We start from the raw sequence: 144179 nt of genomic DNA on the forward strand, positions 1-144179 counted from the left end.
CTGGATTAAGGGGGCTATGTTCTGCTCTTCATCCTTGTCTTCCAGCTCAGGGGGTGGAGTACTCCGAGGATAACTGGTCTCCCTATTAAAGACTGAGGCAAATAAGGCATTAAGTACCTCGGCCTTTTCCTCATCTCTGGTGGCTACATTCCCTTCTGTATCCATTAAAGGAAAGGTATTCTTCTTGGGATTCTTTTTACTGTTAATATATTTGTAAAAACATTTTTTGTTGTCCCTTACGATAGTGGCCAGATTTAGTTCTAGCTGAGCTTTTGCCTTTCTAATTTTCTCTCTGTATGATCTAACAAGATCCCTGTACTCCTCCCAAGTTGCCTGCCCTTTCTTCAAGAGATGATAAACTCTCCTTTTTTTCTTGACTCCTAGCAAAAGCTCCCTGTTCAGCCAGTCCGGTCGTTTTCCTCGGTGGTTCAACTTGCGGCACATGGGAATAGCCTGGTCCTGAGCCATTAAGATTTTCTTCTTAAAGAATGTCCATCCATCCTGGACCCCTTTGCCCTTCAGGACCGTCTCCCAAGGGACTCTCTTAACCAGTGCCTTGAAGAGGCCAAAGTTAGCCCTCTGGAAGTCCATAGTAGCGGTTTTGCTGCCCACCTTCCTTGCCTCACCAAGAATTGAAAATTCTATCATTTCATGGTTGCTAAGCCCACGATGGCCTCTGACCATCACACCTCCCACCAGTCCTTCCCTGTTTGTAAACAGTAGATCTAGCAAGGCTCCTCCCCTGGTTGGCTCACCCACCAGCTGTGTCAGGAAGTTATCTTCCACACACTCCAGGAACCTCCTAGATTGTTTACTCACTGCTGTGTTGTATTTCCAGCAGATGTCTGGAAAATTAAAGTCCCCCACGAGGACAAGGGCACACAATTCTAAGACTACTGCCAGCCGCTTGTAGAACGATTCATCCGTCTCTTCAACCTGGTCGGGTGGTCTATAACAGACTCCCAGCACAATATCTGCCTTATTGGCTTTCCCTCTCATCCTCACCCATAAGCACTCCACCTTTGTCATCAGAATTGTGTAGCTCTGTACAGTCAAAACATTCCCTAACATAAATAGCCACCCCACCACCTCTTCTACCTTGCCTATCCCTTCTGAAGAGCTTCTAGCCATCCATTGCAGCACTCCAGTCATGGGAGTCATCCCACCATGTTTCCGTGATGGTGACTAAATCATATCTATCCTGCTGCACGATGGCTTCCAGCTCCTGTTTATTGCCCATGCTGCATGCATTGGCATAGATGCATTCGAGCTGGGCTATCGAATCCACTCCTAACATCGGCACGCTGCCCCCAGGCTCACCTCTGGTGCACCTAGTTTTATCCCTTACCCCCTTCAAACCTAGTTTAAAGCCCTCTCTATGAGCCCTGCCATCTCATGAGCAAGGATTCTTTTACCCCTTTGAGATAGCTGGAAACCATCTGTCACTAGCAAGCCCGGTGCCGTGTAAACCTCCCCATGATCAAAAACCCCAAAATTCCACCGATGGCACCAGTCTCTGAGCCACGTATTAACCAGGTGTGTTATCCTGTTCCTTTCAGTGTATTTCCTTGTCACTGAAGGGATTGAGGAAAACACTACCTGTGCTCCCAATCCTTCCACTAATCGTCCCAGTGCCCTGAAGTCCCTTTTGATTGCCTTTGGATTTCTCTCTGCAGTCTCATCACTGCCAACCTGCACAACCAGCAATGGGTAATAATCAGAAGTCCGAACCAGACCAGGGAGTTCCCTGGTAATGTCTTTTACCCGGGCCCCAGGGAGGCAGCAGACTTCCCTGTGGGATGGGTCAGGTCTGCATATTGGGCCCTCTGTCTCCCTCAGAAGGCAGTCACCTATGGCAATTACCCTCCTTTTTCTTTTTTCAGAGGATGCGAGAACACATGGGGCTGCCCGACTGAGCCTAGGCACCTCCCTAGATAGGGCTTCATCTACACCCTGATCTTCACTGACCTGGTCCTCAAGTTCCAGAGCCCCATACCTGTTGTGTAGGGGCAACTGGGAAGGTGAGGGAGACCAGGAGGGGATTCGCCTGCCTCCCCGAGCAGGGACCTGTATCCATTCCCCTCCATCTCTTAGGTCCCCTCCTGCCTGGTGGCAGGGGGGCAGGGGATCCTCCGCTTCTTGCGGAGCCTCCATCTGCTGCCTCTGCCTCAGGGATGGTAGGGTGTGGGTCCACCAATCTATCTCCCTCTCACACTCCCTGATACTCCTCAACCTTTCCACTTCCTCCTTCAGCTCTGCCACCAGGCTGAGCAGGTCATTCACCTGGTCACAGCTCACACAAGAGGTGTCCCCGCTGCCCTCTGTCATCCGTGACAGACTCGGGCACTCCCTGCAGCCAGAGACCTGGACAGCTGCACGTTTACATGGGAGCTCTGTCTGTGTCACCACATTTTTCCTAACAATGGCTTTCGCCCGAGCGGCAACCATACCTGGGTCTCCCTCTGGGCTGATGCCCACCACCTGAGTAGCCTTCTCGAGCTGGGAAGAGCGGGCAGCCGCGCAAACTGCCCCGCCGCGCTCCCGGTGGCCAGCGCTCCTCGGGGCCGTTCAAATCTCCCGCGGTTGCCCCCGGCAACGCGCACGCCGCGTCCGCCTCTCTCGCGAGAGCCGCCGGCTCCGGCGGGGGCCCTCCGCTCTGCCCCGGCGCTCCCGGGCCTCGGGAACCCCCCCGGCCGCCTCCATCCAGCGCTCAGCCGCCCGCTTACCGTTGCCTCTGCTGGCCTCGCCGCTGACTCAATGAATCATTTATGGCTAAAAAAAAATTAGATATCGAAATTAAATCATTTTGTATATAGCATTGTGAATGTAAATGGACTTTTGATCACTAGCTGACACAATGGATTGTTTCCCTGAGAATAATCTGAGTATTAGACTTATGTGTGCTTGCCTGCCATCATGCCTATAATAAGTTAAGCTACTTAATATGATTAGCTTCCAAAATGGAATTTACTGAATCAGAGAAGACAGGAGAAAATGAGGAAATAAAGTTTTCCTTACTGCTGAGTATTACAAATACTGCATGTCATTTTGGCTATGGGAATCTGAGTTTTATCTTGTTTTAATTTATGGCACAGAACAGAAGTCACAGAAACACTGTCTTCTCTTCAGATGACACTTTAAGCGATAGGGTATAAGAAGCTCAAATTTAGATTTGGTTTATGAGAAAATAATTCACACAGTACATCAGTTCTACCAGAGGCATCATATAGAGATAGAAGACTGTCAGACTCAGGGTTTCTGAGTTGTTCTAACGAGGTCCATGTCGTCTGGATCCACAGAGATAAATCTGAGACCTGGCTTTTGTCTCCAGTTTGGTATGAAGTAGGATCTTGTTGTCTGTCTGCCTTTTGGTAGAGAGGTCAAGAGCCATGGCTGTCTCTGTTTCCCCAAAGAAGCAACCTTTTCTTCATGAAAAGACTGACAAGTCATAGCGCAGGGTTCAGCTTGATGCAATTGAGAGTCCAGACATGAAATACCTGTAATTTAAAGAAAAATAAAAGACTTTCAGGTTTGATAATTAGAAAAAACCAGGAGGAACATTAATAACTATAGCCACTCCCATTGGCAGCAGTGGTATTAATTAATGTTGCCAAAACAAGAAATTGATCTTACAATCATGAAAAAGTTGCAAAAGTAGCTTCAGTGTAAGCGATGTCCTATTCAGCTGAGTTTTTAGGGGTTTAACTTTCACGCAGCATAAACATACAGATAAGCCATTAAGTGATGTTCAGGTTAGTGAGGATCTAAAAGAGGAGGAAGAAGTTGGCTTCTTCCCTAGTGTTACCTGGAAGGTAGCCTTTAGCCTGGAAAGGGTGGGGTAGAACTGTACTGGGAAAGCATTTAGTCGTAGGGACGTCAGCTGAGCTGCGTGTGGTTGTGCAGGTCAGACTCTGGTTCCTGCAGTTAGGAATGAGGAAGCACATTTTTTTCTTTTGAAGGAAACCAGTTCTGAGAAAAGGCATAAAACTAGCAGGAACACAAACTCGTTGACTGCCAGGGAAGAAAGTTTTATGCAAATATAAGTCATGTTTACTTAGAATTAAGCTTCTGGAGTTATTCACTCCCTGATTAAGTGGTGTGAAGAATTGCGCCAGTTAAATGGAATAGACCATAAGAGAGAACTTTCCTGTCACAGTGTTTTTTCTGGGGGCTGCTTGCGGCAGGAGCATTTCAAGTAGTTGCAAACTTTTTAAAAATTTGTGTTTAATTTATTCATTCTTTCAGTCTCAACAATCTTCAGTTGAAGGCAAATGGGAGGTCAGGGATACATGGATGCGTAATAATCAAAAGCTTCTAGGAAAGCACTGCGTTTATCCCTTCTTCTGGGAAAGGCAGAGAGCAACCCTTTATTTTTACCAAGACAGATATAATTACTGCAGTTCTGTTTGTACAGTTTTATTGGAGATTCTTTTAAAAATCATAATAGGAGGGAGAAGAAAAGATGGCTTTTCACCAAAAGCTAGGAGAACCTGAAAAAACTCTTATTTATCACTACATAAAAGGAATACACTGTTCAAGAGATGTCTGCAAGCTGGCCTCCCGCTGCTTTGAGCTTAATTTGGTTGGAGAGAAACAGAAAAATAGTGGCCCTTGAAAACTCAAAATTGCACTGCTAAAATCTGGTTTAATGTTAACACAGACCTTCAGCTGCCATTGCCACAGTCAGATGTTTTAGAAGTATTGATTTTCTTGTACTGATGATAAAATGTTATGAGAGTATTTGTCCAGTGAGTGCTTAGTGACTTTTTTTTCAAAGTTAAGTACATTATCTCATCTGTTTCGGAACATTTTTCTTTCAGAGAAACCGTATGACATTAGACTGCTGTGAGTATGACTGCCTGCCAAGTCTCCTTTGTCTCTTCAATATTTAATTACAAGTCCAAAGAATGACACAGATGTAGGAAACTGTGGTCTGAAAAGCTGTTCTTACTGCAACCCATTTTTCTCAACAAGGAGAACAACAAAGTCAGAGCAAGGTTTTTGGCTAAAGGAGACGATGAGAATTTTTTGCATGAATATTCATTCATATTTTCCAAGACTTCAGCTGGTTACACTGGTTCTGCCTGCCTTCCCTGAATTTCACATTTCTTGTTGAGAACATTCATCTTGGAAACAAGGTCCCATAGGAGTTATGCCAACCTGCATAGCCAAGTGACCACGTGGCATGGCTGTGGGTGTAACTCCACCTCCATAGCGTGACCTCACTCTGATCTCTCCTCTCCACCACACTGCTGAGATCTGCTCCTGGAGCAACCTCACACTTGTTACCACTTTGGCCGTGCTCTTGACACGAGTGTGGTGCGTATTTGCTGTGCTGGTCCAACGGATCTCCATGAGTTCAGGCATGTCCTGGTCTTCCTTACAATAATCCCTGTACAGTGTGGTATAACTCAAAGAACTGTTTTGAAAAGCGGGATCAACCCGTTCTGATATATGGAGAAAGGACTTGAGAACAAACCATCCACATGAATTGCTCTGTTACATCTAGAAGCTCATCATCAGGTGATGCACCAGTCTGGTCCCTTAGCTGATCACCTTCCTTGAGGGAAGATGAATTTTTTAGCATCTGTCAGAGCCCTCACATTCTTCCCTGTTTCTGTTCTCTGGACCATCAAGGAATAAGCTCCTGCAGGTCCAAAGGGAGACTGAACCAGAATCTGAGGGCCTTTCCCTCCCCTTTCTGCCTGTTTCCTCTGACTCTTTGGTGATTTAAGCCAACACAGTCATGTGGCAAACCATTTTACGGTGCTAATACACAGCTACAGAGCAATCCCCAGCTCAGTAGGGTGTATGTCCCACAAAATACAGTTTCATTATTATTTGCCCTGCCATCACTTATGCAGAATGCTTTGGTTCTGAAGGAAAATTAGGAACAATAAGAAAATTAAAACAATGACATAGAGCTAAACAAAGGAGGAAAAAATTTGCCTCAGGAGGACTCTTAAGGTCAAGATAAACAGGGATATCTCTGGTAACCCTCCAAGCGATTCTCCCAAAAGGCTGACAGAGCTATACCATCTTTTGTTAAACCATCTATTTTTGCCCTTTTTATAGTCCTGAACAGTAATTTATTCCTGGATTGGCTCAAATATTAAGTCCCTGGTGTTGCCACTACGATGCTTAGGCAGAACATACTGCAAATGTGGAAGAACAACTGCTTGTGTCTGCAGTTATGTGTGTCAGAAATGTTGAGAAAGAGGGAAGGGTTTTTTGAGGAGGCACACGACTGTATTGATCTCAAGTGAAGCAGGGGACAACTCACTGTGACAGAGACTTAACTGGCCCAGGGAACTGACCCATGAATCAGCCTTGCTGGTGATGGGTTTCCTTAGGCTACGAGCTCAGCTCAGTTTTTCACTGGGGGAGTCTCAGTTATTTCTTCCAACACTGATACTCAAGTCTTTCATTTTACTCTCTACACAGTGAGCCTAGGCAAGCCTTTTTAGACCGAGCCCCTGCTGGCCTTCTAACACTCCTTTGGGTGAGAAATGTCCATCCTAGAGGGAGTATCTTGAGGCAAGACAGGGCTTTGAGGGACCTTTAAGGGACCTTGCAGAGCATCGTTCAGTTTTTGCTGGGAAACACCATTTCCTCTGCAAAACTGCTCCACCATCCATAAACCAGAACTGGGGAATTCACAATTATTTTTTTGTCAAAAGCAATTTTTTAAAATTGTCAGAATCATTCTGTCTTCATCCATACCCACAGGCAGATTTCTACAGAGGGCTATCCACTGTTGTGGTTAAAGACACAGGTCTTTTCCACTTTGCAAAGACCCCTTGTGGTGGGTTGACCCTGGCTGAATGCCAGGTGCCCACCAAAGCCATTCTATCACTCCCCCCTCCTCAGCTGGACAGGGAGAGAAAATATAACAAAGGGCTTGTGGGTCGAGATAAGGACAGGAGGGATTACTCACCAATTACTGTCACAGGCAAAACAGAGTCAACTTGGGGAAAATTAACTCAATTTATTGCCAATCATCAACCAGAGTAGGGTAATGAGAAATAAAACCAAATCCCAGAACACATTCCTTCCACCCCTCCTTTCTTCCCAGACACAACTTCACTCCTGGATTCTCTACCTACCCCTCGCAGTGGCACAGGGGGATGGGGAATGGGGTTTACAGTCAGTTCATCACACGTTATTTCTGCCGCTTCATCCTCCTCAGGGGCAGGACTCATCACACTCTTCCCCTGCTCCAGAGTGGGGTCCCTCCCACGGGAGACAGTCCTCCACGAACTTCTCCAACGTGGGTCCTTCTATGGGCTGCAGTTCTTCACACGCTGCTCCAGTGTGGGTCCCTCCCACGGGCTGCAGTCCTTCAGGCACAGACTGCTCCAGCGTGGGTCCCCCGCAGGGTCACAAGTCCTGCCAGAAAACCTGCTCCAGCGTGGGCTTCCCACGGGGTCACAGCCTCCTTCGGGCACCCACCTACTCTGGCGTGGGGTCCTCCATGGGCTGCAGGTGGATATCTGCTCCACCGTGGACCTCCCTGGGCTGCAGGGGGACAGCCTGCCTCACCATGGTCTTCCCCACGGGCTGCAGGGGAATCTCTGCTCCAGCGCCTGGAGCACCTCCTCCCCCTCCTTCTTCACTGACCTGGGGGTCTGCAGGGTTGTTTCTCTTACGTGTTCTCACTCTCTCTCTGGCTGCCATTTCTGTCTGTCCCAGCAACTTTTTTCCTTCTTAAAAATGTTATCATAGAGGCATTACCACTATCGCTGATTGGCTCGGCCTTGGCCAGCGGCGGGTCCGTCTTAGAGCCGGCTGGTATTGGCTCTGTTGGACACAGGGGAAGCTTCCAGCAGCTTCTCACAGAAGCCACCCCTGTAACACCCCCCACCAAAACCTTGCCACACAAAGCTAATACACCTCTGTATGGTCTGTCTTCATGAATACACTCCCCTCCCCTTGCCCCAGCCCCTTTTCCCTGGTTGTTACAGGTCGTACAGATGATGTGAGCGGCAGTGTCCCAAAAGCTTTTTGGCTAGCAGACAGGGGCACACCACTCCATTAATCTATCCAATTTCTTTAAGGGCCTCACCAGAACCACTTGCCAGCTTTAAGTGGTTCTGTTTTACAATTACAATGGCCTTGTGTTACAGAGAAATGCCATCCCTACCTTACAGACAGGGAACTGAAGCATAGCAAAGATTAGATGTTGAAAATCACAGCTGCAGCAGAGTTACGAGCAAAAGCAAAGTACATCCTAGGTGAGTGTCCTATTCATTCAAATATCCTGTTAACAGTTCTATATTTGGAGAGGAAAACGAGGGTAAAATAATGGGAGAAGGAGACACTAATAGAAAGAAAGGAGCCACAGGAAAGAAAGATTTATCATCAAATGATTTTACTCCATAATCAGGCAATTGCTCTCCATTTTGACTGCTTAAGAGTGTCCCCTGTCACATAAGTAAAACGGCATTTTGGGCAAGTTTTCATGTTTCACTTACTGCTGCTGCGAGTGTGGGATGTGTGGGAACAAGAAGGATCACTGGATGAGGGAGCAATATCTGCTTTGACCCACAACCCCAGGGGAAAGCAGAAGAGAGAAAGACAGGACAGTGAGAAAAAAACCTCTGATTTGTAGTTTGAAAATGCGTCCTGTAAATAGGTTAAACACTGATCACTGGCCAGCTGCTTCTAAACACTGCAAGCATATGCAGCTCCAGGTGCTGCTTACTCAAACTGAGGTGCCTGGAGTCAGATTTTTGTTCTGAGGAAATGGCTCAGAGCTTCAGGCACTCAAGTTTCAGAAACTCAGGACAAACTCAATTTGAACATTAAAAAAAAAAAGAACAGAATAATAAGAAAAGAAAAACCAGCCATTCTGCAAAGTGAGCTACAGCCACCGTCCCTTGGGTATCTCATAAATAGGGTTATCAACACATACTCACCTTTGGGAAGCTGTTTGAAACTCAAAGGCTGTATTTAAATAATTATATAAACTATACTTTTCTAGACTATCCTTGCTCCCATCTTAATCAAGTTTTCTTTTGCAATAAGAACAAAAATCTAGATATTTAACTACCATCTCCCAAGATAATGTTATTATTATAAAAGAAAAGCAGATTTAGAGAGTTAATAATAAAGTATAGATTATGTTTTCTTGAGCAAAAACAATCAGTTCATAATATATTGCTTGCAATAAAGAGTAAGTCTCAGATTTCATGTAGCAATATTAATTAGTAAGGCAAGAGAATGAAAGAAATCACGTCAGATTAAGATTCTTCTGAATCACAGCTGAGAAGACAGAGTGCATCTTCTGAATGAACAGATCATGTTATAGGGAGTAAAATTAGCAGGCAATCTTCAGCGATGCCTGCCTCTAACAGTTCTCCATATGACTTCTTGTGGGCAGGCCCAGGGGAGAACAACTGATGGCAGAATGATTGTTTCAGCTTCCTGTGTTATTATTCTGCAGCCTTTCTCAGAGCGAGGGGATATTAACTATTCCACCTCTTCTCTGCACTGCAGAGAAATTAGGCTTCACATCAGCATGTAAGGTACGTGTAACAAATAATTGCTTCTCGCAAAAGCTTTTTGATCTGAAACTATGAGAAATGGCAAGCAGAAGAGAAAGGACTTCGTGAATTACTGGTGGAGGAATGATACTTTTCAAATAATTGACATAAAATAAGATTGCCATCAAGAAAGCAATGTCATAACCACAGGTTCTCATACAGAAAAGACCAAGGTACGCGCTTTACATGTTGCAGTGAGAATATTTCCACTGATTTTCGTGGACTCAGCTGTTCTCCTGTGCAGACCAGGATAGAGCCCTTGACGTCGCAGCCCCCCCAGGGCAGCACAAGCTGGTGTTACTGGGGCTGGGCCATTCTCCCGCTCTTCGGCTAATGCTGCCTTTTAGGAGCCGCTTCTTTAATTAACGTATAAACATTTCATCCCTAATGGAAACAACGTTTGTGAAGGCCCTGGGCTCCGGAGGAATTTGTTGCATGCTGCCTCTGAAGAAAGCTCTGTTTTCTGCCAAGGTGGCAAGAAAACTAATAATGTCCATGGTGCTGGAGCCTGCCAGCCCGCACGTGTCTTCCCAAGCCCCTCCTGAAGTCACCAGCAACCCAGTACTTAACCCAGCTTCATGCCTTTAAATGCCTCAACCTTGACTTAATACTCTTCTCCAGCCTGCTGAGGAGAGCAAGGAACAGATCAGAAACCCTTAGAGGGGTCCACGTTGCTAAGACCCATCCTACATAGGCTGGAGCACCTGAAGGACTGCTGGTGTTGGGGCAATGGCCCAGCGCCGGGGTGGTGGGAGGCGGGAGAGGTGAAGGGAAGGACCCCTCGGCAGGCTGCTCTCAGAGGACGGGGTGCCGCATGGGGAGCAGGGGCACCAGCAGGAGCATGAGCATGAGCAGGCAGGCAGCCCCAGCTGTAATGCCAGCTTGGTGTCAGGGAGCAGAAATGTTGGCCCCGGAGCTATCGTATGTAAGGGCTGGGGAGTCGAGTACCACACCGCCAGCCTACCCTGGATGCCAAAAACTCTTGCCCCGGTGTGCGTAGTCAAGGAAAGCTGTCATTAGCAGTTTACTCATCAGAATCTCTCCTATCCTAGAAACCCTGTGGGGAATCCATATTAAAAAGAGAAAAAAAAGAAGGTTCTGAAATATTAACTTTCTCCTTAAAATGCAGTGAGGTTATACCACCCCATGCCTATGTGGCATTCACGGAAATGTCTCTCCTTTTCATCAGCTGAAAAACTCTTTGCTTTGCCGAGCTCTGCAGAGATCCTGAAATGCACCGTTGTTATTTGGTGACAAGAACAGGGTCAAGCATGATAGAAGCTCTTCATCCTCTAAACTTTAGAGGTGCTTTTTTAAAGTCATGGAGTTAACTGTCCCCCCTAGAAAGATGACTAAAATAAATGTACTAGGTTTTTATCCAGAGCTGGTGGGTAGACTATGCTGTACACTGTCTGCTCTCTGCCCTGCAAAAGGCACTCCTTCCGTGCCCTCGTGGTGGGCAAGGCTTGCCCATGCCCATTTATGACACAGTGTTTCTGTTAAGAACACCTATTTAGCCTAGGTGTTTCTCCAAAGTTTCATACAATAGAAAACAGCAGCTGCCTAGAGATAATGACATAACATCTTGCCCTTTGGCAAATACTACCTAATAAGAATTTACCCACTCATTGAAAAATGGGTAAGAGAACATTTTTTCTTCTTCTTTTTTTTTTTTTTTTTTTTTTTTAATTTATGTTTAAATCCTTACTAAGGAAGAGACTGGCTTATATTGTGCTTGTAGTGGTGCCCTACCTTGTATTTGGGGGCAAGATCTCATCTGGCGTGTATCAACCCAAAGCCACTGGAGGCTGAGCTGGCTCTGGAAGAAGAGATAACCATGTGAATTTCAACTCCAAACAAAGGAAGCACCTCTCTGGAGGAATGCAGGGGTTCTGCCTACTCTGCTACTCACCTTGTCCCCCAGCACCACCATGCCTCAACAAACTCCTCTCACAGCACTCTCTGGGAATGGGGAGCTTACAGAAAAAAAACCACAATAAATTGCTATTAGTGATAACAAATATGGTCCTTTATTTCTGAAATTCTGTGGTAGTTCCTAGTTATTTCTTCACTATTTTCGCTAGAAGAGTCAAACAACCTTTAAGGCAATGAGATGGCTTTTGTGCTAGCTTGGGGTTTTTTCTAGGTTTGTGTCTGCAAGGTCCCCAGAAGGGGAAAGGGCTCTGCCTTGGAGATTAAGAGGGATGTACAGAGTTTCCTTGCCTTTCTGAGAAGCGTTTACAACTAAATGGTAGACATTACATGTGAAGCAGTACAACTTTCCTTTGTTGTAACTATGGTATAAGGTGCTTAATTCCTATGCAGTTACTCCCACCCAGGAAGAACAGTGTGATGTAGCCAAATGAGGCAACCTCATGCCAACAGAAACCCTAATTATATGTTGAGGAGAGGAGAAGAGGGGGGAAAAAAAAATCTCAGTTACTAGAGCAGTTTTAAAATAAAATAGGAATGTTTCAGCTCAAGTTGAAGCATAAAGTCAGAAAGAAGATATTTGATGGCATGGGGAACTGAATGCTGGATGATGGGTAGCCCCCAAATCACAGACCAGCGGTCCCTGCTCCACAGGAGAGGAAGGCTCGTTGCCACAGCAAACATGTTGGCTGTTGTTTCTTCTGGGGATTGCCACCATTTGGGCTTGGGCACCCAGGAGCAGACTGCCCAGTGACAGCAAATAAGCATAGGTCTCACTGTATAATGTTTCCACCTGCAAGGTTTTTTTTGGTATTTTCTTGTGCTTGCTTTGATGTGACGCAATGAAGGACCGTTATCTGTGGATGATCCAGTCATCTTGTGTTGGGGTTTCACCTATCAGCGCATTCACCGTCCTCTCTCAAAAAAGAGAAACAAAGGGCTCAAAGCTGCTCACTCTACTGAGAGGAGAAATTACACTCAGAGCAGAAGAGTTGGGCAGAGAAGCCAAGGGACTTCTACTCATGTACTCATACTTTTGCTCAACAGGCAGCTTTCAGAGGAAAGGGAGAGGGAACTGATGTGTGAAAATCAACTACGGACATAAAAAGATAATTTGCCAAACTACCTGCTGACTTCAGTCTCATTAAACTCACATTTCCGGCAATGTTTCGTGAAGAAGCTGGCATTTCCCAGCTGGATATGAGATGCCAGCCACCAGGGATGGAGGCAGTCCAAGGAGAGGGGCTGGTGGGGGCACCCAGCCCACCCCATGACTGTGCGACGGCAGTGCAGACCAGCTCCACCATCTCCCCCCGCCCCAGCGTCCCCACTGCACAGGGTCCTCACCAAACGCAGATGCCGATGGCACCATCACAGAAAGCAAGGCACTGTGGTGCTGTGCTCTGTTGCAACAGGGCAGCCATCAGGATCTGTCCCATTTGAAGCATAAAAATTGAACTTGCAGCTTCGGTTCAGGTTTAAATGGGAAGGGAGCTCTTCCTTTCTTCAGCTCAGTTGAGATTTTTAAAACACTGTATCTCTCCCATGTGGAAGATGGGTATTTGCCTATTTTTTGAAGCTGTGAGATAGCTAATTATCTCAGTGAAAAATTGTGTGTGTGGGGAGTGACTCCTGTTGTTTGCAGAGTGTGGTTGAGGAAAGGAAAGTTGCTGTCAATATTAAAACAACCAACCCTGACTTTTATTTCCACTTGATTTTACAATAAGATAATTAGGACTAGTTATTAGCTTACCTTGTGGTAAAACATCTTTTTTTCTTCCTTTTTTTTCAGCAACCTTTATTTAAGCCTGGAGATTTCCTGGACAGAAATATGAATGCATGCACAATAAATCTGAATTTTCTGGAAAGGTCTGCAAAGATGCACTAAATCTCTTTCAAAGATAAAATTAATTTACCACAAGGAGCAGGCAATTGGCAGCATCTGGGCTAAAGACCTCTGCCCCTTTCCAGACCCATCAGGCTTGCAGGATGTGCAGGCAGCCATGTGGCAGGTGGCAACCTTCTTGCCTGTGACTCTCGCATGGTGGCCTCAATGGGTCTGCTCTGTATTCCCAGCAAAACTCTGGAAAGTCCTTAAAATCTGCCAAGAAAAAACCCTCTGGGTGGGTAAAGAAGACACAGGAAAAACCCATAAAAACTTGGAGACGAGGTCATCTTAGCCCAAGCAGGCTACGAACCCAGAGTAGGTGTAAAGCTTTCCTGTATTACAGTGATTTCATTTCTTTTGCCCCCAGGTCTTGATTCAACAATCATGGAAAACAAAGGGCAAAAAATCCCCTTCTTTCCCCAAAACCACAGGCCAGCTGCTCATTTCAGGGTAAACAAACCAAATTAAAGAAAAACATCCTGTCCAACTGGTATTCACCCTTCATTTACAAAAAGACAACCTTCTTGTAGGCTGGCTGTTGCATAACCTACAACATCAGGTACAAGGTTTAAAAAAGGGACGCCTTCCAGTCCACTTAGATGGTTTTAAATTCCTTCTGCTCTTGACAACACCCCTGCAGCGTGCACAGGGGTAATGATGCTTCCTTCCACTAAGGGGATTAGGGCAGGTTGGGTGGCCTGCAGTCATCACAAGAACTGATGTTGGTGGCATGGTCTCAGGAAAAGGTTTAGATAGATAAGTCTCTGTATCACACTCCAGCCCAGGAAAAATTAAATTTCAATATCAGTGACGGAGACAATGGTGAGCCTTAGCCAAGCTTCAAAATACCACACAGGTAACAGAAAACGTTAATTGCCAGTGAAGCCAACTACACCATGGGAGCTTCATCTTCCACATGAATGGACGCTCAGACCAAAAGGTTTCTTTAAAAGGCATTACCTCTCCTACCGTACTCTGTTCTCACTGTGCCTTTGGTGGGATATCAGATCTCACTCAACTCAATACACCCAACTCAAATTTACCAGTAACAACATGAGTAATGACAACAGCAAAGATGTGGGGCAAGGGGCTTACAGCAGCAGTCTTGGAGTGTGGTGCAGTCTCTCCAGAGCCTCTGCGTACCTCTCCATCGTGGGTCTGACTGTTGTGTCCTCTCTGCTGCCCTCCCAGGTGTACAATGTGCGAAAATCACACTTCCACATTGCCACTCGGATCTAACCTGAAGTCTTGGCAGCACATTTCAATGAATGACACTAGCAAGACACTTGGTAACTGTCAACCTTGTATTCAATATTTCTGTGGGCAAAACTGAATATTTTGTCATGCCCGATTACATTTGTGAGTTCAAGTCTTCACTCAGACTCTAACTAGATGCTGAGTAATTTTCTTCCTGAATTACACAGACTAGCGAATCATACTTAAAGGAAACCATTTAAAAAAAAAAAAAAAAAAAAACCAGCTATTTTGTGATTGCGTTGTCTCTAATAAATAGACTGTGAAAAGGTATTATGTTCAGTATCAATTATTCATATTTCCAACAAGTAACTGGCACGTCCTCAAGTTACGACTTCCATCCACACTGGCTATAAAATACTGTTTTCACTATGATTGGAATGGCTGTTACAGGCTGTCAATTAAAATATATATCATGTAGCAGGCAATAGAAGCTGACAACACCAGGAAAAAATAACACTTGACAGCCACTTGGGAAATATATAGGCAAGAGAAGACTGAAAATTGCTGAAGATCTTTATCTACAGCTTCTTACTTTTAAACACTGACCTCCAAGATATGAAGAACAGAAAGATTTATCTGCACTTGAAAATTTCCCTTACCTCCTGTTGTTCTGTTTCCTTTTCATTACCAGGATAAATGCAGTATTTCTAAATTACAGATTGTACGATGCATATTTTAAAGAAGCAGCACCAAAGTCACTCCCACTGTCCAGCATGAGAAATTCCCCTTAGCAGAAATCCTTGGCTGTCATTTTCCTGCCCTTGTACCCAGGGTGGACTGGAGCTAATTACCTGAAGTGAGGAAGTCTTCAGGTGAAGCTCAGGGAAGATTTATCCTTTTGTTTGTTTAGCCCTTAGATCTACCGGAATTGGCCTTTCATAGCAATGTATCATTCATACAGAAAGAAGGATTTTTTTCTTCAGAAGCTGGGAAGTCAAACAAAATACTCTCAACTCTTGGGTAGGCACTCAGATATGGACAACTTATGCAAAGTAACTATAATGTCTCAAAAATTAACAGTCAAGATTGCAGAGTTGGCCATATAATTGCCTAACAGTTGCCAAGGCTGGATGCAGATGCTCAGAGCTGTGTCCGTTCCCTCCATCCACACTGTCACCAGGCTCTGCAGGAGAGCAAGCATAGGCAGAGCTACTGCCAGAGGTCAGCCTGTACTCTGCTTTCTTACTCCTGGGGCATGGAAGAAGCAAATGGCAGAGACTTAATTGTCCTTTTTAGTTGCAAAGGTTAAAAATACCAGCTCATCAAATTGATATAAAATGAGTAAGTGTATTCCTGGATGTAGATCCCACTTTGCTTAATCCAACTTCATCATGCATGCAAGTTTTATGTGAGGGTCATGGTGAACTGGGCACAGGGAAACCAGACACTTTGCTCTGCCTAGACCAGAATTATTCTTCCATCGCAGACAGAACCAATCACTGTTGTCCTATTTCATTTATGAAAACTCTCATCAGGTACCTTGACTATCATGATCACAATAAGTCTATTAGCCATGGAATGGAGAAGTCTTTAAAACTTCAGTGAATCTTGAGCTCCAACTAGTGGGATGCTTTGTTTTCCCTCACTTCCCATAAGCCAAGATCTAAGATCTGAATCAGTCCCTTTTATTATCCTTATTCATGTGAGAAGGATCACTGTCCAAGCTTACCACTGAGTAGATCAGGCTTAAAAAGGAACTTCTCTGCACTTAGCAGCTAGAGAAAGAACATACGTTGGGCTCATGATCTTTTTTTAAATGAATATGACAGCTGTGGAAGGGATAGGAACATCAGGATCCTACTCTTCCGGCTTTAAAGATACACATCAATAAACCTGTATGTTTATGTTGTGACTTTTCCCAGGCTTCTTGATTATCAAGTCAATCTTACCTTTCTGCAGGACTCTGATTCTTGAGACATACAGCATCCCCTCTCTGCACCACATCACTAGTCACAGCTTGTCCTCAATTTCACTCACAGAAGCTGACCAGAAATTATAATCAGCAATAAACACCAGCAGCCAAAAGGAAATGTAGATTTTAATGATAGATTTTTCAATGAAAGTTAAGTATTGGCTTTTGCCAAGCTGACTTACTGCCGTGTCCTGCTGCGGGTGCCGCACACCAACCACTGCAGAGCCAGGGAGCCGCTGCTTGTAGAGTGGGGGGTGAAGCACTCATGGCTGGGGAGAGGGAGCCCTCCCCAGCAGGGCAGGCTCACTGAACTGCCCTAGTTTGATTGTATCCCATAGTGAGAGCTGGGGGAAACTTTGTTCTACTCTACCAGTCTCTCAGATATGTCCAGGACCATTTGTACCTCACTGTAGTCTCTTGTAGATTATGAAGATGGATACACAGCGATAGCGTAGCTGTGGCAGACCTCCTAAACATAGGTTCAGAGCTTGTCGGTAAGGAGCCCAACTCAATCAGCCAGCTGGGACGGTTTATCTCCAAGTTCATCACTATGTGCACACACATGTATCAGCTGGTTTCCCAATCCTGAATCCGATGGCTGATCCCCCACCCTCCACCTCAGAGGAAGAACACCAACAAATGAGGAACAGCAATGCAGCAAATATGTATTTATTTTCATTCCTGAATCTCAAGAATTCACCTGATGAAGAATTTACCTCAGGTGAGGCACGGTAGTGGAGACTGCACTACCACAGTACTTCTTTGATGAATGCCCACAAGAACTCTGCCTTGTTTTTCAAACACATAAATAATGATGATGATAATTGACAAGGGCAGCCTCAGATGATTTCATAAATTCTTGTTATGTGAGGGTCCAGGTACAGAAGCAATCTTGTCTCTCAGCCATCAATAAACGGCAGGTACCCTGGTATCCCTTTATGTATTGGCAAGTAATCAACCACCCCAAGCCCACTACCATAACAAAGCGGCTCACTGCTATGGTACTCAGCCTCAAATGAGGTCCAGGCGCAAACATACATATTCCATATGTATGTTCTGCATATCCCACCGTACAATCGATATAATCTGTAGTTGCTGAGTTATTGTTCAAGTTTCAGGGTATAACGAAAGAGTTTGAGTCCCGCTACATAGGTTCACTGGATTACCAGCCCTAGATTAACATTTTGTTGAATTAAGCACAGCCTAGTCACCAACAAGTTACCACCTGTATAAAACCAAGGGACATAGATATCTAAAAATTAAGCCAGGAAGTGTATTATATTTCAACAAAAAGGGTAAAAACTATTTCCCGGTTGAGAGATTTTTCATAAATGTCCAGATGCAAAGCAGGGGACTATAGGTACCAAAATCACAAGGCAGCCCCAGGGAACATTTGGGCTTTGCAGTTGCACAGATGCCCATAACACACCCTCCCCTCCTGTTAAAGATGCTCTACAGTGGAGGAAAACAGAAACATTCAGAAAAGAGGAGACATGCTATCAACTTGATAGCTGGCAATACACAGGGAAAAAGACATCCCTCAGAGCTGAGTGCATAGGGTTTGTGTGGCAAGGTTTTGGTAGTAGGGGGCTACAGGGGTGGATTTTGTGAGAAGCTGCTAGAAGCTTCCCCTATGTCCGACAGAGCCAATGCCAGCTGGCTCCAAGACAGACCCACCGCTGGCCAAGGCCGAGCCCATCAGCGACGGTGGTAGTGCCTCTGGGAGAACAGATTTAAGAAGGAAAGAAAGTTACTGCACAACAGAAAAATTGCAGCTGGCAAGAGGAGTGAGAATATGTGAGAGAAACAGCCCTGCAGACCCCAAGGTCAGTGAAGAAGGAGGGGGAGGAGGTGCTCCAGGTGCTGGAGCAGACATTCCCCTGCAGCAGCCCGTGGGGAAGACCATGGTGAGGCAGGCTGTCCCCCTGCAGCCCAGGGAGGTCCACGGTGGAGCAGATATCCACCTGCAGCCCGTGGAGGACCCCAACACCAGAGTAGGTGGGTGCCCGAAGGAGGCTGTGACCCTGTGGGAAGCCCATGCTGGAGCAGGCTCCTGCAGGACCTGTGGCCCCATGGAGAGAGGAGCCCACGCTGGAGCAGGTTTTCTGGCAGGACTTGTGACCCTGCGGGGGACCCATGCTGGAGCAGTCTGTGCCTGAAGGACTGCAGCCCATGGAAGGACCCACGTTGGAGAAGTTCGTGGAGGACTGTCTCCCGCGGGAGGGACCCACACTGGAGCAGGGGACGAGTGAGGGGTCCTCCCCCTGAGGAGGAAGGAGCAGCAGAGAAAACGTGTGATGAACTGACCCCAACCCCCATTCCCCGTCCCCCTGTGCTGCTGGTGGGGAGCAGGTAGAGAAAACCAGGAGTGAATTTAAGCCTGGGAAGAAGGGAGGGGTGGGGAGAAGGTGTTTTAAGATTTAGTTTTATTTCTCATTACCCTACTCTGATTTGATTGGTAATAAAGTAAACTAATTTCCCCAAGTCAAGTCCATTTTATTATCTGTGATGGTAATTGCTGAGTGATCTCCCTGCCCTTATCTCGATCCATGAGCCTTTTGTCATATTTCTCCCCATCCCCCATCCAGCTGAGGAGGGGAGTGATAGAGCGGCTTTCGTGGGCACCTGACATCCAGCCAGGGTCAACCTACCACACTGAGCTAAACCAGAAAGCAGATGTGGGCATGACTTCTTTTTCCATTTCCCTTTCCTCTTTCTGAACTTACTGACCACATTTGGATTTCTGGAAACAGAGAGGGAGAGTGAAGTTTCTTCACAAACAAAGCTTGGGCTAAGGGTGATCTCAGGATAGCTGCTGAACAGCTGGCCTTCCTCCCCTGCAGAGGAGGCAATGTTTAAAAACAGGGTACAGATGACTCTTGCAGAGCTCAGCCTCCCCAGGCAGCTTCCAGCAGTGGTGATGCAGGGGGGCAGGGGAAGGGGTCTGCTTGGAAAATGTATCCCTGTGATCAGCGCTCTTCGGAAAAGCTCTTTGGCAAGCAGCAGTAAAATAAGGATGCAGCCCTGAGGGAGCATGTGAAATAAGGGCAATGAGATGAGTCACTGGTAAATATGGTATAATAGAAAAAAGATGGGGCAATGTGGATAAACTGGCAAAAGGTGGTACCAGTCTCCAGATTAGTTCCTGTAATGGAGGACTTCCATACAACATGGGATCTATTGAGAGAAATTTGAGGATTGCTTACTGGCCATGAAAAAATGGTTTTGCCCATGTTCCTGAAAATGAACATATCCTAGATGTCTTGTGAAGGTTATGGGCTAAGATAGCCAGCTTGGCATTAATGCAAGAAAGGAGGACTGCCTTGAACCACCCCCCCTGCCCCGCCAGCACGTTTCCTGCGAAGGAGCAGAGTGGTCAGGTGAAGTCTCAGGCCTGGGGAAAAACAGCATTACACAGTTCCCACCTCAGCCTCCCTCCTGCAGGCTTCAGCTGTTTAAAATCAGCTGCCTTCACTGGCAACAGGCCAGCTTGCCTCTGTGAAGGAACCAGCTCCATATGCTAGGCTGACAAACCCCCCCCACTTTCTTCAGAAACACCTAAGTCTTTGGCTTTCCTTTTGTTTCTGCTGGCATTAGTCCATTCTTAGTCATCACTGTGATAGCAATGGCATCCAAAGCCTGCTCTTTCCTACTCTCCACTAAGGATGCAAAATACAAATGGTGCATAGCATAACAAAAATAATTAACATTTTCCATTTACAGTGCTGTGTAAATACTGACCATCTAATCTTCACAGCAAACCAGACAGACAAATGTTTCTGCTCTAGTTATTGCCTCCAGCACCATAAGTTACGTTATCCCCAGCCGGAGCTCCCTGGATCCTTCTCTGGGCTGTTCTCCTGATTGCTTGGCAGCTCTTCAGCACACTCTGTGCTCATTGCTTTCACTCTTCCTACAGTGACAGTCACCAGCAACAGCACCAGCGAGCCGTCCTCTGTAGGTCACGCAAAATCAAAAAGTCCTGACCATTTTTGTTTTTCCCTATTTCTCTTTCCCTTTTGTAAAGTGAGGGACCATCACCTCTCCTTTCTTTAATCCTCTGTTTGTTCATCTTTTTCGGCTGCACACCAAAATCTTGACAGAGCGGGAAGGGTGTTTTTACAATGGGTGCACTACAATCCAAGCTTGGACTGGGGCTCTGCTTTTCAGACCTCAGACATTGCTGCAATATAAAAACCACCACTAGACTGGGTGTATCCATTGGAAAGTAATAATAGGGACCACTTGATAAAAGGTCCTGGTCATTATTTTCTCAAAGTGTTTTGTCCAAGCACTGATGTTTTAGTGAAGCTGAAGAAATATATTCAATTTGCCTTAATCCTTTTGTGCAATTTCTGCCTCAGAGTGTTACATACTATTACCGTGTGCTGCTAAATACCTCTTGCATTTTATTCCAAGGTGACTAAAATAATTATTTTTCTAGTTACTAAAGCATTTGGAGGGCTTCCAGGATGAAAGTGAATACAGAAATGCCAAACATTCACTATTCTAATAGATAGCCATCAGTGCTTTGTGAACTATCCCATTACATCCAAAAAATATCATTCTGATTTCACAAAGGGTCTTGAGAACATTTGCTTTAAATAGAAAGACTCTATTTCTACTATACCGAGAACACTGTTAACATCGATCCAGGTGCTCTATGGAGCAATCTAATCTTTTCATCGTGGCACTACTGAAAATCTGGTCTAGTACATTGGTAAAAGTGCATTTTTCAAAGTTACCAATATTAAAAAAGCAAATTGTTACATTTTTCATTAATTAAAAAAGGCTTTTAATAGCATTAACAATCCTTTCATTGGAGTGTGTCATTTAGGTAATGGCAGCCTAGCACATTAACTTCCCTTGGCTTTGCCTTGGCCTTTTAACTCCTTCAATTGATTATTACCTAATTTGTAAAGTCTCCCAAATGGGTCATTAGCTCTTAAATAGATTTCTCCTGCTGTTTGGTATATACCCTAGAAACAGTAGGCTGTCAGAGACATAACTGGTTTCGAAGTAGCTCTTCCTGGGAAAAAATAGTTAAAGAAATGCCAGATTAAATTAAGTTTCTGAAATGAATCATGGCTTGAAATATCCCTGATACATGCTTAACTAAGACATCACACACAGAATTTTTTTTTTCCACAAAAGAGGACTGGCATCAGAGCATATGCAAGCATATGTGCCCTTGTAAGCACCTGCAACTCCTGCTGCTTCCAATCCGTAACAGCAATCGTGCAACCAGGCAGTCATCTTATGTACTAAACTAGGAAACGAAGGAGAAAGGCTCATGGGACCAGGTCCTGTACTCGTGACACAGCAACGTTCCCCTCTGCCTCCCCAGCTCAGCCTGGAAATCGTGAACCAAAGGCAGAGCAACCTGAGACCACAAGAAAATCAGTAGTGTTTGGTCCAAGTATAGGTACTTCCCGGGCAATGCTACATTCACTGATCAATTAGTGACAACGTCCACTGCCAAGCACAAAAAGCAAAAGATTGTTTGCCCTTTCTCAGCCACAGATTACATTTCTGTATTTTTTTCTTACTTTACAATATGATGTAGGGCATGAGGCTGAAATAAGTCAGTGTGACTAAGTAAAAACTCTTTGTACTAACCCACTCATCTGCAAGATACTCATGTGAAACAGAATAAATGACTACTGGTTGGCAATACCTGCACTGCAGAACTTTGAATATGGAGGTGTTGAACAAATTACATGTTTCCACACAAAGAAAATAACACTTAAGGTATAACAACACTTCAACTTTTTCAACTAAACTCAACTAACTTTAGTATTAGCAAATGCTTCCATTTGTTTATGCAGCAACTTCTCTGTTCTATTCTTTTACTTTTATAAATCTTTCAGACTCCCTCCTCCTCTGTGGCACTTTCACCTATTTTCAATGCAATCATCACCTCTTTCTGAAAATAGGCCACTCTGTACTAGTTTTACCTGGTTTGCTGAAAGGGCAACACCTTTATATCTCATGCCCTTAGCAAGGACAAGAGATGTGGTGTCCTTTGAGATTAAAATCATTGTCTGGTATGGCCCAATATATGTGGATCTGCAGAACATTAATTAGCATACTAAAATCAACATCCTCACTAGTGTTTTCCTAGCAAAAAAACAGCTCTCTCCCACTACGAAATTCTCAATTTCCTATTTCCATAATTTTCCCCTGGAATAAGCCATGTATACATTGTAGGTACTTCGGTTACTACGACCTTCATGCAATATCATCAGAGGCAACATGCAATCACAAAGCTGAAAAACAGAGGACTGCGATCAAAGACTTTTAGTTATTTTCCAGAAATGCCTTTTTATTTAAGAAACCTGCTTTATAACTTGTTCTGACAAATGTCACAGCTGGAGAAATTCTTCTTCTAAGGGAAGATTTATGATCTATAGGATAGTTTTCTTTCTCTGTATTTTTCAGGAGACTGGATTCATCAAATACAAACTGCTCTTTGATTTGTGCATCTGCATGTTCAGCACAAAGAAATGAAATACAAAAATGGGAAAAATGACAATACTCTTTATCTATAGTTAACTTTTTGGCACAGAAATATCATCTGGTGTGATCAACTGGAAAGTGCTGAGGTACCAGCATAGAATGATGTGGTAGGAACAGGATTTTCCACAGAGAAAACTATGCTTATTCTGTTCTTCATGCTGGCCACCATGTTGGCAGGTGCATCAATACCCCAGCAGATGGTTTTGAGTACAGACTGCCAAAATGCTGCATACAGAAAGTTGCCCTTCACGGGAGGATTTCAGCTGAGGAACATCCGTCTCTTGAGGGAACAGGGTACCAGCTGAAATGTCACAGGACATAGCCCAGAGCAGAAGTAATTGTAAGGATAACCTAGCTCAGGACGTGCCACCTCTAAACACCAAAACAGAAATGAGAATATAACTCTCCTTCCTTGGAGAAGACTCCAAGGAACCAGCAGCAACCAAAACCTGTGACACAGCTCAGTTTTCCTCTGACTGGGTTACAAATGCCTAGGTAGCTATGGGCCTGTGACTCAAGGCTCAGTTTGGCCAAGGGCCACGACACAGATCTTGTGAACTTACGTCGGTGAGGTCTGAGGCCATTTGCACTTTCAAGTGGGGTTTCAATAGGATAAGCTTAGTCAGCCTGGAAAGGACAAATACAACTACAAAATCTGAGCAAGAACAGTCAGTAAGGTCTTGTTTACAAGAAAGCCTCTGAATAACTTTTGTGCTTAAAGTTAAAAGATTGCTTGAGTTCTTCCCTGAATTAGGACCGAATGCCAAAAATATCAGACTTAAGGGGTGATGAGAGGTTGTCAGTTGACTTCACTGGGATATGGTACCACCTTTTGCAAGCTGCTTTTTCATTCATTAATACAATGATACACCTGAAAAGAAGATAAGGGCTACACTGGAAAACACTTAAATGCGTTCCGATCTCTGGAATCAGTGGTAACCTGCAGTCTTTCCCACTGAAAAGGACCTGATGCCACAGCTGTACTGAACTCTAGGTGCCGTATTTTTGTCACCTTCCGCTATTTTCGCTGTAGCATTCTCAAACAGCCCAGCCACCCAACTCAAACTAAGGGCACTCAGCACTTTTAAATCCCTGAAGAGAACTACTGTCTTTGTGGTTTGCATATAACTGAGAAAGATACTAGTCTTACCATTGAAGGATGATGCTTTAGGCAATGGGATACTCTATTCTGAAGTCAAATAGCTGCTCCTGAATTACAGTTAGCACCATAAGTATATGGAACATTTTAAATCATAAAGGTCTGTACTTTATATAGTAGAGATTAAGTAATTTTGAACAATATGCATGACAAATGCAAAAAAAATTCTTTGGTGACTTACACTTTTAAAATGCCCAAGACAACATTCAAAAGTAATCTGAAGCTCAGTCTCTACGCTCATCTCTTTGGTTAGGCTGAATATCATTATTACGGGTAAACAGTATGTTTTTTTTTTTAAAAAACAGTCTTTACACAATCCAATTGAAGACAAATCTATGATGTTTTAATATTCGCTTTGTATTTCTTCTCCCACTTGTGAGTTTTCCTGATTCAGTGTTTTTTTAAAAAATCAAAGCATCATTTGCTGATAAAAAAGGCATTGTAGCATATTTCCAATGTATACAGTATTTAAGTCCAGGTAAAAATAAATCAGCTATAAATTAGTGTATTTCACATATAAAAATGCTCTTTGTGTTTATGTTTTAGGCCACGAACTAGTCTCAAACTGTTTAAAAGTAGGCACTTAAAACAACCTGCACTTGGCCAAAAATAATATCCATCATTTTTTGGTTACTGAATAACTCTGACAGCACTTCTCTTTGTGATATACTTATCAGACCAATATGCACAGCTGATCATTGGGTATTATCAGCCTGATGTAGAAACTGAAAATAGCTTGTGTTCCTTGTTCTTCCTTATTCCCCTCATTTCAAGGAAAGGCATAACACATACTTGAAGAGAACAGTTGGAGTTTTCCCCCAGAATAAGCCCCAGCAGCTGCCTCTTCTGCTTTTGAAACAGCTTGTTGAACCATTTGCACCACTTGCACATTCTTACATGGCAAGACCCCCACTCCCACGTGCTGTAACGGGCTGCAGCTGAAGCTAAGCACAGATGCTAAGCACTACTCATCAGGCACTAATGTACAGGAACTGTTTCTTCGGTTTGGTCACAGGTTGTTTAATCATGAAACACGATGGTCCGGAGTGGACAGTATTTTTCTTCATCCTGAGCCATGGCAACCCTCCCAGGTTATTTCAACACCTGGCCATATGTGTTGATGCAGACCCTGTCCTATTTGTCCCTGAACTGGTAATATTTGTCCCAACGGTGCTGCTGTTTCAACAGGCAGTTAATATCTGTATGAAGCCATGTAATTATTTCCCTGAGTATCCAGGGTATGGAGGGGGTGGGGGATACTGTATTGAAGTCTGTGGGGTTGGAGTATAAGGTGGAGGTAGGTCAGCTGGGTACTCCATTTCGTAGTCGTAACTGTATGGTGGTGGAGCCACTGAAATGGGAGGAAAAAGAAGACATAGTTAAAAATCTTTTTTTCAGATGCAGGCCCCCAAGTATTTTCTAGTTCACATTCAGACTTCCGTACAACAGATGTAAGGTCTCCTGGCAATGCGCTGACTTCTTTTTCAGACTGTCATTATACAGTCACTTTATGTCAATGCAAGTCCTTGCTTATTGCCCTTTCTTTCACTGCTTAGCCACGTGCTCACCGACGTGTTGTGCTGGTAACAGCGTTTGAGTGGCAGTATGGCAGATGATACTAGGATGATGTGGCAGAGCTAAACTTTTCCAGGGGAGGAAGGTTAGTTTTTTATCAGATCCATTCCCTTCCACCCCCTTCAGCAGCAAAATGAGTTTACGTTGTCTCAAAATGACAGGGTAGCCAGGGCTTTCGCTGATCTCCACAGACCTCTCAAACACCCTCTGGATCCCCAGGAGATATGTGATGTGACCTGCCATGCCATGCCAAACACAGCAGCATAGCAGCATCACACCTCCCAGGGCAAACGCTGGCCATCTTCCCAGGATCTTCCCAGGGCTCCGGCTGACGAAGAAGGAAGCTTTCACCCTGTTCACCCCAACGGAGACATCTGAGGAGAGCCCAGCATTTGTAAACTGGGTCAGGCATTTAGGAAGCAACAAAAATATTCACAAACAGCTGAAAACATTTTCTCAACTACTCCTAGTAACCTTAGAGAAGAAGGATTAATTCAGTGATCAAAAAGACAGTAAATGCTGCAGAATGACAGCATGGTAGGAACTGAAGGCTCCATATCAAGACCCCACTACAGTAGTCTCCACAAATTTTAAGATCCAGAGTCTGCTCATGTCACCATGTCACTGTTAAGGTCCAGAGTCTGCTCATGTCTCTGTTTATGTCACCACGGATGCCTTCCTATCCCCTCCCTAGATGTCTCAAGCAGACTGGCAGTGAAATAGCACTTGAACAGAGAGGAAACAGAAACCTAGGATATTTGTGATGAGGGAAGAGACTCAAATCCCAGTGTGCCATGAAAAGCACTCCCTGCTCTCTGAAAACCTGGCTGTTGCTGTGGCCAAAGGAAGGGCAACCCCTCGCTTGCTATTTCTGTCCAAAACAGTAATGGCAGGGGGTAGGGTTGGTCACAAACCCTGCAGCCAAAGCCAGGTCAGTCATTAATCCAGAAGTGTTCATGACAGTGGGGAACACAGAAATCATTTCAGAGCTTCCCCATCCTCCAAAAACTGCTGCTGCTGAAAGGAAGAACTGCTCAAGCTAATGTTTGCGCTAGGAAGCGGGACCGTGCAGAGTCAAACTGCCCAGAGGTGGAGACAGGGGTGAGTCATAGCAGGAGCAGACCTGGGGAGGAGAAGACTACAGCCCCAAAGTCTTCATTTTGCTTTTGTTTTTACAGCTTGCAATGACTATTAGATTCTGAAGTAGCTCTTCAGCAATTCATGGTTGAGAATATTGCAGTTTTCTTTCATTACTCATCTCTCTATGCAAAACAATGTTGTAATGATAAGGATGATTATACATGGTTTTAGTTTAACTACAAAGTCAAGAGCCTGAGGGAGAAAACAGACACTGAGAGCAGTGAATGTGATAAAGGAACACAAAATAAATATTGCATAGCTTGCCTATAAGTATACATAATGCACCTGGGGTTTGCTGCAACCTTTGCAACAGGAGGGTATATAAAGGCAGGGGATGTCTAAGAGTGGGATGAGGGGATTTCATCCATGAAACACCATTGCCTTTTATTACAGTGAACTCTCAACCTATCCCAAGGCAATAGCTCCTGGATTTGTAATTAACAATATCACTGAAGCAGAGACATAGCTGCATTGCACAAAGACCGTTATGCTGCTTCCAGGGTCAGCTCTGCCCTTCAAAAATGTGGCCACTTTCACGTGGTGGGGAGTCCAGACAAATAAGCCTTGCAGACCCCAGCTAGCTTGGTGCAGATCCACCTTCAGTGTTCCTGTACCCCAATCCTAGACTGGCACTAGTTGACAAATGTGGTGCAGGGAGTGGCTCTGCACAGAGCTAGCTCAGGTACAGCCTGATGTACCAGTTCCCACTCACTATGGGCACAACTGCACTGGAGCAGAGCCATGGCGGGGTCCCTACTATCCCCTGGGGTGCCCCAGAGCCTGTGACAGCTTATTAGCTCAGTGCCAGATCTGACTTAGGCTCTGTGCCTCCCCTAGTGCTGCCCTGCACCTAAAAAAACATTACACCAAAACAATGTTAACCCACAGACAAGCCTGCATTGAGCATGTCCAACACTCAGCTAACTTTGACCAAGGCACAACAGGCATCTCTGCACTGCGCTCCAAGCTCCTATCAGTTCAGGCATGGTGCCAGGTGGATGCAGGGAGCTAGCTTGGATCCAGCACTGCACGCCAGCCAGCAGTCCCTCCTGGGACACACAGCAGAGAACACTCTGCAAACATGCCTGTGTGCCTTTGTAGAAGTCATCTGGGATCCTGCAGCACCCAGCAGTGCTTGTGAGCTCTGGCCGAGTACCAGCCAGCTCAGGCTACATTAGTCTCCACGTGGCACCACTTGAAACCTTTGCGCTATGATCCACAGACCTTATTGTCCAGGTTTTCCCCTCTTTGTGGTATGCTGGGCCTCCATTATATCGGACAATGAAAGGGAGCTGACTGCATGTGAACAAGAGCAAATACAAGAACCAGAACACAAAATAAGAATAACTGATCTGTCGCCAGAGAGCCTCTGGCACAGCGAAAAGGTCTATCCTGCATAATGCAACACCACCCTGAGCAAGGTCTCAACAAGCTACTACGGGCACTGCAAGCCACACAGCTGTGTGAGTATGGCACCTGGCCAGATCTCATTAGCCCACTGAGTACCTGAATAAATTAGCCCAGGCAGAGGGCTGCACTGATGAACACCGCACACACTGAGCTGTCTTGCATTTCTCAGCAGGGAGTCATGCCATTCCCCTCCGGACTGAGAAGAGCCTGCTGCTGTATTCACATCCCACATTTGCTGCAGGGCCGTAACTATCCAAAGATGCACTCCTACCATGAACATAGGCACTCTTGCAGGGGTGTCATTTCGCTTCCTTACCTGGGTACGTGCTGATAGTGTTGATGTGCGTAGTTCGGATGACACCTACTCGAGTCCCACGGTTGTTCTTCATGCACATGCAGATACAGATGGCAATCCCGGCAATCACTCCCATTATAAATACTATACCGAAAACAATTCCAGCTATCGCCGTGCCTCTGCAAGGAAAATGGAAACATGCGGTCAGTCTCAGCCAAATAATGTTTACAAAACAAAATTATTTTCTCAGGAGTGGCCCCCATTTGAGAAAAAAAGTGCATAATGATTACTGAAAATACTGCAAATTTTGGTCCATCAGAGCATCTGAACAGAAGAAACGAAAGATCTCCAAGACCAAAATGAGAAACTCTTTCAAAGTCGCCTTTGCCATTGTGCCAGATCACTCTGCTGATACACCGTGCATTAAATCCTCCCATTCCAGGGCCATCTGAATTTAACAACTTTTAAATATTACCAAGAATAATTTCTTCCCTTTACCCTCATCACACAAGACTTTTTTTTCCTAAAGGCATTAGTATGATTTTTGTTTGAAAAGAAAGAGTAAGTTATCCCCAGTAATTTATTCCAGAAGAATCCTGAAGTGTCTGCATGCTGTGCTTCCACAGGAATGGTTTGGTGATTGTTTTAACTTAGGTCAGAAAGTCCTGCTGTGCTTGAGCACACAGGTTAAGGAGAGCCTCCTCTTCTTGAGGATGAGCAGCAAAAAGCAAAGTGAATGCCCGCTCTTTCACACATGTGCTGCCACAGCCAGCACAAGTATTTGAGGCTTAAACAACTTATTTTAAAATGGTCCAGAGGAAAGAATTTAGCTCAACCCCTGAAGTAATGAATCAGACTTTCCTTGAAATTATATAGAGAAAGGGAAAGAAGCCTTATTGCACTGACACACGGGAGAAAAACCTCACCAAGAGGCACTGAAGAGCTCCCAATAATACTGAGGGCAAAATCAGCCTTTCTGATGAACCCTAGTTCACTCAGGTTTGTTCTCAGGCACAGGCAGTGCAGCATATGTTATATGAAAGATGGTATTTATAGCCTATCCTTTTACGAAAAAACCCCAGTGACTTGCCAGAAATATTCTTACTCTGTGCAACACATCCTCCAGCAAAGATTTCAAATAGCAACCTTGCTGGCAACTTTTTAACTGGACATTTTAATCAATCCAAACTGATAGTTTGTGAACATGAATAAGCTACACTAGGAATTATTGCAATGTAGAGAATAAAACAGGCAGTGCAATACTACAAAGACAAATATTAAAAGGATTCTAAACCATAGTTTAGCTTCCCCATACAAGCATGGGAACACATAGCAGGCCTGATTTTCAAAATGCTGATAAGCCTGTTGGCTTCCAAAAAGTCAGCAAGTCAGGATGGACTCAATATTTGAAAAATCAGACCTTCTATTTAGAACCTAAATATGAATTTAAGAGCTTGTTTTTAGGCCCCAACTTTTCAGGAACTTGGCCAAGACTGCAGTACAATTACTGAATTGTATAGCATAAGTAAACACAGACAATTTGCTGTCTTACTAAAATACACTGCCAGGGAACTAAATTGCTCTCTGATGTTATGTAGCAATGAATGAAGAGTGTGCAGGTGTGACGGTCTGACAAATTATAGTCAATGTCTCAAACATTCGTTAAAGAACTTTGGTGGAGAAAACGGCCTCTGTAAAAATGCTGGAGTTTTGTGAACAGGACAATGTGGCCAGAGGAGAGGGCCCCACGGAGGGTGGGACCGCACTTCTCCAAAGCTGCAATTCCTTATCTTAAGTGACCAGGAGAAGGAGCACAGCATATGCGCCTGGAGGAGAAGGCCCCACAGAAGATGGGACTGTGCTTCTATCTTAAGCAGTCATGCCAGCAGGGAAAGAGAGGCAGCTCCACAATGAACGCCCCCCCAAAGCTCACCGACCGATTCCAGAGAACCCCAGGAATGGGAACTGCGCATGTCAAGACCATCAACTAACACACTATAAAAGAAGAGAGAACGAGTTCTCAGTGCACACCCTCTGGAACTGGATCTCTATGCTGGCTCGACCAACGCTGGACCCAGGACTGGTGAAACCCTTGTCTTCTCTCTTTCTTTCTTTCTCTCTTTCTTTCTCTCATTCTCTCTCTCCCTCTTTTCCTTCTCTCTTTTCCACAGTCCCTACACCTCATCCTTTTAAACATAAACCATTGACCAAGTCTGAGACTAGGAGTGGATCTAGCTGCCCCTGGGCTCCTCTTTGAGAAGGAGTCCAGAAAGCAAGGGGGGTCTGCTCTGAACCTCGTGATTCAACGGGAGGGCTCTCCTTCTGATACAGTTCCACGTTCCTTTTTCCACTTCTTTTTCTACACCTCCCGTCTCTTTTCAAACAGCAGCTTAATGACATGTTGCAAGGTTTATATTGATAAGTTCACTTGTACTTGGGCAAGGTTAGCTAGGTTGAATAAATGTTGATTGTTGTTTGAACTCCCCTGGTGTCGTTTCACCTTAATTCTGACAAAGGAAATCCACGAACCTGAGTCACTCCAACTTTGGGACACGACAGCAGGGAGAGTAAACCTGTTAATATTTTGCAGAATATATAAAGGCCTAATTTACAAAACCCTAACTCATGGCAGCAAGCACCTGGCTGTAAAACCAGTAGCTTGAAACACTGATGTGATCAAGTGCTTTGGTATTAACCTCCATGAGTAACTGAGAAACACCTCCCCACCCCCTCCACATACCCCACAGTTTGCATCTAACAAAAACAAAGTCTGATCCTCTTGGAAGATGTGACTAAGAGACCTCCAGTTTTTCCAACCTGCTCTCTCTGGGAACATTATCACTACCTTGAGAGAAACTGATGTATGAGAGAACAGTTTGATTCAGGAGACCCTTTAACACAGTGCTCTCTTAATTTGAGAAAGTTTTCTTGTAATATCACAATTAAAAAATCAGGCATAATGCACGGTACCCCTATTATAAACAAATGTGAATCGCTACTACTTTTGCTACATCCATTTAGGGGATGATTTGCTGTGCCCTTCACTGGGGGCACTGCATCACATCACACTGCATCACAGAGTTGCAGGGAACTCTGTTATGCTGAAATAATCCCTCTCCCAGGTGGAAGAAGCAGAACCAGCCACCGCTGACCACTGGCCTCAGGTCCTGCATTGCATTTCTGCTTTGTACATGGTCCACTGCTGCCCAGCTCCTGCATCCCAGGTACACTCTGCCTGGCTGATCCGCTCACATCTCAGAAACCACAACAGTTTCTCGCACTTCTAACCAGCTGCACCCTAAGCAAAACCCAACCTCCATCCTAAAGGCTGACAGAAGTGGGTAACACACAGCACACGATACCTTCCCAGTGCTAAATTAGAAGTTCTGTATTTATAAAGCCTATTTTAAACACAGTTTAAATAGAGTTTGTCTCAGCTGTCTCCAAAGGCAAAGGTGTTCCTTTTGTTCCAGAAGTGGTCAGCCAGATGCCATTCGATCATCTGCCCTGAGCGATGGGTTGCACTCTTCATGTGCCTGTGCTTATTGGACACCCCAGCCTCACACCCAAAGCCCACTCTCCCCTTCTGCATGAACAGCAAGTGCTCCAAAGCAATATCACTCTGCTAATTTCAATGATGATTCTGTGATACTTTACATAAGAAGTGAAAGTATTCATAAGGAAAGGAAAAAAGATGACAGAAGTTCTGATACCATCTTCAAAAGGAGTTTCCACCTTGCCTGAGCTATTAAGCAGATACACACCTGCCAGCTTGCTTTGGGTGACAGAGCTGAGATCCAAGGACTCAGTTGCAGCCTTATAGCTTTTCCTAGCGACCTTTCAGTGGTGTTGGCTGACTGGCACAATCTTGCCTCTGCAAAGAAACAGCGGCAGGGAAAGACACAGCTGTTGAAAGGCCCTCTGCATCTCCCTGCACCTGAAATTCAAAAAAGGCTGAAGTCCACTGGCAAAACTTCCAAGTTGGAAAAGGCCTCTGAGTCTAAACACAGCTATACTGGAAAGTAAAAACCACTTCCGCCAGACTAGCAAACCCAAGTCAGTAAGTGAATTAAGGAATATCCGCTAAAACATTCTGTTGCTGGTCCCCACCGTAGCTCCTGCTGGTATATCCGTGAACCAGAAACAAAAATGGTCACCAAAGAAAATATTCACTAGCTTAGCTCTGCTGACAAAACTGGTAAGTTCAAGTCTCACAGTTCTGAAATCAGGACAAAAAGCAGTTTAAATAGCTAGATCCACTGCTGCTTGTGGATTCAGGTTTTCACACTGCAGTGGTAAATTTAGACCACCTATGGATGGTTACGCAGAGAGCCTGAGATATGGAGCAAAAGATGTAGGTCGCTTTTTAAATCTGGTTACAGCCTGACTGAGTACCAGCAGAAAGGCACTCACTGGTCTCGGTGGGCTTCAGATCAGACCCAGTGCCACGCACGTGAAAACTGTTCCAGGAATCAAGTATTTGAGTTGAAAAGGATCTGTTTGAGAGGACTTCAGGACATATACTCTCTTATAACAGAATATATATAACGCTTATACCACCCTCTGACAGTGAGTCAGAATGTAACCCATCCTGATTCAGAGACCTGCAGCCCCTGCCACACACAATGGCTCCCAGTAAAACTAGGAGCAGTCTGCTTCTAAACATCAGGCTGCACCTTCTCAGCACCAAATCCTGGCAGGACAACAGTCATGCGGTAGCTGTTCTGGGCACACAGTACAAAAGTAAATACTTGTTCTTTTTGTGGAAAGCCTATGGTATGACTGGAACGTATGAAGAAAAATAAGCATGTATTTTTTATAAAATGGCAAAGTTTCTCTTTGTGCTATTAGGAAATTCTTGAAAATAAATATCCTAAAAGTAAATATCCCTTATTTTATATTAAAAAATGCTTGCTTTGTCTCTCTTTCTCTCACTGATATTTTAGACTTCTCTATAGAGACACAGAGGGATACTGCGATTTTTCATGCTATCACCACCATAGAGCTGCTCGAGGGAAAGTGCATAAGAGAAAAAGGACACTGTAAAGCAAAAGAAGACCTAGAAACCACACAGCAGAGTCACATAGCAACTAGGAAGTTTGAAATGAAGGGAAAACTTTGAAATGGAACAATTTGAAGGAAAACATTATGCAAAGTCCTTTACAGAAGCAAAGCCAATGAAGAGAAAAAGACTGCCACAGAAAAACAATGCACAGAAAAGTAAAGATGGAGAAGGGGAAAAGTAGTTTTAATGTTGTGGAAATGTCAAGAGACATTGTCAGGGTAAAAATCAGGTATTCAAAGAAGCAGCTTTCCACCTGCTTTTAGCAACATTCTGCTGGAAAGAATATAAATCTCATTCACAGCTTCACATTTCTGGCCCAGCAGAACGCTGTGCAGGGGATCAGGCCTTTTGCTGGGTGGCACCAAGGCCTTGGCAACGCTGGAGCCAGGCAGGGCTCTCACTGCTCTTGGAGCTGGCGTGGCTGAAGTGCCCAGGGCAAGAGAACCCGTCCCTCGGGGGAACTGGTAACTTGGGTATTTTACACAAGTGGCAAAGGTGTCACCAGGGGTTGCTCCAGCCTGCAACAGCTAGGGTTGAGATGACTGGAGAAAAGGAGAGAGACTGAAGAGCAGCCCTGCTCCTTCAGGTCTTCATGAATGGGCATGGAGTTCATTTAGTGCCCCTTCCCTCTCCAGAAGGCTACTACCTTGGGAGTTAGGCAAGCAAAGTGGATGTCAAACTTGCTCAAGACAAATATTGCCTCTGAGGTCATCTCCACTTTGGGGACAGTGCGTCTTGGATGCTTAAAAATCTTATGGCTCCATAGGTTAGTGTCTTCTGAAGGAAGAATGATTACTGAGTAAGCATCAATTTTTAAATGCATTGCCGAAATTTGGGACCCAGGTATACATGGCCTGCACCGCTGTATGGCAGGGACTTTGTAGTCCGTTGGCCCCTGTTTTTCTGTCTTGGGTTCTACCCTAACTTCACACGTGGTATGGCGTGGAGCATAAAACTTTGCTGGGGAGCCTGGTTTATTAGTACAAAACTGCAAAGAAAAGAAAAAAACCTTTCAGCCAGCTTTTCCAGGAAGCCCACAGACTGTAATGCAAAATGTTTTAATCTCACCACCACTGAGACAGTCCCTCCTGAATCTGCCCTCTCCGCCCCCACTTCCCACCCAGGCATACCCAGCAAAGCGCATGTCCCAAAAAGCTCCCCACACCACTGCGGCCAAGGGATGCCGTGCAGCATGTCCCCCTGGCCTCCTCCTGCCTTTGAGGTGTCCTCAGCATGGGGGCACACCCAGGTCTGGCTCCAGTTATGGGTCAGGGCAAACCAGGCAAGGCATAGGGGGACAGATACCTGCCAGCCCAGCCTTGCTGCACCAGAGACCTCCAGCCACGTCCTTGCATCCCAATGCTGCTTCAGCCTCTCCCCAAAACCCTCCTGCTGAGGCTTGGGTTGCCCTCCTCCCCTCATGTCTGCACTCATGCCTCCACACCTGCACCTCCTCAGTGTGCCGGGACAGCCCCAGCTGCTGGCACCGTTCTCCTCTGAGGATGCTGTGGGGACAGCTTCCATTTGCATGTCCTCCCATGTCCCCACCTGGCAGTACCCCTTGGCCCCGGGTGCCTCGGACGGAGCAGGTGCTGCCCAGCACGCTGCTGGCTATCCCTGTGCCCCTGACTCTTCAGCTTTGGGTTGTGCGACCCTCACACCCCTGCCCTTTTTGCATTTGTTGTACTTCGCAAGCGGATGGTTTCTCTTGATTCCTGTCTTTCTTTAGCCCTTCTCCTCCCTGGAACACCTTTAAAGGCTTTCTTAAACAGGAGAAGCCAGAAAGGGCAAGTAGACAAAAAAACGCATAAGAAGAAGAGTTTTGGGAAGAGCATAAGAAAAGGGAGAAAACTTTCTCTCCTGGCCTCCTTCAACAATTTGCAGCTCAGCAACTTTTTGACCCAGACAGGTTGGGTTTTTTTTAACTGTATCACTCAGTGGATTTCTCTTCTGCAAACCTGCCCAGCCTCATCCTGAACTCATGTAAAATTTAGCATCTACAGCCTCACGTGGCAAAGAGCTCCCCAGCTTAATTATGTATCTGAAGAACTGTGTCCTCTCGTCTATTCTGAACTGAATGCCCAGTAATTTCACCCGAGCCTCCTAGCTCTCAGCTCGTCAGCTACCAGCTACCCCTTCTGCACTGCCCATGATTTTACAGACCTTTACCAGCCAACTCTTCCCCATCCTGCAGGAGCCCCGTCCTACTTGGCTGTTTTGCGTACAGGGACCACTTCATGCCTCTAATCACCCCGGCCACCCCTCCTTGCACTTTTTCTCATCCTCTTCTGTTGTTGTCTGAGAGCTGCAGCAGAAGCTCATACGACAGAGACACAATAACGTTTGCTGTTTTCTTCTCTATTTTCTTCTTAAATAACCCACAGTATTATTTTAAAATCTGTTAAAAAACACAGATCTGTTTTTTCTTGACTGTCAAACAGTTGGGTACTAAGGTTTTATGGCACTATTTACCATAATACCAAGTCTCATTTCTGAGAGGTAATGTCAGCCCAGAGCCCATTGATTTGTGTGGGAGTTTGGGTTGTTTTTCCCTGCATGCATAATGTAGTGTTTATGGGCCCTGGGTTTCCTGCCATGGTGCCTGGACTCATGTCCTCTACCGGAGGACACAGGCTAAAGCTACCACAGGTGAACTTAAGCCACCAGTTTTTCCAAAGCCCAACTCACCATGTAATACTGTATCGGTTTAGAAACTATCGTTGCAGAAGTGACATAGAGTCCAACACCAGAGATGCATTTATATTGGCATAAAGGTCTTTTCATCCTGTAATAGCTCACATTAGCAATTTTACAGCAATTTGACCGAGTATGGCAAGAAGTTGTTAGAAGCATGTGAAGATCAGTATTCCCACTCTGCCTTCGCTGTATTTCATTACCATATTAGTGCAAGAAAGACGTGCCATTCTCAGTCTTCACTTTGCTCAGCTGATCTCTTCCATCTCATCATCTTTCCTAATTTCCAGTACTTTTTTAGTTCTCCAATTAATTTATTGCCGACTCTCTGTATCTATGATTTGCTGGCACTGCATCTCTAGAATAATATTAATAATAATGCATGCCACACATTTTGGAATACTACTCCTAATACTAATAAATACCCTTTAATTTTTTCCCTTTCAGGCGTTCAAAAAGAAGCTGATAAGCAATTTTTTAAAACTCATTCTCTGAGATAAAATAAAATAAAAAAATCAATGATCTTTGATCTTCTCATCCAGCCATTGATGTTTTGAAAAAAGTACTCTTTGGGCTCTTAATCAAACTTGATGTTACTTGGAGGGACGAGGCGTTGGGCTATTTATTTAATTTGGTTGGCAAACCCCGGTTTACTCGGACTGACAGCAGAAGTGCAGCAGGGTCACACGCCATTTTCTCCTGCCTCCACTGGAGCAGGCAGACCCATTCTGGGGGGGTTTGCTCCTCTCCATGGATGTCCCTTTATTTTCATAAGGACAAAACCACGTAGTGAGTGATCCTCTAAGAGACTGGCTTTGCTGTCCAGGGCATTTTGGCTTTACGGCTGGCGTACCTTGAGAACCCTATGGCAAAAGCTTATGGAGGAGCGACTCAGTCAGCCAGGGTACTCCATGGCTGAGCCAGCAACCTTCTCACCACAGAGAGTTTTACAGCCCTGGAATGCAGACACCAGGGCAGTGTGGACTGAAAAGCCATCCAACTCAGGAATCAGTTAAATAGTCAGCTAGCTGCTGCCTCCTGTTTTAAATTAAATAATTAGTTTACAGAGTAGCAACTCAAATGGACCAGGCTTGCCTTTGAGGCTTTACTTTGCAAGTTGTACTTATACATAATTCTGACTAGTACTTCCTTTAAATACATGTTTTACCACAGGGAGGAAGGAGATGATTGTCTGCTTCTGTAAACAAATCCCACCTGTCTGTTAAAACTGGGTACAGACTGTACTTGGACAGTATTTCCCTTCTTTTGCTCCTACTCGGTTGTGTTTAAGGTGTGTTATTCATGTTTAATTCCTTCCAAATAGCCTCCTCTGTGCCATTCCCTCTCTACCTTGTTGTATTTGCAAGATTATTAACTCAAGCACCCAAATATCCTGAGTAGCAGCTGTACAATGAAAAGGTAGTGGGTAATCATCCCAATTCCTGACCTCCCTCATCCCAGCTCCCTGTGGGCAGGTCATCACTTTGAGACTGCTCTATATTGTTAAACTACATAATCTTGCAAAGGGTTAAAGGATAGTACATTCTGTCTTTTAGTATTGACAGTGCCTGAGCTATAGGTTACCTTCTACAGCTTGTTAAAAGGCTGCTGAGCCACTGAAACGTAACTGTGGCACACTTTGCAAAACCAGAGAGAAAATCATATAAACTGCAAACCAAAAGGATATGTAATTACAGCTTGTTCTGGTTTGGGCTATTGTCAGACAGGCTTTTCAGACAATTTGCCTTCTGAAAAATATGTAGAAATTTTATGCTTACTTCCTTTATGCCAAACCATATGCTTTTCTCCCCACCACACTGCTGGAGCTGCTCCTTGGCCAGCAGTGCTGCAAAGTGCTTCAAATAAGCGATCCTGGAAGGGCCAGAGTGGCTGCTACAGTAAAGGGGGAGTAGAGAAAGAGAGCTCTTCCTCTAGCTGGTTCCCAAACTGCTTCTCCTGCCTGTGTACAATAGGCCTGAGATCCTCCCGCCGCCCTAGACAGAAGGGATAGAGGGAGGGATGGCATTGCTTCCATCCTGCTAAAGACTCAGTGCAGGGCTGGCTCAGAAATAATTTTATGGACAGAGGGAATGAAGCATGAAATATAGCTGGGAGGTGAATGCCGCAATAAAGCAAGCACAATACTTAATACACAGTGGTGTTATTAACTGATCACGGCTAAGCAAATACATTTTGGTCAGTCCCAGCCTGTCCAGCATTTTCATCAGACTAATACAAGCACACATGCAGATGCTGGTTTTGTAACATTGAGTCTATCTGTCTGGCAGTTCAAAAATTTCAGAACATTGCCAGAATGTGAAAAAAAAACCCCCAAACAAAACCAACAATGCATATTTAAATTAAAACAAGAGAGTAAAAAAAGTCAGAAGTACAGAAGTAATGGGGGGGAAGCTTTTTTTTGACCTTTTATGTGAAAGAATTCTGATTAAGATATTGCAAGGTTTCCAGTTACCGCTTTTCACTCTCATGCTCTCCTGCTGCTTCTCTGTCCTTATTTTGTAGCAGCTCCTCTCACCCCACCTTTCCCTCTCAGACATCTTGTGCTGTTCCCTGCAGTCATGACCTTCCCCCGCTCTGTAATGTGCTTCACATGCTTCCCTGGAAAGGAAAGAGAAGCCATAATGCAATTTCCACTTTCCAAAACGTTCCTCATTGTGCTCACGAATCCAAAGCCCAACCTGACACTGACTTAAGTAGCAAATTATGGCACAATTGTCCCTAATGTAGCCTTTGCTTTAATTTAGGGATTTTTATTCTTTTTAGGCCTGCAGTTTGCATTGCTGGCTGAGCCTGCTATTTAAAACACTTTCTGAATCAAGAGCAATGGGAGAGGCTGAAATTGCTGCCCAACTTCAGCCCTTTGAGCATCAAAGAGCAAGAGGTCAGGACAATATGGTGGGCTTCCAAGACCACAAAGTTAGTAAGCCCCACTAACAGCTCACTTCTGGCAGCCACGTTACTGGGTATAAACACTTAGGAGAATCCCAGGAATATTCTCTTTCTGGTAATTCTTAACATACTCTTTCTGACAGTGATTTTATTTATACCAGCTTCTGCAAACACTTGACTTTGCACACTAAGTGAGCTCAGCGCAGGAGAATCCCACATCTCCCCTCCTGGGAAGCTCTTCCTGTAGGAGCCCAACTGACTTTTGGACCTCTTGCCTATCAGATCCTGAAATCTCTGAGCTATTGACAGTCAAACCTGCCTAGTTTTTCCCCAGGCATGCATCTGGATTGTATTCTTCCCCAGCCTGAAGCCAAGCCTGTAAAGTCACGGCTACCATAAAGGTTGATAGTTTGGCACCTTTTAGGATGCCTGCTGCCTGCTTTGTGCCTGTAACAAACCCCAAAGCCAGCCATGCATGATGCGATTTTGATGTCCCAGGGAACATCCTGCACAGGGCTGGGTTTTGGTCAGTGAAACAAGTGAGCACACACTAAGGGGCAGGGCTGTTAACTCTTGCTCCGTAAGCCAGACAAGCACCAAGGCAGGATAGAGGTGACCCACAGATTAATTAATTTTAAGAGAAAGAATCCTGATGGCTGTAATTAAAAAGAGCAGTTCCTCACTATTTCCAAGGCAATAGGCTAAACAGAGCAGTAAATGCTAGATATGGAAGCCAAAGGAGAGCTCTGCCACGCTCCAGGGCATCTTCTGTGTCATCCCTTCATTTTCTTGCTGTTGGCCTTGATGTCTGCCTTCATAGTTTCACACCACTCTGCCCGTTCCGATCAACTTCATTTGTACAGTGAAGGGTGGTCCTTACTGCATTTAATTTTCTCCACATAAGACTGTCTCTTTCTCAACAGCCTTGTGTGTGCCATCTAGCCACTACCCCAAGCACTGCAGCACGAGCTGTAGCTGCTAGCAGAGCTGTAAGCTAACCATCCTCTGCTGCCACAATTCCTTTAGCTGGAACAAAGAAAACAATGAAAGAGAATGAACTGGTTGATGGCAGAAAACCCTCTGCCCCTTAACATGACAACCACACCTTTTTACTGCAGTTTCTGAAAAATAACAACAAAACCAACAACAAAAATAGTAGTAGCACCCTCCTCGCTGTGTTTCATTTGGGTGGCAGGGTGAAAGAGGATAGGCATCAGGATGACTTTCCTGAGGTGTTAAGAGCTGGGACCTGCTTCCTGGACAAGGCATCCTCCAGGCATTTCACAGAAGTGCTCATGCTAGCACAGCAGAGACCAGGGTCAGGTGGCTCAGGAGGGCAGTGCTGGAAAAGACTTCACCTGCCCGTTCCCGATGGCAGCACAAACTCATACCAAACTCAGCTGACCATGTATCTCTGGCTGAAACTCAAGGACTGAGTGAATCGAGGTAAAACCACGTTACTTCCCTGCCAGTTAAATCCTTACTGTGACAGGGCTGTCTTTGAGAAGCAAAATGCCACTGAATATAATTCTAAGACAATGTTATTTGGTTTGCTAATGAGAAACCTGTTTGTATCATGTAAACGTGGCTCTTCTAGGCCGCAACCCTGGGCTTTCTTGGTTCCCCTCATGGGCTCCCAAAGAAGGCGATGGTTCAAGCATTCAGTCTCAGAATACTCTAATGGAGGCAAAAGCCCAAACTTGGTATCTTGCATTCAGTCCATGCTTCATATAAAATTGCATGTTGCTGACTCAAGATTTCCTTCCCAATTATGGAAAAGTTGAGGCCAACAGAAACATTTTTTCCCTTCTTGGTGGTCAGCTCTGAAGACAAAAGTAACCTAGATGCCAATCTAGTAGCTTATGTAAATTGCGAAGTAAGACATATTTTTAATATTGAAAGATTTCTGCCTAGATGCAGTGTAGCCCCTAAATAAACACTTGGTGAATCATTGCAAAGAAGTGCACTATCAGCTCCCAACAGAGACAGCACAAGCCAAATATGAGCTTTCAGAGGAATGAAGACCACAGAGTGCAGAGGGATAAGCCACCAAGCAAATGCCATAGACCAGATATTACAAAACTGACTGCAGCTCTTTCTTGTGCAAACTGAACTGGAAAAGCATCATGGAGACCCTCATTCCTGAAATGCTCCCTGCTCATTAAGCCCATTTTTCAGGAGTCCATCATTCTTCATCAAGGGGGATCACAGATCTTCCTCTGGCATCCTAGGATATATCCTCATCATCTATTTAAAAGTTGCATGGGACCTCAGATCATCCAGAGTAACTTCTTTTCAGGAACACAGTTTCTTCAGAAATTGCCTCTCTCTCAAATAAGTACAGTCTTGGGAGAGATCAGTAGACACCTGAATGCAGCAATGCCAGGAGCGCAAACCATATTTATCCACAACATCACTGGAAAAGCATCTGAAGAGTATAAACAAATTGGAGGCTTTGGCTGAACCCTGCACCTTCTGGAAAGACCAGCAATGCTCCTGCTCCTTTTAATGGAATGTCATGTGGACACCAGCACCATGAGGGAAGGAGCACCAGGACCCACTCGCTGAAGAAGTGTCAGGGCTGGTGCCAGTTACCCGGTGACGACATCTGCAACTAGCAAACAGCTTTGATGGTGAAAAGCTAAGCCCCTTCCAGTTCCTGCAAAGCTCAATGCACGTGACGTGCAATTCATGGTTCTTTCCTAACTAATAGTATTGTTTCAGTTGTACTCTTTCACTGGCATTAGTGAGTTATAAATTACTCCTGGAGCAGAAGCTTATTAACTCTTCTCTTTTTTTTTTTTTTTTATTCTTGGAGATTGAGGGAGGAAGAAGGTAAGAATTTTGTCATTTTATGCAACAAAGAGGAAGATTGTAACCAAAAATCCTTTTTCACAACAACGACAAAGTGAAAATAACATAGAATAAGACAAAGCAATAAAATACCTGAAAATGAACAGATGTCTGCAAACAACATTACTTATGGACCTAAAAAAAAAAGGTTTTTGACTTTTTCAGAAATCTCATTCTCAGAACAAAAACTGTGGCCCCAAAATGCATTTATGATTTATTAAAATTCATCTCAAACTGGAAGATTGTACTGCTTTTAGAATTCTGTCTGTTAGACAAATGAAAAAGATATAGCGTTTTTTTGGACATTGAAGAATCTGAAGATCTGGGAGAAAAAGTCTGCATTAACAGATTAAAAACCCAGCATCATAAATTATTTGATTGTATTTTAAAAAGAAAATCATAAATTATGTGCATTGTCTGCATAACAGTGCAACAGCTTATTAAAAAGGCAGTGCAAGCTAGTACTGTATATTTTGAGCCTAAATAAATCTATCTGGGCTTTGAATTTTCCGGCATAGGGATTTTTCCCTCATATCTTCCAATAAAAATAGTAAGACACTGAGAGTTTAATTTTAGAAATTCTGGAGCAGAGTGAAAGAAAAAAAAATGTTTTTCATCTTCTCTTTCCATCTCCTTTTTCTAATGTACTTTAATATTCAACTCTTACCTCTGTGAAAGCAATAAAAGAGCCTCTTCTGCATTCTTTTCTGCATCAGATTTATAGCACCCATTCAATTCTTCTTTCTCATTCTCTCTTCCCAGGTGCTGTGTCAGAGCTTATGAGGACCACAAGGACCCATTGAGCCTAAGCCAGTCGACATTCTGGCTCTAAGTCACCATTTGCAAAAACCTACAATGAACTTGAAAGTATTTACATAAGTCTTTGCAGGATTCAAACCTTATTATGTAGCATAAGCAAATTATGGTTTTAGTGGTTTGGAATACCCTCATTAAGCATGCATGAAGCGCCATTTACAAATGTAAAAGGAGTTAAGTGCTCGGGTATATGAATCATAAAAAGGACTGTGAGTCAGAAAACTAAAAAAACCTGAAAATTAAACTGTAGTTATAAAAACATGCTGTGGCTTTTAGAGGTTCCATAAAATGGTGAAAGTCGCTTTATCTGAAGGCAGCTATGCTGAGAATGCAGAAGTCACTGCACGATAAAAATGTGTGCACACACTACATTAAGTAACGTTGAGCTAGATTTGACCTCTTCCACCCCCAGGAGCTGTTTGGGGCTGGAGAAGAGCCAGTTACTGATGAATCAGCAATAACTTCCCTTCCAAGTGCATGAAATCCTTGCTCATCTGCCTGCACGGCCTGGACAAAGGACCAGGAAACCCCACCGAGCAGTGAGGGAGAGCAGACCGAGGACCCAGTCCCTTCCTCCCCTTTCCCAGGAGACAGGACATTGCTTATTGCTGTAGAGCTGTGCAGAAGAGACAGTCCTTTGCCCTGGTCCTTTCCACGCAGTTTCAGTGTCACTTTACCTTGCTTTTTACACTAATGAGATGCAGCAAATAAAGTGGCCTGATTTCTTTAGGCACAGAGCCCAATGCCTTTTCCCCCTCATGCAGGGAAGGTGAGAAGCGCTTTCCCAAAGAGCCTCGCTTGGAAACTTCAGGAATGAACTTAAACATATGCTTAGGTTTAAATATCACATTCCCAATGAAGTCAACAGACTTTGCTGAATAAAAGCCTAAATCCTCTGTCTGTCGGACAATTAAAATGTTATCCTTCCATTTTAGTTTTGCCTAAGGTAATAGTTTTGATGCTCACTCAACTACTTGAAAAGAAATGCTCTGCTCCCTCCTTTCGAAAACCCGAGGAAGCTTGGCAGAAGGCTCTCCCGTGCTGTGATTATCACATCTGACAGTAGTTAAACACAACCGGGAACACCAAAGCGCAGCCAACCTTCAGGTGTCCTTTGCCATACTGCACGCTCTAGTAGGTTCATGCTCTTTAACAGGGCTGAGGGTTCGTCATGGCTCTGTGAAACAACAACATCCTCCACAAGCCAGAAGGGCTCATATCCATGCAAATATCTCTGGCAGCAAAAATAGAGATGTAGTGACAATCTGAGCTCTTTTGACAGAACGATCTATAAACATAACATTTTGCAAAGTTTTCCTTGAGGCTTTAAGTACTGCTGTTATGTCACGACCTGTTACTAATCTAAACTTTACACCATTTTGCAACAGTGTGAAGGAAGTGACTGAATGCCGTTATATGGCTTGCAAAATATTCAACATCAAAAGCATTCTCAGCCCCTGAACCACGTATTAATACAGTTTTCATTAAGATATATGCCCACAAGGTCAGTTTTTTTTCCAAGTGTCACAGTCCATTAGTCATTTCAGACGCACGTGCAACTGTTGGAAAGAGCAAACAGGTCGGTCGACAACGCGGTGAAGTAACACTGAAAAATGTTTCCCCAGGAAAACGGACCAAATTCTGTCCCTTGGTGTAAGCGAACCATGTACCCCACTGATTAAACAAGAATTACACTCCTGAATCAAGAAATGTACTTTAGCCTACACAGTTAACTAATACACTGAACAGGAACACTGTGATACATGCAAGGATGTACACTCTGCCACACAGCAGCTCCCCAAAACAACTCCAGTCTGGAAATACCATCACTTAAGAAAGGATCTAAAAAGCAATTTCACCGTTTTACATCAAAATGGCATATGCAGGGTCAATTTAAAGATATATTACTAGAATTAACACACTTGTAGAGGAAGCTTGCAAAAGAAAAGATTTTCAACCATCAGAAGAGTATGGCTCTTGGAACAGCTTTCCAGTAGATGCAGCAGGAATTAGCTACTTGAGAGGTGTGAATATTGAGCGTGGCACATTTATGAAAGCAATCACGTGATGGGTTGCCTGTGATAGCGGGAGCCTGGTCGCAGTGACCCGGGAATGCAACGCAAGCAAAAGTTCTGAATTCAGAGCTAAGCTGCAGTAGGTATAAAAAAAAAAATATGCAAAGACATCAAAAGGACTCACGTCTCTCTGAGTCAGTGCTAAGTCACCAAAGCTCTGGGAAAGCTCTGGGCTCAGAAATTGAGAGAGGGATCTAATTAGCAGCCTCCATTCCAAACTTCTCTAAATTTTCAATTCTTTTCTTTCTGAAGCAGCTGCATGCATCAACTGTTCCCATAAAAAACACAGAACACCCTTGTACTAAGCAAACATTTACTCCAGCAGAGATATTTTTATCCCATCAGGACAAACAGAGGTGAGATAGTACCCTCGGAGGTCTCGTGGCATAGGAGTGGCATTCTTGGTCACCTGCCTGATGGTACCAGAAGCATGTCACGGACCAGCCAATCTGAACTGCCAACTCAATTAAACTAATTGTATGGTACAGCAAATTTTCTGAGGTACGAAGTAGAACTATGCTTCCCAACTCTGCGGAAGACAAGTGGTAAATGAAAGAAGAACAGAGTGATGTGAAGCAAAAAGGCAGATGGTACAATAAGGCAAAGAAAGTGAAAAATGGGAATCTAAGAGCAACTACATTGAAGAACCAAAGAGACTAATAAAGGAAAGAATTAATTGGTCCTCTCTGTGCCACTGAGCATCTCTCCTTGTGCCTTTCAAACTTCAAAGGCTACTCGCACTCAAACAGGCTGAGTTGAATGCAAAGGTCCTGACTCAACAAAACACTTCCATCAGGGTTGAACATATGTTTAAATGCTTTGTGGCACTGGGACTCCAGTGCTTAAGGGGAACGAGGAAAACAGGAACAGAAAAATAAGTGGCAGTATGTTGGACTTGGCAGAAGCCACAGAACGCACTGCATCTAATATGTGACATGAGCTGAAACAGTAGGCACACTGATTTCTCTAAAGCAGATCAGAGTTTTACAACCAGTGGTGCTCTACCTTTGGACTGCGCCTTGCTTTTCAAACAGTGGCCTTGCTGCTTCTCACCCTTTACGTGAATAGTGAACATTTCACCTAGACTGAAGGTTTGGGACAGGCACGCTTTAGGAACAGGACAGCAATGGCACACATGTTGTGGGAGTGAGTGAGGGTTGGGGTGATGGGAGTGTCCAAATTCCAGTCGCCTGACACAAGATCATCCATAAGTATGAGAAATGCACCAGAAACCTGTGGCGCACATACTCCTATCACAGAATGAGATCCTGTCATGGGAAGCCACTACGTTTTGGCGATGTGATGAAGATACATCCAGGCACAAATTGCAAAAAGGGCAATGGAGAATGAGAACAGCAGTTGAGTAAGGTGTCATGGGTGTATTAATTACCAAATTAGCCACTCTCATATTTGAGGAAATTTGATCACTGCACAAAACCAAAGCACCACCAGGAACACTAAAGAAAAATTTTAAGACTTCAAAAAAGGAGGAAAGCAAAACATCACTGTGTATAATGAAGAAACTAGAGAAAACAGGGGAAAACATGAAGGTATTTTATCATACAGTTCTCATTTTCAGGCTTTTGCAATGATCAGCTTACACTCCAAGTGGGTTTTTTGCAGTTTCACTATTTCATACTTCAGCTATGTATGTCTGCCTGAACAAAAACCATGACTTAACAATCAGGTAAATGCATTTTTATCTGCCTATCTTTAATGCTACCCTCTTGTCTAACAGCACTGAATAGAAGGTAAAGTCGATATGAAACCCATAAAGCAAGAGAATACAATGACTAGTGTATATGATTTAATGGACGTATTTCCTGCCATAAAAATGCACTTGAGCCTTTCTTATGGTCTGCCAGCTTGTGAGTAATGAAGTATGTGATCTAGCTACTTAATTACTGTAATGTTTCTATAGTTTGGTTTTGCTTAGGAATTATTTAATAATCCTTTTTTCCATATTGTGTTTCTACCCTGCTTTATCACATAGATAATTACAAAGAGAGATTTTTACACCTTCTTTTTTTCTGATCAGAGAACTCATGCGGATAAAGTAACATACATGCTTGCATGTTTTATAAGACCTTAATTTCAAACATCAGGATATCACTTGATTTTCAGCCTTCATCTCCTGCACTCACCAAAGATGACAAAGCTTCCAATAGGGCTGTGTCAATGACAAACCACCATTATTTTTAAGAAGCAATTTGCATTTTTTAAAGTGAATATAAGAAAGTAAAATAAAAAGTAGTCTCTATTTCTAACATCTCAGATATTTATTTTGGAACTACTGTTCAGTACATGCCTCATAGTACAGTCACCACAGTAAGATATAAATATTGCCGCTGCCAAAGATGCAGCATGAAGTATTCAAGGAATCATTTCAGTCCCACTGTGCTTTTTGCTTTCCTTTATCAGTAACTTATCTTGAAAGGTGTTTCATCTATTTAAAAATATTTTTACAACCCCCTCATTTCTTTAATGGGTTTGGGGATTATGAACAGACCCTCCCACCACAAGGGAATCAGATAATACTCAGATAAATATCTGTTTAGAGACTGAAGGTTATGCTAGACGCATTACCAGATCACAGGTGGTCTGGAGACCCTGTTGTAAACACTAACTTTTGGGAAGCAGAGAAACAAATAAATTAAATCCTTCCATTTCAAAACAGTAATTTCACAAAGTGCTTTTTCCTATGTTTCCCCCTTCAAAAACAGGGTTCAGGAGATTTCAGAGAAAAAGGTTTCCACTACTAATGAGAGGCTTAGCTGAAAGCTCTTATAATTTAAACCATTGTGTTCTTTTCTTCCTACTGTCAAAGGGAACAACCATGTTTTAATTTTGCCTTTTCCTCATTTAACTAATTGCACAGAAAGCTGTTTCATTTAGCCTATTTAGTTCCTTACAGAATGAAACTCTACAAAACCAAAATGTAAATCATGCATGATCACAACAGTTTAGACTACCGGCAAGCAGTTAGGTCTGATGTGAAGTGAGAGAGAGTTTAAATGCATATCCAATGCAGAAGTCATGATTAAATACTCTGCTCTTCCTAGCCTTACAGCTGTGCTGGATTTCCAGAGATGCACACCAAGATAGGGGTTTTGACTGCCTTTGGCAGTTTGCACTGCACTTCAGGTCCCACTACTCAACCTTCAGCTTCAGGTGAACAAGCCATCTCAGGGTGAGCGAAAGCAGGAGATGGGGAAAGAGAAGATCTCTTTCCCAGATTTCTAAAGAGCCTCACCTCTTTTTAATTAATCAACACTGTGCATGTGTGACAATAATCACAATATGGAAAACAGCTTCTCCTTTCTTTCCAGAGGACAAAAAGTTGTTTCAGATCCCCAGCTGGCTTCAGAGAAAGTAGGTCTATGAAAGCTGACAAATACTAATGCAGATATTCACCAGACAAGGACCTAGCTCAGAGCATTTCAGAATAATTTCTCCTCAGTAGCACTCAAATGACCATTACTGTGCTTCCTACATGTAAAACTATGGTCAATGAGAGAAGAAATAGTTTCTCCAACTCCTACAGCACTGTACCAAGCAGGTACCCACACTGCAGCCCATTAAGGAGCGCATGCTGGAGCAGGGGAAAAGTGTGAGGAGGAAGGAGTAGTGGAGACGAGCTGTTATGGACATACCACACCTCCCATTCCTCTACTCCCCCTGTGCCGCTCAAGGTGGGGAGGCAGAGGAGTTGGGGATGAAGGAGTGAAGTTGAGCCTGGGATAAAGCCCAGGGGAGGGGAGGAGTTAAGGGGAAGGTGTTTTAGTTTTTGTCTTTGTTTCTCACCATCCAACTCTATATTTAATTGGCAATAAATTAAATTAATTTTCCCCTGGTCGAGTCTGTTTTGCCCATGATGGTAACTGGTAAGTGATCACCCTGTCTTCTTCTCAACCCACAGGTTTGCCATCTTATTTTCTTTCCTGTCATGTTCAGCAGGGGGAGTGAGAGAGCACCTGGGTAGGCATCTGGTAGCCATCCAAGGTCAAACCAACACAAGCAGATAAATAATCTAGAGCCCTAAATCTAATATTCTTCAGTGATTCAGGCTCTCAGAGAGAGATGTTCCAAGATATCCAAGTACCCAGCACCTATGCCAGGAGGAGTCAGATTTTTAGCTGATTAGAAGGGAGGATCTATCTTAGAAACCCCCAAGACCGGCCCTTAGCTGCCTGCTCCACCTCCTCCCCAGAGATTCCCATCCACACTGCAGGGACTGTTCAGGTTTCCGCTAATTACTTACTCAACTGACAAAAATTACAGCCTGATGTATTAAGAAAACACAAAACGGGAGCGAGTTTACCTAAACTGCATGAAGCTTGACTGTGATTTTAGGGCAGGGGGCATAGTTTTTCATTGAATGTCTGGGCTTTTTTTTTTGTTTTGGTAACATTAGTGTGACCTCCGAATCAGGGCAGTAGAAAGTTCTGCCTCTTCCAAAATTTTCTGCTTGGTGAGAGCAAATACAAAGCAATTCACTATAGAGATATCAGAACTGGCACAGACCAGCAAAGAGTACATTATATTTAAAAATGTAACACGCAGGTGCTCAGAGGTTAAGCTCACCTATTCTGGTCTCAAGCTGACATGACATAAAATCAGAGGTAGAACAGCTTTTGTGAACCGAGCTGAGGGAACAGGCCATTCATTAAAATGTCATACTGAAACACTGGAGATAAGTGACAATAGTTTAGACAGAAAGCAAAAATAGAATGAGGGGGGAAAAAATTTCCCTATTTAGCACTCCAATAACATTTAAAAAGACTTGATAGTAGCTGGTTAACCACCATTTCCAGAAAAAACCAAAAATCTCCATGATTTAATGTGGAAAGAGAAAAATAAAGACAACCCCAACACTACAAAAGAAAAGGAAACACATTCTCTGTCTTCAAGGCTAAACTCAGCAAACACCTGTGTATCACCTAAATTTATTAAGAGAAAGCTAGATCATACCTCTCACAAATACCTGTGCCCACCCTACTAACCTTCCACAGGGAAACCTTAGGCACTTTTTTTAGTATGTGTGCAGCATCCTATTAGGTGGAGCTGTAAAGTTAGTCAGTGCTTAGAAGGGCAAAGCTGGGAAATGCAGCCAAGAAAATCATAGCCTAGAAGTTACAGTGGTGGCACAAAGATTTGTTGCTATCCTGGGGCTAACAGGGAGAAGTGGATGATATTTAGTCCTTTCCCACCCTACCAGTCTCCACTCCTGGGGACAGGATCTGAGTAAGTTTGACTGAAGCAGCCAAGTAAAATGGAGATGTCATGCTGGAAGGGATAGCATGGCTGGACAAACTAGAGGTCACAGGCTGGATTTTGCCTCCAGTGCCTGCCTTCTCTTCACTGTCTGAAAAGACAAATGGATTTTAAGTTGTGGAAGTTGATGCTGGTGTCCCTAAGTGGGTTTTACAAATCTTGTTTAGGCCAGCAAATTAGCTTTATAAAAGCACACCTGTAAGGTAAGTAAACAACAACCTTGTTTTACAAAAGAAGAGGAGGCACAAGAGGTTGAACTGCAGCAGTTCCTGAAAAGGAACCCAGGATTTGCAATCCTCATACATATTAGCTGCTTCCCACAGGCATCCATCTCCCTATTGCAAAATAAAGCTTTATAATTTCCAAGTGTTTTACTGCATTGATGTGGAGATACCGAAAAGCAGTGCTAGAAGCTTCTTTAACAGTCAGAGCACAAAGATCTGTACAGAAATGCAGAGTTTGATGCAGGCTCTCGGATCCTTTCCTTTCGTTAGCATAAGCATTCAAAGGGTCTAACACATGTGCTATGTGAATGTGCTCCAGAAATTGGTGCCAAGCCGAAGAGGCCTCCAGTGATTCAGTGTGACTCCAGGCTTGAATTTCCTCCACTATTCGTAAGGAGTTCTTACCCGAAAAGGATGGCAGTCATAAATAAATGTACAGCAGTTTGTGGCTACCAGCAATTTTCCATGATCCATTAGTTTGGTTCTGGGCTAGATATGAACTGAGACTGAAGAAGTTACGTGTCAGGGCACTGATGTATAAGCAAGGCTGACAATAAATGGAAAAGTGCAGCCCCAGAATGTACTACAGGTAGTTTCAATCTCATCCAGGCATCTCTGTTCAAAAACAGACTTAGGTTTATTGGGTGCTTCTCCTGCCTCAGGCACTGTGGCAAACAGGACGCTTACTGAAACACTAACCCTTGATGTGCTCAATACATAAGCACTGAGGGCGGCAGATAAGCTGCCTGTAGCTGCTGGAAGTAGTAAACTTCAGGCATTTCCCCTCTTTTGTATCCGTTAGATTTTTTTTCTCCCCCTTTGACTGGAGGATGAATGGAACGAGTGAATCCAAGGCAAAGAGTTACGCTGTAGGTTTGCTTGTTGTGTAGAAGGGGGAAAAGGCCTCCAGCTTTCCTGATGTCCAGGTAAATGCAGAATACTTTACTTGACACTAAGACATGTGGCAAGAAGCTGGGTGGAATGGAGTCACTCCCAGGAATAAAAGACATAGGTCCTCTCACCTATCTGTTAATAAACAAGGAAAAAATCTGGTAGCACATCCCATTCTTCATAGTGTTTTGCACTTTAGTGTGGCCATTTACATACAAGCAAAACAACAGTACAAAGTCTGCAGATTAGAAGGGTAGGAGTTTACACTCACTTTGCTCCTGTATAAACATGCAAGATGAAAAGCAGTAGAAGGGAAAAAAAGTCCCTTTTTATCATGGGCATTCATGATAGAACTGGTGGGAGAAAGGAGATTGTAATGCTTCCATGAAATCCTCATGGCAGATTGCAGAAGAGCCTTTTAAGCACGACACTGAGACCTTGCTATGCTGGGACCCTGTCATGCCCTACAGGCTATGCATGGCCCTAAGTCCCTTGTCAATCTCCGAGATGCTCCTTCTTTCACACAACTGGTGCTGTAGCAGAGGGTGAGTTATTTGACAAGCAACATGCACTTCTCAGATCATTATTACATGCTCAGACCTTAAAGAACAGGAGTGAAATGGTGGCACCAATGTAATACAAGACGACAGTACCCGCTCCCCTGGGAATCTTAAAGAAGCACTGCTGTGCGCTTTTGAACCAGGCAGAAAAGTCACGAAGGTATGTAATAAAATGTATGTGAGCTTTTGTAGAACAAGTCTAATCAAAATCCCCGCCAATATGTTTCGCCCCTTCAACATTTCAGTTCTTTCAATCTTTGTGTCAACTTCCCCATGTTTCAAATAAACCAGGAACTACTAATGCATTTTCTTTCATTTCAGGAATCAGGCAGGCTTCTGGCTCAGGACTTGGAGATTAGAAACAGTAATTTTGCCTCAGCATTGAGTCTACATGAACATAAAATGCTTTGGAAGCCACAATGGCATTGGCAACGTAATTCTTTCAATATTAACTATGCAGTGTGTCGTAGAAGCTCTGCATTCCTGGCAAACAGAAAAAAAATATCTTACATCTCTCATAAAGAAAGACCTCTCATCTATGTTTTTATTTACCATTTCTGAGCACTGACTCAAAGTTTGGCATCAGTGTAAAAGTTACTCCTGTTCTTCCTTTTCATGAAGTTTTGAATTTGTTTGCATTGTTCATGAACTACCTTCAAAATGACATTAAGAGAGAGCATGCTTTACAACAAGCACAACCCCAGTACAAGTAACAGCATGTGTTATAAAGAAGGTATGTATCAGTCATTCCTGCGGTAATTCTAGCTGTAACAAAATAAAAAATGAAGCAACTGAGGTAAGTCTGTAATTTTCCTCTGAAAGCTGTATGTTTACAGTATTCTGCTAATATTCTTCACACTTTTATAAAGCAAGACAGTGCCACATTGAGCTTTGCTTTGTCATTTTTGAACCTAAGCTTCTCATTAACTACCTTGAAAACAAATATTTGTTCACAGGAAGAAATATGTGCATACATACTGTGTTGCATACATGTGGTAAGGGCAGTGCATCCTGGACACAACAAGGCTGCAGATACTCAGGAAAAACAACTTCAAATCATGCCAGGCTAACTGTCTGTCTCAATGGTTGCTCATGAGGTTTGCAGACTATGGAAATTTTTGCCTTACTGTGTGCAGTTCTTACCTCTGGGCACAGATGATCAGTGTCTGACCCATGGGGTATCTGCAATGGAAATCCTCCTGGTCATGGGAAGGCCCAGGATCCAGCATCAGGTCTGCAGTAAGATGGCCCATCCCTACCCCTCATCTCCATAAGCATGATAGAAGAATGGCCAAAGATGGCTTTGACAGATCATAGAATCATAGAATGGTTTGGGTTGGAAGGGACCCTTAAAGGTCATCTAGTCCAACCCCCCTGCAATCAGCAGGGACATCTTCAACTAGATCAGGTTGCTCAGAGCCCTGTCCAACCTGACCTTGAATGTTTCCAGGGATGGGGCATCTACCACCTCTCTGGGCAACCTGTTCCAGTGTTTCACCACCATCATCGTAAAAAATGTCTTCTTTATATCTAGTCTGAATCTATCCTCTTTTAGTTTAAAATCATTCAAATAATTTCTTGGGACTAGCAGTGCGTCAAATGTAAAAGAAACTTAGCCTTTGAGATAATTAAAGACAGTCTCTAACCATGTTCTAAGTTGTCCCACTGGCCACTTGGGAGTGTGACTATTCACCTGATCAAAGGCATTCCCAAGAAGGTGTTTTTGAGGAATTCAGTATGATTTAACCTCTTGGCTTTGTACTAGATAATGGTACAGTGAGCATGATAAATACGCAGAATTAAATTGTGGAGCAGAAGTCAAGCTGGCAATGGCTGCTGGCATGGACCTACCAAACATTCAAGCCTCTGACCCAGGTGTATCAAGTTCTCCCATTGTTAATGACATCCAAGTCAATATTTCTTTCAAGGACTATATGGAGTACAATGACAGTACAAGGAGTACAATGACAACATTTGTACTAGCAAATTATGCAAAATATCACGTGACAGTTTCTTGGCAGTTTCAAAATAAGGAAATAGAGCTAAGAGGTCTTTAGGGTAGCTTTCCATTAGTGACAATACGTCCACTGATGGAAGGAAGTATTTGGTTTTCCCATCTCACCACTGTGATTTTTTAAACAGAGTAATTGTCAAAATCCAGTCTGCTTTCACTTCAGAATCTAAAAAGACAGGGCTCAAAGATTGCCTTGCTGCATTAAGTTCTCCTTTCTTTCAATACACCTCCTTTCTCCTGGTTTATATCCCTGTGCATAGGTGTTTGCTCAGTTAAAGCCTATGACATAAAGATGATAGGGCTATTTCATGGCAGCTACTCAGTAAGGGCAATCTTGGGTCCACATATCACAGCTGTGGAGGGCTGTGTCTGCACCAAAGCAGCAGCACGTTAAGGTGAGTTTGCAGGCTGCAACAGTGCTGCATGCCCTGGAAGCTCCTGTGCTCAGTTTTGTGAGGGTCCTAAGGTAATGGGGTTAAACAGGACAGGAAGGCAGTCAGCATCTGAAAGCATCTGTTCCTGTACAGGGATGGGCTGCAATAAAAGCCACTGCTGACTGAGGTGCCTGCCGCCTCTGAAAATGCAGTTTCATCCAGAGAGCCTTGGGAGCTGTTCCAGAAAGTTACTCATTTTTTCCAAAGTGTGAAGCAACAAAGTGAGTGCTACTACTGCCGAGCCAGTAGCCCCCTCATCATTTCACGCAAGCTGCAGCTGTGCCCTTGGCTCTGGGGAGGAAACTTTTCAAAGGAGAACAGTTAAGTGCGATGGACACATGGAGAAGGCCAGACATACAACCCCAAGCATCAGCTTGCATCAGTGCAGAGTGAACACACACTTGTAGCTGTCTGGCACAGTTATGCTTTCTTCTCTCTTTGTCAGGACCTAAACAACCTGCCCTGGGGAGCAAGGACAAAGAAAAACAGTAGAGAAGATGGAAACCAGGGCAGTCTGCAGGAAGACACAAACATGATTGCCAAAAGAGGAGAGAAGAACTGCTCTTACATGCAGAAGTTATTATTTTCCGTTCTATTCAGAAGTAAATTTAGTCTTGTATCAGAAATCACTTTAAATACGTGACAGTCTCCCCTACTGTTTTGGCAAAAGTTACTTTTCCTTCTGAGCAGCCTTTCAGGATTATTTTCCTTCTGCTGGTTTCTGCATTTGGCCAGGCTGATCTCCTGCCAAGGGCTGCTGCTGAGCTTGCTACCTCTCTGATCCTCACAGGACCTCTACCCATCTTACCTCTCATCTCAGGATCGGGATCAGGAGCTAGAGGGTGGCCTGGACTGTCAGGCCTGGACTGTCAGCCCTGGGAGAAGCCGACCTCTAAATGCGTCAGCCCAAGGGAGTCATGCCACTGCCAAGAAGGGTCAGCAACAAATCACACTCCATTGCCTCTCACATGTAACCGTTGAAAGTCTCTAGAGAAGGAAAAAACCTCTCCTTCCTACCATGTCCAGTAGGACGTTTCTTACTGACAACCCAGGCTGAAATAAAACACCCAGGACCTTTGCCAGCGCATGCAGAAGTAGAAGCAGATGCAAACTATGCACTGTTCTTCCAGGGATAAAGTGACACAACCCCCAGAAATTCAAGACCAGAATTTTCCATTTAAAAATTATGCCAGGATTTGTAAACCTGATACAACCTCAGGATCTTTACTGTTCTGATTCATAAATCAGTGATTTCCATCCCAAGGATAAAGAAAGGATTTATATTTGAAAGTGTATTTAGGATTTATTGGCAGGATTTGTACTGTAAAGGCATGGAAGGATTTGTAAATCTAATTTCGCACTTATAAAAGCTTTTGAGGATTTTTGTGTGGTAAATCCAATTAATGTAATTTTAATGTCATGATTAAAAATCAGGCAACCCTGCCCTCCAAATTTTGAACCATGTCACATCCTCATCAGTGAGAGCCACTGGAATAGTAAGGGTGCCCTGCCATTGAGCGAGGTTGTCTGGAAGAGCCTCAGCTGCCTGCCACGGAGGCAGGGGAGACAAGGAGCACAGCTTCCAGCCAGATGGGTGCCGAAACAGAAGAAACATTGATGGCACAGTGGTCTTCAAGTTTTATCTCAGTACCTTCTTTGCTTGCTCATCACCTCTCCTGAGCAACAGCAGGGAAACAGCCAGGGCTCTTAGCCCCGGAGAGGATGACGGGAGACCATCTCCTCCTTCAGACCCAGCTGTGTCTCCTCTCCCACCTCATCCAGGGCAGCAGATATTAGGGAAGGAAAATATCCGGTGGGTGATCAACCCACAGTTTGGGACAACTGTCTGTGGACCATGGCTGTCTCCACCCAACAACACCTCCTGACGCTCTTGACTCTGGTGGACTTTTCTTCTGCATCTTTCCCTGTCTGGGTCAGTGCACCCCCAAACATGTGGAGTGACAGCTCAGTTCACAGCGTTCACAGCATTCACAGCACTGCTTCCCACTGGCATATCTTCATGCCAGAGATGCTAGTGCTTCAGTAAGGATGCTACCACCATGCTTACTGCTACCCAAGAGACCAAGATCTGGACACTGCTAATCCTTGAAACCCCAGCCTTCCCAAGCTGGAGAAGGTATGCTGCATTATCTCTGCAGGGTTTATTTTGAGGACCTAAACTAATTTAGATCCTAAATAGATTTAGGTTTTGAAACTCTACTGGACTCAGGTGCCCACGCCCTGGCAGTGGGGGCTGCAGGGCGGCCTCTGTGAGGAGAGGCCGGGGCTGCCCCGAGCCGGACACAGCCGGTTCCAGCCGGCTCCGACCGACCCACCGCAGGGCACGGCTGAGCCCCGCAGCCACCACGGCGGAGCCGCGGGGAAAGCCTGTGTAAGAAAGGGCACAACGCTGCCCGGCTGTGAGGGGAAAAGTGTGAGAAACAGCCCTGCAGGCACCGGGGGGAGAGGAAGGAGGGGAAGGAGGTGCTCTAGGAGCCCCAGCAGGGATACCCTGCAGCCCCTGGAGAGACCAGCTGGAGCAGGTACCCACACTGCAGCCATGGAGGACCCCACACTGGAGCAAAATATGCCCTGAAGGAAGCTGCAGCCCATGGGAAGGACCTGTGCTGGAGCAGGTTCATCCTGAAGAACTGCAGCCCATGGAGAGCCCACAGTGGAGCAGGGGAAATGTGTGCAGAGGAAGGAGCGGTAGAGAGGAGCTGTTATGGTCTGACTGCAACCCCCCATTCCCAAAAATCCCCCTGCGCTGCTCGGAGGAAGGGGGAGGCAGAGGAGTTGGGGATGAAGGAGTGAAGTTGAGCCTGGGAAAAGGGGGTGGGGTGGGGGTAGGGTATTTTAGGTTTTGTCCTTGTTTGTCACCATCCAACTCTATTCTAACTGGCAATAAATTAAATTAATTATCCCCAGGTCAACTCTGTTTTGCCCGTGATGGCAATTGGTAAGTGACTGCCCTGTCCTCATGTCAACCCATGAGCTTTTTCAACTTAACTTTCTTCTACTTGTCCACCTGTTGAAGACAGGAGTGAGAGATCAGCTGGGTGGACATCTGGCAGCCTGCCAAGGTCAACCCACCATAGAAACACAGGAGATGTTGGCACAATTCAGGCTGCTGAGGTAGCAGCACCCATTCTATATCCTTTTTCCATGACTAAAGTTTCACATTTCATAATTCTTCCTTGCCAGTCTGTCACTATTTTTACTTGTTAACCTGTAATTTTAGAGAAAAACAACCACCACTCTCTTCCTGATCTTTGAAACAGCTAATGCAAGACAAAAGAATTCCAAGTACTTAATTATCCACAAGAAATTAGCTGATTACAGTAATGTTAAAAACAACCAGTATCACATATGCACTTGGATTTTAACCAGTCTGGTTTCTGCATTCAAATTTGCCAATCAGTTTCTAAGTCTCCTGTGTCAGCAGCTAGAACAGCCCGTTTCTTTTCAAACAATGAAAATGACTTTTAAAGAAACCAAATTCCAATGTTAGAGCCAACTGTCTGCAGGGCAGGATCAGGGATGGAGTCCATTAGCTATGCCAGACCCTGCCAGTCTGCATTTGGTAAAGACTTGCATAGTGATGCAGTTAGTGGAGCAAGGGACCAGATATCAGGAGAAATGGTTTGTGAGTGGTGATATAATTCCATCCCTCACTCATTTAAAATGTTTAGACAACTCACTTCATCTCATGGTGCCTCACTGCAAACACAGGGGGGTGGGGAAGAAATTATTTTCTGCTACTTCCAAAAGGAGCTGTAAAGCAGTATCTGGTTCCTACCAGCTTTGGGATTGCGGGCAGTATAAAATGTGGAGGTAATTCTGATTTAATTTCACTCTTAAATTCTGTCAAAGTGCATCCAGTAAACAGGGAATATTCTTTATTATGACTAACAGTACCACAGAGTTTCAACCAAGACTATGAACCTACTCAGCCAGGAAAAAAAGAAAATAATAAAGATTATACACACGTTTACAGATTTGGGAACACTTGATTCCTTCAATGTGTTTACAGGCTGAGCTGACGACGGCTTGCCCAAGGCTGCCCGGGACATCAGTGACAGAGCCAAGAATTATCTGTGACTTTCACTAGTACTCATCCAGCACTTCAACCTGAATTCTCTCCTTGATTCTTTCACAAAATGAACCAAGAGGGAGGAAATCCCAGTATTAGCTGAGATAATTCTGATGAATCACAACTATAGTCTGGCTGGAACACGTGTTTCTCTCCCACACATCAGAAACAGGGACGATGCAGATAATCCCCAACAAACCACTGACTTGGTAAAACAATTACTGACCTTATAAAGGTTTAACAGGATAAAAAATCGTGCTAACAGAAGAGCACAACGTACAACTAAGTTTTACCTTTCGGTGAAGAAACCTCATTTGTGCTAAAATATTAGGTGATTTGTATTTTCTGTTTCAACAGATCATTTAAGATTTAACAGATTGCTGAATAAATTGTTTAAATATGCAAATCATCTGGGCATTTTATAATATTTCTCCAGGGGCTTCTTCCCAGTAGTTCTGACCAGATCATGCAAATTACTAGTGATTCAGAAAATGAGGCATATAATGTTTTAATTGACAGAGTGATTATTTCGGCTCCTGTTCTTTTACATCTTCCCTCTCAGATAACTAGAAACATATGACCTCCAGGAATCCCCATATTCTGTGGGGCTCATGACAAAACTGAGTATTGGGAGAGACAGAGAACAGGAAATTGAATGTTTTATGTAGATAAAATGAGCTGACTTGGGGAATACAAATAGTACTAAATTACACTGTATAGTCTGCCCTGTACACCTAATTTCCATGATAAATGACGAGCTGTAATGGGCGTTCATGCACTCCTTGCACGATATTCCCAGAACTTAATTTCGCTCTCCCCACATCCTTCTTAGAGGCTGGCACCCACAGCTTCCCAGAGGTTGGGGGGCAGCTCTGCGAAGGGAGCGCCAGCCGTCGGGCTTGCCACCACCTGCTGCTGCAGCCGAACCCCATTTCCATGAAGCACTCATGACTTGATGCTCAGGGAATCTACCTTTCCGCCCCAAAGCCACAAAAAGGAAAGGAGGTTTTCTTCTTCTTTCCCATAACTGTCTCTTGAGACTAACTCTTACCCTACTTAACCACCAGCAGCCCAAAATCTGAACTTCTGGGCCATAAAAAGGAAGGGGAAAAAAAGGCAGCTTTTTTCTTAATGAGTCATGCACTGATTTCACTTACCCACTACCTGGTGAAAAGGGCAGTGCATTTGTAATTGCATTACAGAATAACATTAGAAACAACATTACTTTTTTTTCCTGTTTTCTTAAAGCTCAACCTCTGTACCAACCTAGAGAGCAAGCAACATGGGCTGCACTCAGTCCCTGCTAGCCAAATGGTTTCCCTCACATGCTTCTGCTGAGAAGCAAACCCTGCAGTGGTAGATTTGGGTACACTGGCTTCAGCATACATGCAGTTCCCCAGTGATTCTCTTCAGTCAGAATCCAGAAAGAGTGATTCCAGCCCTGTAGGGTGGTGTGAGCTCTGCTACCTCATGCATTATTTCAGCATGAAATATTTATAAATTGGAGATCAGGGGCAGGCTCCTTCTTTAAAAAGCGTGATGAATTTTTTTTAAATGTATGAGTGCAACTTGTAAGAATCTGCAACTTGTTTGACATCCTGGGTTGAATAGCCCAGTCCCCACTCCTGACCCATACAAAAGGAGCCAAGATTTCACCTTGAAGACTTCACTTGAACACCAATTTCTCTTTAAAAACTGAACTTAGACTAAGCAGATATTTTTATATCTTAGGGCTAATTTTGCTTTTCTTTATATTAGCTCTCAACACCACACCTGTACATTTTTTAGTAGAAAAGAAAAAATAACAGCATTTGTATCATAACTATCCTTCCCCTGGCAGCAGTTTGTGTTCTGGAATTAGAACAGTGGTCACAGTCTACAGTGATACACGGTCACAAAACTGGACCTTGGAAAGCCACAGGGGACTGACGGTGGCAAATCTGACAACTTAAGGGCCAAACCAGTATTCCCATAATACAAAGCAATCAATGGAAAAAGCCACTGACAGGTAGATTCCCTTGCTCTGCCAGATTACACCTGTAAAATGTAACTACTGTTTTAGTTGGAAACCAGAAGGTGAGACTTCAAAAAAGCTGCAGGTAAATTGGTCCCCTGTGGGCACTGGGGTCTTCAGCGAGTGCAGCAGTCTTACAGCTTGGAGGACTTGGGGCTGAAGAGCACAAATCTCTGCAAATTAACCTTCTGCTTTGACGTGTTACTCTGCTAATGAATTCTGCAGAAGCAGTTACACAATTGACCTGTTCTCTGTAGCACAGATGAAGCTTTACTCTTTTTTTACCTACAGATTTAGAAATATTTACCAGCAGAGAACTAATTGACTCTCAGGAGAACAAACCCAATTTTACTTCTTTTGAAATATCAGGAAAATAATTCCAGATGCATAGCACCTCGCAAGCAGGAATACAGCAGTTGTTACTACCTAGCATTTCTGAAGCAATTTGATTACAGAATAACTAATTACTTTTATTTTTCATGAAACATGGAGTGATTTCATATATATTTTTTGTATTTCCTATTTGGCAAAACAAAGGTTAACTGACCTGCCTTCCACTCAGCCCTAAAACATGTCCTATCTCTGTCACCTGCCAGCATACGCCTTAATTTATATTTCCTTCAAGCATGCACTATAAATAGACTTCTTCGGAGATACTACGTGTGCAGAGATCCTTATAAATGCCCGGACCACTATGAATCCAGCCCAGGGATCCAAGAGACATGCATGAAGCTGAGCGCCTGAGCATGCCATGCAGCCTCTGCCAGCTAAGGGGAGCACAGCTTTCAGAGGGAATGGGCAATTCCTAAGCGTCCTGATTTAAACAGACCACAAAAAAGGCTTAAGTCCAGTGACAGAACACTAAAAATTAGTTATAACTTGGATTATCTGTGGAATTTTAAATTTCTGGTTTGGAAACTGCACTGTTTAAACATCAGGACAGATGCACCACAGCTAAGTTAGCAGATGCAAATCCTCTGAAACAAGATATTTGCATCCCCTTACTAAAGTGATATTAGGAGAGCACTAAAGGGAGTTGCTAAAAAGACTATGCTTTTACTTTATTAAGGGTAACTGGTCTGGCTTTAACCACTTATCTCAGTACAAGGAACCATCCAGGAGATCAACCATTTGCTCAAGTTGATAACTTTCCCCCCACCTGGAGTTATCACTCCCCTTTGTTCATTCATTCCTACAGAGAGCATCATCTGCTTCACTGGCAGATACTGCAGTGAAAGGTACTATGAGGGGAACAAAACTCTGTACTTAATCTATCTTGCTGGACATATCCTTACCACCACCACCAAAAAAGGCTCCATTTCAGTCAGCGCAGCACAACGCTGTGCTAAACCTATGCCATCCGGTGCAGACACACACAGTAAGTACCTATTCAAATTTAGAGTGCAGTTACAGCATGACCTGCAGACCACGGCAGTAGATATTCATGTCTGAGCAACATTACATGCTTCCATTATCACCCTGCCTTTTAAATGGAGCCCTAAAGCCAACAGCACATTAGCTGTTTCTGCAGGCATTGTCTCTGTTACACACCGCCTTCTTTGTGGCTATAACTCATTCACTGGAAACTGCCAGGCATGGACTATACATTGCAAAATTCACTGTGCTGCTTCCTGGCATTAAGTGAATAGAGTCAAAATTTATCAGCTTTACAGCAAAGCACCTCTCTTGGAGCCAAACCCTGCACCCTTGTGTTTAGTATATGACTGCTTCAGGTTCTAAACAGAGATTACACTGATTTTTAAATGCGCTGTTTGCGAGCTTGAGACATCCAGGGGAGCTGTAATAAAACATACTTCCATGTGATTCCATGTGATCAGTTCAGAAATACTGCTGTGACATCAGCACCGGAATTTGATAGCTTCAGTCCACTTTTTGAACTGAAAGGGATACAGCTCCCAATAACCATAACTGGCTATTAAGCCACCATAACCGGTGCCAGTCGTGATGCTGACTGGTTGACTCAGCAGCAGGACTGAAAAGCAAATGCCGTTTCTGCTCAGGTGGAGGAGGAAAGGATAGCATTACCGCTAGGAAAGTGACAGTCCTCCAATCTCCTCCACCACAGCCCATGAAATACGGTGTGAAACTTTCTGCCGCTTCCCTGGGAGCTGAACTGGGACCCAGGTTACAAACCAAGCAGATTTTAAAAGAAGTTCATTACAAATGAAACAACAAAAAAAGAAACCATCTACATGGGTTACAGCAAATCCATACGCTCTCAGCACAATCACTTGTAGTTACAAAATAAACAGTATTTTAAACAACACTCAGGCCCTTGTAAAACGATTCAAGAAATGTTACAACACGCCTTAGCATAAAACTACTCTGGTTCCCACTAAACATGTAGGCTTTCAGAAACTTGTACCAGCGTTGGAAAGGTCACTTAGGTTCAGCCATCACTACGTATTTTGTAGTAGATACTTCTTTCTTATGCCCTGTTCCTTGTAAGAACCAGCCCAGTGGGCTATCTGAAAGCACATCCCCTCCTGCCTTGCTGACCGCACTAGAGTAAAATGCCCGCTTTCTCCTCCTCATCCTCCTCACTGCCCTGGTGAGGTGGGGTGGGGTGGGAGACTGTTGTGGTTTAACCCCAGCCCACAACTAGGCACCACACAGCAGCCACTCACTCCTCCCCAGTGGCATGGGGGAAAGAATCACAAGAGTAAAGTGAGAAAACTCGTGGGTTGAGACAAAGTTTAATAAGTAAAGCAAAAGCCACGCATGCAAGCAAAGCAAAACAAGCAATTCATTCACTGCTTCCCATGGGCAGGCAGGTGTTCAGCCATCTCCAGGAAAGCAGGGCTCCATCACGCGTAACAATTACTTGGGAAGACAAATGCCATCACTCTCAGTGTACCCCCACTTCCTCCTTCTTCCCCCAGCTTTATATGCTGAGCATGATGTCATATGGTATGGAACATCCCTCTGGTCAGTTGGGGTGAGCTGTCCCAGCTGTGTCCCCTCTTAACTTCTTGTGTACACCCAACCTACTAGCTGGTGGGGTGGGGTGAGAAGCAGAAAAGGCCTTGGGTCTGTGTAAGCACTGCTCAGGGACAGCTAAAACATCCCCGAATTAGCAACACTGTTTTCAGCACAAATCCAAAACATAGCCCCATACTAGCTACTGTGAAGAAAATTAACTCTATCCCAGCCAAGACCAGCACAGAGATCTTGGGGATGGGTGGTCACCTCCACGTGGGCATGGGTGAGCCAGGAATGCAGAGGAGCAAGCTGCCTTTCTATGTGCTGCTCATGCAGAGTGGCTGCCACCTGGCAGAAAGAGGAGGTGGTTCATTAAATGGCTTCGGCCATTTTCTCATATCCTGAAAACAGGCCAGGCTTCCAGAAGGAGGGGATTAGGGGGATGATGTTCCTCCACAACCCCTTTCAGCTCCCACACTCTGCAGGCTGCTCTGCAAGACAGAAGAAACATCCCTGGGAACTGGCTCTTACATTTGGAGGATGACAACCTCTGCTACCCCTTTCCTGCCTCTCCTCGAACACGAAGCACCCCTGGAAGGGGCAGATATGCTCTGCCATCACCCCTCATTTTTCAAACTTGCCTGCTGAGCCCTGCTGCCACCTTTGAGAGCTCCTCTGGACAGACAGCTTACCATGAACTAATACATAAAGTCAACCAAACTAACCACTTGACAGAGCTATTAAATGGCAAGATGCAGGCAACAACTGATTTGCCAGGCAATAATAAACACTTTGAGAACTTAAAAAGAAGCAAACAGTAAATTCACCGTGACTTGGGTGGGAGAGGCTTTAAATCAAGACATCTTCTTAAAGTTACTAGATCCGTGCAGTAAACCACAGGGAAGGTAGTCCCTTTCAACGGACAGTCTCTGGACAAATTTCTACAGCTCATTCACTGTACAAAGTTGGATGGTACGACATCCTGGTTCACGAAGAGATGGAAGAATACCACAAAGATTCTACACTGATAATGCATTGCAATGATGATTGGGCTCCAACCATCATTTCCATCTATTTTATTTCAGAGATTAAAATGGCACACATGAACCATGCATCAACCATCACTGTGCACATGGACCAGGGGCATTTATTACCAGTCCAGTTCTACAGCTTCAACAAGATTCCTATTGACTTCAAGATAAATCAAGTTGGCATTTTCATGACCATTGGAAATCTGTTTTCAGACTGTAGAAATTAAGCCTGAGACAGACATATAAGGGCAGATTTTTAATTTTTTTTAAAAGACAGTCTTGAAAATATCTTCCTAAAAATACAACTAAAAAAATCCTGTTTCATAGATTAAATATAACACTGCTATGACACAGCTTATTTTCACTCTCCTCTTGACCTTTATTTGAGAAGATGCCCTGAAACTCTAGGTATTTTGTCTTATATCTGATGGCACTAATTCAAAGGAGTTTTCAACCTACAAATATCAGTGATCACAGCGCAATCCAAACCCCACCTCCCTCCCCATTTAATTCACCATCTTGGACAGCTTTCAAAAACAGGAATGCAGTCACATCTGATTAAGAGTTTATTTATTATATTTCATGGTTTAGCAGAAATAATGTAAAGATGTTAGTGGAAAGTATGTAAGGATCAAGAATCAGAGTAACTGAGCAAGCAGAGAATGCAAGGGCTTTTTGAGGTGTGCATGTGTGTTTGGTTTTTTTTTAAAGGAACAGGAAAGAGCCATGGTGCAAAGACTAAGAAGTCAGGAAGTAAGTGCACTCAAGTCAGCGTACATTTCATTGGAAAACATGCAGTTTTCCAATACAGGGGGTAGAATTTTGGTCACAGAAAGCAAGTGTCCCAAAAGGCAGGGGTGACTCCACAGGAGACCACCTGCAGAAAGTCTGAGTCTTTTGAGGCCTCCCAGAACTTTTCCTCTGCAAGTAAGCCTCTTGCTAGATACATGAAAATGGTATCTGGGATCCCTAAACACTTTTGAACATAGGGGCTGGAAAGCACTTTGTTATGTGTTTAATTAGGTTGCATAGATCACTTCTCACTGTATTGTCAGTGAATTCCTGAAACACCACAATAAAAATGACACTTAATTAGTATGCTGAAAATTTTTGTCTTTTCTTAACGTGCTAACATCACAGAGAACTCATCTTGTTTGTGTTCAGGTAAGTTATGCCCCAGAAAACAAGAAAAAAGCATCCCTGCACTGCCTTGCTAGTTGCCCTGGCCAGGATGTACTGCCTCTGCAAGGAGAGGGCACACTCAGTTCTCTGGCCCTTGTACTTCTGGTTTGAGCTATCCAACTAATATTTCACCTGGCACCAGCTGTGTTAAATTTTGGTTGTAATCAGTAACAGCTGGAATGAGGCCAGCAGCATATTTCATATGAGCTGGTAAAGACTTTTGGCCATCAAAGGCCCAAGCCACTTACAGGTCTGAAATCTCCCGTATCAAGACCAGAGAGGGGCTTTTGCACTACTACATGCAATATGCATTAAGGGGCCAAGTTTAAATCTGTACAGAGATGTACATGCCCTTACACATTGAAAACATCTCCATAGAAGATGTATACAAATGTTATAAACCCACTGCTCTGTGAAAACCATGTAATTGAAGGCTGCACCACAAAGTATACGAAAAAGGAACAAATTAAGGTCACAGAAACCCCCTTAAATCTGTCATCGGAGAACTTCTAAAGTGCATTCATTTAAAATGTATCTTTCTCACACACACATATCTAGGACCAGGGATTTTGCGTTTACATCCTAGGTCCTGATTGGCATTGGAATATTTTCAGTGCTAGTACTAGTCCCCAAAGAACCTCACCGCAAACAACCCTCATTACACAATAATTCTTTGCTGCCTCCACTTTTTGACATGTCAGCCACTTCTTAATCCTTTTAACTTCTTAATGAAGGAGTAGTTACACAACAGCATTGTCCCGTGGAAGGTCACCGATCTCTCCCTTGCGAGTGCTTCCCTGGCACGTGGCAGGGAGAAAAGGGCAAGGGTCCTGCTCACAGGGATGGACAGCTCTGGGACAAACACCTTCTGGGAGGATGGGGCTCCCAGCCCAGGAGAAGCACCAGCAGGCATTTAGGGCTGAGGAGTAACACCCCTGCAATGCACAATTTCCTCCAAAGAGATGGCCTGCTTGCAGCTTGGCTCCCTGGGCAGAGGCAACAACAGCTTCCACCCAGGGGCTGCAGCCTGACCTGCCTCAGGACAGGTGATCTGTGCCTCCACACAGCTCCAGCATGAAAGGCACAGCATTGTCCCCCATGGGGAACAGCAGCGATGACGCTGAGCCTATGCAAGGAACAGAAGGGAGAGCTTTTTGCTCTGAACCATTACGGTCCTGTGGTGGACAAGCTGTACTTTCTAGCCCAAACATTTTATTTTGACTCCTGTGCCTATTTGGAGCTGCCACATTGGAAGAGCGAATGCCTGGTGAGGGGACTTCTTCCAAGCAACATGCTCATGGCTGAGGCTTTTGTGTTGCTGCAGTCCTCGTGAGGGCTTTCCAAGTTCACCAGCAGGCCAGGCAGGTGGGGCAGAGACAACAAGTAAAGTCAGCTGGCTATTTTCTGAGGAAGCAGCAGCTAAAAAACCAAGAATAAAACAGGACTGGAAACACTTGCTACAAAACAGGGGCCAGTTTGAAGTTCAGCCTCAAGGAACTTCCTAAGTAGGTCAGAGTGCAAAACCCAAAGCTGAAGATTTGAATTCACAGGGGAGAAACCTCCAGTCCCTGTTTTATGGCACAGGCACCTGGACTGAAAGGTTTGTGTTGCTCTTGCGAAGCCAATATGAAGATTTTGTTGACGATACCAAGGAAAAAGCTACTTCTTACACCTCAGCCCATGGGGCCAGTGGAGCACAGGGAATCCTTATGGTGGTGGAGCTGCTGCAACAGTCTTCTGGATGGGCCTGAGACAGCCTGAAAGATTTTGTTTGCCAGTTTTGGAGGAAAATCTCCTAGCTCTTCTCATGCTGGACCATATTTTCAGCCACTGCATGTCAGTATAAATCAAGTGACTTGAGGATTTTGCCCAATTAAATGACAGTATGTATCTCCTGACACAAGTTGAAAAAAAATGAGTGATAAAAATACAGCAACAGCTATAGCGGTGCTACTGGTGGTTATGGACGAGCTGTTAGTTCTGGAACTTATTAAAACCATTCAACGCAAGTGACAGATAACAGTAATAAATCAGCTGACTTGTTTCACATATCCACACATGCAGTGTTTTTTGTGAGCACAGCAAGTATTCAGCCTGGAAAAACAATGGCATCTCATCACAAAGCCCTATCAGCAACTGCAACATACGTTAAATTATTGACACATAATGAAGCCAAAGTGCAAACCCTGACTCGAGTTGTGGCTCCTTCAGATTTAAACAACGGCTGCTAACTGATAACTTGCTTTCCAGTTACCAGTCTCACAGAGCAGCAAGTGCTTTTATATTAGCTAAAAGAGGTACTGCATTTTCCCTCAACACAAGGGCTGTACCCTGATGAGGTGGCCTTGGGACCCTACCGGGAAGGTGCAAGAGGGCACCCGTGCAGCAAGAGCACATCCTCACCACCCATGAGGCTTCTGCGTCCTCCCTGTCAAGCTCCCAGCCTCTCCTGGGGGGCCCCTCTGGCCACCCCCTACTCGCCAGGCAAACGCTGAGCACCAGGCTAGACCAGCGCACCCAAAACTGTGCCCTCCCCAGAGCGCGAAACCATGGGCAGGACAAGGAGGATGAAATGCAGGTGTCCACCTGGGATGGGCAGTGGGGTCAGGCCCCCGCCAAGCAAGCACTCTTGGGAGAAGAGCTCCTAGCTACTGAGGTACAGTCTGCCCTTTTCCTTCAATTATGGAGCACAAATGCCATGAACAATTCTCCTTTAAACCCCAGTATATGATGAGGCATAGCAAGAGAGTACCAAGCAGCAGTTTTCCATCTCCGACATAGCCCTGCTCTCCCCCACGCAGTCTGGACAGCTGGAAGCTCCTTACAAAGAGTGTCCGTGATTTTCTGGATGAGCCAGCAAGCCTCCTCCCCCAGGGAGCAACCTCCCCACGTTTTAAGCCACAAGAACTTCCAAGTAATGCAACTTCTTCACAGAAGAGATGAGTCAACCTTTAATGAAAGTCTAACCTAGTCGTTGCATGTTCCTGGGGTTATTTGGGATTGCAAGCAGCTCTGCGATGACAACAAATCTCTGGAAGGAAAATAAACCAGAAGTATACAGAAATTTAACTGATGCTGTCTCAAAAGTACCTGACCATACCTGTACCAGACAAATTTCAAATGACATGGAGATAAACTACAGGCATCATTTTTTTGGACTCCTAAAAATACCTTGACAATCTAGTGGACGCTCAGCACAGAGTCCAGGGAGAAGCCCTGGGCTGGCAATGACAACAGCCTCTCTGCGGCCTCCCACCACCCACCTGCCCAAGTGGGATCCCCCAGCAAGATTCCCAGACCTTTGGAGGGGATTGCAGGACTCTTCAGGTCCCTACTGGGGCATCTTTCTGGGTAACTACTCACAGATACACAGAACAAAACCTCCCTTGTAGGAGGTAAAAAAAGACCCTCCCTCTTTTAAGCAAGGATCCACTGTTCAAAAACCAAAACAAAGTTGCTTTGTAACTCGCTAAATTGGAGTGATGTACACCAGGGCTGTTTCCCTAGCAGTGCATGGGCCAGTTCACATGCAGAGCTGACTGTCTGGATAAACAATACTGATCACTGTCTGCTGTGCAAACGCCAGCCTGGAGGTCAGCTTCTAAGCAGCTGCTGTCAGCCTGTGACTGCAGAGGAATATGGGAGAGAGACCCCATAGCTACCAGCTTGCCTAGTGCTTCAAAATGTTCGATCAGCCCAGGCCCAAAACAGAACAAATTCTTACTTCTGTGGCTAATGTGAAAAGACCTTCCTAGGTCATCAAATCCATCTCCTGCTAGCACAGGCAGCCATGCCATAGAGGCCATTTCATCCTCACCTACTTCAGAAGAAAGGATGACTGGGGAGGGGTGTGAGGAGAAAGTAGGAAAAATTTCCTCTCTTGATATGGAATTTTAATGCAAAATAAATTATGTTAGAAGATAGCGACAACGTAAGCTTATCAAATACAGATGTTAAATACTGTAGCTTCCCTCCTAATCTCAGCACATTATCTTAACGTAGCGTATTATTCAAAACATACAGCAGACAGGCCACTATGTTTACAGCACCCCTGTCATATAGCAATTTGAAAGCATTATTGTCAAGCTGACATTTTATTACATTTCTGGAAATATGCTAATTCAATCATTAAGTTTCGTTCAACAGTTGTGAAGGCTCAGGAACAAAGATGCATTGTGCTTTACTTCAGACAGTTTTAAATGTTATTGAAAATGGAGAATGAGGGCCATAATTTTTCATCCATCCTGCATCCCTTTGAAGCTGTATTCTTTCGCTCTCCACTGGAATTTAATATCAAATTATCCCTGCAAGGAGCCACTGGAGGAAAGCAATGCGAAGTAAGCAGATTGGCAATCCTGTCATCCATTTTCATAATTTCAGTTTAAGTAAATAGGCCATCTATTTCCAAGCCAAACACAGGGTTACTGCTGTGGACTGAATATTACCTTTCAGCCGTGTAAATATATTAGCTATCGTTGGACACAGCCCCACCGAGGTCTTTGGGGACTAGGACCACACAGCATAGCAAGTGGTCGGCACACTGCAGCGCAGGAGAAGCTGTGCCCCAGAGCAGAGATGTCGGCAAACAGAAAGGCAGAGAAAAATAACTCGTCTTAAAAGAATGCAACATTTGCACATGACAAAATAGTTTTGTGGGAAGGTTACTAATTACTTAGATTAGATTAACACCAAGGTTTCTCACTGACAGCTGAGAGCACTTTTGTGCTGGACATGGCACACAAGGACTCCTCACATGTGAGGCCATTCTCCATCCCAAGAGGTTTTCATCTGAATATGCCTATCCATGGCATATTCAATGTCTATATTCAGACATCAAACTTTGGTTCCAAGTAATCAAAATTTTGTCATAACCCAAATAATTTATTTTTATTTGTGGTAGTTTATATTTCTTTTAGAACTGAGGAGACCATCACCAGCAGGAGCACACTTTATGTGGATGTCAGACAGGCAATGCCCAGACACTGTGACAGGATATTGTGAGCATTAGACTGAAACAACTGAAAATCATAAGTATTTTGAAACCCTCGAAGATAATATCCTACAGAAGTGGAAAGCAAATATGATTACAAAAAAGCTGTATTCTCTATACAAAATACTGCACTAACAAAATTCTTGTTACTCTTTCAGGAAAATCTCAAAGATTCCAAGAGATATATTTCAACAAGGTCTTGTACAAAATACTCTTAGCGTTGCTTTAGTCCCAGCAATGAAAAGTGAAGTGTTAAACTTATGCTGGCTGCTTATTTTCCCTCCCTTTGGTTTACGTTTCCAAAGCAGCAGATGAGGAGAGGTGCAAAAGCTCAGGGACTTGAAGGATGGGATCCAAACAAAAGAATTAAGAGCTGCTGTCATGTACTGTTTAAACATCATATTGTAAGTGCTACTTACACTTAAGTAATTTTTGGACTCTCCACTGCTTGTCTTCCATTTCTGAATTCTCCTCAGTCTGCTATCAGAGTATTTCTGCTTCTCTCTTTCTCCACAGGTCTATTGCAGAGGCATCACAATACGGGAACAAGCGCTCTGCAGTGCTCCTCCCTGTTCACCACCCCAGCCAAAGTCTCAGAGGCCGGCTGGCCTGGAGCACTCCTGGCAAGGGGGTCTCGCAAGCTCCACGGCACCTTGAACTCCGAACGCCGAGTGCTGCTGACTGAGACCACTGATGCGGTGCTTCAACAATACAGATACCAGAACAGGATCCTAATGCCAGCTGGTACTCTAGATGGTTTTAGTGTTGTAGGAAAATGGCAAAGTAGAATTTCAGAAGAAAATACATTATAAGATAATAATTGTGTGTATACATACACACGCATACATACACATGTATATACATACATGCATCATGTAGGAAAGATAATAGGCAGCAGCTGCAATCCCGTGCCCTCTCCTTGACAACCTTCCTGTTCTCTCCAGTTTATGTTACCTTACCTGGAGGGTTGCAAACTGCTCCTGGGGTGCTCTGTCCTCTGAAGTGCAAGGCATCCACTGGTGAAGCGCGTGCCTCCCCCTCCACAGAGGGATATGCCACTCTCCAAGGCCAACTGCTTCCCTCCTGTCCCAAACGACTATTTCTATTTTGTTCCTTTTACTGGGGACAAGCAGGGAGCACCAGTGGTGACAGGAGGGAAGGGAAGGAAAAGAAGGGGCACTGCTTACATCCAGGCCCTCTCTTACCCTGCTGTTGGAAGGAAAAAAGTCAAATGCATGGGCACAACAGGAATAAGCAGTACATAGTATCACAGACCAAAACTGCAGTTAATGTGATAGCATAAGCACACATATTTGGGCCTGCATTTTATATGTTATATGTTATTCCTAGTTTATGAACACCAGTGCCCTATGGGCTGCTCAGCAGCTGGAAATAGCTACAGGGCAGCAGAACCCTAATTATACCTTCATTAGATCATCTTGACCATGGACTGTATGAAGGACTGGAGTAGAGACAGTTTGCACAGTCCCTTTACACTTCAATAGCAGCATAGCAAGTCCACAAGGCACCTAAAAATAAGGTTCATTGCATCTTGGCTGATGAACAGATGTTTCAACAATAGCTGTAGATCCTTAGTACCTCTTGTGCTTTTGCCAACTGTACTACAGGCCTCAATAAAGAGAGGGAAGCTGGAACATTCAGCATTAAACCAAGCCTCCCTTGTGAGCAAAAGGAATAACTCCATTTAATGATAGTAGTAAAAATCTCTTATCTGTGTGGATGAGACAACAGAGGGAGACATGATGATGAAACATGCCTGCCCAGTTTGTGGTATTAGTGCCTCTCCATCCTATACTAAGTGGAGTATCCTAACATATGGAGTAAGTCCCAGGAGAAATCTTGTATTTTACAAAAATAGTTCATTACAGGGAAAAAAAAAAAAGGTTTTTATGATAGCAGAAGTGATTCTGAAAGTAAATGGCATAGCTTTTCTTTTCTAAACAGAGAAAAATCATTGAGAAAACTTCATTGAATTTCTACAGATTATATGAACTGTGGAATTTCTATCTAGTTGTGGTTATAAATCTCAAAGGAACTTGTGGCTGCCCTGTGAATGAATAGTTCATTTCCTTTAATTTTTAATAACTCGCTTATATACGCCAAACTTTGTTTCTGTCCCTTAAAGAGGTGCATTAAGATGAGAACGAGAGTTTATCTTTTCTAGGACAATATCATTCACATATTGAGTTAGTGCTACAGGTTTTATTTGGATTGGCTGCAATTACACTGGGCGCAGCATCAAATGGCCCTCTTGCACAGCTTTTGACCCACAATAATCTTCATTAATAACCCTGCTCTGAGTTGGTGTGATATTACTACAGAGCAACCAGTACAAAATGCAACAGACTGAGAATCCCTCTGAGAATCCCACGAGCTCAGTGAAATCTCAGAATCAGCCAATAAAACAGAAATTCTCCAGCTAGGGGTAGGAGAAGCATGTATGCATTGGATGCGCAGGGAGTGGATGAGTCAGATGAGGTGGGATTTGTCCTGTGTATCTCCTGACCCTCCAGGAGTGACACACATTATTAAGCAGAGCTTGAACTGGGAGCAAGGGAGCATGAAGCGGCAGTGAACATGGAAGGTACCATGGTGATTAAAAAAAAAAAAAAAGAAAGAACAAACGGGTTTTTGTAACACTTGGATTCAACAAGGTACTTCAGCTTACAACTTGTCCCATTAGAGTCAAGTGCATGAAACCCCCGCTGAAGTAATTAGCTTACTGATTTCAACAGGATAAGGACTCTGTCCATTGCATCTACTCACCACCTTGAAGTTACAAATGCATTTAACTACTTTGCTGAACTGGTGCCTAGCAGACTATCTGAATTCTCTCGAAAGCTTTGGAGGTACAGATGACTGAACAAAGTTACAGATTCTTATCAAATTTGGAGGTGGAACTTTCCCCCACTTGAAAAAGGGAAAGATGTGTGAGGGGGTATAAAGTAACAGACAGAAGGTAAAATTCTTATGAAGAAAGGACAGTCCCCTTGTGATCAACATAATCCCCAGGCTCAGTCTTCACATCAGTCTTACTAAGTGTTAAGAAAACATTTATCTTCTACATGACCGAACCTTATGGGAAAATCCTACAGGCTTCCAAAACAGACCACTGCAAGTGATAAACACAAACTTATCTCTCCTTTTCACTGAAAAATCTTTTCAAAATAAACCGTGCAGTATAAGCAAGCTAATTTCAGTGAATTCCTTATGAATGTTTATTTCCCCCCCTTAGAGTTTTCTGTAAGCCACAGAGAGCATTTCAGTGATTTATACCTTAATGCTTCCATTTTCAGGCCAAATTCTAACAATCTTCCAAATGATGAAAAACAGATGATCCACAGGGATATCAACAATGCAAGTTTTAGCACAAAACCATGCTAGCCTTTTTTCTTATGAACAACTCAACTTGCATGTTTACAAAGACTTCCAATTTTCACAAAAAAAAGTATTCTAGTTCTTATGGCTATCTACTAAAATAAAACCCCCTGAACTTCCAAAAACGATCAATCAAACAAAACAACCCATTCCAGTTAGTCCCAAACATTTCAAAACAGTTACTCACACACCCAAAAAAAAAGAGGTGGGACACTTGAAGCAAGAGCTATCTTTTGAGAGCTGCTGTTTGGCAAGCAAAACAGTTTTTTCCCATTTTTTGCTGCTTGTCACAACACAGGGTCAGAAATGAAAACACCAAAGGCTAAAGAAGAGGCGCCCTGTGTTTTAATTCTGGTGCTGACAAGGGTTTCCTCTGCAGCCGTCATCAAGAGCAGATACTGCCCTGGTTGTAAATCTGATCGCACATTCTCTGCTGAAAGGTATGAACTGGGACAATAGGCATGGAACAAAAAACAACTGGAAGTTCAAACACATTGCAAAGGTCACATTTTGAATACCAGTTCTCTCTCCAGCAGATCTTACAATGAAAACGTGGTCCTAGATCTTCCTCTAAGCTGTGGTTAATCAACCGCCTGCACAGAGAGAGTTGGATGCCTCTCTTACGGAGGTTTTCCCAGGCTGAAGCACAAATAGCATGCTTCCACAGGTATTCCAGATGCGGAAGACCAAGGATTAAGAGGCTGAACTGCTATTCACCTCTTAAACAGAATGAAAGGGAAATAGTTTTAGTCTAATCATCAGTCTTGCCCTTACCGATGACACATTTATAGCTAGCCCCCAGCACTCAGCACAAGCATCCTCAGGCTCTGCTCCACGTGCTCATTCACGAAGACTCTCCCAATCAGAAGCCAAATGAAAAATATAATTATTGAACCAAGTCTTTGGCGCACCTCTGGCATCATATCAGAAGTCACAGAGCCAGAGGCATGAAATGGCAACTGCCAGGTAAACTGCAATCTTACATATCATCCCCAAATGCTTCAATCATGGGAAATTTTGAACATTACACTGATCAAGAGGAACACAATTTTATTTTAAGCAGAGTAACATACAGCTGTCGTGCAGACACAGAACCATCCCCAACCCATATGCTGCTTCACACATTTACTGTGGGATGCCTGAAAGCATCTAATTTTAATTATTTGGAATCTACAGCAAATGCCAAGCTTCCCGAATTTTTTTATTCACTATGAACTCCAGAGGCTACATCTCTATATTCCTAACTCTTAAAATGTGAATTCTGTCCTTTGGTGCACTCCTCCTTCATACCCACCCTCCATCCCATATTCTCATATCAAGGGAATCAGCTTAAGGGACATTCCTCCTTTCACGAACAAAAATGGCATTCTCTGAGGTCAGCTGCTTTTTTCAAAAGTACTACTGGATATAAAGTACTCCACACCAACTGCCACACTTAGATATACTACACATGGCTTTTTCTTCAGTTTTGCAGGCTGAGGCATGCACACGATTTTTAGGCTAAATGTGTTCTTTGCCTCTTTTCCTCCCATTCTCTCTGTCTGCCTGCCTTCCTTCCTGGCCCCATTGTGCAACCTCTAGACTTAAAAAACCCACCCAAAAAACTCACCCCCTCCAAAATACATTAAGTTCACGTAAATAACACCTGATATTTCAGCAGTCACTAAACAGGCTGTTGCATCCTCATTATCTCTGGCAAGATTTTTCCACCTACTCTCTTGCAAATCACTATCCACTACCTGTAATGAGATCACAGTTCTCTTAAGTTTTTATTTACTTTTTCCTCCAGTTACTTCTGAAGTCCTTCAAATCATGTGTTTTATTTTATTTTGTTATGTTTTTCTAAATAAAAGTTGCCTTAGAGTAAGTCATTCTGAAGACATTTACCAAGAAACTTCATACACTTTGCAATGTAACATAGCATCACTGCATTCTTCTTCTGCTTAAGCCAATATTCCAGTTTACACCCCTTAAAGACTTACCCAGGAAAATATGGACTAATCAGCAGGGGCTGAATATTTTATCAATGAGTTTTCTTAAATACTGTGGGCCAAATCGGGGTGTAAGACCCTTCATTTCCACTGAATATCCAACTGGCCCAGCAGTATTCATTTGAAAGAACAGCTGGACTATTTGTCCTCTTTGCTCCATTATTCACCTGGAATCTGGGATTATTTCATATCAACTCACAGCTGCTGGCCATGAAGTGCTGTGAAAGAGCAAAGGCAGCATCCAGAACCACCCTTTACAGCATGCAACTACTAACACCTCTGCCCGGAGAGCTCCCCGCAGCTCAAAACTCACCTGTGGGCAATGATAAACATCAGGCATAATGTGGTGGAAAAGACTAAACTGGGAATTAGTCCACAGAAAATCCAACAGCCACCAGGATAAGCATGAGGGCCAGGCAATTTGGGGCCTCTCAAAAGCAAATACGAAGAGCACTGTCAGGAACACTCACACATAAAAATTTGGGTTCTGCAGAAGAAACCCCTTTCATACTGACTCCCACCTCTGAGGAGCTGGCACTGAAGGCAATAACCAGATGCATCCAACTCCTCTGAGTGACAGAAGGCAAAATGCTGCCAGTTGGTTAGTTAGAGAGATACTGTTGTTGTGGGCAAACGTGGAGCATCTCTCACGGAGAAAGCACGCTGCAGTCCTTGCAGTCCCTAGCCTGGTACCAAGCTGCAGATGCAGCACAGGGAAACTGATAAAAGGTCAGTCACAAATGATTCAATAGCTTAGAAACTAGCTTCTGAGGAGGAGGGCAGTTTGAGTTTCTTGACTTAAAGGGCCGGGATGACGCTGAAGGCTGGGAAGCGTGCCTGCAAGATTTCTTCTGGTGGAGAGTGAAAAGTGGGCTGGAGGAACAGCCTCAGTACTCAAGCATCCCAGCACCTTTTCCTTCATCCCACAGACACAGCTCTGTTATGTTGCTCAAGTCCAAACATAAATCTGTAACTTGTCCAAGAAAAAAACATTTTTAGATGGGCTAACTATTAAGCACTAGATGCCGAGCAAATAAACAGGAAGAAATGCATATGCATCAGAGGAAATAATGACAAGCTGTAGCTATTGAAAACTAGTAGGAAGGGAAATATAGCTGGAACATTAAAGCTGCAGCAACTTGCTCTGAAAGGGTATCATGAACGGGGGGAGGAGGAGGAAGGATGTGTTACTTTACATTAGAGATGCTCATGGGATTACAGATGACTCAATCACAGACCTTGAATGCTTACAGGTTATACCTGTACTCCAACTAAAGATGGAGTTACTGGAACATCTCTTACAGGTCCTGAAATCCTAATACTAGAGTGAGCCAATAACTTTGCATCTGTTCTTCATGTGTGGAAAGAAAAAACAGGCTAATCACAGATGCACACAGCCTGGAGGATGTTTGCTGAAAACTTCATCTGACTACAGAAAAAAAATTCCCCGGTGTCCTAAAAAGATGACAATTTCTTAAAATCAAAAAATTCTAAAACCATACATGAAATATCTCAATGTTGAGCCTCATTTTAATAAGAGAGTTAATTAATCACCTAAAAGCTACAGGCAACTTAGTATCAATGATCATGATCTAGTCACACAGAATTCGTTTTAGAATGAGTATATACATTATTGCTTGGTGTTTATAGTCTGTTTGCACAATTGCTGGCATATATGGGTCTAGAAAGAGAAGAGTGATAGGCGTGAAACAAAACAGAGAATTGTTTACAAAGAACCTACTGCACACCAAAATGTTCTTCTAAAACTGCAAGAGTTACGCTTGTGAAAAAAAAAAAAAAAAGATTCCAGAGAAGATAAAGAAGAGAAATTTCAGAAAGACATGCAGATTTATAAAGAATGAAGAGAGCAGAGAAATTAGTGGTAAACAAATGAAGAAGCACAGGCAACCTCTAAAGAAGCAGAGCAGCCAATACAACACTGAGGTCTACTAATGGTGTTTAAGACAGTAAAAAGGCACTTCCGAAAGCACCCACGCAGATCAAGTCCATTGTTCGGTGCAGACAGAAGGATCAAAAATGATGACACAGGAAAGGAAGGATATTTAAAGAACAGCATTATATGGAATTATCAGGACACATAGTTTGTTGGATTAAAAATGGTTCTTTAAAAGATTTCAATACACAGTTGTTAACAGAAAGACATAAGCAGATAGGTCAGTAGTGGCCATTTCCAAATTGCAGGGATCGTGTCATCTTCTAATGCAATTTCATTGGTTTGTCATTTGGGGGTGAGGCAACATGAAACTTCTGCGAGAAAACCTTGCACATAAAAAAAAAGACCAATATAGTGACAAATAATGAAAAGGGAAGGTTATTCTTATGGAGCATAGTTAAAGTCACAATAACATCTTTTGCAATGTAACTATATGCAAGCTAGTAACCCTAGCAAAGAACAGTTTGCAGACTTAAAGCAGTAGACATACTTTGAAGACTACGACTTAAGGACTTAGAGATGGAACAAATTGCTAAGTTCATTTATGTCTTCTGTGATCATCACATGCTTCAAAATAGGTACTCAAAGAAAGATACAGGAAAAAATAATCCTAGCAAGGCTTCTGTCAAAACCCTGTGCTCAGCCCTGCTAGCCACACTTCGAGAAGGAAGTCAAAATACTAGAGGGAGCTCAAAGGAAGGCCAAAGAATAGACCCCTGAGCAGGGCAAAGCAAAACAAAGCAAATCTTACATGTGAGGCTGACAGAGTTCACCCAGCTCAGTGATAATGTTCAGAGCTGTCATGATGACTATTTAGGGCCACATTTCAAACTCGCAGATAAGTTAAGAGCTGACAGTAGGAATTTCAACCTTCGTTTCCCAGCAAAATTTCCCAGCAATGTTAGTAAATGAACTACAGAACAGTTTACCAGGGCAGATGGTCAACTCATTAATGCCTGAAGTTTTCAAAATGAGATTACACATGTTTAAAGAAGACACACCCAAAACAACTTTTAGGGAAAAAAAATAAATCTATGGCTCAATCACACAAAATGTCAGGTCAGAGAAATATAATGACTCCTGACTGGTCTTCGAGTCTATGAATTGAAGTACTTAACCATAAAAAATTAGAAAACCAAATGTCTCCTTCAAGACATGTTGTCCCAAACAGCACTTGTAAGAGCCCCTCTAGTATTCAAAACTATCCAGATACACAAAAACCCTTCTAATGTGTCAGAGCCACTTGCACTCAGCTCTAATTCAATAGCTGTTTACGTTTGTTAAATAAACACACAAAAGACTAGGTGTCAACCTGGTGCTGAAGGCATGGTTTGAACATTGCAGCAGTCACTCTAAAGAATCCCCTGGTCGACCCTTCCCAAAGCACAGCTCTGAAATTAGGCTAGACAAATGCCAGTGATGATCACATGGAAGTGGGAGATGAAATCCAGAAGCCTCCTTCTTATAATGTGATAACCCATGTTATTGGGTCCATCATTCCTAACCATATATGAGCTGGACTAAGGTATTCAAAACAGCACCTCCTTCCATGCATATAAATGGGAAAGCAATTTTGGAATGAGAAAAGAAAAAAAATATCAAAGTAGACATTCCCTGTGTGAGCAGGAAAAAAAAATCACTTGTCATTCTCCAACAGTAATCAATCTTAAGTACATGCTTTTTCATTTCCAGAGGAATGAAGGATTCTGGTGCTCTATCATCATTTTATTTACTTTAGCCCAGGAAGTGTCTGATCTGCTTTAAAAACTGTGGATCAATTCTGTATTAAAATACCATCACTCTGCCTACTCCTTCAAAGTGCTATAAAATATGCTGAAGGGAACACTGGCATGTTCCCCAGGTACCACGGCTCAAACAAAACCTGCAACAGAGGAGTCTTTTTAGAAAAAGCAACTACAACCTTCCCACTCACTCCTCCCCAAGCACTGAGCAGTCCATGTGACGTACCTCTTTTTCCTTTTCTGGTTTTAGTCAAGAATATAAACCAAAAGTATGTCACAGACTGCATGCTAAAGTTTAAGGAAATTACTGGTGGGGTTGACGAAACAGAAGGTAAGATGCCCTACCTTGAAGAACAACATTTTATGGTTTTTTTAGGTTTGTCCTCGCACATGAATGTAATACTTATGGGTTGTCACTTAAATTAAGCCCAGAGCCTAGAGTCAGGTCCACTAGCACGCAAGCTTCTCTTCTTCCTCACCGATGCAGAGTTAAACAGCTGCACTGGAGCCTATGTTTTTAATCAACAGTTTACTCCTATATTTTTCTCTGGATAGGAAATACTCATAACCACTCCATTTCACCTGCTGTGTTTTTTTTAAGCACTATGAAACACACTATTCATACCACAGTGTTAAAGGGTCAGATTACCCACACCTAGAATCTATTCAATAAATTCCACCAAAAGCCAAAACACCATTTAACAAAACCAAACAAGTCAATAAAGAGAAAAGGGGAGGGAAAAAAAAGAAAAAAAAGTTACTCAAAAAGAATCTCAAATCCAAGTCATTTGAATAGTGGTTCGACTCAGGTATTGTAACAAAGCATTTCAACACAACCCACAAGATTTCTATTCACAGTCTTTTTCACCTGAAGAGCTTGAAACAAAGTTTTCGCCACCTCTAAAGCTTACTTCTACAAATTACATTATTGTACACAAGCTAAGGGCATAACCCTCAATTTTAGCAAGCTTTCTGGTATGCTTCAAAGATACATGCAACATGAGACTTTAGAGGAATACCAATGTTTGTTACCAGCATCCAACCAAACCAAAACCAAAAAACCCCAAACCCTGCCACTGTTTATTGCCAAAACAGTTTCCCACAACCTGAGTTTACATCAAGTCCATGAACACAGCCCACCAGTTTTTTTCTAAAGTGCAAATATACTTACGAAAGGACATTCCCAATGTAGGCATAATATGAACAGCAGTAGGGAGTAGTCCCATCACAGCAGTAAGCTTTGCAGTCATTATCACACTGAGCCAGACAATCTTCTGCTGAATAAAAATAACGTTCATGCGGTCAAACGGCAGCAACAAAAAATGCTGTACAGCACAGCTTTAAAGAAAATGCAATCTAACAGTTTTATACAATCACAGGATTTCACTAGAGGTGCGACCTGACCCTGTAATCCTAATGGCAGCCCATTCCCACTCATTCTGCATTTCAGTAGGAAGTTCAGAGTTAGGTGCTTTGCATATGGGTATTTTATAGCTGGCTGTATCAGTTCCTTCTCATATTTCATCATTTAAAATAAAAAGAGCATTTTGAAACATCAAGACACCACAGATCACCTTTTTCCATTCCAGCAAGGAGTCCAGAGGGAAACCTGAGGCCGGCTGCCTGTCTCGCTGAGCTGCAGGAGAGGAGAAGAAAGCTGTCTGGGAACTGGCTACCTCCCACAGTCCCTGCCCAGCCCCGGGTATAAATTAGAGCTGCCTGGGGCTCCCTCATCGCCTGCCAGCTGGCAGCGGCTCCCCTCGCTCCACTCCAGCACCAGGGCCACATCCAGTGTGGCACGGCAGCACCCGGCATCGGGGCAAGCAGTGCCCTCTCTGTCCCCCTGCCAAAGACTGTCCTGCCCAGCCGGGGCCACAAACGTTTCCAGCAGCAACGGTCTGCCGGACTGAGGAACAATGCAAACTGTAAAGAGCTGTCTTACTGTTGTTTCACAATTAAGAAGCACGGAAGAATACGTATCCTTTTATTGCCATGAGAAGCTATTTTAAAGCTATGGACCTCTTGTGCTGTTGTGATTCAGTGTTTTCAAGGCCCTAAGTCAGGTCCCCCCAAGCAAATAACACTGCGCAGTCTCTGGGTACTGCCACTGCCCTGTAAAAACCTCCTCGGGGATCCCTCGCTTCCCCCATCTCATCCCAGGCCCTCCTTCCCCACTGCCAGGACCTCAGATGCAGCCTGGATGAGTCCAAACGGACTCCCTGCCCTGTGCACCATCACCCTTGGTGACCTCTTTGGTCACACACACTGCCACGGCAGAGACCTGAAAACGAAGATGACAAACTATGCTTTTGCATTCCCGATATGCTGTGGCTCCCGTTCCCCAGGCAGCAGATAACACTAAGGGGTTCCCACTCTCCCAGTCCCATTACTGCCTTTCATCCATTCTGGCCCAACTTTCGGCACGTGGGGATCTGAGCAACCCTACCTCATCTCAGCTGCCGCCACGCTCCCCTTCCTGCCCCACCTCTGGCTGCAAGTTCCCACCTCGCACCGAGGCTACTTTGGATCATCAGCTCATGCTGATGATCCATCCCAAAACCTTCACCTTGCTCATTAGATTTTAGCAGGTCAGCTCTCTGAACCTGCTCATGCTTGGTCTCTGCTTCAAAACAAGTGCCAAGTGAGGGTGAGGGCGGGAGAGGGCTATGCAACACGGCACACGGGTCAGCTCTTGCAGCTGCACCCTAAACCTGTGCAATTACCCCTGTATTAAAGAAACGCACAGGCACAAAAAAGTGCAACAACTGGCCCATCAGTCTGAAGACCCGCGCTCCCAACAAGCGAATGTGGGCAGCCAGAGAGATGGCAATCTCCAGAAGGAGAGAGGAGGCCAGTGACTGGCATGGGCCCTGCTGCGAAGGAGCAGCGACGGGGAGCGACGGCCGTGCCCGCGTGTGGGACTCCCCCATGCCAAGGCTTCTGCACTGTTACCCTTGCAGGACCGACTCCCCATGCCAGCAGCTTCAGGCTTTTGCACCGTTACCCGTTTTTGGCCGGCGCGCTGGCGTCTCCGGCTGTGCCCGTAACGCGCCCGCCAAGCACAGCTACTCGACCAGATGTGAGGGCAGCCGCCGCTGCCGCTGCCGCTCACTCACCCAACCCGGCGGTACCGAGGGGTGCCCTCGCCCTGCCCAGGGCGCGGGGCCGGGGCACCTCACGGCGTCTCCCCCGAAGGGCGCGCGTCTAACCACCCTGCAGCCCGAGAGGGACCGCCGCGCAGCACACCCTGCCCGAGAGGTCTGCTGGGACACCCCGGCGAGCCTCTTCCGACTCCGGCTGCCAATTCAACCACCGACAAACGATGAAAAGCCCCTGCGTCCGCCTTAAACCGCCGGGCCCCGCTACCCGCGGCGGCTGCCGGCGGGGGGGGGGGGGGGCAGCGCGGGGGCCACCGCCGGGCCCCTCGCCGCCCTCCCAGCCCCGCTCGCACACACTGCCTGCGGCTTCGCGCCTCCCCCCTGCCCCACGCACGCGCCCGGCCCCGCTGACCTGCCAGGAGGAGGAGGAGGAGGAGGAAGGAGGGGAGCAGCACCCCCCGGGCGGGGCGCCCCTCGGCCGGGCCGCGCCGCCCCGCTGCCTCCATGCCTGCGGCGGGCGCGGAGCCGCCGACCGCCCCGTCGCGGCGCGGCGCGGAGGCGGGCCGGGGGCGGTGGCGGGCCGCGGTGGGGAGGGCGGCGGTGGCGGGCGGTGCCGTCGGGGCCGGGCCGGGCCCGGCCCGCTGCCCCCCGCCGCGCCGGGGGCCGCCCCCGGGCTGGCCCGGCGGCGCCGTGGGTGGCGGCGGCGGGGCCGCCCCGTCGCGGCATGGGCCCTCACGCTTCCCCGCCTCCCGCCGCCCTTGTCCGGTTCGGCCGGGCCCGCGGGGGGAGCCCCGAGGGGGTGTGAAAGGCTGCGGCCGTCTTCCTCCCGCTGCCCCGGTCGGGCGCTGCACTCGAGGGGTTTTCTGCTGGGATTAAACCCGTGATTGTTTGTACACTGGGATTAAAACCGTGACGTGCGTGCAAGCGCAAGAGCGGAATCAGTGCGTGGGACAGGGCGCGCTCTGGTAAAGGTGGGGTGCCACGGATGGGGCCCAGAGGCCAAAATATTTACCCCCGTGGTCTCACAAAACACAAGGGTTAGCCCTGACTTTGAGTGAAGAGCTGCAGGTCGAGGAATGCCCTTTGAAAAGTTGAAGTATGCACACAAAAATGAGAAACATCCACAGGTGTTTCTGCTCATAAGGGACTTCCTGCCACTGCCAGCTTAGAGAGGAAGGCTGACACAGAAACACAGAACAAAATTCTCTTTAAAGGATTTAGCTATTCTACACCGACAACAACAAAACCCCAAACCACCAAGCCAAATCACTTGAAAGCTGGTTGTTTTATCAGTGCACAGCTGAATGTTTTTTCAAATGTATGCCAGAACCTGGCTGTCAACAAACAACCTCTCGTGTTTTTAACTACCCTGCAGTATGTATCCCTTAGTTTATGCAGTAGCCTGAATTAAGTGTATAAAAGGAAATTTCAGTTATATGTTAGCTGCTGAGAGTAAAACTCGGACCAGGTGGGTTAACGATTTCAAGGGAATTGCATCTGCTCCTTCTCTCTTCATGTGGTTGCAGGCCACAGCTTGTCCCTGAACAAAAGCTTGAAAAAATAATAAGGTTTTGCCAATAGGTAGCATTGGTAGTAATGGAAAAGAATTTATCAGATAAAGGAGATAACTCCCAGAAACTCTGACATCTCCAGGTTTGTGTTTTAATTCATCATCTTTGATCACCATGCCAGTCTGTCTTAGAAAAGCCTTTTGTTGGTATTTATTTTCTGTTCTTCCATTTTTGTTGTTGATTCCTTCCCTTGCAGTGCCCTCCCCTTCATAGCTCCCTCGACAAGTCACATTTCAGTATTTCCCAAAAATGTTGGGTAAAATTGCTTAGTAGTTGTAAGCCAGCGTAGCATGCTTGGCATCAGTACTGATTTGCACTTAACAACTTTATGGACCTTCTGTAGCTGTTACTTTTTCCTGTCAGCAGGCGACAAGTCCTTTGAACCTCTCTTAACACTCCCCAGCCCTAATTATTACTTCCCAAGTACTGTCCTTTGGACAAACGATTGAAAGGTCTGTCTGTCAAAGGGAAATATATCTGCAAATTAATGTTGAAAATAATCAGTGAGAAACTTTCAATCCAAGGTTTTACCTGCTTCCTCCTGTGGATTTTTCTTTTTCTTGGAAGGGGGGTGGGGTGGGGAAAATCACAAAACATCCTCTGGCCTTGTGCTATCAGCCTTTAACCCATCCCCATGAGCAAGCCAGCCTAAGAGAGCCTGGGGAAGTGTGGTGCTGCTCCTGTTATGGGTTGTCATGGGCTGGTTGAGGGGCTGCCTGGGTGAGAAGGGCACCCAGAAGAGCAAGCGTAGCCCTGGGGCTGCTCGTCATTCCAGCTCTACTGTCTCCTCTGAAAATGAAGGAATCTGCTGGAAGAAGGCGTGCTTAACTTGTCTCCTAGTCTTTTTACTGCTCCCAGTATCATGGAGGACATTTGTAGAAGGCTGAGAAGAGGGAGAACAAAGTCAGGGTGGTATCATCTGGTTGTGCTGGGGTGAGGTGAGGGCCTTCTGGGACCAAAACCTGTTTCGTGTTCTCATAAAGAGATTTTAAAGGAAGACTAATTCATAGCAAAGAAAAACAAAAGATTAGAGCTAAGGTCCTAGCCACAACAATACTCCATATAAAACTCCATATCAGCACCACATGATGACAAAATCATGTCTTACCAGAAATGTTTTTTGAAAGATGGTTTTGAGAAGCATGCAGGATTGATAACATTATGTTAAGTGCACAAGCCCTGAAGTGCTAATCTTCAGGCACAGTTCAAGGAGAAAATCCCGCTCCTAGTGCACTAGCGTTTTGAAACTCACTATAATCAGTCATCTCTGTCTCCAGAAGCTTAATTAGCAGTTTAGAAACAGTAATTATCACACATAGAGCACTAGAGGAAACTTAATAGAGGAAAAGGCACGTGCTTAGGACAAGCATTTAAACTGCTTTACCTCTAGACTACCTCTAGAGAAATCACTTCAAAACAATTAACAGGATATCTTATATACACACTAAAGATGTCTCTTGTTGAACTCAAGCTGCTAACTGGCTCAACATGAGGAATGATAAATCTTCTACATGTTTTCAAGTACGTGACAAGCCGACCAACTTCTGAGCTTCTCCAAAAGAGCCTGGGCACACTTTGCAGCAGCAGGGGAACTGTTGAGTCAGGCAAATGCCTGGTTCTGGAGAGAGGGGTGGCTGGGAAGATGTCTGTTTAGCTCTGCCCCATCTTATCGTGTAATGGCGTGAAGGGGTAGTGTCATCTTCTTTCTGAGCGTTAGCCACCCGAGCACTGCCTTCTCCTCCTGGCTTTGCAAGATTCAGGTTCATGGTTCTCAGTCAGGAGCGGTGCCTGTATCTGCTCTGGTACCTGGGAGAAGTATAACTGTCACCCTTGTTTTCCTGTAGGTTCCTTGTGTCAATGTCCAGCGGTAGGGAGTACAACAGATACACTGTACTTCAGATGGCAAATATAATTTCATTGTACATTTCATTCAGAATCTTCTCTTTTCCTACACCATGAAAGAACAACCAGGATTAGCTGACAGAGGGCATACTCCAACCTCTGAGGTTAATGAAAGGCTTTGCAATGACTCCACTCTTAGCTGGACTGGGCTTTTAATTTCTTATTCACTTCTGTCTCCTTTTACTTATCTTGCCACTAGTCAAAAAGACTTAATCTTTTCTTCTCCTTTAAACGGAAATCTTTTTGCACTTCTAATCAGTTTCATTGCCACTTTGGGATGCCTTTTCTGCTAAACCTTTTTCTGAGGATGACCTGAATGCTAAATGCAATATTTAAAATGGATTTTCAATATCAAACTCTGTTCTCCTTTGAGACAGTGCCATGTCTTTTCCTGACCACTCCATTAGCACGCATTAGGTCTATTGTAGTATTGGCATATAGTTACATGTACACTATTAATGACTATAACACAAAAACATACATGCTTGCTTTCTTTTTCAAAAATGTTGTCTATGATTACATTGCTACTTATCTCCACACAAGCCACTTTATTATCTCCTTCAGGGTTTCTGATTTCTGCCTGTATCTTTGACACTGGAGAATTTATCGCAGAGCTCCTAGAAGGCTACAAGACAGTCTTGTTCTTCTCTGCACAGGCTGCCAGTCTCTGTCACATGAGGAATGTACTCAACACTCCTGCCTGTTGCTGTGTAAAGCTCACAAAAAGCAATGCAGGAATGCCATTATTCCTAGGCAGCAAACAACATATCTTATGGCCCCTTCAGTTACATCTGCCGTGTTAAGGTAGATGTAATCTCTGCAGTGTAGTGGTTATATTCTACAGAATAGAATAATTCTGCAGGTAGCAATACATTATTTTTGTAAACTTGCATAAAAGCTAGTGAAATCTTTACCTACATTTTGCCTACAGAAAAGCTCAAGGCAGCAAAGAAGATACATAGATGTTTTTTAATTATTTGCAAGTCAGAAACTTCCCTGTTCATACCATCTTCATGCATATGCCTACAGGAAGGGAAATAGTGGAACACCTTTTACATTATTTCTATTAAGAGGAAGGAGTGTCTCAAAAACGCTGTATCCTTTCTGGTAGAGCACCAGACAGTGATTTATAAACCTATGCTGACAGTAAGCATCTGCTGAAAGGCTGAATTTCATTCAGACTTGATAAACACTATTTAAAAATACAGGCACTTGTATGTTTACATTTCTTTAATAAACTAATCAGTAGTGCTTCATGAAGCTTAGCGAACAGTAACAACATCTAGGGAAAATTCAGTAACCACAGAAGTCTTGGGTTTAGGTGCTAGCATGGGTGTTTTTTCTCTTCCAAACCCCCTCCCTCCCAAACAATCTTTTTTTTTTTTGTAATTCAGTATGAGAATTCAGAATCTGAGTAATTAAACAGTCTTTCTTAAATACCTATATTGCTTTTGAGGATGTATGATTTGACTGGATCAAAATCAGAAATATAATAACTTAATCAAAACTAGATTTTTATTTCCTTTTGAAACTAAGCATTAGCCATTAAACATTCATGACAACCATGAAATCTCATTAAACACTCATGAAATCCATGGCTGAAGTGAGTGAGTTAAATATCAAAGTAAAAGGTAGTAGGAGAGCTAGCTTATCATCTGACTAATAATTGTTTGGGGTTTTTTTCTTTTAAATTTCAGGGGGTTATTTTGAAAATTTTGTCCTGCACATTGTTTTAGGGGACAATGGTAAGTTTTTGTGAAAAGCATCCTTTTTTAGAATGACAGCGAGGAAGGTATGTAAAGGGATGAGCAACAAGCTAGAGATTACCATGTTAAAATGTGGTATCGATGTCCTGGTCACTTATTTTTCACATTCCTTCTACAGAGTATTTTAAATGATCAGCCAAACCTTCAATTATGTTGGAAAGCATTGAAATAGCATGGAGAGCTCTGTACCAAATTATCTCAGTGCCACAAAAAGTGATATAACTCAGAAAGCAATAAATCCTCATAGTTTGTCAGGGGCTATTACCAGCAGCCAAGATTTAGCATTATTCTAATACTTAGTTTTGTGCCTTAGGAAAAATCTAGCAGCCCAGGATTCAGGGAACCATGAATATGACTTAAAGCTCTCTCTCACATGTTGATTCAGAGATGCCACACCTAAGATGGTGTGGCCTGGAATTTTTAAATTCTATAAAATACTTTCAGAAAATATTTGGAAAATACTAAATATTATCTTTTTAATAAAGTTGATTGCTTAGAAGTATATATTATTGTGCTGTAAACTTCATAGGAAGTGTTGACCTCTGTCACGTTCAATGCAAACAAAGCAAGACCTCTGAAGACATGGCAGAGGCTAACGTTAAAGAACTATTTGCAAGAAGCAGATGAATACCCCCACTTAAGAAACAATGAACTCGGTGAACTTCAAGTTTCTGCTCCAAACAGAATGCTTTTTTTAGTTTTAAACAGAATCATTCAGAGCATAGTCATGATGCCTCCACCATTCAGTGCTGAGTAGGATTTTAAAAGCTTATGTTGGGGATAGGTAGATGAAGGTTTCATGGGATCAGCAGTAGCTGGTGAAGGATGCATCAGAGTCCAGAGAACAGCTCTGTCTGGTATGGTACATTTTCTCTTACCAAGTCTGCTCTATCTTGTGCTTTCCCAACACTTCATGTATGATCTCAGTTTGTCTTTGTTATTTAGCACCTATGATAAGAGCAGGTTTGGGGATTTCCCCCCCTTGTATAATGAACCTCTTGAAATTATTTTTCCTGAGAAATATACAGTGCAAACAGCCAGATGTCACCTTTTCCTGCAGCATCCAGCACATAGGGTGAGTAGCCTCAACTTCCCATATCAGTGTCCATTGTAATTGCTGATGCTTGGCTGGTATTTGTGACCTTCAGAGAACTTTGTGAAAAATATTGCTAAATTTACTTTTCTTCTTTGCTAAACAGATCTATATAGGAAAACATTTTATAGAAACAAACACCAGACTATAGATTAATCATTTCAGTCTGCTGGTAAACTGGATTACAAATTAATACACTTATTTACTTGAATAAAGATGAACTAGCAAGTAGCAGAATCCAGCTAAGACTGGTGGCAGATGAAGAGGAGCACACTGGGTAGGAATTGTAGCTTCTTGTATTTTAGGAGGGAGGAAATAGTTATTCTATATTTAGGAAGGAGGAAATAGTTATTCTGCTGTTCCTTTAGTCCCTGGCCTACAGTTATAAGGGTTGAAACTAGTCGTCTTCTGTAGTGCTATGTTCTTACATATTTGCTTGTGCAAAGATAGCTATTTACTATTTTTAAAAGGCCATCTTTTGTATAACATCCTTTTAATCCTCATGGTTGCAACAAAAGCTATGTGGCTCCCAGTGCTTGTCAACATTGCATGACTTGACAGGAGGAACCACTGCACTGGGAAAAGCTTAGCTTTTCCTCTTGAAGCCTAAGGGAGTACAGACATAGCCCATCTGAAAGGACAGCAGTCTGACGTGCTGCTCGTGGAAATGGTGGTGGAATGTTGCTATCACAGCAGATATCCTATGCTAATGGGTCCTGGTCATTCCCTTCAGTATCCTATTTCCATGGATTGAAACAGGAGAGTGGTATTTGATAACATTATTTTATTAAACTCTCACACAAGAAAGAACCCAGTCCCTGTTAGCTGGACTCAGTGCCTTGCCTTTCAAAATTCTTCTGGCCTGTATGTCTGCACCTCAAATTCACATATAAATTGATATGAAGGACAGCAGAGGTAGATGAGGAGTTGGTGAGATGGGGAAGAGAAAGAAACCAAACTACCATAATCACAGTTCTACAGCTATGAAAAGGCTCAAAGCCACATGTCTGAGGGTGGCCACTTTTATTAACTTCAGGATTAGAATTGCTCTAGTCATCATGCAGTTGTTCTTCCTTGAGTGACTTCAGGATGTGGAAGCAAATGTTTGGCTATTTCTCTTACATAAGGATGCTTTCAGAAGTGGCAGCATGCTTTCATTGAAAAACAAACCAAAATGTTCTAAACTTTTCAGTTAAAGAAGATGACAAATGTTTTGGAGCAGGGTAGAACTCCTTCAAGTTGGAGGCAGAGAGAAGGGTCAAGACAGCATCATCTATATTCAGCAATGTTTCTAATCATCATGGCCAGTGGCACTGGAATTGCTATTCAGACTGTATGCTCATTAGCACCTTGGCAGCTTGCTAGTTCACTAGAACTGGCAATAGAAACAAGTGATTTGTATTAATAAACTGTGGGGAAAAAACATATCCTCACAATTGCTAGATGTTTTTCAGCTTCCCAAAAAAGCTCAGCTGAACAACTTGTGTCTCCTATTTTCAATGCTCTGTGCAAGCATCTTTGTATCAACCCCCATGAAGTAGAGGATGTTAGAATAAAAATATTGTCAATATTCTCACAGTTGTGTTCTGCTCCCTGGTCTGTAAGGAAATAAGGTAGAGAGACTACATGGCTTTTCGAATCCACTATGAGAAGTCAGTGACGGAATCAAGATTTGAATCTGAATGATCCTGAGCTCCTTCTTCAAGGGAGGAGGATTCCTATCCCGAATACAGCACTAGAAATATTAGGTAGACTGGTTTCCTCAACAGGTTCTGGTGAGAAAGTTAAGATAAAACTGGCCATACCTTGCCGTCACACTCTGGCCACACACATAAATGAAAAAAGCTGCTTCAAGAACTATGGCTCTGCTCTGGTTCAAAATGCAGAGATTGTGTAACCCCATATAAAAGATATAAACTTGTTGTTCTTCTTCCTGGTAATACACTAAATGTACACATACATGCATATATATATATTCTATATATATGTATATAAAAATATTTTTACATGCATACATACATACACACACACACACACACATATATATATGTAAATAGGCAGTCAGCCTGAGTTCTGATAAACAAGCATACAAAAATACCTAGCCATTTGGAAGTTTAGTGAAGCTGGAGGAAGGAAACTGAAGTGCAGTGCAGAAATCATACATATCACCCATATTATAACTGAAGACTGGTTGGACGTTGTAGAAAGAGGACAAGGGACACAGCCTAATGCTATCTTCTTAATGTTCTGTTAGCTAGACAGGGGGTAACCCCAAGCCTTACACCTCACTTCCAAGCCTCACAGAACATTACAGCAGGATTTCAGAAGAGTAAATAGTGGTAAGTCTCCTCTGTAGCAGACAGCACGAAACACCAGAGCTGTTTGTTCTGGTGCTTGGCGGTCTGTCCTTTGGGTACAAGAGCAGGACAAGATGCTTGTCGTGGAGAACCAGTGCTTCTGGCTAAGGCTAGGAGGTAATGTCCATAGGAGGCAGTGGATTGAGAGGAGGAAAGTGCAGTTGTCAAAGTCTCTCCCCATGCTCTTCCGTAGTGGCACTGTGTTCTGGCCCTTATGTGAGGCGGCCAAAGGCTTTCTCCTCAAACCCTGAGATCTGACTGTCTTCAAGTCAAGAGAAAAAGCACAGGGTTTCAGAATTAAGTGCCAAGGACTAATAACTGGAAGATTAAAGCTCACTCTTCTGAGAAATGCCCCACAGACATCTCACAATGAGTTCTTGCCATAAGAAGGACTTCCTAGAATCAAGGAGCTGTTAACACAAATAAAAAAATGCCATTAATAACAACATGTCTAACAAGTGACAGGTACGCCTTCTTTATTATTCCCAGACACTTGGGTCTTTGGAGGTCCTGCTCTCTCCTACAGAGATCAAGGCTCATAGGCTTTCATTTAAGGAATAATTTTTGAGAGGAAAACATTTTCTGGAGATTTCATGGCCAGCTGCCATAACAGTTCAGGTGATCCATTTTCAAGCAATGGCCCACTTTTCATGGAATGCCTTAACTTTGGGGGTGGAAGTTTTCAATCTCTTAACATTTTTTTAAGGTTTTTCTTTTGAATTGGGAAGCAGCTTGCATGCAATGTCATCCTTGCCAGCAGCACAACAGCTGTTAATTGTATTCAGCAGAGTTCATCATGTGGTGACATAAGATGTGAAACTGAAAAGCAAAGGGCTGGAACAGCGCAGGCGTATAATCATAAGGGGCGGGGGGGGCGTTATAATCAAGCCATATACATTCCATTTTGGAACTGAAAGAATTATCTTTTCAAACTAATGAAAGACTTGGTAAAATGTATTGTAGGAATTAAGCCCAGAGATTACTATCTTAATCAGAAGAGAAGGCATCTTCGTGTACTTTTAGATTTAATTGCATGTATCCAGAATTATTCTGTTATAATGGATCACACAATGGATTACCCAATATACAATTAGTAACTATTTTTTATAAAAGGTAGGGAAAAAGCAAGCTCTTCCCTCCTGTATTAATCCACCTGCACTGGATGAAGTAGGGGCAACATTTTATCAAGTACTTCAGCCTTTACCTGTAGGGACATTCTTTCTGAAGCTCCCATTTAGACACCAGAATGGGTCAGCTTATCAAAACTGTTGCAGCACAGGACTTTGTCCTCACCATGTCATGAAAGCAACACTCTGTGCAGACTTATTTAGGGTCCCAGGAAGGTGGGCGATGGAGGAGTGTCCTGGGTTCAGCTGGCATAGAGTTAATTTTTACAGGAACCTGGGAGGAGGGGGGGCATAGCCGGGGCAGCTGACCTGAACTAGCCAAGGAGCTATTCCATACCATGTGACATCATGCCCAGTATATATATGGGGAGTGGGTCGGGGGGAGGGCTCTCCTGCTCTCTCTCGACTTTCGGTGGGGGAAGTGGCGGAGCGTCGGGTTCCGGGTGGTGAACAGTTGCACTGTGCATCACTCTTTTCTGTATACTCTTTCATTAGTACCGTCGTTGTTGTTGTAACTTTTTTTTGTGTGTTGTCCCAGTAAACTGCCCTTATCTCAACCCTCGAGGTTCCAGGTTTTTTTCTTTTCTCTCCTCCGTCTCCCCCCTATCCCACGGGAGGGGGGCGGGAGGAGTGAGCGAGCGGCTGCGTGGTCCTTTGTTACCGGCTGGGCTGAAACCACGACAAGGAGGAAGGGACGTAGGGAAACTCTGTGTCCACGTATTGATGCTGAGTGGCTAAAAATCTCTTCTGTTGGAAAAATGTGTCTCTACAGCTCTTCAGCACCTAGTTTCTCCATGTGCCAAATTTGATAGGTATGGGATTTTACTAAGAACACACCAATGCAATCGTGTAATTCACTTACAGGAGAGCTGCCTAGACTCTCCTACCAGCTCGGAGCAATTCCCATGAAAACCCATGGCATTATGTCAATATGCACAGCTGTAACTGAGTTCTGTCCTGCAAACACTTTACATGACAACTTCCTCCAAAAGAAGCCACCTCGTTATGCACCCATGCTCCCATTCTGCTCCTAGTATCCCCTTCTCTTGTTCTAGCTTGGGAATCGGTGGGATCGCCTGGTGAGGAGGACTGGGAAACTGCTCCAACCATTGCTTCCTGTTTTTTAAAAAATTTTCTGGTTGGGTGATTTTCTGAGAGCAAAATTGGGCCAGGTGTCTATGCAAGGCACAACATATATAATGAGCATATCCCTTCCATTTCCTTTGTTCTATCTGGAGTCCCTGTCTATCTAAGAGCCTACTACATTGTATTCATTATTTCTCTTCCTGCCAGACATTCCTGTGATAAAGCATGAGTTTGAAATTCCATTCACCTGTTTACAGTGATCAGAGGTAATTATTGTAACTGGTTGATGACCAATGAGGATCGCTTCAGGGAAAGCAGCTGGAAAACTGAAGCTATGAAAGGTCATTTTTAATCAATTCCTCTCCTGAAAATCTTCTCCAAAGGTCTCTTACTTATGGCTGTATACTCAGCTAGCAATGCAACACTGATTAAAAATAAAAAGTAGCAATACAAGTAATCTCAAATAAATACAAGTAATCTCAAAGGTGTTTCACAGCCTATGCATAAGTTTACATGTCATTAGTTACAATAAAGTGATTGTCAATGAAAATTAGGATTTGCAGACAGTTATCACACAGTGATTGGTATTTTCTCTATTCAGAACAGAAAATATTTCTACCTATAAAAAAACTTGACATCTTAATTATAACCACTGTATTACACCAGCTGGCCACATGCAGTTTTACTAAAACATTAACAAAGAAGTTGGCACATATAATACATATGTGTTCATAACCATAACTCTCAAAAGAAATACTGTTTTGGCTTCCTAAAGGCAATAGTATTGGTCAGTAATAGCTGTGTCCATGTGACAAGCAGTCAAGGAGTGACCTCTTCAGGAAGCAGTGATATTCTAACTCTTGTTTTAGAGAGAGATGCTTACAGGGCATGATGGCACCTGGGATAATAAAAAAATGGAAAATACCCATAAAAAAAAGCAGTATTCTTGAGGATTAGGTAAATTCTGCTGTAGCATTCAGATTAAATAACCCCACTAAATTAATGAAAGATATTTGAAACATGCCATTTGTGTTTGGAATTGGTGACTAGAGCCTCTGCTGTTGCAAACTGCCATAGAGACACTGAAATCTGAGCAGTTACACCAGTCTACAGCAAATAAGGATCTGGCTCATGATACTTATGCACAAAGCTTGTAGAAGGTGCAAACTGCAGGAAAACATAAACGCAAACTCATAAACTGGGAAGTACTGAACCACAGGAACAAATCCCAATTACTTTTTGGAAGCCACAATAAGAAACAGCAAGAATAACAGGAACAGAGGGCTGAAAGCAAAAAATGGGAGTTATTCTCAGAAGTGGCAAGCATTTTCTTTGTGAGCTCCCTAACCTTTGTGTTCCTTGTTTATCAAACCATAAATTAAATTGGGCAATAACAGCTACCCACAGAGTGCTTAGTTCACTATTGTTTTGTGAGATACATTGAAAACCATCAACAGTATCTGCAATAGAAGGTAAGTTACATCTTATGGTTCAAATTCTATAGGTATAATAAATCAATAATAAATTTAAATGTATAACACTTTTTGCACTGATTTTGGGTTTTTTTTGATAACACAAAGGTTGCTGATGAACTTGTGCTATAGTAAGAAACATCATAACCAAAATTCAGAGATGAAAAATCTTGGTCACTTGTCAACAGAGAATGTAAAAACAAGGCTTTTAAAACTTTTCTTATTGTTTGTTCCATTATTATACCAGGATAAAAGAAGTCTTTACTAATATGCTGTGCAAATGAATGCATAGTTCATGGTAGCATCCACGTCTGAAGGCCATAATGCAGCTGAATATATCCAAGGCCATTTGTTATTTAGAGGAAGAAAGAGACTCAGCATCATCCACATTTTCCAGAACAGAGGTTATTTTACGCATTTTAATAGGCTTGGATTTTAAAGGTCTGTTTACTACAAGAGCTGCTTTTTTATTGCCATTCTCTCTATTGAGTAAAGAAAAAAGACACATTACTTTGAGCCCAGGGATTCCTGCTTAGTCTGTTCTTCAAATTCTACAACAAAGACCACCACCACCATCCTCCTAGTTTCAAAAATGCTTCTTGCCTAAATTCTGTGTTCCACAAAAGCCTTTAAAAAATCCCTGTAAAAATACTGTTAGTTATGCTGAGAGAGGGCAATATTAAAAATCTACAATGGTATTTTACTTGTTTGTCAAAAATAACTGCTTTTCTTCCTTCTGACAGTAAGCGACTTGTCTAATTGTTTGTTGTAAGCCATTTACAGGTATCTAGGATATGATGAATCTGGGCATTCATCAATTTGGGCATACTCTTCTTCTGTACAAAACTGAAAAGATGAAAAAGCCTCATTTTTTACATTTTTAGGAATGGTATCATTACTTCCACTAGTATGGAACTACCTGTTTGGTAAAGTTAAGCTTGTGCTTAAAAACATCAACACTTAAAAGTTGTAACTTTTAGAGATTGTTTACTTTTGCAGATCACTGCTTACAGACCAATCTGTTTACAATGGTAGTCCTGCATATTTTTTTAAAAATTACACTATTTAAGTGGCATTTTAAGGCATTTTAAATTGCATACGTAACACATAAATGTATAAGAAAAACATTTTAGAAGTCTCCAGAAATTATTTAGAAGAGATCACTCTTCAGTGTTGATGCTTTCAAAATTGATATAAACTGAGAACCTACTTAAAGCAGGGCACTCAAACCCATCCTTAATGTTGGGTCACTTCAAAGGAAGAAAACATGTGTGTGAGTATTTGCTAAATAAGGATGAGCTTAATTCATAAAAGCTTCCATGAAGTGGTCCTGAAAACAAATGGAAAAGCTCCATGGAAAAGCTGGGATGTTTCTTCTCCTATAGTGTAAGGTTTCCACATCCAGCTACTATTAGCTGTATTGCATGTTTATCCTGTCATTAGTCAGGACAGGAATACCCTATATTTATATTTCATTCTCATTTTAAGGCAAATTATTTTTGTGGCAGATTTTTATAACTCTCAAAATGCTGATATATGCTTCATGGTAGGGATTTGGGAAGCTTGGAGAAGCCCCAAGAGAGGCAGCGACAGGCAGAAGGTAAGTGATGCACCCCAGATGCCATGTTTATATGACTAAGACTGTCATGACATGTTGGATAACATATATTTCTTCATGCATACCCCACTAGCAACTCAAAATATATGTTCAATTCAGTTGAATAAATGAAACGTTGTTACATACAAAGATGAACAAGAGTACTGTCTGTAGAAAATTTAACAGGCTTGAATGACTCTCTTAAATGGTAAATAAAAATTTGAATAAAAGGCATAATTGCCTATTTACCAGATAGACTAGTGTAACTTCTGTATTGTCATTCTGGTCTGCCGAGTACATAATATGCTTTAAAAAAGCTTAATTACATACTTAGCTGATAGACTGATAGCTCTGGTGGGAGTAATTTTGCTCTATTAAGTATGAATAAATATATATTTACCCAAGATGGAGCCTTCCTAGTCTCCTGAATGAAAGGTAAGAATTGTTGGTTTCTACCCAGACATGAAAGAATAATAATTAAAAGAAACCTCAAACCAGAAAAAGGGCAAAATAAGGTATTTTTACCTACTAGAATAACTACATAAAAATAAATACATGAAAAAGATTTCACAGATGATAAAACATTAAAGTAACACTTTAAGTCTCTCCCTAGGTAGTGTTCCAGCTATAAATATCCACAAGTGAGAGGGAAACTCCCTTTACATCTTTAAAATGCCAACAGCCATATAGTAATTTTCCTCCTTGCAGGACAAATAGTGTTATGGAGAATACATGGGCCTGCCAGCTGGGAGGTATTTACATTCTGTGGGGCTTGGTAGACATCAAGAGAGACCTTGAGGAGACAGTCCTTCCAGATGCTCTGAACAGCTGCATAAGCAGCCCCACACCAACCTGTTCAGCACACACGGACAGGTGCACCCAATTCTCTTTGAATATGCTGGAGAAATGCCCAGCATCCCTTTGCATCCCAGGACAGCAAGGTACTGTAAGGCTAATTCAACACCCTGCTCCAAGCAGGGCTAACTTCAAACTCAGATTAGGTTGGTCAGTCTCTGTACAGTCACATTTCAAATATTTCCAAGGACGGAGGTTCTGAAAATTCACTGGGCAGCCTGAGCCAGTGTGTAAACACCATGATTGTGATCTTTTTACCTTATGGTTGGAATTTCCCTCATTGTGACTTGTGAACATTGCCTCCTGTCCTTTTGCTGTGCACCTCCAACAATTCTGAGTCTGTCTCTTCTATAAACCCCAGAAGATAGCTGAAGAAGGCAATTGGTCCCCTGGCCACCCTGAAGCCAGCTCTTCTTCAGTCTGAACAAACCCTCAGCCTCTCCTTGCACATCATGTGCACCAGCCCTTTAGTGTCCTAGTGATCTGTCCTCAGACTTGCTCCAGTGTGTTGGTGTTTCTCTTGCCAGTCCTCCAGCTGGGGTCTTAAAAGGAGCTGCACATAGGAGAAGCATAATTTCCCTCGACCTGCTGGTTACACTCTTTCTGACTTGGCCCAGTGTGGGGTGGGCCTGCCTTGCTGCAGGAGCACACTGCTGCTCGTGTTCAACCTGTTAACCACCAGCACCCCCAGCTCCTTCTCTGCAAAACTTCCTCCTGTCTGGTCAGTTCTCAGCCTGTGCTGCTTCACAGGATTGTTCAATCCCAGGTGAAAGACTGCATTTGTCTTTGTTGAAATTCAGGAGGATTTTTTCAGCCTGTTTCTCCAGTTGTTGAGGTGTGTCTGCATGCAGCTCTCCCCTCTGCCTTGTCAACCACTTACCCTTGGCTTGGTGTTATCCACAAAGTTGAATTCTGTCACATCATTCAGGTCACAGGTGGAGATGTCGAACAGTTGGGCTCAGTACTCAACCCTGAGGAATGCTGACAGTAATCAGCTGCTAGCTAGATTTTGAACCACTGAATACTATTATTTGAGCCCAACGCTCTTGCCAGCTTTTCACTCATTTTACAGTCCACCCACCTAGTCCATACTCTTCAAATTGGCTATAAGGATGAGAAATAATAAATGTTTTTTGCACTTTATCACTCTGAGTCCATACCATGACTTCATACGGATGCTGAATGGAAAGAGAAAGAAATGATGCTTGTAGCAATTCATAATTGCAGAATGCAGCTTGCCATCCTCCCTACGCTTTCAGTACATTTCTCTATTTAAGTGCACACCCTTGGACTTATGTCATTTTTCTGATGAAAAACTACAGTAGCACATGACCAAGAGCATGAGTTCCTGCACAGAAGCTCGGAATGATGAAAATGGCCCTCTTATCATCATCAGGAATGCATACATTAAGATTTTTTAGTCCTTCTTCTGGGCCAAATCTAGATTATGCCAAGTCTAAGATACATTTAGACAATACAAGGAGTATATTTGCAGCTAGCTATTGACTATTGTTTCCCAAGAGTTTGCTATGGAATGGCATGTACAACACTGACAGTAGCTGGTTAGAGGAAATGGATGGAGTATTGGTTTCTCCACTCGCAACCGACCTGTTGAGAATTTGAAGCTGAAAGGAGTTCTTCCCTTGTTTTGATCAAGAATTGCACCAGGAGCTCAGGAATATCATTCAATGGTCAGAAAGGTATAGGCTAGATTTGTAGCTCAAGGATCAAGACTCCTTAGGGAAGGCTGATATCTTTTAAGAGCAAACATATACAAAACTGAGATACAGATGGCCTAACTGTATAGGAAGCACAGATCCATGCTACACAGGAAAACTTGCTGAATGTGTGTATCATCCTGCTTCTAATGTTGTGGAATAATGGTTTAACATAAGAATGCCTGGTCCAGGCCAGGGTGGACGTGTCCTTTATTCTGTACCATGTCTCTGATGGTGACTAAGAAGGGATGCATAGGATGGAGCGTAAGAAAGAGACAAAACCACACTGCAATGCTTCTTCAGTCTGAGACTCAGACTTGTTTTGTTTGATAAATCTTGAAGGATCTTTTTTCTATGAATGTGTCTGAATTTCTTTTTGAACCCCTGAGAAAGCTTATGGCACGTGCAGCTTCCAGCAATAAGGGATTCCACACCTGAGCTATGGATTATATAAGAAGATGACTCCTTTTGTTTGCTTTGAGCCTGTTGCTTTTATGATTCATTTGATGCCCCTTTGTCCTTATACTGAGAAGCAGTGAATAATCATCCTTACCTACCTCTGCATTATCATGACTTTATAGATATCATAAAGGTCATTTATCTTCCAGGCTGAAGGGTTCTAGTCTGCTTAATCTTTTCTTGTATGGAAGCCCCACACCTTAACCATCTGTGTTACCTTTTGCTGCACCTTTTCTAACAGTACTGTATTCTCTTGAGATGGGGGGATGAAGGTTATTCATCCTACTGAGAATGCAGCTACCATCTAGATCTATACAGCAGCCTAGCAATGTTTGTTCTTTTGTTCTCTGTTCTATTTGCTTTTTTGACCGCTGCCAAGCTTTGAGCTGACATTTTCACAGAACTATTTATTATAATTCCAAGATCTCTTTTCTGAATGGTAATTGCTAGTTCAGAGCCCATCATTCTATATGCAAAGTGAGGGTTGTTTTTCCTCTTGTGAATCACCTCACAAACAGTGAAATTCATATGCTGTTTTATTCACCCATCATTCTTCTACGAACCTTCTGCAGCCTGTCACAGTTGACTTTTTTCTTTTCTTTTGACTATTGCCCTGAAAAATTTAGTATCATCTGCAAATTGACACTGCAATCTCTACTCATTTTTAGATAATTTAGGGATACGTTAGAGAGCATAGGCCCTAGCACCAATTTCTGCAGCCTCTCCCCTTTTGCAAAAATGTCATTTGTTCCTACCTTTTGTTTCCTGCCTTTTAGTAAAGTACTGATCCACAAGAGGACTTCCTCCTTTTAGCTTGTAGCAACTGAGTCTCTTGAAGAGCTTTCTGCTTGGGGAGGAGGAGGAAATCTTGCTGAAAGCCTTCTGGAGATGAAGTAGACCATGGACTTGTGATGCTTGTCTGTGTGCTCAGTCCACTCAATCCACTTCAGAGGACTCATGCGGATTTGTGAGGCATGACTTGTCTCTACAAAAAAATAATGTGATCTTCCTCAGTGTCATATTTGTCTGTGCATTTATGAAATTGGTTCTTTAGTGCAGCTTCCGTCAGTTTGCCTTACACTGATATCAGGCCTATAGGTCTTCATTTGCCAGTATAAAAAGAAGAAACAACAAAAATGAGGCTCCTAAAAGCTGTTGGGGAAAGGAAGTGGCCATGTTTTGTTTTCTGCTCTGACTCACCTCTGGTAAATTCTATGTCCCAGTAGATATACTCCCTGCTATGGTGTATGATAGGGTCCTACAATAGCTATGGTCCCCTTAGAATGATAATCTGAGATGCAGTCAATGAGAAGAATGAGGAAGCTCCTCATGCAAGGACATAGCTGACCTTGGAGACCTCATGCAGATCCTAAACAGCACTGTCATGAATAAAAGTTTTGCACATGCAAAGACTGATTAAAAAATCCCACCAGTAAAGACCTCAGATTTGTTCAGATTATTTATGGACACAGGTATGTATTGATGTTTACTGAAGCACACCTTAATATGTCTTTTCCTCTGTCCTTCAGTATTTTAAAAAGGTAAATAGTAGTTTCATAGGATACTTGGAGCTTTATGCGTGCCATATGACAATAAGGTTGCCATGGAGACTTCTCATCCTTGAATACTGGTGTGATTAATGTAGAAGAATTCAGCTCCTTTTATCTGCATGAGAGTTACAAGACAGTCTCTTCTTTTTTGTTGACTTTTTTTCCTAGTGAATATGCATGCTTTGTGTAACAGAGCAAAGCATGTAAATCTGCAGTCTCCTGACCTCTGAAACAATGCAGAAAATATAGAAATATAATGTTCACTGCTGCAAGTAAAGACCAAGATTACAGCCTGTGTGAAAAATGCATCAGTAACAACACAATAGCAGCTACTTGCAATAGGATGCATACAAAGCAGGAGGAAAGCCAGAAACATGATGAATCACAAAATGGCAGCTCCCCTCCAACACGTCTCTTCCTTGTAGTATCAGTAATAATTTGTCATGTATGATATGGAAGTGTCTCTTTAATTAATTCGTTGATAGCTTAGTAGTCACCCAACATACAAAAACCTGACCTGGAACATTTCCTTTACCTGACACCACAGAAGTAAATGTGGTGGTGTTTGGAGAGTATCACCAAAAGCAACATGTTGCATTAACAATGTAATGCTTTGAAAAAAAAAATAAAGCTCATATTTAAGAGCTATTGGATGAAGAAAGGGATGTTGGCTTTAAGTCAGAGGAAAGATTCTCTTGCAATTCTGTATAATTCTTTATTTACATTTGGGATGCTCTCCTAGGCTGGACCAAATTTAGGTTGCCTTGTATATTAGGACCACTTAGTTTTTTCTTTCCATCCTGTCTATCATTAGGGATTCAGATCCTGCCTGGACTGGATGATTCTTTTCACTGCAGAAGTGATGAAACCGTGACTGCATGAGAGACAAGAAAATGAGCTATTACAACAAAATAGGGTTTCAACCCAATTGTTTAAAAGTAATTTTTGTTTTGCTTTTGTTAACACCTGTTTAATTTCAGCACCTCATGTTCTTTATAAATCAGCAAGGTTCTGTTAGAATTTCTACACTCTTAGCGTTTCACTTAAGAATTTGAAATAAACAACCATTAGACTGTCTCCCAACAAAAACCCCATGATATTTCTGGTTTTATATATTCCAGGGTATGCTGTCAGTAGAAAGTAATATATGTTCTCAATTCATGTTAATTAACTCAGCTCAAATGCTGAAAGATAATCTCTCATGCTGAACTACTTAATGGTCTTTTTTTCCTCATGGACACATAAACTAAGGTACAAATCAGGCAGAATTTAAGGACAACTGTAAAAAAGATAGAAAACATCACCTTTCAAACTCTTTGATATTCCATCTGATATTCAGTAGAGCTTCCAGCAGTCACAAGGTTTCTTTTTTCACCTGTATACTTCCATCCTCTCCACTATTTCTGAAGTGGAAATATAGGAGAAATAGCTACTGATAAAAGCCATGTAACTTGGTCCTTGTAACTTTATTTTTGTGAGAGTAATTGAGGTAAGCAAACCTCAGCTTTCCCTTCAACACATAGTCCAGTTTTACATCTACAATGAAGTTGTCAAGTAGACTTAAAAGGAAACAGATTTCAGGAGCAGCAATCACTTCTAGCATACAGGTAAGAGAGGCCAGACAAAGCCACAGCACTGCAGTGGGCAGAGCACAACCATCAGGCTACTGGTAAAAACATACTTTCAGAGGACGTAACCACTTCTTCTCCCTGCAACAGTTGTTCCTTAACCAGAAGCCTTTTGAGGAGGTCCTGGACTGGAAAACAGAGAATGTGATCGCAGTTTCTGGTTCCCTCACAAGCTTCTTGGGGCCCATGTACTCAAGGGTTTTAAAGGACCTGACACCCAGTGAACAGGAGTGCCCAAAGACCTTGAGGACACTGGGCTGGAGTTCCTTGTCCATCAGCGAGTCTGTTCTCATCTTCCTCCTTTCAACCTCTTGTTCATCCTGTCTGTTAAGACTGAAAGAGTAATCCATTATTCCGTACCTTATAGAGCACCTTATTTAACTGACAACCTGCTCTCATGTTATGGGTAAATTAGTAGATGAGATGTTCCACAGATGATGTGGCTGGCACACTGCTTCTTGTCTTCATAGCAGTTCCTGTAAGCCAGATGGCCCCAGAGGGGTGCCTCATGCCACCTGAGTGGGACCTTATGTCGGCTGCATCAATAGAAATGGAAGAGTACAGAAAGGCTGGAAACAAACTTTTCGAGGAGATGGGAGCTGTCAGACCTCTCCACACAGGGCTGCATTAGGTGTGTTGGACCCTAATATTATAGCTACATTCTCTGTGGAAACATTCGGTGGCAAGCAAGAGAAGGACAGAGAGAGAGGGAGAGGAGGAGTGTCTCTGCATCCATGACTGTGTCTCTGTGGCTGTAGTGTTGTTGAGGTAACCATAATTTGACACCAGACATACAGCTTGTGTCTGTTCTTGATGCTCTTCTGATGTAGCCATTAAGAAACTTAAAACATCAGATTCAAATTTCTGGAACCTCTCTACAGCTTGTTGTAAGCCAGCTTGTTGGTGTCCCAGCCGGGCTGGGCTTGCCCTGATGTAGCCTGTGGGATGGGACCTGGCTGGAGAAGGAGGGCAGTGCCCTGCCCTGATGGCACTGCATCCCCCCTCCTTCCCCATGCAGGAATTGACTGAGGGTATTTAAGTTACCCATTGCTTTGTCTTTTTAAAATCTAAAAAAACCCCAAGGTATTTGGTTCTCTGACTGTAAAGCCTGGCTTTTTTATTTCTAGTCAGGAAGAAGCACCTCAGATTTGCAGACATCATTGACACCAAAACTGGGCATTAAAGCAAAACTCCCAAATCATGTGTAGCTCCTACTCCTCTCTACCCCAATGATACAGTCAAAGATTGCATTGGCTACATCAGTCATGTGATTGCACGTTCAGCTGACTATCTGCTACCATGGTCTCCTGCTGGAGTGTGACTTCCACTCCCCACTCCCAGATGTGTGGCTGTACTACGCCGTATCGAGAGGAAGGTGGTTTGCTAGCTTGCCTCCCGCTTACCTGGACGACTCTGAATCAGTGACTTTTTGTTCTTTCTGCTGTTGGCTACTGTCCTAGCACTCATGTTCACTGCAAACTTTGTTAGCAAAGTTTTTATAGAGCCTTACAGGTCATACTTCAAACGTTAAATACCACAAAACCAAGGCCAGTGATGGGTCTCCAGAGAGAGTGAGCAACCCCACGGCTTGTCCTTTTTTACAATTATATTTTGAGATAACATCACTTAAGCCAGTTTAGATCCCTTTAATGAATACCAAGTTGATTTTGAATCATTCTAATTTCTTGACCAAAATACAGAATAGTGTCCATTCAGGCAAACTGCACAAGCCTAAATACATTACTTCCATATGTTCCATTTATTAACAATATTTATAATGTCCTAAAAAGTTTTTTTTAAGAAAAAAAACACCTGGTGTGCTCTGTCACAACTTCAAAGAGACATTACAGATATACCACATTTTTCTGGTATGGGTTAAAGACTGTTCCTACTGAGGAATTTGTATTTGTATTTTGTCCAGTATCACTTTGTGGTATATACCTACAATAAGGTCCCAAGCATGGGGCAGTTATCTGAAAGATCTTGGATATTTTGCTTTTGCTTTTCAAAAAGTTTAATCCCAATTCTGCTACCTTCAGTCACACTCAGATGTTATTCCTCAAGCATTTACTTGAATTCATGAGGAATTCACAGATTAAGAGCACATTTAATGCAAGAAAAAACATCAGGATCTGGTTCTAAATAGTAGAAGTATATAAATGAATATGGTATTTGAACTATTGTTTGGAAAGCATATGACAGTAATAACCCATTACCTGCCCAACAACAAGTAGAAATGACCAGTATTATCAACAGGTATAACATTTTTTCCTTCTCGATGGGTCAATTCTCAAGAAACCATCAAGCTTCCCTCTGACTTTTTCTGTCCCTGCCCCCACTTCTGAATTTAAATAACTGAGGAACACTTCTGAAATGATCTGCTGAAGCTTATACACCATGTGCTTTGAAATCAATAAGAGTGCGAATTTCCTAATGCTGCTTGATTTCTTTTGCAGCATCAAAATATTTTCAAAAGACAGGAGTAAAGGACTCACTGTGAGAGAAACAAGTATTATGAGAAAAAATACAATGATAAAATCAGTTTCTAATAGCTAACAGTGCTGACAGGCAGACACAAATGTGATACGGATCTTAGGTTTTCCCAAAGCTATGCTCCTCATTTTAGGGTTTAAAATTAGGACCTTCCATAGTGAAAAAATATGAGTTTCCTCCTGATGTTTGCTCTTCTCACCATGAATTTCCCCATTAACTGCTGCTTTCTTTGGCAATCAGATCTTTTCATTTTCTAGGAAGTAAGTTGTCATTTTAGTAGAACAAAATGGACTGTTCACAGAGTAAGCTACTTAGAAGTATGTAGAGAAAGGTGTCTGCCCCAACAGGGTCCTGTTCTTCAGCTCCCTGCTCTGGTAAATACTTGTTGTGGTTGCTCACTGAAAAAAACAGGATTGCTTTCATTGCAAGGGTTTTCAGAAATACGTGTAATTGATCCCATTGCTTGGATCCAGTTGTGCAATCTCTGATGCCGAGGATGGAGGAGAGTGCTGGATCTGACAAATAGCAGAGTCAAGTCCCTGTGGCATGGGAAGGTCTTATTCCAAGATTCAAGGAAGAATTTTTTTTGAGCAGCCACTGGGTAGTGCAAAACACTGACAATGACAAAGTAATAACAGAATAATGTTGCTAATTGAGTTTCAGTATATTTTATTTGATTGGCTTAAAAGCAGTGAAAAGACATACTGCTAAATACACTTTTGGCTGTTCCATCCACAGAGCCCAAATGGATTAGAGCTGAATTTCTAATGTTCCCAGAGAAGTCTTCTTTTTTAAGCTCTCTTCTCTTCTTATTTCTATTAATCAGAAAGATCGTACAATGCTTATTTCAAAATTACTTTTAACAGCCAGTTCAATTCTGACAGCATGCTGTTATCCTTTTCTAAAGCATTATCTTTTTGTATTTTATGGCTCACAGACTTTCCCTCATGCTGACAGCACAGGACAGCAAGATACAAATCCCTGTATCTATCTAAATTAGGCTATCAGACCACAAAGTTTCTGTTTTGTTTTATTACAGCTGCTCAGCACCCTGGCATAATTCAGAAGCTATCCTGATATTTTCTTCACTTGATTCTCCCATAATTGTGAAAAAGGGGGTTGGGAAGAAGAAACTGCAGTTCTTACTGTAACAACATGCTGTTCTTTTGCCTCTGGGTACTGGAAACACTAGTCTTGGATGCAGATTTGGATTTCCTATCTGGTTTTCCCCAGCTCTGGAGGCTTTGGGGATCTCACTGAATCTTCCTGTTCCTTGGTTTCCCAGCTGTGCAAGTAAGATACAAATATTGCCTCTCTCTTTTTGGCAGAGGGCTAAGCAGAGAGAGTTTCAGTTGTAGAAGCAAAAAACAAAATTAAGAAAAAACAGCAAAGATATCTTATTTGTAACACCTGGCTCCAAATTGGTCTGAAAGCCGTTCAGCACCTTTCTTTAATAAGATGGACAGGCAGCGTATTCATAAAACACCGTAAGTCAGTACCAGCAGAGATGAACAGGACATCAGTGTGTTTCTACAGAGGAAGAGAGCTGATGGATTTTTTTCCCCATTTTTTCTAAAACTTGAGAATTGAGTTTTCAGTTTGAGTTAATTGCCAGTCAGAGGAGCTATGACAGTTTCCTCCAGCTGAGAGGTCTGCCCACTATGGCTTTAGCATGGTCCCTGAGCTGTGTGATATGTTGCTGAAGAAACGCAATTTTAGGGCTAATATTAAGTTCTTTTATCACAAAGCTGTTGTCATATCAAATACAGTATCAGCATGTGTCAAAGGAGAATCGTGAGAATAACAACACTGAAAAAGCCCTGTAATTCTATTTTTAGTGGGAGTAAAATCTCTTCAAAATGATTCCAAAGGACATGAAATACAGAAAACTGAGTCATACTGCAATGATTAGAAAGAGATTGCTCCTTCTGTTTAAAGTTTAGAAGCAACTAGGATTGCCATAATCATGTCTGTTCATTTAATATAGGTTGGTTGCAACAGTCTTTTGGACTAGTCTACCTAGTGATTCAAAATCTTGCCTGCTGCAGGTAGAAGCCATTAGCCATCCCACTCACAATTCTGCCATTTAAAACCACTCCAACTCAGATCCAGAAGAGGTACTGGATAAGCCATGCTGGTGGTCACCAAGTTTATGCCCAGGCCCTGAGGGCACTAATGGGCGTGACTGTCCCCGCCCAGTCCCCCCGAGGCACCACCACCTGCCCAGGGCGCAGGACCCCATCTCAGCCCCCCAGGGCTCTCAGCCCCTGCCCCAGCGATGCCGCAGCAGGGCTGGTGTCCAGCACCCCAGAGCCCTGCTCTCCCTGGCCACGGGCTCCCCAAGCTGGGCTCACCCACAGGCCCACGCCTTGGCCCGGCCTCGGCCCATTCCCAGGGAGGTGCCCAATGCCCGGGGTTGGGACTGCCCCATGCCCCCCGTCTGTCCTGCTCCTGGCTGGGGCAGTGGGATGGGCCCTGCCGTCCCGGGGGAGCCCCCGTCATTCCCCGTACCCCGGTCCCCAGGGAGCCAATGACCCAGGCAGAGCCCTGACAATGTAGGCCCAGGATCAACTTTCTGAATAAAAGCCCTATATTAAAATTGATTTTTGGTCAGATTCTCAGATTTCAAAGTTAAGGAAGATTTACAAAAATTTTTCATCTCCATTGAACTGTTGAAACCATAAATATGGAAAAAGAAGTAGTCTCTCTAAGTCTTCAAACTGTCTAGGGAAATTCCAACTAGGCTGTTTTTCAGTGTCTTAATAAGCATGCTTATTCCGGATAGATCATGCAAACACTGCATATGTTAAAAGAAATCTAATGTCTCAGCTATGAAATATGTAAACAGAAGTTTGTGCTTCATTATTGAGATGTGTGTGCACATGCACGCCTATGGTGACAGCAGAGCGGAGCCTGGAGTCGCTGCTGCGGAGCAATGTGAGAGGGATCCCATTTCCCCCAACCAAAACCAACAATAAAAAGTATTCCTCAATAAAATTATTTGACAGTAAGGCAGAGACACATAAAGAAAGGAAAATCTGCTGCAGAACAGTTGTGATTATATAGACAGCAGCCTCTTATTAGAATATTAATCTTCATAAGGGCTAAACCCTTTTTGGAATAACTTCTCCCTTCCCCACAGACTAATAGTTCCTTGGAGAGAAGGAAAAGGTTTTCACTGGGCACATTTCAATAGCTCAGCAATTTCTTACTTTATGTATTAATCTTTCCATGAATCAAATAAGTGTGTAACGGTTTAAAGGGAAGACTTTGCATGGGCAGAGTATTGTCTGGAAGCTGATAGTGCAATGGGTTTGTTAATGAAGTGACAAGCACCCGTGCAGTAAAAGACCTAATAGCAAACTTGCGGTCAATGATGTATAACTTCAGCTGGATGAAAAACAGAGTGGAGCATAGATGTCTGAGTGAGAAAAGCAACCACAAATGTTATAATCAAGAATATCATTAAGCAAAGCCTAAACATGTAAACAGAAAGAGAGCATTTGCTACACTGCACTATGTTTCTCCACACAGGTCAGTCCTATAACATAGGGAAATTCACTTGTGGGAACATTGCTTGATTTCAGTGTGGAGTCATACTCACACTTTGTTTGTTTACTCATTGTGTGCTTGGCATGGAACATGCTACTTCAGAGAGGGAAAAGCCTAACAGAGCTTCCACATTACAAACACACGTGCTGCCCTATTATTGTGAGAGCTCAGCATGGTGCCCTTTTCCCCATGGTGGATTCCTTCTGTTAGACAGGAAACACCCCCATGTTGCCAGTCTTCATCACCTCCTGCATCTTTTGGGGTGGTTCCAGGGAGGAAATAGATAAAAACTTTTCTACTCCACATTAATAAGTTTCTTATTCTCTTTCTAACACACTGTGTTTCAGGGAACAAGGAATCGATTCCTCACTGATTAAAGAAAAAATTATGATGCCATTAACTGAATTCCCATAGTTATAATAAGGAAACAGACTCTATTATGCCTACAAAAGACCGTTATGAAGAACATCAACAAGGATGGCCAAGGATGGAAGAAGATCTGTAGGAAAAGAGAAAAAACACAAGCATGCAGGGCTATTCAGGTATGAAAGGGAAGCTCACGTTAAATTGCCAATGGGAAGAAGTTGTTATGTTTGAACAAGGAGGTGGAGGCACAAGGTGACTTTGAGGCAGTTGGTGTAAGGACAGACAGTCTGCCTTATGAGCAGAAGAGAAAACCAAAAGAAACCTCACAACAATCTCATCAGAAACTTTGTGGACAAATGTGTAAACTCATTTGTTCATTCATTCTGTTTATAACCATAGTCTTTATTCAGACAGAATTTTCAACCAGCAAGCTAGTGCATGGCACCAGGAACCACTGATGTATTGCAAATGACCAACATGCAGAACATTTTTAATCCTAAGTGCCACCATAATATTGAATTGCAGTATTTAATTATGATTTTTTGAATCCTTTTAAGATCTTTTAATTTTTTTCAGCCTTAAATTAGGTTAACTAGCTTTTATTGTGGGTATTGCAAGCGAGCATCAGAAGTCACTGTGTTGTCTCGTCTTTTATATAGCTCTTGTCACTGGGATTCTTTGCATAGACATCACAGGTGGTGAGGTAGTAGGCACACAATAATTCTGAAAGAGTTTTTCACAGGAAACATAGATGAGGAGAAAATATTGAAATGCACATGAGAGAAGCTGCCTGATGGGCTGCGCTGGTGGAAACGAAACACTTGTCTAGTATTTTGGATCCAAATAACTCCTCCTGAGGGGGACATCACCCCACATTAGGTCCCAATAGGTGTTTTGTACAAAAATCACCTGTTTTGGCTTTCTGTCCATAACTAGAGTAATGTAAGTCTGCATTGGCAGCCTGCCAAATGAGGTAGGAAGAGAAATCAGTGTCAAAAACATCCTCCACAACACTGGGGCTAAAGAAATTTGAACAGGAAAGAAGGGAAGCTTATGTTCTTTCCTGCCCTATTAGTGTTGGGTTGAAAGTTCAGAATCTGTTTCAAAATTTTTCCATACCTAGAATGGCGTACTTCACAAAATTAGAACCATGCAAGCCACAGTCCTGCCAAAGCATCCATATATGTGCTGTCATGGGGAAATCTACTGATGTCCACTGACTCGTTATGAATATAGTGCTTGTTGCTGCTGCAGGTTAAAAGATTCTGAATAGTTTTGATAAATGCTCCTTGACTGGTTGAAAACAAGAAAAGAATGACTATACATTTGGATTATCAAATTCCCTCATGGAATATAAATCAAAACATAATAAATTTAATAATTGTTGCAAGAAGGGAGATGAAGAGTCCAAAAGATTACTTGCATACTTATTGTCCCAAATCCCTTGATGTCTAGCAAATTGCAAAAGGTTCTAGGCTTTCACCAAAATGCAAGTCAGATTAAAATGTGAAACCTTACATTTTACTGGATATAAAAGTTCATAATCCATTTTTAATAGTTTGAGATTAATTTCAGTTATATATTTCCTATTAATCTGCTGAACTATAGAGCTGTAATCTGGAGAAAAAATAATGGTATTTTGAATTTATTGTATTTAATCGTTTTGTTGGGACTTGCTGCTCTTGGTTTCAGTTCTGAAACTCCAGGAATTACATGTAAGACATATAGTTCTATATTAATTCTCTTTAACACTCTTTTACCCTGTAATTCTTTTAAAACAACCTATAAAAAAAAATACAGTTTCTTACCCAACAACTTCCAAAATTCAATTAAGAAGCAAAAAAAACCTCCAAACAACCAAAACTCTATTGCAACTTGTATAACAAAGCATCCCATTAACTGCTTTATTAACACATCCTATATCTTGTATTAAGATGGCAACCTTTTCTTGATTTTATAGATTAGAACTAAATTCTAAAAGCTGTAAGGAAATATAGACTTACTGTATCTGATTTTGAGATACAGAAGTCTAGCTAGGAGTTCAGATGTCAAAGGAAGTGTCTGTACAACAAGTTGCAGCATGATATTGAGACACACTAGCTATTTTTAACCAAGAAACAAACAAACTGAAACATATGGACCTCTATGCTACCATGGTTGCCTGCTTCCAGAACCTGACCTATCTTACTGAAAACTATCTGTAAAATTACTGTATTAATGCTGTGAATGTAGGATATTGTAAATCCATTGAAAACTGCAGGGGAAGTCATACCACTTGCCTTCAAAATTGTGTATTTCCTTGCAAAATGGTAAATAAATGATAAAATAAAGTGTTAAGTTCATACACTCTAAATGTAATGATGTTCAAAATTCAAAAGAATCGATTCAGACATGGTCTGCAATAACACAGCAGGGAAAAAATGAACCAGTATGGCCTACAGAATAAAGTAAAGCAGAATTTGGGAATTTAGAAGATCTTAATATGTATATTAAAAAAAACCAAACCAAACCAAAATAAAATATAACCTATCCATACCCAGTCAGTGATGCACACACAGAGGAACAGAACAAACTACTATTTCTTTCCTTCTCAGGCAAGAATTCAAACGATCTCCTTGAATGTGCAGGAGATTGTTGGGAAGGACAACAGCCCTCTCCTTTTCAACATATTCCTCAGACTTCCTCAAGAGAACAGGAGAAAATCATTAGAGTTATGAGGAACTTCCTCTCTGTTGTACTCCCAGAGCATGGCCAATATTATATTCCTTTAGAGATTACCCCCTAGAGGCAGTGGAAGATAGTGTACAGCTCCTGTACTCCAGCCAGTCCCTCTATCACTACTGCAGCAAGGACATAATTTATACTGGTTTTATGGCCACATATATACAAGGCACAGCAGAGAATATACCCAAAGCACTGATCTTAGCTTCTCACCTTAAAAAAAAAAAATCTCAGGATGGTAATACTGGCTCTTTCTGATCCAAACTCTAGGAAACAGTTTATAACATCCCTATGAAACAGTTCATAACAGTCAAACCTCTAGGAAAGATTATTAATAATAATTGACCTTGCTCTAGTAAAAACTGCATGCCCTTGATTCTAGCTTGCAATGCTCAAGTGCTCAGCTCAGTCAACTGTATCACAGTAATGTTGATGTCATCATGTTTTACTATTTGAAGATACTGTGCCACTAAACATCAGCAAGACATTCAGCCTGTCGCACATGAGCAGTCAATGGCTGATGGCCTGTAATTCTCAAATTATAATAAATCTAAAGGAAAGAATTATTCTGCTAAATGTTAGCTGAGTCACTGCTCATTACAATACAAGGGGTTAAATGCGGGGCTGAATTTTCTGAAGGGTCAAACACAAACCTTGATAGATCCATTATGCTTACAGTTCAATCTCTTTTGAAATCTGAATAAAGAAAACTAGAAGGCAAGAATACCGCTTATAGTCTTTGGGAGTGTTCAAATACTCAAAAAATATTCTATATGAAAACAATTTTAATCTAACCTGTCCAAAAAGCTTGGAATAAGATGCACTACATTTGAGACCACTTGATCTTTGGTCATAGTGAGACTGAGCTTCTCTTAGCTGGAAAGAAACATGACTCATATACCCTCCTGCAGAGATTAAGTATTCTGGACTCAATTAATGTTCTTTCATAATGCCTCGAACTTCAAAAATAGATCAAAACCCCAAATAAAAAAATTACTCTTTTGAGAAATAGGATATTATAGTTTACCCAGAATATGTGCCAAGCTACTGGGTCTTTTTCATCTTAGCAGCCTGATTGCGCCTGAACCCTGGAGTCCTACAGACCACCACTTTTTCCACAGTGACAATTGTGTGGGAAGAGTGGTGACTATCTTCCTGGAGCTAATCCTAAACTTCTTTTTTTGCTTTCTCACTTGCTTGAGGAAAGGTAATTTGCTTTGGCCCTATACCAGGAGAAAACTGTAACCATCTCTTGTTGATTCAGCCACACTGGCTTTAGTGGAAGAGTGAAAAACAGGCCTCTACATCCTCTCCACATTTTCCCCTGCCAAACCGTCAAGACCTGATACAGATCTTGGCTTGGGTTTATCATCACACAAGATGGTGTCAGGCTGCTTCTGGTACAGAAAGGCTGCCTCCCCCCCCCCCCCCCTTAAAATCTGCTTTGGGTTTTACTGTGGTTAGTTATGAGACTGAGATTCAAAGTGTTATAAGCCTAGATGAAAAGCCAAAATGTATTACAGTGCTGGTTCCAACTCTGATTTGTTAATAGAAAGCTTCCTCTGCCAGGATTTATCTCACCTCACTTCATGTACTTATACATTAGATGTCTGTACTCACTGCCTAAATTCCTGCTGTGGTCAGTTGATAGAGACAGGCAGCACTCAAGGATGATTTACTCCATGTGACTGAGATGCTGGCTGTGGAAACATAACATACTGCCAGAGGATGCCTGTCTCCCTGTTTCTCCCTTGACTAACTGAGATTCAATGCCTAACTTCTAGACAGTCGAACAGATGGATTCCACCCAGGGAACACCAAGGGATTGGATCAGCTTCCTAAACATTAATACTTTTTATCTGCAGAAAGACTCGGTAGATAAAGTTTGTAATTAAGTAAAGAACTTGAATTCAGTAGTCCAGGCGTTGGAGATAGGTAGATTTTTAAGTATAAGGTAATATTGTATCACAGTATTGGCATATTTAAACCTCCTGGGCTGAAACATGCTGTGCTGTCTACCTGTCCCCCTACACCCGATCATTTAGAATCACTCAGTTATTTCTAAGGAGATTAAGAACAAAGATGTTGCCTGGTTTATACTAAACATTTCCTATAGAATACTGCATGTGACAGTTCTAGTATTTTTGGAGCTGCAAGTTCAAATGTGGTGAGAAGGATTCATACACTCTGGGTTGTCCCCTGCAAAGTCTTACCCAAATTTGGCCAAATGATGTGCATTTGGAAACTTCAGTTCATATTGCTCATCAAAGCATCTGGCAGCTGTTAATCTCTGTTCATTCCATCTGCTGCGGATTATGCCCTAGTGTAGTTCCTTCAAGGGCTGTGCAAAACTCCCCACTGTAACTTTGAGGCTACACAAGTGTTTGTCCTGCACTCTCAGTGATCCCCACCCTGGTCCCAGCAACACTCACCAGCCTAATGACCCACGAAGAGCTAGGTTAGAACTGAGGGAGGGGAAGGACTGGTGCAGAAGGAGCCTGGGACTAAAACTGGGGAAGGGCTGGGGAGGAGAGGAGGAAGGAAGAACTTGTTGATGAGGCTAGAAGTGGAGGGTGCAATGGTCACTAGAGCAGACTCAGTGTCTGGATGGGGCACTAGGATTCATATGGGTCAGTGTTAGCCACTTCTCAGGAGGTCAGTAACCAGGAAATGAAGGCTAGCACCTCCCTTAGTGTCAGACATGAGAGAGGAGGGGATGGCTAGTGCCTGGAGAGTCAATGTGGTTCAACCTGGCTTTTATTTACTACCCTACATAGGACTAAGAGAAAAAATCTCTCAAAGAAACCTGCTCCTTCCACAATTCCCCTGCGTATGTTTCTATTTGAAATAACAAGTTGTACCACACAAGTCAGGTCATGATTCAATCCTGCAATCTTTTGTCATATGGATTGTACCTGGAAAGGAGGCAGTACTTGGGAAGTCAGGCTAGAGGTGATAGACTAGAATTCAAAATCATTGGAGATTTCTTGCTTTTGCCAACCCAATTATTCAGGCATCATAAACATACCTCCACAAGAATGTGAGAGTTTAAAAATAAAATAAATACAGCATTATTTTTATTCGCCTTCTGGTTTTCTGTTTCCGCTATCCAGACATCAAATATCACTCTGAAAAAAGCTCTTGTTTATAAAATTAAGAAAAAAATAAAGCTGTACATTTCACATAGTCACGTGAATTAAGGAACAGAAAGGCCCTGGTGAAAAGAGAGGACTAGCTAATACTGAGCATGGACCTGGGAAGGAATGGCAGTACAGCACAGGCCTTCTCATTGCTTGTCACAGCTGCATTTATTCCTGTCACATGAATTATGACAGAAATCGTGTGCAGTACATTCTGCTTGAAAACCAGAGAGCAAATATAGCAAAGCATAGAAAGTATGTACTTCCAGTGCTCACTCTTTTCTGTCTGGTTCCAAGAGCAATAAAAAAAAAAGTTATTAGTCTCCTTTCTCTGCCTCCTCCTTTCTTCTTCCTTGTTCTTCACTTAAAGAAGAGGAAGGGGAAAGAAGGTTAAAAGGTGAAATTGTTTTGTGCCTCATCTTAGAAATGAACTAATCCTCCCAACCCCCTTCTCATAACTCCAGCTGCCAGGTGAGTCTTCTTTTCAGCTGCTACTTCCATTACAGGATTTTCTAAAGCAACATGTTGCTCTGTGGCACTTTCCAGATTCTTACTGTAAAAATTTACTGTAAGAAAACAAAATACAGCTTTTGATATCCCCTGCCTGCCTTGAAACCTGCATTAAAGAATAAAAAAGCCATAAAATGAAAGAAATCTAACGCTTCCCACCACCCCCCACCTGCTTTTTAACCCAAACGCATTGCCTACTATGGCTACTAAGCCTGAGCTTTTTTTCTCCCTTCTCTTTTGTTTGTGACTGCAAATCCAAATCTGCCAAGATGAACAGTTTCTATTTTATGGAGTGAAAGAAACAAACTCTCCAACAAAAATACCACTCTCCTGCTGAAACTGTTGACACATTGTTTGTTGTTCACTGTTGAGGACTCTGTACGTTACTTATGCTTACAAGGTCAGTGAGTGACACAAAAATATGCAAAATAGTGAGTTAAAAATGTCGGCCTGGGTGTAAAAAGGCCCTGTCACTCTCCTGTATATGAACTGATAAAGTGCTTATAAAATTCCACTAAATGTTAATGGCGCAAGTCCATCAAAGTTAAAACTATACTTAATGTTACAAACCCATGCTAATAAGACACATTCAAAGAGGCCCTTGATAATATTTTGCACTGCTACCCTTAAGACATGAAGAGGAGGGCATACATAAGTCACTTAATGTGTCTTCTAGGTGCTCAATGAACCTTTAGCTAAAGCAAAATGTTTAAAGCCCTGATCCGTCACTGGGACTACTGGGATAAGTAAAGAGCATAGAACCCAGTCGTCAAAGAAGAGTGCCAGAGCCCTGCTGGTTTGTCCCTATAAAACATGCCTCTGGGTGCATTCAAAGGGAAGTGATTTGCAACTAATGCCTTGGGTTCATGGGTCTGCCCGTCCTAGGATCAAACTTGGGCTTGTTTGTAATGTAACCATCTAGGACTGACTAGTTAAAAATACTAAGCTGTCCACCTCATTCATTATGCTTCTCTGTGTTCAGCCTATTTGCATTATACTTTTAACACCCCTGTCAGCATAACTTTTGAGAATGACTTGTTTTCAGTATGGTCATGCCCTATTAACTCTCCTTTAGGAGTTGAAAGAAAGTAGGTGGCATTAAAAAGACAAGGAAGTGCTGCTCTGCTGTAGTCAGAGAGTGGTGCTGCTTGCCCAGGAGGGGCCACCTGCACCCCCTACACCACCACCTTCTCCCTGGGCCTGTGCGCAGAGGCTGCAGATCTCAGGCTGAGGCAGAAGGAGCCCCTTGCACTAAGGGTGCTCCAAGTGGGACAGCAGACATCTTGGTCTGGGTCCCATCTCTGAGGACTGTTGCTGACACTCTGAACAGGCATCCCTTGCAGGAATCAGTTCAGTTGAAATTATTGTGATCTTTGGGTTACATTTTAAGACTCTGTGACTTAGACTGGGAAGGCTTTGTAATAGCCATGGCAGAAAGAGTGCCCTTCTTGGTCTTTTCTACATTATGAGTGCATAAAGCTGTACCAGGCCTACAAGCTTTACCTATGAACTGTTGAATCACCTAGCTTACCCGAATAAGGACAGATGGCAATAAAGTATTCTGACATTTCTTTGCTGCAATGCACCCTATGGGAATCGTTCTACTGCTTCCATTGCTGACACTTCTTCAGTTTAACTTTTTCCTACACCTCAAAGGCACATGCCACTTAATGAACCTAAAAATCATCATAATCTATCTTTTCTAAAAAATCGCTTCACTGTACACACCCCACACAGTTCCTACTGAGTGGCTCTCATAACTGGGCAAGCAGCAGGACACCGGGGACAGGTCGGTGTTGTTCCTTGTATGTTTATGCTTCGTGACTAAAATAACGTAATATAAACATTTAAAAATATTTGCTTCCTTTACTTTGAAAGGCTACTTCAGCATCATTTCCAGGCTATTTCTTCTCATAGGCAAATATTGCCCTTTAAAAGGCGGCTACCTTTAAGAACAGTTAGCAGCTTGTATAAGCTATAAAGATATTACAGATGTACCAGCATGGTGTAACAGAGTGATAATTAAGGCACGATGTGGCACCTTAACTGAGGCAAGTGGCAAATAAAAATGTCGGCTTAGACTTTAACTGGATCATATTTAGTAACTTCAGGCATCATGGCCTCTTGCTCCCCTGAGTGCCCAGCTCCATGGTTAGCATGGGCAGAGCCAGGTCAAGTGCACTGAGAAATATATGAAATATGAAATATAGTGCTACCGTCAGGGTTTTGATTAGAAATTAAACTAACCCTTTCTTTACTGTACATTGAAGCAGATGCTAGTGTGTGTGCAGGATTTGATTTTCAGTATCTCAAAACAAAGAACAGGATGGGGGCAGAGCATAGGCCAGAAGCATTAGTGGCACTCTAGCCAGTTTTTGTAGGCTGTTTCACAATTTTCATCCTAGGATCATAGGAAGCTTTACAAAGAAGGTCAGAATCATCATATTGTTAACATCAACTATATTCATAACATTTGCTTTCTTTGTTTAGCTGTAACGTTCCTGCAGAATGAGAATCAGAAGTGAGGACCTTTCTTTTGTCCTATCAGTCATCCCAGGTCAGGCAAGACTCTGGGACTGGAGTACAGCTGGCAGGAGAGACAGGGCCAGCTATATTTAGCAGCTTGCTTTTTTCCTGTTCCTTCAGGCTGGGAGTGCATCCCTAGTGCATGGGACTCTTGAGTAGGACTGGGAAACATGGCTCAGGTGTGATCACATCGGTATGCCAGAAACACTTCCAAATTGGTAGTTCAGAGTGGGTCATATACTTGTTATACATTTCCATGATATCCTGTTTTCTTAATCAGTTTGCATGCATGGGTATGCCTAACCAAAAAAAACCCCTGACACTTCTTCATTGCTGAAGGAAGCAATAAAATAGCAAATGATCAAATGCAGCATTAATTTGTTGTATTTTTGCAACTGAACAGCCAGATAATACACTTTTCACAGAGTTATGACACCAGAAGCCTGCAGGATCTTTAGGTGTCACATTGGTATGAAGTAACATGTATCTTTCTTCCAGTGTAGACAAGGCTATGAATCATGCATATGTTATAAAATTTCAGTTTCTAGTATTTTGGATTTAACAGCTTGGTAATCATACTGTTAAAGGCATTTACTTATGGTAAGTTCAAAATTACTTGCAACTTTCAATCTGTGAGGCTAATTACATGAAGGGCAAATGAACATATTTATTTCTAAAGGCACAGCTTAAACCCTAAGTAATACAAGCCAAATGTGGAGGATGTTACTGAGACTTGCACTGCAATCAATGACAATTTTGCTAGAGTTACAATAGGGGAGACAATAGGGAAATTTACAAGAACATGAAAAAGGAAAGAGCCCTCATATTGTTTTAGAAATACTGATGTCTGTGAAATAATAAAAGCTATTTATAATGTGTTGTAAAAATAACATGGAGTAATTTAACTAATTAACATCTGTGGCCAGCTCCTTCTGTCTTTTTTTTTTTTTCTGCAGAGCCAATGGAAAGCAACGTTGGCCACAAGGGTACCTTAGCTTGGAGGCAATGGTTCATCTTCTTAAGAGCAGCGTGCTATTTACTTGAATCTGTTCATTATTCAGCTTTCCCTCAGACAGTTTATAAGTAGTCTCTTGTGACTTTCTTACAATCAAAATTAAATCAGTTGTGCTGGATCTCATTACTGAAACCACTTGGGTGAGCATTTGTGGCCACAGAGACTTGAATGCAGGATCAAGGCATACACTGCTTGGTCCAGACTGGATGCATATCCTCAGGGACTCTTTGCTCTTTATGTGTTTGATAAGTGTAATTCTTTTGACTTTTTAATGATATTTATGAATTCAAACACCATTTTCATGGATACCTTCTATAGCTGCATATAATTGTAATGCTGCACTGACTGTTCCCACTTGTCAATGCCTTTGCTAGAATATTCATGGCTGCAAACATCTGAATGCAGGTAAAGCCATTGCATCTTTAAAAGGCATTTTCCCAGGTCTTCCATTCAGTAATTTGTCAATGAATAAGCACTAAAATGTTTGGTATCCCACAGATGGGAAAACTAAAGTGATGAATCAGTAACTGGCTTTGTGCCATTAATCTACACGAGAGTTTTGCACCCCTCATTTGATTTTGAACTTCCCAGCTGAGAGTCGTGAGTAAATGCCTCCTGCCCCTTCTTTTCCTTACATCCTTCTGCTGGGCAAGGCTCCAGGCCTGTGCTATACTCGGATGCACTGCTGTTATGCAAGGAAGGGCCTCAGCTGTTAGGGAAAAGCTGATTCCTACGAATGTGGGGGATGTGAGGGAAGGAAGGAAGACAGGGGCCATATCTCCAAAGGTGTCACCTCATTAAAAATGTCTAAAAGCTATATTAACCAATTCAGGAGCTATGAACTCCATTCTTATTTCCATTTTCAATATCTTTTTTCCTTTCTCTCACTTCAAAAATAACCAAATTAGACTGCTAACATACTAAATCTTCAAAATTATCTCTTTCTCCTGTTTGATTAATGAAAGTTCCTTCCTCTTGCTAGGAATCCTCATTGTCTTTTGAAGGAAGAGAGCAGAATATATGAAGATTTTTATTCTTCCATATAAACAGATTATAGAAAACATCATATAATTTTTATGTCACTGATATTATTACTTTGTGTTTCACAGTTGAATTGGCAAGAAGCAGCAACTTACAGGTTTAATAGTGTAAGGTGCCACGTACATTTCCAGACATATAAAAGCATAATAACAATAACAATAAATTGTAATGGTGGATGTAGAAACATCACGTAGGCAGGACTGGATGAAGCGCGCTCCTCTAACTAGGGACAAGTTATTATCTCTAGACATTCAGATTAGTCATACCTCACTTCATCTCTTCTCCCACAGGCTCACTATGTTCACTGAAATTAATCTGAGTATCATTCAGGCAGTCAGTGCTAGGATGACTTTTGCTTTCAAACCTATTCTCACACCCCTTGCCCTCAAATTAAAGAACTGAATGTATCCTAAGGTGTTTCTGACTGAGGAAAGTTGTAAAGTTGACTAAATTTCTGCTCTTTTTAATCATCTTTCTTTGTCAACATTGTAGGTGAGTTCTAATTTGGCATGAATGTTACCACAGACCTTGTAATACAACAGTATTGAGTATTGATACCTTTTCCAAAATAAAATGTAATTTACAAATATATTTTTCTTTCTTTTACATCACTGGCCTCCATGACATTACAGATGAATCTGATAAAATCATTAAGGGCAATATCTACTTTTTAAGAATTGTGTCGTGCATTTCTCACAATGTTTTATTTTAATCCTACCAGTTATCCTAGAAGGTCCCAGACCATCGCCATTGGCTAATCTCCCCCATCACTGGAAAGCAGCCTGCTCTACAAAGTAAACTGTGCCAGTCACTGCACTGTGCAGCATTAGGAGACATGAGAGGAAAGTCAGCATTTTGTACACGAATGTTAAAGTTGATGACCCCCTCTTCTCATTAACTTTGTTACAGGAACTTTAATTACTATCTAGGAAACACAGAAGCTAAAACATTAAAATCTCTTAAAAGATCCTACTTAATAGCTTGGAACAGAATGTCTCTAACCTTAGAGCAAGGCAGGCATTAGCTGGTCCTGCAGCAGTGTGAAAGCATGGCTTTGAGGAGATCGTCCCTTGGGAAACGTGGGAGGAGTGTCACTTTCTGCCCATACCTATTCTTGCTGATTAACACATTTATATTATTGCCATATTATCTTCTCCTCTATCCCTACCCCTTCATTTTGTTCAGTTGCTGCATCTCAGCTATATGGTGGCTAAATTTCTTTGGTTCTGTGTGACATTTTGTGCAAGTTACTTTAAAGTTAGTTTGATTATTTGGAGAAAAAGCAAATCTGAAACAGTCAACATCTCTGATGCACACACAGCTGAGGAGGGAGGTCAAGAAGCTCTACAGAAGCTAACAGCCCTGGCCAAGGGAGGCATTTGTGTGGGTGGGCAGATGCCTTAGCATAAAGGTGTCTTGTCTGATCTCCTGTGGCAAGAAGGTCATTCAGGTAGAAGGGGCTGGTTATAAGAAAAGGGAACCAAAAGGCAGTATTAATTAAGCACACTTTCATCTGCTTCTGCTGTGATCCCTGCCCGAGAGGAGTCCTGGCCATTCCTGGCCAAAGGTGCTTTGGCGTGTGTCCCACGTGTGCTGAGCCCAGCCAGCAAGAAGCAGTCCCAAAATATCCCTGCTGTGTGAGAGACCTGACCAGAGCACCTCTAGGAAATTGTCCATGGCCACCAGGTCAGTGGCATTACAAATGCCAGAAAGTGTCACTGTGGGTACATGTGTGGGTCCTGGTTCTTTGCCACATAGTGGTCCAGAACGAGCCACAACTGGAATCCTATTCTTTCAGCTGGGGCATCAGGCACGACTAGAACTAATTTTAATCATTTGATTTTTATTTGCTTTCTTAACTATTGGGTCAATGAGTCCCTTGTTCTGCTTTATGTGTCTGAGATAACCATAGGCTGAGTGCAGAGAGACACAGACAAGGACACTTTCCCCATGTGAACTTCCCCTCTGACTGACTTTTAGACTCCAGAGTTGGAGAATGAAGAAATTATTCTTTTGGCCACGCCTGCCTTCCACACGTATTTACCAATGCCTGAATACAAATTTTAAAAAACATGCTCTGACAAAATCTGTTTTTAACTGTTATTTCCTTTGGTTGTTGTGAAAATTCTCAAGCTAGCTCTTTTTGACCATGGATGACGCCATGAACTTTATTACTAGCAAGTATCTGTTCCATGCTACATAAGCAAAGCCCCCTACACAATCATGCTAACCATACCTTGAAAGTTTACAGCCATATCAAACAGAAATAAAAATGGGGAAGACAGCCTAGAATAGGAAAGGTGTTTGAGAGAAGATGCAGAAGATGATTTATTATGATGATTTCCTGTAAAACAAAGGCTGCTCAAAAAGGCTAATTCTACTCTTGTGTTCACTGGAGAGTTCCAGCAGCGTATTAGAAATTTCCAAAATCTCTTATAGCTGATATGGGGCTGAACTCATCTCACATATCCTTAACAGCCTATCACTTTTACTCTTGAAGAAGTGAATGAAGTCAGGAAGAGAAATAGAGTACAGATAGTTCTACACACTGGAAGTTTTTCAGTGCAAGGACTAACTTGTTAGTGCTCTTCACCTGTATTCATGTTGTGCCCAGCATGGTAGGTCCTACTCCCAATTAGAGCCTATGGGTGGCTGCTGTAAGAGAAAGGCAGAACAATAGAAAACAATAATAGCACAGGAGTAAGGAAAGGCAGTAAGGGAAAGAAAGAAAAGTGAAAGAAACTACTTCTGAGGAAGACGTTAGAGGAACAGCAGGAGGGTGCTTAGCACTGCTTTTCCTGTGTGCCATTTTTGGTGCAGGGAATAAAATAATAATGTCTATTTATCAGTTGCTCTTTCTTGCTAAGCAGACTAAATCTCTAAACAGCCAAATTACTTCTTTAGCAAAGAGTTAGAGATTTGCACAGACATGACATTAAGCAACTAATCTTTATTTCTCATTACGACCATATGCAAAATTTTGTCTAGCCTACAGTTTAGCCTTGCACAGGCTAGATAGCTGTGTGAGTATCTGCTGGTGCTATAACTTCTGGCACAGTGATTCAGAAAGAAAAAGGAAAAAAGAAGAAACTATAATGATGCAGCCTCAGATCTGAGTCTTTTCTTCCCTGCTTTTACTCATTACCCTTCTGTTGTATTCATGTAAGTCATAAAAGAACACAGTGCCTGATACTTACACCACCGTCATGCAGAAAACTAAGCCTTAAAACATGTTCATTTGTTGAACATGGGATGATACCACAAATAATAATTGTGTTACTAATTTCAGAAAAGATCACACAGCAAGCACTAGCCTACAGCAACAAAGCATTTCATTTCCTAGTATCTTTTTTTTTGGTACAAGCTATACTAAATGACCTAAATTAAAAGCTCTTAATGAAAGAAAAAGTAAAACAAGAACCCTAGACAATTCAAACAGAACACGTGACTATTTAAATGCTGGAAAAACAAAATCCAAAGCAAATGACACCATACTGAGCAATGTGAAACCAGGTTGTTTTACTTTCAATGGCACTCAACTGATCCTTCTGTTTGCTTGTTTTGCGTTTGCAAATTGCCTTAGCTGCACGCGGTTTCACATTAGGGTCATCAATCCCTCTTCATAAATTCTTTTTTTTTATCATTTATGGCATTTGATGTGATTATTGTATCTCTTTTTTTTCCTCTGTTTATTGGACTGGGAATGGCAGGAACAGAAGAGAAGTTAGGCTCTATAACATCTCTTCATAATTTTTTCATGGGACAAAGATATTTCATCTTGCCCAGACAGAATATGAAAATTTCTGAGTGTGAGGTGCAGCTATAAAGAACAAAAAACCCCAACCTATATATTTCTAATCAGTGATTTATAGATTTTATCAGCAACGCCTGCAAGCCAATTGGCATTCACTTGAAGTTTGTCTTCTTAGAAAACTGAATTGGAAGCTTCAAATCAGCTTTCAGTTCTGCTTTTAAGTACTTGTTACCTGTAAATTTAAAATCAATCCCTCTTTTTCTCAAGCACTGATAAGTCCGCATAGCGAGGCTGTAAGGTAAATATGATGCTTTTTCCTTGGAACTCCGCCACTTGAGAAGTGCAGAATGGCAAAACTTGAAAAGAAAATTTACATTTTCAACATGGCCTTGCTTTCAGGACGGAACAACAGCTAAGGAGTGGAAGACCTGATTTTCAATGAAATATTACTGGACGAGCATGAAATATTCTACTTGAAGGGAAGAAGAGTATTGTCTGAGATCAAGCCTTATCTATGAGCTAACAATGATTTATTAAGTTCTTATTAGAGATTTCTTGACCTGTCTGTATCCAGTGCCTACTGACTTTCTGAAGTTGTTTAAGGAACATTTCCGGTTCAAGTAAAATTTATCAGCAGATAGCATAAGTTCACACAATTCTGTTTCACAAGTTTGATGATCCTATCATACATGATCAGCAAAGCCCTTTTTTTGAGACAGAGAAAGGGAGAAACAGAATTATAGTGACAGCCTGACCCAGCTGGGGAAGAAAAGAGTAATCAGATAAAAAAGTGATTTTCTCTGAGTGCCTTACTATTTCTATCTGTGTTTTGGTGGCCTTGTATAGTTTTGCTTTGTGTAAGTGTCCCAGTTTTTGGGGCTATCTTAAATATAATGTGAGCAAAAGCTAGAAATAAAGTAAGTCCTTGTTGTATAAGGAAACTTCCTTTCCCTCTTATTAAATAAGTGTCTAGAAATGCTGTCTTTCTCTTTCCATAGCTTTTAAAAAGCTTTGGGCACTTTACATTTACATGTAAATTAGTAATAGCTAAGTACTCACAGGCACTCATTTACTGACCTGGCTTGCTGTCTTGGCAGGTTTGCTGCTGCTGGGGGCTCTGATCTGGGGTGTTGTTGAGGCTTGCCCATAGCTATTACATGGTGCTTATCCACATGGTCACCAGTGATACTGCTAATGCAGATCTGGAGCATATCAAGAGTTGCTACACAGCTCTGGGGGCTGATAAATGGGTCCATAGGGCCATTCAGGCCTTTTTATGATTTCCAGTGTGTCTCCACACTAGACCTTTGAAGGGTAAAAAGATGTGGACATCAGTGGCTTGAAACCACATCACTGCACTCATTTGAATCTTACTTTCTTCATTTAAAGGAAGTGAATCAGAGAGGAGGGCACTGGGACTGTAAGAACATAACAATGTTGCACAAGTTGCATTCTTCCTTCTGAACAGATATGTGTATTTGATTGCAGTGGATTGTTAAAGAATGTTTGTCAAACCCCTCAAAAGGGATTGAGAAAAACATAGGAATGAAAAGTTAGCATCTGGAGCAAGTTCATAATATCAATACTCCATACGGAGTAGCAGACGGAACTAAGAGTGCCAACTTTTTATGGATTTGTAAATAAATTCTTTTTAATCTAATCTTTGTGAATATTTTGGGGAGGCAAGTACTCCCGCAGAACAAATTACCAAGTTTTTTGTGCTAGCTATGCATAGGTCCATTTTTTTCCCTTCCACCTCACTTTCTCTTCACTTCCACAGCAAAACTAGAAAAAGAAAAGAGGCATGGCAGAAAAAGCAAGAAGAAATGGCAGAGAAACAGCCTCCTTCTTCCCTCCATATTTCAAAAAATGACTGGTTGCTACCTGAAATGCAGCATGCTTGTATAGCCCTATTTAGAGAAATTGCCAAAGCCATGGCATATAAGAACCTTGATCACAAACTAAAACATGAGTATCCCTTTGTTGTGCATCATTTCACAGGTGGAGTCCAGTGAAAACCTAACACTTCATGTTCCTGCTTTGCATTCACACAGATACTGTATTCCTTTCCTTTCACACTGATCATGCAAGTCTTCATAAAAAAGCAACAACAAAATTTCCCCAAACTGACAAGAAGGGGGAGGTTGGATAATATCAGTTCTCCATATTTGAAACCATATTGACTGCTACTTGCAGAAACACTAGGGAAGATGGTTAATTCATCATTGCTTTATAATGCCAGAGAGAGTTCCCTGCAGGAAAGGTATCTCCTGGAAAAAGTGTGCAATGCCATAAATGACTATGTTAGACATCAAGGGATGATCTACAGAGGCACTTCTGAAATAATAATACTTCTGATACTGTCCTACTGAAAGAGTAGAGGCCGGCTTTTGCCACTAGCACAGTGCATATACTACTACAAATGTATGCTGCAAGGATTTTCTTATTGTCTATAAAATTGATTTTTTAGACAAAAATTAAGAGACAGACCAGTGAATTCTGACATGGCTGTGACACCACTGACTTTCTCCAAAAGCTCTATTTATGCCCAGTTATGAAAACTTTCTGATAATCTGCACATATTTCTGCAATTTATTATATTGCAGTTCTAGCACAATTTAAAAAAAATCCATATTACAATGCTTGTAAAAAAGGATAGGGTTTGAATATAGTTTGATGGACTATTTATTATAGAGAAATCCAAATACAGCTATAAAATGAGATCATAACATCTGATTCTGTTCATTCAAGTATTTAGATTCAGTTTTGTATCCTGGAGCTGTATTCCTAAGTATTTTTCTTTATGTTCTTCTGCCTGTATTTTTCTTCATGTTCTTCTGCCTGTATTTTTCTTCAATGACTGGTAAAAAAGTCATAGGAAGGAGCCTTCAAATAATAGAGTCAATTTTCCTTTAGCAGAAGTAATAACTTGCACATCTGAAACATTTTCAATACCTTAACCTAAGCCAATACAGATAAGACCTCTCGAGAAAATACTGAAGAAGCCACAGTGAAATAGTAGTCTGGACAACGAGATATTAATCATTATTGTCTCTCCTCTCTTTTCAAGTGATATTTTGAGGAGGTTTACAAGCATTCAATGCAATTACTTTCTGGACTGGTTATCAATCAATAGACACTGCAATGCCCTCTTTCTATAGCCTCCCGAGGTACTTCTCTTTCCAGTCTCCTCAGACACATCTCTCACTAAAGGAAAAAAATAATCCTATGTTTAATTCATCTTGGGCTGCCTGCATAAGACTGACATGCACTGTAAAAAAAAATCAAAATGAAATCCCCTTCCATACTAGAGCTTTGCATTGCCAAATATCTCACTGTCTTTTTGTGTTCTTAGCAGGCAAATGAAGCCCAACACCCAGCTCTGAGAAACGCCTTATTTCAGTCTTGCTAATTCCAAGTTATGAATTTGTACATTCCTATGGCCACATGCCCTTATTGCCTTCAAAAGGAAAATGTGATTATTTTAGATATATTAGTAACTTTCTGGTCTTTCTGTTTCCCTTTGCACATTGAAATGTGTTCTTACTTTTCAGTTTCCTTCCAGACTCATGAGGTTTGGAAATTTTTATTTTTATAAATGAGATTCTCATATCCACATGATCCAGGAGGTATGATAACAAAGCAAAAAGTGAAGCCATAAAACTCAGTAAAATTGATGGAGTCAATCACAGCACTGACGATCAAATGGCAGATATGCTTACAAAACTAAGTAGTGTGATTTCCCAAATGCACTGAGGTGAACCAAAAAAGCGTGCTATGAATCTCTGGTGCTTTTAGGAATAACGTGTCTGGTCTGATTGCACTGTTAAGTGTTGCAGGGCCCTTTGCCAAAATGATCAGATTTAAATGAAAGGTGGCTGTACAGGATTACCTAAGTGCGTCCCTAGGGAAGGTAAAACAATGGACTCCACAAGGAGCGTTCCTGTACATCTAATACCCTGTGTTTATAACCACATTATAACCACAGAGAAGACCTTGGTCTTACCTGTGATAGTCCTGATTTACCTGGGAGAAAGAAGATCTAAGTGTTCTGTTAAAAATTGTCTCTGCAGAAAAGAGGAGGCTGCAGGTATAATCTGGAAGGCTTGCAGAGTTTTGCCAGGGGAGACAGTGGCAAGCTTGGAGGCAGAGTAGATTTAATAAAACGTTTCTTTACCCTTCAGGTAACCTAAGTGGAGTCTACTCCACAAGGCACACTGTAGCCAGCAAAGCCTAGCAAGCATAGATGCAGAGACTCTGTGAAGTTCAACATAGACATAAGTGACCTCAAAAGAAATTGAATAGTGAAGTGACAATATTCACTAAGGATATAAAAATCAACTTCAAGGTAGTTAAAGAGCAGCAGAGGAATCTCATAGCATGGTGATTTAAAAAAATGGCAGATGCCATTCAATATAAATAAAGTGAAGTACATGTAAAATGAAATAACTCCAACAATACATATACAGTGATGTGTCCTCAAGGAAGAAATAGTCATTTCATGGAGACCTTTTAGATGGTACAGATGGTTCTCTAAATAGATCTCATTGCTGTACATTAACCAAAACATGAGCACAATGTCAGAAAATTTTAGGGAAGAATGGAGAACAAAACCAGAGGACACTGCTATGCTACTGTTCACATTGTTGGAGAAAGGAAGCACAGTTTAGAGGAGAGATGGCTGGAGGGTGATATGAAAAAAGTCTATAAGCTCACAGGTGATACAGTCAAAGTGAATATGGAGTTAAAAAAAAGTCACAAGAAGAACTAGGGAGCACCCGTGAAATCACAATGTAATTACCAAATAATTTCTAAAAATAATCAGTGAGCTTGATATGCAACCCAATATAGATACCCGTCTGGTCTGCAGCCTTCCTGTACTTGAGGCTTACTGACCAACTACAGAAAAATAGCTCAGCAAGACAGGAAGCCACATCTCTCCCTGCAGGCACAGATGTGAGCCTGGCCTTAAAGTCAGCATCTTCACCAGAGGTTTGGCAGGTAACCCAGAGTAATGGGTATGGGTTCAGAATAACCATCTCCCCAGGCAATTTGCTCTGGTTCATGGGTCCTCAGCCTCATGCACCTACCCTTCAGCACTCCTGGGAAGGGAGAAGGTGTAGAGAAATACAAGGACCCTGAAACAACCTGTCAGAGATCCAGTAAATGAATAATGGTTGGGATATCTTTCTTCCGGCTGTTCTCTCCTAGCTAGCTCCATCCATGCTGTCTGCCTTCTCAGGCAATGTAGCAGCAGACTGCACAAAAGTTCCTCAGGGTTTTTTTGGAGGTAGTTTCACCTTCCCAAGCAGGAGGGAGGGAGAAACTTGGTACAAGATTTCCAGTGTTTTCCAGGGCAAATTTTCAGATACTTTTAATGGCGATGAATATCAGCATCAGATTCCTTTGTTAAGAAACAAGGACTGTCATTGCGCTTGTATAATCCATCTGATTTGTAAAAATCATTCTTTATATGCTGAAAAACATTTTATTTTCCAACATACAACAGAACACAAAGAACTTCCTGACTTAAGATTCAAAGTAGGAACTTTGCAGCTGTAGTTTTGCTACCATTTAACTGCTTCAAGAATTATATTGTTTTTTATTAATAACATCTACATTTAAGATGTTAATTTTACCTATATGTAGAAGTCATTTATCTTCTCCTTAAACTGTAGAAAATCAGCGATACTGAGCAAGAAATACAAAGTGTCTAATAATCACAATGCCTATATACAAACAAAAATCCTAAATCAGAGGTCAGAATAAAACTTGTCCATCGGGCAAATAGACATAGAATCACAAAAACATAGAATAATTTGGGTTGGAAGGGATCTCTGGAGAACATGTGGAGCAATACTCTGCTCAGGGCTACCTTCTTAGCTGGCAGTGGTTGCCACGGCTATGCTCTAGTGCCCTGATCATCTGGTTTAATATCACCAATCACTCAGGAGAACTATACTGATATTAAGATTAATAGATTATTTAAAAAAAAATTCAGCAGGGTAGATGACATTCAATATAAATAAAATGAAGCAGAGGAAAATTAAATAACTCCACCAATACATAGACTATGATAGATGTATAAATACCTCAGTACAATGGTAGGTACCTAAAACAAGTGGATCTAACTTGATTCTAGCTCATCCCCTCTCTAAAAAGAAACTATAGAACAGTATGAGCTGTAAATGGGCTAAGGAGCACGTGGGTCTTTTCTGATTACTCTTTTCAAAAGCACTAAAGCCTGAACAAATTCCATTCTCCCTAAAATGTCCAGTAGCTTCCCACTGGAGTACGATGCTGGGTAACACTGAGCATTCAGCAATATTTCAGTAGGAGGGAAGAGTGTCTTCACATTTTATAAAGGATCCATCTTGTAACTGTAAGAAGATTTTTGAATGAGTAGTGTAATAAAAGTCTTTGCTATATACCAATAATCATTGCACAACGTGCCACGTGTTTACTTTTAGGGTATCATTTACTATTAAATATGTGTATGAGGTGACTACAAAGAAACATGCTCTTTTAAAGAAATAGCTGTAACGAATAGCTGCATCTTCAGAAATGATCAACAGGATGCTAAATGTTATCGTTTAATGCAGTCAATATCCAAATCCAAACATATGTTAGTACTTATTAATAATATCAATCTAATGATTTCCAAATGAAATGACAATAATTTCAGAAAAGACCATTTTAAAAGAGAGAAAATACAGCAGTAGAAACACTGAAAACGGAGCTCTGCCAGCTTGAATGCAAATCTCTCTGTCTCATATGGCAGGAGAGAGAGATGGGATAAAGCTGTGTCATGCAGACTGCCTGTACAGAAATGCTAACATGGCCGAGGCAGGCAGGCATACTTTGCCACTGCTCACATAAGGCCATTAGGCTATGGTCTCTGTAGTTAACCCATCCCAGAAGGGAAGGCAAACATTTACAAACATCAGAGCCTTCAAGTTATTTCCTACTTGGCCCCATGAACCGAAATATGGGGCACCCCCCCGCCTCCCGCTACATAACCACTGATTAGGCGTGTCAGGCAAGTGTGGAATCTGCCCACAAAGTCCCTGCCTCCATCCCGAGCCATGCCCACGCCGGTCACACAGCCCAGGCACATGCTGCACGTGTACGCACTGCTGTACCCACGCTCAGCACTCAGCAAAGCTCTTCTCTCACAACAAAGCTCTTCTCCCTGCTCTGCTCATCTCTGATTTACCCATCGTACTGTTTCCCCTGACCACTGACAGAGATCGCACAATTGAAACAGCCTCTCAGATCAGTCATTTCATCTGAAGGCATTCAGTGGTCAATATTTACCAGTTGAGGTTGCACTGGACTCATGGTATTTATTTGGCATTCACTGTACTAATATTTAATGCTCTATTGATCGCTGCAGCAACAGGTCTCATTCTGAGGAGAGGGATGGTATACTGTTTCACCACATTCAGCCGAGTTTGAACATTGTGGCCTTAACGCTCAAATACACAGATCCACTGGTGTGTGTAATACACTGAATATAGCAGATCAGCCTTGCTGCAGTGAAACTGGAAAGCGTGTATTCTTCAGGAAGGAAAGCTGATGAAATTAAAGAGACTTGATTTTGTTTATCTCCACTAATACGGCATGAAATTTAGCATATCTACCTACTAATGTGGGTTCATTTTTATTGCACTGAACTAATTTAGGGCCTCATCCTTAGTCCAGATATCAGTGGGAGGATTTTCGTTAGTCTCAGCGAGCACTAAGTCCACAGTTCCCACTGTGCCTTTCTCTGTCAGAAGAAAGCAGTTGCAGATATTAGACATTCTGCAAGGGAGGCTGCGGAGCTAGGTGCAGCATCTCTTGTAATCAGCCAAATATGAGAGAGCAGTTCAGCTTACAAAAATAACCTTCCTGTAACACAGGGATCATTTTGTGTGTGTGTAAGCTTCAAGACAGCAAAGTCAACCTTCTTCTGAAACCATGAGAAAGGAAGATTTTCAGAAATGAACGAGGGAGTTTTGCAGGATTTTCCATGAGAAATAGCTAACTGTCTTTGAAAATGTACCACCAGAAGTGTATGCTACTTTTTCCATTTTCTTTCCCCTCCCTAAGCTTTCCCTTTTGATCAAATTAATCACCATTTTACTAACAAACAGCTGTGGAAAATATTCTTATGTTCTCTTTCAATATTAGTCGAATCAAATTAATTAGTTTTAACTTTCTCTCCTCCACAACTCTATCAAATTCTCTTTCAAAAATATTTTTATCTTTAGCATCTGTCTCATTATGTTTAAAATGATCTGTTCTCATCCATCAGAATTTTATAGTGGGAGTCTTACATGTCCACTGGTTTAGAAGTCAGTCATATAAGCAACCCTGTGAATTATTAAATGGGACGAGATGTGACCTGACAGTTTCAAACTGCCAATTTCTTCTTGAGCAAGGAGGTTTTTGTTAAGTAGTGCATTTATTTCTCCTCCCAGTTTGGAACAAAGCTGCCTCTTTGCACTTGCCAAGTTATAAAAATGTTTGGAAGGACTTCTCTCAGCTCTGCTGATGTAAACAACTGGAGTGTCAAGAAGAAGAAAGCAATTATGATAAGAAAACTTAAAACATCTTATCGAACTGTAGAGACATTCCCCCCCCCCCCCCCCCCCCCCCAAAAGAAGAGGCAGACACATTACCAGAGTCATCTCAGTACAGACCGGACCAAGCATTTGAGCGTCAAAACAAGCACCAAACTTTCTTGATTGGGTGGCAAGTAAGGAAATAGCTTCATACGCCCAAATCTTCACTATCTGCCTGTCAGTATAGTCCCATGTAAGTTATTACAGAGTTTATTTCTGTAGGCACATCTTCTATGTCATAAGCTTAGAGATGGATGCTATAATTATCAAATATTTAGAAAATTATGAATACACTTAAATTCGTTACAGAATTTTCTTGTAACTGACAATCAATACTAGTGTTGCTCTTGACAGTGAAGAGAGGTGGGCAGGGGAAAGATACCTCCCAACAGACCACTAACACTTTCAGGTGTTTCATTGCCATTCTCCCTATTGGTAAGTTTTTTTCTGAAGAATTCTGTAGCACTGCAGAAAGAATACATTAGTCCTCTGAATATTACCACTGCTGGGTATATACCAGGGACACCCAGCTCTATTGACAAGGTTCATATTTCAGCAAGGACTTCTCAGTTTCCCTTGTGTCAACACCGATAGCTCCTTCATGGTGATAGTCCTGACAGCCCTTATGTAGATTGATGAATAGGAGTTTGATAGATTAGTTGTTTAGTCCAATGTTAAATTATTCCTGAATATCTTTGTATGGAAGAAATTACCACTCCAGCAAGAGAGTAGGTTTCATCTATCACTCAGTCACTTTTCCTACGACTCCAGAGAAAATCATCTGCAGACAATAATTGATGCTGGGTAAGAAAGGTGTGGATTGACTGGTGGGAAGCCTTACCAGCTGGTTAGCGAGGATGGGAAGGTAAAAATAAAACATTCTGAGGTTATTTTACCAAATATCATTTCAAACTGAAAAGTCAAAATATTTCATTTTCAGTTTGTCAAAGCAAATTATAAATTCTTCCTTTCCACCTTTAGATTCAGAAATATTTGAAGTCTCCATGAAATACTTTTTGGGAGATAGGGGATAAGTCAAATTTGCTACGCAATGATATATATATTTTTTTACTCAGTTCTGTTTGCTCCTGACAGTAACAGACCATTCAAAAGCTAGCTCATACATTAGCCAGGGACAGACAGAGGATGAGATGACCCAAGAATAAAAAGCATTACTGCTGTTCTGCAAGCTTTTTAGAATAAAGGAGTGGTCTCAATACGCATAATTACTTATTTACTTCAGTTAAAAAAAAAAAATGCAGTGGCATCTAAGATGGTCATGAACTATGTCTGGATGTTAACTACCATGTCACAGGATGTCTGTCACCTGTTGGAATGGATTGGAAGGATAATGTTGAACTGCTAACACGTGTAGAGAATGGCTATCAAACATCTGATTACTTCTTTAGTCTATATGCAATGAAGCATGCTCACACAAGATAAGGACATAGCACAAATGGTAACTGAGCCTAAAAAAGCAGGAAAAGTATATTTTAAAAAATGGTAGTTAAGAAAAAAAAGAAAAAAATAGATCATAGAATCGGAGAGTAATTTGGGTTGGAAGGGACCTTTGCAGATCATCTAGTCCAAACCCTCTGCCACAGGCAGGGACATCTTTCACTAGATCAGGAAATACAGATAAAATAATGAGTACATAAGGTTTTATATAAATTACAAAGTATATAATTTCCCCATGGGAAAATCTTAATGGAAGTGTATCTTGCTGTATGCTATTCCTGAAATGCAAGCCTGGGAAAGCATATATAGCTGGCAGAAAGGCATAACCTTTCACATAACCATAATTACCACAGAACATGCCACCATGCATTATTTTGCAGTACAGATGCACCAAAAAAATAGATAGACCCATAATCTACTCTGAAACTGAAAGGGGGAAAAGCTGTCTCTCAGCTTTGAAGGTCTTTTACCCTAAACACTTTCCTAAGTATCCACATTACAGAAAGCAGTCCCAGCACTTAAGATAGGACCCCCTTCAAAGTTCACATGCACGTTTTGGAGCTTCCAGAAGGCTACTGCTAAATGTTTTACTCTGTTATTCTTTTAAAACCTTCTCTTTTCCCCAGCAGTAGTACCTTTAGTATTTAGAAAAGAAAAAATATTGAAGATTACATAATAGCTAAGTTTTTACTATGCATGACCGTAAAGAGTAAGTAAACTAAACTCCCCAAAGTCCATGTCTGCTGATCAGCTACTATACTTAATTAGCCAATTCACTCAGCTGGGCTAAGGAGGCTGATATGACCAGCTTATCAAAGATGAGATGGGCCATCTAATTATGCACTTTTATAGCTCATTATACCTCGTTTTGAACTTGAAGCACAAATTCATTCAGGGAATTCAGTGGCTGTGTTAAACTGGAGGCCATGTTATTTAATCATGGAAGTCCTCATTGATATTAAAAATGCGTATCTCTGAACCTATCTTAAATCAATATACCTTGACATTTAGTGCTATTATTCTATATTTAATGTTTTTCTTGAACCAGTTCTTTGAAGCTGCAACCTGGTGGGTGCCTGTCGATGCAAGTGCGGTGTGCACGTGCCTGGCTGCTGCAGAGGCAGGCAGCCCCTGTCCCAAAGGGCAGCTATTTGTCACTACATGGGACTGGAGAAGGCAGGCCAAAGGGAGGGAAGGCACCGGGGAGCGAACCAGGCATCTCCCCACGACTGTACCACTCCCAGACGCTTCCATGTGAGCTTAGTGCTTGTGCGGTGGGCCACGCAGGTGTCCCTGAGAGGCTGATGGGGTGGCCGGCCGCCACCTGGCCCTGCCATATGCCAGGTCACTGAGCTCCACGCAGCCCAGCCTGGGCCCCAAATCTGCTCCAGCAAAGGCGGGTGGCGGGTTCGTATCAGGCAACCAGGAAAACTGATTTAACCCGTTCCTATTCAGGGACGTAGTAATGTAAAAATGGACTTTGTTATCATGCCCAAAGATGTAGCGATACCAGATACTAAATCAGAGATTTTTGGATTTACTGAAAGACATATGAATGGACTGTCTTCCCATCAAGTGAATTAAATGCTTCAATGCAATCGAAAGCCCAAATTCATTTATTTACCCTTTGCAAACGTGCACTTAAATTTACTCAATGCACGTAACGTTTATCACAATTTTCTACGTCAGCTGAACTAAAAATTACTTGTAGCCTTTATTCCGAAGGCCTTTGAAACGCAGATCATGCTGGGCACGTTAAGGACGGCTCACGGAAGACTTTTTAAGTGGAAGCAAGACCGAAATAACTAGATCGGGTTTTCGGCGGCGGCGGACGCCGGCACTCGGCGGCGGTGCTGCGGCTCCCGCCGAACGCGCGCGCTGCCTGCCACCCAGCGGCCGCCGGCCCCCGTGCTCCCTCCGCGGAGCCTCCCGGCCAGGGGCCGTTCGCCAGCGCGCGAGGGCTGGGGGAGGCGGCCTCCGGCGGCTGGGGGGCCCTCTCTGCTCGTCTTCCTCCTTGCGCCTTCAGTGATCCGACACCTTCCCGTGCAGATTTTCCTGAAATAATTTTTAGTTTAACTAACAATTCTACACAGATTTTGACGAGGTGCTTGTGGAGCCAGGGCTGTCAATGCCGTAACTCTGAACTAACATCCTTCTACAGCAACTTCTTTTCAGAACATAAAAATGCTGTATGTCTACCCCTCCATCGCTGTTGGAAAACCGGTCAAATTCTTAAGCTGAAGCTGTTGCTTAAAGGTCTCTTCTGTGCATATAAATGCTGTATTTATGTAGTTGATTTCTTATGATTAATTTAATTTGTACTGGATACAATTAGAGAAATTAGTGGATTCAGTTTGCTGCAATACCAGCTGATTCTACAGATTAAAAAAGGTGAAAATGGCAAACATGTCACTACTCGGGCTGTGTGTGTGCATGTATCTTTCTACACGCCTCCCCCCCCCCCCCCCCGATAAATACGTTGCAGCTATTTGCAACCACCCTTGGCTAGACACCAGCTGGGCCCATTTCAGCCGGCTCTGTGAATTGCATGTAGATGCCTTGGGCATCATTTATTACCTCTGCACTGCCTATCTGGCCTGAGCACTCCCCTGGACTTTCCTTTTCAACTCTTTCCCATGCAGAGACTGCACTAATGTATTTTATTGGTTACACATCAAAATAACAGAATGCAATTGTGACTGGATATTTAAAAATACACAACTAGCCAGCAATTTGAGGGGCCTAGATGAAAATTAACTGGGAAAATCTAGATGTCCACCTTGCAAGTAAAGCATTTTTTCCATATTTGATTTAAAAGCCGTGCTGCTCCTATGCAACTACCTCAAATAGAGGCTGAAGAGCAACCAGCTCAGCAATTAGATGCCAATGAGCAGAATTGAATAGAACATCTGTCTTTCTTGTCATAGGCTTCATATTCATGGCCAGGGGTTTTGTGCTCTTTGTGCTGTCATTCAAGCAAATAATGAATCAGATTTCAATGCAGAGGAACCTTTTGCTTTATTTACAGTTTTACAAATCATGCAGGAGCTTTTATTCTGATAAAATAAACATCAGATGCTGCTGTTTACCAAATATCCTGTATTCAGATTATTTTGCTAAAAATAGCTACAGAGAAAGAGCATCCATCACTGGTAGTGATTAGTCTGACAACCCCCGTACTTCGCTATAGCAGATGATGCTGCCTCAGAAAGCCCAGATGATTCTTTCAGAAACTGCAAACCTCTCCACAGCAGCACTGTTATTATTAACTGCACCCGAGACCAAGGCACTACTCAATTAGGTCCTATACATAAACAGCTAACGATGGCCATGCTGCACTTTGATTGATTAGTTAAAGAGGGTTTTGCTGTCCCAACGCTGCTGAGGGGGAATTAACCAACATTTTCAAATTTGTTCAACCTGGTTTTGAGTAATGAGCTCAAGCCACTCAAATTCTACCGAAGTTCATTGTAAGTGATAAATCTACACTTGGTTTGAAAATTAATAATAATAATAAAAAAAAAAAATCACCTGAATCCCTGTGCCTTAATCCAAGTTTTGGGCAGTTAACACTTTTTCTTAGAAGAATTTTGAAGCCAGAAAGGGAAGGCATTCATCCCGTCTTACACTTGAATGAAGAACCACCTATGACTTCAGGGACTTGCAAGCTGCTTATCTACAATTCACAGATGTTTCATCAGTCTGACCTGGATGAACAACTCGCACCCCAGTTTCCATTAGTTAGTGAGTAAATCACTTTATGCCAGCTGGGCTTTTCTGGTTTAGAGGTGTTGCTGCCTCCCTCACTGCTCACTACCCAGTAATGTTTACAAACATCACTTGAGCAAAAGCACTGAAGTGACAGGAACAACACCGTCATACAGCCCTTGTTCTTTCCCCTCCCCTTCTCTCTCAGAAAGAGAACAGGGTTGACTTTGGGTTTTTTTGATGTGTATCTGTATCTACAAAATGAAGAACTCAAAGTGTCTGCTCAAACAGTCTATTTCTAGCTATTTCCAGCAAAAAAATCCCAACAACCAAAATCCCAACCAAAACATTCAATGCTGTCTCAATGTCGTATCCTGCTCTTTCAGAGCTCTTGATATTCACAACCAAAATGATATACACAATGTTGTTACTGGCTGCAGGTAAATAGCTGTAAAGAGAAGTCTAATAAAACACTGGTCAGATTTCTACAGATGCGTTTTTGCCTTTCAGATGAAACATATTTCTCAAGGCTCTTATTGTAAAAGTTAGAATCCTTTTAAGATGCCCTTAAAACACCCCCCCCCCCCAAATCCCACAACCCACAATCCAAACCTCAGACAACCTAATTAAGGACCTGTACCTGACATTCCTTTAAGAGTTTCTGCTACTGTTGAGCCTAGGTTTCTTAGGCAACAGCAGAAGAAACCCCTGGATACAATCTCAGGAAACTGGCTGTTCTGGATGAAGCCTGTTACAGCACGAGAAAGGAAAATAAACAGCAGATGAAAATAAGTGCATGTGTGGGTATTTCTCAACAGATCCAAGGAGTCAGCACTTAAGCTTTTTTACTTTCTCATTTTTTCTTGTCTTCTGGTTCTGTTTCCTCTCACAAACAGGCTTATAGTGGTCGTTCTTTTGAAAACTCTGCAGGTAGCCTCATTCAGCTTACAGCAAGCAAGACATTAGTCTGTCACAATTAAAACAAAAAAATGATGATGCAGGACATTCCTTTGGAATCCAGGAAAGGTGTCTCTCGGTGCTGTGCTGCTTCCATCACATTCCTATCCTAGTGCCTACTACTACATGAGATGGTTTGGCAGAAACAAGTCAACCTCTGGCTTTTCTCAGCTAACACAGAATACATCATCTCTCTCCATAGATTCCTCAGCTTTGCATAACTAACAAGCTTCCCCTCTGAAAGCTTACTCCTATTACATGTGTAATGTCTTCCACCTCACAGAGAATGGAAGTGGAAAATGTTGTACCCATCAAGGGATAAAGACTCTGATGAGAATTCCCAAAAGAACGAAGAAAAAAAAAAGTATGAGCAATTGGTAATACAGATCTATTCTCCCTGTTGTGTTTCTGACTGAAGAATTTGCTGCTCAAAGTAAAACATTTTAACAGTGGCAAGTGGATGGTCCTGCCCTGACTTGTTAAAGATGCAAAGACCAACTCTCACATTAACTTTCTGAAGTGTGCAGAAAACCATACAATACATATACGTACTAGAGGAACGATTTTTCAAGAGCCATTTGCTTACCTAGGCTAACAGGTTATGGTAATAAACTATCATCTATTTATTCCTTAAATCTTAAAAAAAAAAAATTAAAAAATCCACTTTTCTAAAATGCTGAAGCAAAGCATGCAATAAACATTTTAAAGTCATTACAGAAATAAAGGCATGCATAATATTACTTATATGCAGATACAGAGCCATGATGATCTATGATGGTGGGAAAGACTTGTTGAGAGAGGCCATATCTTTTACTAGAACAACAAAGGGCTGGAAAAAAACCACACAGGCTCTTCTTCAGGTTTGAAATGTGTAAAAACCTTTGCAGTCCTCACTAGAGTTGGCAAACTTCTAGCAACAGATAATATATTTGTCGAGAAATGTAGTTTAGGGCAGACAAAACTCTTTGCCAGATCTGAAGTATTCACCATGAGTTACGGCCAAGAAGAGAAAGAGCTGGAATGTCAAAAGGATTTATCTTATTTCTTCTGAAATGGAAACAGTGACTGAACTCATAAACAAAAGCTCTGACACAGACACATGCACATGGTTCATGTTCCATTCACAAAATAGGAGGCAATCCTCCACAACCTAAAGCAGGGCAGCTGGGAAGTTTGGGCTCAGTTGTCCTTCTCACATTCGGTACAGCTGAGTTTTCCATATTCTACAGAGCATCCTAACTATCTTTCGACCATTCTGAGGTACAGCTTTCTTGCTTGCACCAGTAACCTGTGTTACATTTTTAACCTCACTAGATCAGTGAAGGGGACTGAGCTAAAGTCAGATTTTATGTGACCATATCCAAGAGCTGGGGGAAATAAAAGGAAGAGGAAGAAAAACAGATTCATTGCATTTCCATGCCACAGCTTTTTAAAAGAAAATTTGACTTCAAAAATAATAATAATAAAAAAGATTTTTTTAGACTTCAACTCTTAACTCCCTTCTGTTCAAAATACCTGTTTCAACATGATGTTCTAATCTATGTGCAACCAAACACCCATATGCAGCAATATTTCTTGTTAGACTCAGCAGTAAAGATTTCTTTTTGAAAAACATTCCATTTTCAAGTCAGTATACGATTTTGAGCATTTTCATATGATTGGAATCAAAAGGGAGCCAAGGTGAACTAAGAAATAGCATAAACAAAATAGCTGCTTAGATGACATGATTTATTAAATGAGACTAAGAGATTTACTATTTGTGATTTATAAAAAGGAAAACAATCACAACAACATTACAAATCTTGATTTCTGGTGATTTTTAATCTCAGGAGATAAACGTTGTACAAAATGAACTGAAATAAAAACATGCAGCTCATTCAGTAGTGAAGTACCACTTCCTCTAGGATGGGAAGCAGCAAATGCTGATTGAGACAACGAGAACAAACCTCAGAGGACAACAGGGATGAGGAAAGCGTAAATGTTGCATGTGGTAACATCTGCTTCTATGCTACACAATTAAGGACTACTCCGTTAAGCCCAACACTAACCTGAAATGCTGGCAGTGTGGAGACAGAGGCAAACTTCACTCCTCTTGAACTGCTAACTTCTTCCTCATCTAATGCCTGTCCCAGCTCTAATACTGGTGAGGTCTAGAAGGGATTAAATGCTCAGGAACACAGATGCAAAATTGCCTCATGGCTTTCCCTGGGAAAACAGCAGGAGAAACTGCCAGGGATTATTCCCCACAGCTCAGAGGGTGAAACTGTAAGGATCTTCCCTGGCAATAAGAGTACCAGCCCCCCTAAGGACAGGGCTTATGATCTGAAAGATGTTTCTAAGACACACACTAGTTGCAGCTGAGCCCATATCTCCTTCCCACCATCCCAATCCCCAGCTGGGCCTATTTAACATGCCATTTTTCAGAATTTGTAAGGGGTCAGGTCAAATCTGTCTCTCTGTGGTGTAAGAATTAGCATTATTGAGGAGAGGATCTTATTGTGCTGCTGCGTGGTAGTATGAGAGGAAGAAAGGGGACCATTGAAGGGAGGCACCAGGAAGCCCTACCCACAACTGATAGACCAGTCACACACTTAGTGTCTTTCCTGTCCCTCTCTCCTCCTGTGTGCTGGCAGGTGCCCCTTCGGATACATGAGTTTGTGATGTGTGTTCTTTTCCTTCAGGTTAAACACTTACATGACAACAGGAGCACAGGAAAGTATCAGTTAATAGAGTGGGCTGCTTGCCTGCCTGGCAGTTTTGCCCTAGAGTTTTCTTCTTGGCCTCCAAACAGCTCATTATCAGGAGGCAGAGTAACAACTCAGCAGCTATGCAGCAACATCTTGCTCTCAACACTTCCAGCATACCTCAAATGGGGAAATCAACTTGCTGTAAGCAGAAATATTTCCTGACCCAGATTCAGGCATTTTATAAACTTTGAGCCTCTTTCCAGCTGTAGAGATAAAACACTGTGCTGAAGCAAGAAACAGTGATAGCTGTCAGAAACAGACGTCTTTGCCCTCCCTCACTGTGTGTGGCACAGCTGTTAAGGAAATTTATATAGGATTTCACAACAGAAGTGAACGTGTGTTTCCGTTCTGAAAGCCTCTCTACTTGATTTGTTTCATTGTTTCTGCCAAGAGGCACAGCGCTGACTGCAAAGCCCTGCTGCAATGCAAAATGTTACACAACAAGTCATCTGCTGAGGGCTCTGACAAAAAGACACCTAAGTAGAAAAATGGCATCCTCCCAACTTACATGTCCTTCTGCAGGAATCACCTGGTGCCTCCAGGCTTACCAAAAGGCTCCCGCAGCGTCTCAGACTGTGCAGTACCTGTTGTCACCCTGCGTAGCTGGGACCTTGCAGGGAGCTAGGCAGGGACTTCACGCCTGGTGGCATGAAGCGCTGCAGTAAGATCCACTGTGGCTGCTCAGAGCACTAAATTAAGAAAGACTGAGAAGTCTTTGAAAGACAAATTTAAGAGTTTCATTAAAAAAAAAAAATCCATGTTAAATAATCCCCATTTAAACTTGCATAACAGCATTAGGCAGATAGCAAAAATACAAAATGTAGAAGACTATATTGTACTTCATTTTGAAGCTAGGGATTATGTTTAATTCTACCATATTTGAAAATTTCCTTATGTCTTCTAAGAACAGATGTCCACTTTTCTGAAGAAGGCAATATGGTCCAATATTTTCCTTGTTCACTACCCATAACAAGAGGGTCTTTATACATGACTATGACACAAATGCTAATTGACACTTGAGAGTAACATTGCTAGAGGGGGAAATTGTATGGAAGTGCTTCAGAGTTTGGGGTTTTTTAATTAATAAAGTCTTCTATATTTATTCCTTTTAAACTGAAATGCTTTCTTACGAAATTCTGATGACAATTCTAATGGTACTTTCTCCTGGATCATGCACCTCGAACAAGCAGGAGTGCTATTTTACAGTCACAGTGTAGAGTTGCTGCTTGTGGGACACTTTTCATGGCATTTGTGACACTGGCGTTTCTGCACTGGCACCACACCCTCCACTCAAAAATGATGCAAAGGTGATCAAAGGGCAATACTAGTTGTCAACCTTAACTCCAAATTGCTTTTGCTAATCTAAAGATTTGGATGGTGGGGTAGTAGCAATGTTACTAGGGCATCTGGTGTGCTGAATTTTTTCTCCTGTTGCTAAACTGAAATGTACTCTGTTATCTAAACTAACATGAACGATGAAGTTTGTTTTCCCACTTCCACATCCTCCATCCTTTTCCTTTTTTCCTGTTGCAATTCCCCCCACATCCACCCTGTCAAGTCCTTCCAGCTGTTATCCCTATACAGAGCACAGCCCAGGCTCAGATGCTGCCAGTCGTGGATGGCGAATCCAGCAGTTCCGGGTTGTCCCTTCCTCTCTGCACCTCTAGAAGCAGCCCCGTGGGTTATGCAGCCATGCTCCATGAGGCATGAGCCCAGCTCTGCTTGATGGAGGTGGGGGTTTTCCTGGGCACTACCTCTTCCCACCATCCCTGGGTGGCCAAGGCCTGACCAGCTCGCTCTTCATCCTGCATGGGCTGAGCTGGACAGCCCTTGGCCGGCTGAGGGGAGCCGGCGCCTTCTCCCCGCCCCCGCGGGGCTGCTTCTGTCTCGCCTGCCCCTGGTTTCCAAAGCGAACGCACCAGTCTCCTGAGCCTGAGGGTCGCTGGAGCAGAGCCGTGAGTCAGCGGTGGTGAAAACTCCCCTTGCTTTCCCCATGGCAGGGCCACGTTTTTTAATAAATTCAGTAAAAACCCCAAAAATGCAGCAGGGGTTGAAAATGACCCAGCTGAAATAGTATAATTGGATTTGGAGAGGGGAAGCATGTTTCAAAAGAAAATTCCTGGGATGCTTGTTTTTAAAGTGGTAGCAGCAACCTCAAGAAAACAACAAAGCATCTGCTAGAAAATGAATGGTAACGCAAGGTCTGACCTCAGAACTTACCCTAGCATGGCTCTGTTGCCCTGCAAATATTTCACATCCTTGAGAGCAAAATCATCTTCAGCACAACAAAATCAAAGTAAATTGCTCCAGATATTTCTGAGCGCAATTTGTCAGAGTGCCATTCCCACCGAGGTAAAAGGGTATATGTAAAACTAGACAGGAAGACAGCTTTCAGCCAACTAAGGCGGGCAACATTTTTTGGGCAACTTTTTAAGATGATTTTTGAGATGCTAGTAACTTAACCTAGTTCCAGTGCTGCTTATAACAGGTTGGTTTTAATTGCACTATGCAGATGAAGCAGC

At 42.6% G+C, this 144179-nt stretch overlaps 1 protein-coding gene across 8 annotated transcripts; it reads right to left on the reverse strand.

Annotated features, from left to right (window-relative positions):
- Positions 1-3141: 3141 nt before the first annotated feature.
- Positions 3142-83395, reverse strand: CYYR1 (cysteine and tyrosine rich 1). Of its 8 annotated transcripts, none has more exons than XM_041125005.1 (5): positions 82898-83021; positions 81356-81417; positions 80953-81055; positions 28654-28811; positions 3142-3497 (listed from the first exon to the last, which is right to left on the reverse strand). In XM_041125005.1, the coding sequence occupies exons 2-5, from the start codon at positions 81363-81365 to the stop codon at positions 3250-3252; spliced, it is 519 nt and encodes a 172-aa protein (XP_040980939.1). In that variant the 5' UTR covers positions 81366-81417; positions 82898-83021; the 3' UTR covers positions 3142-3249. The 8 variants fall into 8 exon arrangements, with proteins under 8 accessions (XP_040980939.1, XP_040980938.1, XP_040980937.1 ...); XM_041125004.1 differs by having other exon boundaries at positions 80953-81058; XM_041125003.1 differs by lacking the exons at positions 81356-81417; positions 82898-83021 and adding an exon at positions 83292-83387 and having other exon boundaries at positions 80953-81058.
- Positions 83396-144179: the final 60784 nt, after the last annotated feature.

The sequence above is a fragment of the Aquila chrysaetos genome, chromosome 7 (genome assembly GCF_900496995.4).
Source record: "Aquila chrysaetos chrysaetos chromosome 7, bAquChr1.4, whole genome shotgun sequence".
Lineage (NCBI taxonomy): Eukaryota > Metazoa > Chordata > Aves > Accipitriformes > Accipitridae > Aquila > Aquila chrysaetos.

Bases quoted from the DNA above. Each gene is read 5' to 3' on its own strand.
- CYYR1 (XM_041125000.1), bottom strand. From the start codon at position 81,515: ATGAGGGAGCCCCAGGCAGCTCTAATTTATACCCGGGGCTGGGCAGGG. The intron at 81,059-81,355 runs GTGATCTGTGGT...ATTTTTATTCAG, and splicing joins CCTTGCTGGAATGGAAAAAG to CAGAAGATTGTCTGGCTCAG. The intron at 28,812-80,952 runs GTAAGTATATTT...TTTTCCTTGCAG, and splicing joins TACATTGGGAATGTCCTTTC to AGGCACGGCGATAGCTGGAA.